Raw genomic sequence first — 143,886 nt, 5'->3', positions numbered from 1 at the left:
GGTTCCGACCGGCCCAGCACAGGAAGACAAGAGGGCAGGTGGCCGCAGCCGCCTGTTAGGGCCAAAAAGCCTCAAAAGCATTTCTTAACAGGGCTGCGCTGTTTGTTTAATTTTTTTTTTTTTTTTTTGCTTAATAACTCTCGGGGTCCTTTGTTTTGCTCAACAACTTTAGTCTCCCCCTTTTTTTCTCAACAGAATTTTTTCACTGCTGTTTTTTTGGGGGGGGGGGGGGTCGGTATTTTTGATTAAACCATCTGGCAACCCTGGCTCCTGTCTCCCATCGCCCTCCCCCGGGTTAGATGAAACTCTCCCCATGCGCCCACGGCCTCACATCCGCTTCCCTTGGGAGCTTGGGATTTGTGCTGTAGCTTACTAGGACCCCTGCCATCAGCTTTGCCTCCCCTAAAGGAGGTGGATGCACAAAGGGCCTGAGCTTCCCCCAGCTTGTTCCGGGCATGGGCTGAGGCCAGGTCTGCGCAGCCTAATGCCAAGAGCAGAGGACACCGGTTCTGAGTTTGCCCCGAGTTGTCTGTGACCTTGGGCTGTCGCTTTCCCTCTGACTCAGTTTCCCTGCCTGGGACCCAGGGCAAATGCCACCGGCTTCAAGGAGGCTCCTGAACCACGTTTGCAACGTGCTCTGAGAGCCCCGATGAAACCAGCAGGATCCGGGCTGGCAAAGCCCCCGGCAAACCTCTTCTCACACAACTTGGAGCCCCGCGGGTCTGGACAAGCAGGCAGCCTTTGGCTACGTGCATTCCAGCCGTGCTCTGAGGAGCAGGTGCCGAAGTAGGTACAGGCCATGGTGCCCGGCTGGGCCCGGCCCTTCCCCATTCGGGCTACCTGCCACTCTTGGACAGTGACAGATGTGTCTGCCTCCAGCCGGGCCGCCCTGCCCTGACACAGCCAAGCGCTCGCACCTCGGTGGGAGAGGTAGCCGCCGAGCTGGGAGGGTGAAGGGTGAAGCTCATTACAGAGCAACCTTCCTGCCTGCAGCATCTGGACTATTTCACCCGCAGGAATGCGGCTCCGGCCTCTTTCTTCCCACCTTCCCCAGCAGTAGTGCTCTGAGCTCTCGGCGCTTGTAAAAAAGCACTTCATCTGTGCCCCTCCGCAGGGCCGGGACCCATGAAATATCACCTGCTACGTTATCGCTTCGGAGCGATTGGCTAAAAGCGTTAAAGGGGGGACACGTCAATTGCTGGCAAAGGCGGGGGTGGGGCGAGATGCTTGGGAGGTTGCTTGCTGGGCCTTCTGTTCTGTGTCCGGGCTCCACGGAGTGCCGGGCTGTGGATTATGCGGGTCCCTTTCCGTAGCAGTGCAACGTTGTGCTGAACGGGCTTGATATTCAAAGGCCTCAGGCCCTGCAGTGCGTCTGCGCTGGCCTCCAGGACGTAGCCACATTTCCCCTGGACAGCAACACGTTAATAGTGTGGCCTGCTCCAGCCACTAACCCAGACACCGGCCTGCCTGCGTCTTCACCCTCCTTGCCGGCAGGTTCCTCTGCTCTGTATCGGCAGCCTGGCTGGAGGCTGGGGGCTCCATCGCTGGCAGTCAGGCCTGTGCAGGAGGGAGCGGAGGAACAGAGGTCCGGCCGTGGGGCTCAGATTTGCCCCCGGTGTGATGCCTTTGATGTCAGTGGGGCTAACTCCGCACGTGCGCCAAAGGCAAGAGGCTGATGGGAACCATTCAGAGCCCAGGCCACCGGCGCAGTGCTCAGCTGTGATGGGCTGCAGCCGACACCGCCCCTGCAGAGCCAGCCCATTTCTGGGGGGTCTGGATTCAAAGCCTAGTGGCCAGGCAACGCTTTGGGTCAGCTGCAGTGGAAGGAGCAACGAGGCAGGTTGCGGTTCAGATGGAGCAGAAATCGCCCACTGCACATCTGGGGAGGTTCTGCAATTTTGAGACAGTCTTGTGATAACAGATCATGAAGGCAAACACGGGGGTGGAGAGTGTTTCCTAGTGGATAGAGCAGCATGTGTGAGTGTGGGGAGGATTGGGGGAGCTAGTCCCATTTCTGCTGGCTGAGCTTGGACAAGTCATGATCCCTCTTTGTGCCTCAGTTTCTCCATCTGTAAAATGGGGATTCTGACACTGCCGTCCTTATCAAAGGGCTTTGGGAGCTCGGTATAGCTATAATTAACCTAATTTCCAAACTTCAGCCCGGAGCTGGCCCCACACCTGGACCCTGAGCCCAGCCTAGATCTGAGCTGGAGGTTGATTTGTTGATTTGTGAATATTCGGGTCCCACTTGATCCCAGCATGGCCAGAGCCATGTCATGGTCCCCTGGACCTACGCTCTCCCCCACCTCCATGGGCAAGGCTCCTATTCAAAGGTTCAGCCCCAGCTTGGCTGTGTAGCCAGGAATCAGCGCGGGAGGGTTGCAAACCTCCCAGCAAACCCACTCGAGTTTGATATGAGCCTGGACCCTGAGCAGCCAGCCCCTGTGTCCACGGGTGAGGGACACCCCCTCGTGAGCCCACATGTCCACGCTCAGCAGGGATGTGAAACTCAACCCTGCCTGGTTCTCTGAACGGAGCAGTGGGGAGGGGGAGGGTAAACCTTCCGCCCCGCATCTTGCTGCCACTTTCTGCGGCATGAGCACAGAGGCCAGGCCGCCCCCAGGACTGGGCGTTGCGCCTTTCACACCTCCGGTGGCACGAGCGCGCTCAGGTGCCCAAGGAGTTCAGGGGCACCCCTGGGAAGGATGCATGGCCTAGTGGAGTGAGGAAGGGATGGGAAACCAGAAAATCCCAAATTCTAACTCCATCTCCTACAATTCCTCATCAGCTCCTGGCCTCACCTGTGCCTCAGTTTCCCCTTCTGTACCGTGGGCATGACAGTCCTGAACCATGCCACAGGTGGGCTGGGAGGGTGGATGAGTTAATGTTCCCACGGCTTTTTTAAAGCTTGAAGCATGGCTGTGGGCTGAGAGCTCCATTCGTCGCCTATCTGTCTGAAAACCCTGCTTGGAAAACAAATACAAATGCCAGGCTGAATTCATCACCAGCCCAGCCAATGGCTTTGCCTCCGGGATGAATTTGGCCCCTGTGTTTTGAAGCCCCAATAAATCTTCTGGCTGGAGTGTGCTGGTGTGGTACGAAACCAGCTGTGTTTTCTTAGGCACCAGTGCGCTGACTGATATGGCTTTTATTGCTACCACAGAAGCGGTTAGCACGTAACTGTTACTTTCGGGTTTTATAGACCTGGCTGTCTTGATATTAACCTCACATGTCTCTGAGGAGGATGGGAAAAAGTGACGCCTCCCGAGAGAACTCCCTCTGCATGGCAAATGCCCGGAGAGGCTGACGGTCATTGCTAGGCACGGCAGCAGCAAAGCGCCCCAATGCGAGGGTCAGCGAGCCAGCGAGAACCGTTCCCTCCAGAGCGTCCTGAGACATGGGCCTGGGATACAGCACGTGATGTGATGCTGGCTGGCCCCAGGAGGAAGGAGCACTTGAAAACGAAGCGGCCTGTTGACAATCCGCTGCAATGATCCCGCTGGCGTTCTTACGACCTGTCTGCGGCCCACAAAGGCACCTTGCCAGGCGGCTCTGCTTGCGTGTGTCTGGGCGCGACGGGCGACCCGCGGCCAGGAGCCGGCCTCGCCGTTCCCATACGCAGGAGAGCGAGACAGGATGATTTGGAGCGCAAGGCGGCTCTATTGTCGCCTTTTCCCCGGCCACCCCATGCTGCTCCGGCTTGGCTATCTGAAACGGATTATTGTGTGTGTGTGTGTGTGTAGAGCCCGCCCCCTCTGCGGGCTAATTAAAAAGTGGCCTTGTGAGGCAGCGTGCTTTTAAATTGCCGAGGATGGCAGGCCGGCCCCTCAACACAAAAATCATTAATTCTGAAGTGACAGTGTTTCTTTAAGAGGCCCCCATCGGACAGGACGGGGGTCGGATCGAGTTGATTACAGACTCCTGTTCTCATCAATCTCGCGCTCCCCAGGAAGGTAGCGGAAACACTGCCAGAAACTCTGGCTGGCTGTTGCCTGGCGGGGCTGTGACCGGCTCTTTTCTCAGACTGCCTGTCTGTCCCAGAGGAGCGGAGGGGGCCTGGCTAGGGACACACACACCCACATGCTGGGCCAGTCGGAGGAGCTATTGGAGAGAGGCCTTCAGGGCCAGCAGACCCAGGCCGGGCTGCGGCCGCTCCAACCAGGCTGGGCCGGTTCCTGGGGATTATCTCCCAGAAGGGTGTGAGATATCAAAGTTGGAGGAGCAGGGCCGTGTCTGCTCAGCTTTGTGGGATTCCCTCCCATGAATGCATGAAAGGCCCCTGTACAAACTGCATTAGCTGCGCTCCAAATGTTCATTCCCGATTGGTCACGCTCTGACCCGCAGCTGCATTCCCTGGCGGGAGGAGGGGAGGATGCACCGCCGCTTTGTACTGCCAAAATCAGGGCCTGGAACCATGACAGGGCGATCGCGTTACGGAGCCAGAGGGTCGTCCGGGGAAAACTGGCCTAGCTGGGCCTGGAGGGGCACGTCGCTCCTCGGCACGACAGCGCGCTGAGCCCAATACCCAGCCCAGGGCCCTGGATCCGGTGCCGGAGGAGCCCTGGCTGGACGAAGACAGATCCTGCATGGGCCCAAGGCTGGGGGAGTCGGTCCAGCCTCGCCTCGGTGCGGGGCAAGGCAGGCCAGAGGTCTGTGTATGGGCTTCACTGGCAGGGACGGGGCAGGTGACAACCAGCGTGGGCCACACTGACGGGTTCGCTCCAGCCCCGCAGTCCCTCTCCAGCGACTCCCACTGCTCCTCCTGGGGCGTATGACTGAGCATGGCCCCTGAACAGCTGGTCCCTCGCTGTGCACCCTCCTTCCTGGGGTGGAGCACCAGGCCTCGGGCCCCCCTCCCTCCCGCCTTCGGCCCTAGTGGAACGCTGCCGTGTCTGGAGAGGGCTCTGCAGCATGGCCAGTGTTTGTGAAGCGCTCGTGGGCATGGCTGGGCTCACAAGCCCTTTTCCCCTGGGCATTCTAGCACACGTAGGGGGCGTGAAAACCGCCTCCGGCAAACGCGGGGCCAGAGTCCGACCCCCTAGGGATCTGTGCTTTGACTCCCCTGCTCCTGTGATCAGTGTTCCCCTGTGCTAGAACCTCTCCGAGCCCTGCCTCTGCTCAAAGCTGCACCCCACTCCCGCTTGGGAGGCGGGGTGCTGCCCCTGGCTGGCTCTGAGCTCCAGTTCAGGTCTGCCGGAGGCATAAAAGCACAAACACCAAGTGTGAGGTCTGTGCTTATCCTGGGGGGACCTGGACACTTTGCAGTGTTATGGCTGGCACTCCAGGCCAGTCTTTGGGGCAAGAGGCCTTGGGCAATTTTATGAACCGGGACTGTGCGAGAACTCTCTGGACCTAGTGGGAACCATCAATGACTTGCTCCTGTCCATAGGCCTGGGAGCTCACCAGACCATTCCCCTGCCAGCTGTTTCTCTCTGTGAACATCAGGAAACCCTCCAGTTCGGATGAATTTGGTTCCCCAGCCTGCGGCTATCCTCAGCCTGCCCTGCTTTGCTGCACACGACCCCACATCCACCGGTGGAAGGAGGCAATCGTCTCTGCTCCCAGCGTTGCCAGCAGACGGCTCTTCCAGACGACAGGAGGACTGGTACTCTCTGCAGCTCGTGCCATAATCCGGGAAAGCCCTACCCTTGGGAATGAACTCACCACAACTGAACCTGCCTGCCACAATCCCTTCTGCCACTAGGAAGACACGGCTCATCTGTCACCACGTGGCAGGGGTAGTCGACCTGCCCACACACCAGAACTAGGACTGTTCTATCCGCCTCCAGCCCAGAGCTACAGGCGCTTCAAATACACCTGCAAAGGGAGAACAAATCATTCCACGAATGACGGGAACCTTTGTGAGCTCTCTGTGGTCGCTGAGCAGTGTGTGGCTGCAGCCCCCTCCCTTGGGACAATGAAGAAGGGACTGGACTTAATCTCAGGGAGTAGGAACAACCCATCTGGCTGGGCTTGGGCTTCCCCATCCGTGATGTCTCAGTGCTGGGCTGCTCTAAGTGCTGGACTTGCACAAGGGGGAAGGAAGGAGAAGTGTATCGTGTCAATGCTTCGCATTTGGGTGCTTTAACGCATTCTTACTGTCTCCTTGTCTGATAAACTGGTTGGAATGACCCACACGTGGACAAGGGGGATCCAGTGGATATAATGCACTTAGATTTCCAGAAAGCCTTTGACGAGTTTCCCCACCAAAGGCCCCTAAGTGAAGTAAGTTGTCATGGGATAAAAGGGAAGGTCCTCTCCTGGACTGATCATTGGCTAAAAGATAGGAAACAAAGGGTAGGAATAAATGGCCAGATTTCAGAATGGAGAGAGGTAACTAGTGGTCCCCCCCCCAGAGATCTGTACTGGTACCAGCCTTATTCAGCATATTCATAAATTATCTAAAGAAAGTGGTGACAAGTGTGGGTATGAAAACACTTGCAGCCTATTTCGGAACAGGGCTGCAAATGTAGGCATTCGGAATTGCAAATCAAGCCTGGGATTTAAATATCCCGCGCTTGATTTGCATCTTCCCAGCCAGGCGCCATTTTTGAAATTTACAAGCCCAGAATAACTGCCCGCGTCTACACACGGCAGTGAAACGGGAATTCGAAAAGCCCTATTTCGAACTACCTGTTATGCCTCCTGCAATGAGGTTTAATAGCTCAGCTCTTTGAACTCTACTGTCCTGCTCTCAGGTGCCCAACCAGGGGACCCAGACCTGCCTTTGCCTTGTTTTGAAATGTTACAGTCCCCTTCCTGCTTGCTCCGCGACGCGTGGTGTGTTCCCAGGCCATCCCCCAGCTGGCCAGGCCTGCGCCACGCACTAGGAGATCCCTGGCTCGGAGCCAGGCCGAGGGGCTGGACCTCACTGGCTCTGGGGGAGAGGAGGCCATTCAGTCCCAGCTGTGCTTCAGCCATAGGAATTACGATGCCTACGGGCACATCCCAAGGTGCATGAGGGACGGGGGCCATGACCGGGCTGCACGGCACTGCCAGGCCACAGTCAGGGAGCTGTGAAACGCCTCCCACAAGGCGTGGGAAGCAAACCGCCGCTCCTGCACTTCGCCCGCACCCACAGGTGCTACAAGGAGCTGGATGAGACACTTGGAGGGGACCCCACCTCCACTCTGAGGGCCCCCGTAGGCCCCTTGGGGCTCAGGGGTGTTTGGCAGTGGACTGAGCCAGGAGGAGGAGGCTGTGGGTAAGGGTACTTGGGGGGGTAGTGCCAGAGAAGGACTCGACATTCACAGGGGCTTGCAGCCAGAGCTGTTCTGTAGCCCCGAAGAGACGAGCCTCGTAGCCCTGGGAGGCAGCGGAGGATGCGACTGGCAAGGGGCTGGGAAAGGAGCCGGGCACCTTCCGGGAGCAGGAAGGTTACAGAAAGGAGGCTGGGCTGGGTGGGATGCTGCTGCCGGCAGAGGGTCGGCCAGCTGGTGAACAGACCCTTGACGCAATCTCTTACATCTCCGTAATCTGCCTCTCAGCTCAGCCCCCGGCCCCCCCTCCTCTCGCCCGCTGGCAGAGCAAAGGGGTTTCCTCCCTCACGGAGCCGTCCCCAGGGCCGGGGCCGTCGCTGCCCAAGACAAGCCGCGTGTGGCCCCAGGCGGAACCTGCAGGTGAGTAGCGACAGCGAGATCTCTCCCAGGGTGAACACGGCCTGTGGCGACGAGCCGCCCCCTCCCGGCTCTCCCGATTCACTCCTGCCCAGAACGCAGGGATAACCCTGCTTCCTGCCCAGCTGCCCCCGGGGCTCTGCAGCCAGGGGTCCCCGGCCCTTCCCCTCCCCAGCTACACAAAGGGAAGCCCCCACCAGCACAGCAAGGGTTTTCCCGCCCTTTCCCCTGCCCCGCTGCTCCTGGGGTTTCCTTGGCGCCCTCAGTGGAGACTCCCCATCGTGGGTTCTGGGTCCTAAGTCCCCTTGCGCCGAGGGGTTCTCAGCAGCTTCTCTCTCTAGATAGTGGTTTCCGGGACTTGTGTCCATTTCTCCTCACCCTGTCCCTTGGCAGAGACCCGTGTGTCATTGTGCAGCACTTCTACTACCGCGTCCACCCTCGTGGTATAGCAGTGAAGAGCCCTGCCTGGGCCATGCGCACCAGCACCGGGCGAGAGCGGCTCAGTCTGACAGGAGCCGGTTGCCCAAAGCTACCAGCGACTTGGTAACACAATGTAGGGTTGTGGGTCAGAGTCTGCCTGTCTCAATGCGGCTGTTTATTAAATCACCACCAAACAAAGCGACCAGTCTTACTCGGGAGTCCAATTTAGCCATTTGCATCTGTGTAAAAGGGATTAGAAGCAGCCCTGTTGTTTGGGTGTCATTTGGTGCCTTTGAACCCTATGACTTCATCCACTTCCATGGTCCTGCGCCCTTCCCGTAATTAGATTTACTTCTGATTTGTTACAACGGCCTCAGCTTGTTGGAGGGGGAGAGACGCATTCCTCGGGGTGAACTTTATTTAAACAAATATCACTTTCTCCCCCCCTCTCCCCGCCCTCCCCAGATGGTTTACAGCATCTTTAATTAACTAGCTCTGCCAGAATTTACACGAGCTTCCATTTTTCACGGCTGACCAAAAATAGCCCCCAGGCTAAAAATAGGCCTCAAAATCAGGTGAACTACAAGCGTGCAATCAAAGACCCTGCTCTTGCTTAAACCGGTGTAAATCAGGAGGCTTTCTCTGCGGGTCCCTACACTCACCCCGGGCACCGTCAGTGTAGGGGCGAGGAGCATTGAGCCTTTGGCACGTCTTGGGGGTTTCTGCAAGGAGCTGGGAGGTATTTGGGGCATGACCTGGCCTCAGCAGAGGAAAGGGCCAGATTCTGCTCTCTGGCCCTGCTATGCAAACTCAGAGTAACCCTTGGAAGTCATGGGACTGACAGCTTCCCATGGGAGTAGCAGAGATGGGTCTGGCACCCCCCGCTCAGCAGCAGGATGGCAACAGATTGTTAGCAGACCCTGGGCAATGTGGAGGCGGGGGCATGATTCTGAGCCCAGCGTAGAAAGGGCAAGGCTAGGAGCAGCCAGACCTGAGGATCTCCTGGACAGCTCTGCACCCACCCCAGCCAGCCCCCAGCATCGCCCGGACAGCCCTGCACCCGCCCCAGCCAGCCCCCAGCATTGCCCGGACAGCCCCCAGCATCGCCCAGACAGCCCCCAGCATCGCCCAGACAGTCCCCAGCATCGCCCGGACAGTCCCCAGCATCGCCCGGACAGCCCCCAGCATCGCCTGGACAGCCCTGCACCCGCCCCAGACAGCCCCCAGCATTGCCCGGACAGCCCCCAGCATCGCCTGGACAGCCCTGCACCCGCCCCAGCCAGCCCCTAGCATCGCCCGGACAGCCCCCAGCATCGCCCAGACAGCCCCCAGCATCGCCCGGACAGTCCCCAGCATCGCCCGGACAGCCCCCAGCATTGCCCGGACAGCCCCCAGCATCGCCTGGAAAGTCCCCAGCATCGCCCGGACAGCCCCCAGCACCGCCCGGACAGCCCCCCATCATCGCCCGGACAGCCCTGCACCCGCCCCAGCGAGCCCCCAGCATTGCCCAGACAGCCCCCAGCATCGCCCGGACAGCCCCCAGCATTGCCCGGACAGCCCCCAGCATTGCCCGGACAGCCCCCAGCATCGCCCGGACAGCCCTGCACCCGCCCCAGCGAGCCCCCAGCATTGCCCAGACAGCCCCCAGCATCGCCCGGACAGCCCCCAGCATTGCCCGGACAGCCCCCAGCATTGCCCAGACAGCCCTGCACCCGCCCCAGCGAGCCCCCAGCATCGCCTGGACAGTCCCCAGCATCGCCCGGACAGCCCCCAGCATCACCCAGACAGCCCCCAGCATCGCCCGGACAGTCCCCAGCATCGCCCGGACAGCCCCCAGCATTGCCCGGACAGCCCCCAGCATCGCCTGGAAAGTCCCCAGCATCGCCCGGACAGCCCCCAGCACCGCCCGGACAGCCCCCAGCATCGCCCGGACAGCCCTGCACCCGCCCCAGCGAGCCCCCAGCATCGCCCAGACAGCCCCCAGCATTGCCCGGACAGCCCCCAGCATCGCCCGGACAGCCCTGCACCCGCCCCAGCGAGCCCCCAGCATTGCCCAGACAGCCCCCAGCATCGCCCGGACAGCCCCCAGCATTGCCCGGACAGCCCCCAGCATCGCCCAGACAGCCCTGCACCCGCCCCAGCGAGCCCCCAGCATCGCCTGGACAGTCCCCAGCATCGCCCGGACAGCCCCCAGCATCACCCAGACAGCCCCCAGCATCGCCCGGACAGTCCCCAGCATCGCCCGGACAGCCCCCAGCATTGCCCGGACAGTCCCCAGCATCGCCCCGACAGCCCCCAGCACTGCCCGGACAGCCCCCAGCATCGCCTGGACAGCCCTGCACCCGCCCCAGCGAGCCCCCAGCACCGCCCGGACAGCCCCCAGCATCGCCCGGACAGCCCTGCACCCGCCCCAGCGAGCCCCCAGCACTGCCCGGACAGCCCCCCATCAAATAGCTCTCTGTGATCTCCTCACCCTTAGCCATGGGCGGCCGGTCAAGCCCAGCCAGGGAAGGGAACCCTCAGCCCTTCTGCCCGAGGCCCCGCCCCTGGAGTCAAGCTCCACCCACTCCAAGCCTGATCCTTCCTGGCCAGGAGTCAGGGAAAAAGGGCTGCCCCCCCACCCCTCAGTGGCCAGAGCGAATAGGCAATTTCAGGAAGGCTGTGCCTCCCCTTGCCTACACTGCCGGCCGCCCATGCCCGTAGCCCTGTGCTGTGCACACCAGCCTGTCCTCCCTCCGGCACTGTCCCTGCGCAGCCGCCAGGACCTTGCTTCCTAAGCCCCCTCGCCGTAGCACTGGGCTTGGCGCTGCCTTTGCGGAGAGCGCAGCTGGCGGGAGAGGAAAGCGGAGACTGGAGGGGTTCAAAGCGCCCCGGTCCTGCCGCCTCACTCCCAGGCCAGTGGAGCCGGCTTTTCCCCCTCCTGCCGGCTACGTGTGACGCTCACCCGCCTTGGCCCTGGTGTCACCTCCCTGACGAAAGGGGATCAAGCACTTTGCCTTCGGGCCGGCAGAGCGAGCGCCAGGCAAAGCCAAGGGGCCTTGAAGGGGCTTGCAAGGGCCTTTCTGAACCTGCTTCATAAGCTGCTCCAGGCTCCGGCCCCAGCATCTGCGAGGCAGGAGCCTTCCTCTGGCTGCTCCCACAGCGCACGCGGGCTCGGGCTTGGCTGGGTGACATGGGCATGGCCAAGGGCCCAGCCCTGTCTGGCCACTGGATGGCTCTCCCCTGTGATGGGAGATGGAGCTTTCGCCTGCACTCCCGCCCAGCTCTGCAGCACAGAAGCTCTGCTTAGACCTTCTGCCCGGAGGCCCCCAGCCAGTCCCAACGCACTCGTGGCTTGTTTTCCTTGGTGGGTGCTTGGATTATGTTGCAGAAGCCTCCGAAAAGCGGCCGGCTTCCCCTGGCCAGCAGGACCCAATGCTCCACATTTCTGGGGCTCTCAAGCACAGCACAGCCCCTGGGAGTGGAGCAGCATGCCACGTGGCCACTGCCCTGGGGCCAGCTGTGCCCCCGGGGATATGAATCCCTTCGGCTAAGCAGAGGAGGGCGGATTAGTAGCTGGCAGAGGGAGCGCCACACAAAAGCCTGGTGCCGCTGTCTGATTGGGATCAGAGCAGCTAGCAGATGCAGTGCTGCTTTGGGATAACAGCAGGCTGAGTTCCTGGCCACTTGCCTAGAACGTTCACAAGCCTCTGGGCTACTTTATACCCTGCCCAGCGACCCCCTCCCCCCCGCTTCCCCATGGAATGGGATATGCTGCTCTCTGCGTCGTACCCCAGCCAGTGCCGTGCGATGCTGCGGCAGGCGTGGTTCCATCTCAGGGGTGGCTGAAGGATTCTGCCTTTGTAAGTAGCATTGAATATTTTATTTTGAAATGTCGCTTCTTGCATTTCACTTCCCGGCTCCAGGGCTCCCTGTAAGCCGAGCAGCTGGCAGCCACCTAGGACAGACTCAGATGCCGCCCAGCTGACTAGCAGAGTGCCTACAGCGGGCAGCGTGTGTACTTACTGGTGGCGCTCATGGATGGAAAGCATTCGCGGGAACGTTGCCTGGCTCCCTTTGCGTTGTTCTCGGTGGGCGTCCAGGCAGGAGTGCGAGGTGGGAACAGTAGGGTAGAGCCCTTGGAAGGGCTCTTGGGGAACAGCCTACTGCAGGCGTAGCCATTCTGCTCTTTTGAAGTGCGGGGAACAACCAGCAGCAGATCTGTGCAAACGGCTGTTGCTGAAATGTTAACAGGTCTCTGTGCACACAGCATGGGGACATGTGCGCTCCTGGCCGCTCCTTGCCTTACCCTAGTGACAGCACTGCTGTGGCCAGCCAGGGCAGATGAGGATGCAGCTTCTCATCCTAATCAGAGCTGCAGCAGGCCCTGCAGGCGTCGCTGGGATGCAAATCTAGCCCGTGGCTGTCCACGTTCAGCCTCAGGACGCCTGCCAGAGGCCCCCGCAGCCCGTGGTGGGGTTTTACCAGCCGCAGGGTCGCGCTGCAGTCGCTAGAGGAGCGGTTGGTGCATGTTCCCAGTTGGCTTCATCTTCCTCTGGGCCCAGGACACCCATCGCGTGCCAGCCCAAATCCAGCTGCTGCGCCCCGGCCTGAGCACACTGCTTCAAAGCCTCCGCTCTCTCCTGTGGAAGCAAGTGCCCCTGGGCCGGGAACCATCTCCCATGGAAACTGCCTTTGCAGTCGCAGGCCGGCTGCCTGTCATTCCCTCCGAGGCACCAAGCAGTTTGTCTTCCTCATGGTAATTGAGTTAGAGCCCAGCTAAAGGGCGTAGCTTGTGTTAATGCCAATGCCTAATGAGCAGCTCATTTGAATCCATGCAAAGTACCAGGGAGCATGGAGACATGCTAATTAAAGCGACTGCTGTTCTTTAATTAAGCAGTAATTCCCCCCAAAGAGGGCATTATCATGCAAATAATGCCCACTTAGGGGAAGTAAGGGCTTTAGGCAACAGCTGAGCCTCCTAATAAGCTTGGGGGGCATTAATCCAGGGGGTATTTCCTGGTGTTATGAGGGGGGTGGATTTTCACTCACTGATTGAAACCTTCGCCTCTTGGAGCCGTGCCTGGGGAATTGGGGGCCCTGCCATGTTCATGCCTTGGAGGCCACGGCCTGGCGTTCAGCGCGATCCAGAGCCACGTACTGGGGGGGGGGAGCGTGTTCTGGGAGCAGAGCGACGGGTGTGTGGGTGTGTTTGGGGAAGCAGTGTGCTCACTGCTGTGTTGCAGGGGGAAGGGTGAGAGCTGGACGCAAGGGTCTTGCGACATTAGGGGTGACTGAAGACACCGCAGGGCGACCTCTCGAGGAGGTGGCCAGCCAGGCAGGCAGCATGAAGACGCCCTTCTCAAAACCCTCCCTGCGCCCTGGCCCAGTGGACATGGGTCAGACAATGGAGCCGTGTCCAGGAACGGGTCTGCCACAGCCCTGCCAATGCCATTCCTTTGCCTGCTGCCGCGGGGGATGGGCGGATGCTTTGTCACCGGATCCCCCCGCTTGTTATTATCACTCACTAAGGACTGCGCAGCCAGCCTCCCCCGTCCGTCTGCCAGCTGGGCCTGTGCTCTTAGCTCTCCGATGCCCAGGCCCGTTCCCCTGCACTTGAACCGTGGCAAGCCCAGACAGCCCCGCTGCGCTGGCACATTTCAGTGCCCCGGGGAGGAGAGGAGCGTGGCACGAGGGGATGGCCGAAGGGAAGCTGGGTCAGAGAAGCCAGCACGCACCCCACTCTGTCTCACTAGGTGCCAACGCGGACGTGGCCTAAGAAACCCGCATCTTGGAGTCCCTCAAAGTCAGCGGCCCCAGTGAGCTCATTGCAAAACTCCGCCTGAATTTCATGGATTTTACACCAGGGTTCAAAACCAATACAGGAGCCGGCAAAGCACCAGGCTCTTCAGAAACAGCCGCATTCAAGCGAATGCTAGAGCTGCCTTGGGCACTGGAGTTCTCTGGCCCCAGAACAGCTCCCTCTCTGCCCTCCCACAATTCCTGCCTCCCTCTGCCCTGCGGGGGCCCCTCTAGCAGTAGATGGGAGTTCAGTTCCTGTGGTTGTTCAGTCCCTGGCATCGCTGCGACCGTCCATGGTGCTCCTGGAGGATTTGCCGCACTCACGGGGTCTGCTGGGAAAGGGATGGAGAGCATCTGCTAGTGGCGAGCTGGCAGGCCGAGCGACAGCCCCGGCTAATCTGCAGACACACAATGCAGGGGAATAGCGGCCTGGCTATGGCCGGGCTGAGTCTCAGCTCCTGGCAGCCCCTTTCTGCCCCGTGCGCAGCCAAGCGGGCGTTTGCACAGGTCCTACCAAGAGCTTTTCCTCCCCAGAGTTGCAAGCCTGGGCCATCGTTAGGCATGTGGCCGATGGAACGGGTGCATGGGCCGAAGTCACCGTTGCCTAGCCCTGACCCTCCCCTCCCTGCTAGCCATGACGAGGACCTGGTCACTCCCGGACCACTCAGGCTGCAGGGCGCTGACGGCGCAGAGCTAAGCCCTGGCCAGGCCCCCACGGGGGGGCCCTGCAGGCAGCTACCCTGGCGTCTGGCTTAGCTGCTTTCACCATCCCACGGGAGCGGTAGTTGGCGATTTGGGGCTGTGTCCTTTTTCCTCTGCGTCCCTGCAGAGCTCAAGCCCAGCAGGGCTTATGGGGCTGTTCTGACAGGTGCTGTCAGCATCACAGAGTAGTGGCCCTTTCGGCAAGACTGATTTAACCCGGATGTCCTGGCCAGATTCTCACTCTGGCACCACACTGTCGGCTCCTAAATCCCCACTGCCTGCTCAGCTGGAAATGGGATTCTTCTTCGCTCTCTCCCAGTCTGTGCGTGGCGGAGCTGTGCTTCCCTGCAGAGGTGGCAGCATTGCAGTGGGGGGCACGGGGTTCCCTGGGTGGTAGGTGATAATTGGCTTCCGAAGGAGAAGCAGGAAGATACATGACAGTGGAAAAAAAGCAGCTTTGGATGGGGACTTGCCCCCATCATCCGACCCCCTGACAGCATCTGTTCCAAGGAATCGTCGTTTGGTAGTTTCCATGGTGATGCAGAATCTTTCCAGGAATTGGAGTGCACCAAGAGGTGGCAAATATTTCCACTTGGGTTCATTTTTCCTTGCCCCCTGCAGAACTCGGCCTCAGACACGCTGTGTCACCTTGTCTGCATTAGAAAGTGTCCGGCATTAGCTCTACCGAGACAGGGAAAGCCTGCCAGCCCCGTGAACGTGGACACAGTTACATCAACAGAAAGGTGCTTTAGGCTGGAATGGTCGTTCCCACGGGGGAAGGGGAATAAGCTATTGTCCTGGAAGGCAGCTTTATACCAGCAAAAGCCTAATGTCAATAGGGCCTGTCCCAGTATAACAGACCACACCCCTAATCAAACCAGCTACTCCAGTACAACCAGGCCTATGGCCCTCTCCACATGACAAAAATTACTGTTGAAAGATGCTGGAGCCAAGTTGTGACCCATTTTTGCCGGTGTGGAAATGAAAGGAGGTTGGGGGCAAGAGAAGGGCCTGCCAAAGTGAAAACATGGCTCACCAACCATGCTGAGAACAAATGTTAATCATAGAATCATAGGACTGGAAGGGACCTCGAGAGGTCATCGAATCCAGCCCCCCGCCCTCAAGGCAGGACCAAGCTCCGTCTACACCATCCCTGACAGATGTCTATCTAACCTGTTCTTAAATATCTCCAGAGAGGGAGATTCCACCACCTCCCTTGGCAATTTATTCCAATATTTGACCACCCTGACAGTTAGGAATTTTTTCCTAATGTCCAATCTAAACCTCCCCTGCTGCACTTTAAGCCCATTACTCCTTGTCCTGTCCTCAGAAACCAAGCGGAACAAATTTTCTCCTTCCTCCTTGTGACACCCTTTTAGATATTTGAAAACCGCTCTCATGTCCCCCCTTAATCTTCTTTTTTCCAAACTAAACAAGCCCAGTTCATGAAGCCTGGCTTCATAGGTCATGTTCTCTAGACCTTTAATCATTCTTGTCGCTCTTCTCTGTACCCTTTCCAATTTCTCCACATCTTTCTTGAAATGTGGCGCCCAGGACTGGACACAGTACTCCAGCTGAGGCCTAACTAGTGCAGAGTAGAGCGGCAGAACGACTTCACAAGTTTTGCTTACAACACACCTGTTGATACAACCTAGAATCATATTTGCTTTTTTTGCAACAACATCACACTGTTGACTCATATTCAACTTGTGGTCCACTATGACCCCTAGATCCTTTTCCACCCACACACGCAAGAAAAAACCATACCAGGGCCCAGAGCCTACATCTGCAACCATGAAATGAGCACCACAGACCCGGAATCCCACTGGCATCTATATAAGCAATGGGCTTAAACTGCAGCAAGGGAGATTTAGTTTGGACATGAGGAAAAACTTCCTGCCTGTCCAGGTAGTCAGACACTGAAATCAATTGCCCTGGGAGATTGTGGAATCCCCATCTCTGGAGATATTTAAGAGCAAGTTAGACAGACACCTGCCAGGGATGATCTAGACCAGTGTTTTTCAACCTTTTTTTGCTCATGGCCCCCTTCTGAGTCTCGTTTACCTCTGTGGCCCCCTCATAGCCGCTGTTAGTTGGAAAAATGGTACATAATTTACCTAATGTTCCGTTTTTTCCATATGGCCCCCTAGAGGTAGGGCGTGGCCCCTGGGGAGCCATATGGCCCACGGACTGGACTAGATGAGCTCTCTTGGTCCCTTCCAGTTCTAGTGTTCTATGGGTCTATGTAAGAGCCACTCACCGTAACGGTTGAAGACTTGGGCCTAAGGTTTGGCCACATCTGAGTTTCACGGCCATAGATTCCAAGGCCAGAAAGAACCAATTCAAACTGCCCTGAAAAAATTCCTGCATCAGATCTGTTTAAACAGGGATTATTTCAGTAGATTAGCCCTCAATTTTGCTGTTATTTTTCCCCCATGGAGAATCGTTATTGCCATTGGGTGGTTAGCATTTATTAGATGGATGTTTTTTAAACCCCTTATGCGAGTCAAGCGTGACAAAACGCATCTGTTTTTTATACCAGTTGAAAATGCTTTCTAATAATCTAAATGCCAAATAGAATAATGGGCAGTAGGAATCTGGAGTAATCCCAGAAGGCAAGAGAACTAAAGCACTATCTAAAGGAGAAAATAAAAATAAAAGGCCCGAAGACATGGCTGTGTTTATTTTATTCTTGGCCCATGCAATCCTTTCACAGGGAAAATTTAAACCAGCAGTAGCTATTTATACAGCCACGCACAGAGTAAACACACATGGATAGGGTTGTCTCCATTCACAACACGGCAGCCATTTTCTTGGGATTCCTGCCACTTCCTGTTTCCATGGAAATGCTGTTTACCCTCTTTTGCTCTTATCGACCCGCAGTGTCTAGACCCAAAAGAATTCTAGTTCCGTGAGCTTTGCTGAATAATAAGAGAACATGAGTGGAGGGTCAGACAAAACTGGCAAAGGCTTCATTCTACGTGCACACACAAAACCCAGCAATCTTATCTGGACTGCAGAGCTGGGTTTGCGCTAGAACTGGAGCCACTAAGGCTGCTGGGAAACGCATGGCACAGGGCACGTGGTAAACATGTGGTTCTGGCATGCAGAACACTGTGCAGAGCTCCGTGGCTGACAAGCGATGACAAAGTGAGAATTTTGTGTCATTTTTTAAAAGAAGCCTATGTGTGCCTCAGTTTCCCCCTGTACTTTGCTTGGCTAGGCAGTGTGGAGGGAAGGGCTGAGTTTGCTCTCAGGACAAGCCAATAGACATAAATGTCACCTTGCTGTCTAAGTGGACTGAATGGATTGTTAAACACGACTGGCCTGGGCTGAGCCATCTCAAAGGAAGAAAAGGAACTGTGCACGCACCAGGACACTGACAGCTAGCAGGCACTGACCCAGAGCGAGAAGTATCTCTGCCTCTCGGCAGGAAACCTGCGCATAGCCCCCAGCCCGAGAACGAAGGTGCGGCGGGAGGGGTGAGGAACAAGGTTTTGGCTTCTGGAAGAGCCTGGGGGGCTGCTGGCTGGGGCACTGACCGAGAAAGGAAGTCCTAGAGCAAGCCAAAGAAAATGGGGCTCCCCACAGCCCCCCAGCTGCCCTGGTTCAATCTTCATTCTGAAAGCTGGGGGCTTCCCAGGCTGGGTTCCAGCTGGCTAAGAAACCCGGCTGCTTGGCTGTCCCTGCAGGTCCCACTGGATGGGCTTTGTTCCCTGGCAAGTGGGCAAGTCCCTGCCAGGAGCCCGTGCCCACGGGGCTTGCTGAGCAGAGTGCAGCAGGGAGCAGGGGTGCAGACGCCCTTGAGGCGAGCGAGCTGGATGGCCCTCCCCAAAGCAGAGTCAGATCCCTGGCCACTCCGGGCGGGCAGGGCCACGCCTGTGAATCCCGACACAAGCACGTGGCTTGGTAGGCTTGAGTGGGCACGCCCTGCTCTGCTGGCTACGTGGTGCTTTAAGCTAATTCATCCATCTCTCTCCTTTCCTTTGAATTCTGCTGACAGCAGCTCCCACCCTGAAGAAACGCCAGGTCTCCAAGTCTCTGGTTGTCGGCTATCATTTTTCAAGCCAGTGTAATCAGCGCCCAGCTGGAGCCAGTAACCTCATTGGCTAGGGTTTTGGAAGGGCCTGGCTGGCCTGGCCGGACAGCACACACCCATGTTGACTTGCTACACAACTTTGTTTTGTTTTTCAATGCAGAAGGCAAATGCAACAGGCCAGCTCTGCTGCTGAGGGCAATTGCTGCACCAGGCTTAGTGATTGTAAGCATGCTTGGAGATTCTAGACGGTTCACGTGAACCTTCGTCCTCACTCTGCAGTTATCCTGGGAATTTGAGCTGCTATAAAAAAGGGCTGAAGCTGTTAAGGATGAGAGCACAGGCTGCTGCAGGCGGAGATCATCTGTCACTGCTCAGAACAGCAGGCCCGTTTCTAAAGCCATAACTCGTTTTCAGGTTGGCTTTGTTTGGAGAGTCCACGGGGAATCCACGAGGTCTTTTTTCATGGAACTGTTGCCAATGAGCCTGAGTCAGGTCCCCAGTGCACTTGCCCCCAAACGGGGGGCCATTTGGTTTTGGTTCGAAATGGTGCAGCCTGGTCCCATCCCTGCTGAAAATGAACACTTGGATTATTCCTGTTAATCCATCTTTGAAAGCAAGAGTGCCCAGACTTTGCCCAACAGAGCGACAGCAGCAGCAGCTTGTGTCTGCCCCAACTGGTACAAAGCAGAGGAGATTTCAGCAGCCAAAGCTTTCCAAGCGGAGATGCTGGCAGAGACTGGAGACTACAGCTCCAACAGGGGTGGCTATGATGGTGCCTTATGTGATATGACGCATAATCTTAAATGCCAATGTTCAGTATTAAAGATGAGGGTGCCATGGGCTGCCGCTGGCTGTGTTTGGACTACCTTTGCCCAAAGGAAAGAATTCTCAGGCTTCCGAGGCACCAATCCATAGGCTAGGCACCTAAATACAAGCAGCCCACATATTTAGGGGCCCAACCTTAAGGCATCCAAGTGTGAGGTTTTCAAAAGCATGTGGTTTAGGAACACCAGAGTCACCGACTGTCCTTAAGGCAGCGAGGCACTTTTCATGTCCCACCCTTTTCATAACGCTTTTGTAATGATGGCAGCTTAGATGAAAGAAACAAAAATGCTCGTTGTGTTACCCCAGGAAACAACCCCTTTCTCAAAACACAGTAAGAGCGAGATGTGGGTGATACTTTCTTACTGGAGGAGTTTTTATAGCCTCAGGAAGGGAAAGTAACATGATTCGGCAATGCCTTGCAATAGGCCCTTTATTTGGCTAGCTGGCAGCTGGAGAGAGACTCTGATTGTTTTATGGATGATGGATAAGCCTCTTCTGCCCTCCAGACATTTCTTCTCACCTTTCCTGCTCCTCTTTATGAAATCTCCCTGCAATGGTAAATTACCAGGTAGGATTTTGAAAGACCCAATGGTAAATTGGAGAAATCAATGGCTTGGATGGTTGAACCTTTTTGTTTAGTTTGGTAATTGATCTTGAAAGATGGAAATAAAACTTTGGTAAGGAAGAGAGGACAGCAGCCATGTAGACTTTATTACTAGAGCCCTACAAATCCATGGGGATCTGCATTCATGGAAGTCATGCAGGTGTCTGTGGCTCTCTTTTGTGGATACAGATGTGCATATGGATACACATGTAATATCCGGGCAGGACCTCATTATTACTTCTCTGGGTTTTCCATCAGCAGCAGAACATCTGGGTCAGAATACACTTGGTCTCTTTATCCCATGCAGCCATATCACCTCAAGCCACGCTCTTGTTAGCTAGGCAGGTTTGGGCTTGACCTATCTAGGTATTTGGTGGGGTATGACCCCCTGGCCTGCGTGGGAGATTCCCTGGAGGAAGGCACAAGGTGGTACAGGAACATACATTGGTATTTCAGTATGTGCTGTTAATCTGCTTTGACCCAAGGCCCCAGCAGGGTGGCAAGGGCTGGCTGAGGGGCTGGAAGTGCTCGGACACATGAAACAGAGGTCCTGAGTTGAAAGCTGATGGCGGAGTTTGCAAGTTAGTCTTGGTCAGATCTGAGCTTGGAAAAATTCACTTCTGCTGACCTGCCCTTCTGGCCCCACCTTCGAGATTCTCCTGCGTCGCTCTCGGTGGGAGTCCAGGAGTCCGAGGGGGCCGGGGATCTCGGGCGTGTTCACTGGGAGTCTCTGCTGTGGTTGCCTTTGTGCTTTAGGCAGCCCTGAGTAAACCCAGAAGCACCTTCCAGTGACTGGAGTCATTTGTGTCAGAATGTGGCAAACGGCTTGAAGCCCTTCTGAAGCACCAGGGCTTGCTCCTCAGGTGGGCTAGGAACTGAGCACGCTGGGGGAACCTCTGCAGGCCTGGTCAATGCCGAGATGCCGGGTACATGTCTGGGAGATGAGGAGAGGGCCCTTTCTCATGTCAGCAGCCTGCAGGGGCTGCAGTCACAGGCCCTTGCAAATGGCTTTTTTACTAGGTAGTTGGGATCCTTTGGCCATGTGATGGGTTCTAAGTTGTCAGCAGCTGGTGGCGACTCATTGCTGAGATCAGGAGAATTGCCTGAACAAGTAGAAGACATCTGATCACTGCAATAATCTGGTTTCATTAGTGGCTCAGAGGACACTTTAAAACATTCCTTGTGAATTGTGGCCCTTGCTAATATTTAGAAATTGTGCCACATCTGCCTAAGTCACGTGGCTCACTGCTGAATGAATAATGGACCTTACAGATGGAAATGCCTAGGCAGCCTGTTCCTGGGGGCCCAATACATGATTAGTCCCTACGGGAGATTCTTCGGTACTTTGCCCAGGCTCGTGGTCATTGGAACCCAAAGCAGGAGCAGCACTGCAGCCCCCCACTCCTGACACCAACATCCTGGTCTTGCCCCAGCATCGCCTTTCTACCAGATGGTAGCAGCTGGCCAGGCTCCGCTTCCCAGGAAAAGAGAATTCAGTGGCAGGGCATCTCAGTGTCGTCTGTGTGTCACTCGTTTTATTGGCATGGCTACACCAGCCCTGGAGCACGGGCGGTCCAGCAGCATGCAGGGCAATCCCTTCTTCCAGGAGTTTCTGCTCAGCACAGTGCCCCGCTCTCAGAGAGCTCCTCTGCCTCGCAAAGTGACTCCAGGCAGTCCAGGGCCGAGAGCGATCTCTGCCGCGACTCACCAAGACCCCCCCCCAAGAACCTCGTGTAATAAAAATTAACGACAGCGCATGTCTTCCCCCAACCCGCCCCGCGAGGGAAAAGCAGTTGGAAAGCTATGGCACCTGCCTATTGCCCTTCCAAAGGCAGCAAGCAGGCCCGGGGAATAAGGCATCTCAGACCCCTGCAACCCGTATGGATTAAAGAACTTCCTTTTCCACTCCATCAGCGGCGTTGATTTCTGCCTCTCTCCCTCAGAGCCGCCCTGTGAGATAGGAATCCCTGTAGAACGCAGCCTAATTGTCACTGCGAAACTCGCCGCTTGAGGGAATTGGCTACGTCACGAGGACTCTGCGCATTGACACTGGAAGCAGCTGGTCTACCACTTGGGAAAATGAAAATCTCCCGGCTGTTGCTAGACCCAGCACTTCTATCCGCCTGCTCGAAGGTGACCCCACCACACAGCCCGCCTCCCTGTCCCTGTTGCCGCTGTTGGGGGTGCCATACAGACCATGGCACATCGCTTACCCCAGGGTCCCCAGCCCCACATTCCACACAGCCAGTGCCTCCCTCAGGTCTCTGAGAAGGCTCAAAAGTCAGCATGGAAATGGCAGCTATTCTCAGGGCACCTTGACCCTAACTAGAACCACCACTCACACGCCATACTCCACTGCTGAGAGTGACAGGGCAGTGGGGCTGGACCCTCACGCAGGTGGAACTCCATTGACTTCGTGCCACCAATTGACGCTGATCAGAGTCAGACCCTTGTGACCGAGTGAGGATTTGGTCCGCTCATGTAGTCCTTTGTTCACTCTGTTGTTACATTCACTATTTGCTTTGTTGTGTGTGTGCGATTCCTACTGTCCTATGCTGCTCTGCTGTGACTCTGTGTGTGTGTGTGTGTATGTGTGTGTGTGTGTGTGTGTGTGTGTGTGCCTCAGTTTCCCTGGGCACTGCAGTACTATCTGCAGGAGGAGGGGGAGGCTGGGCATGTCACTGTGGACAGGGCTGGACTAAGGGGGGGCAAATCGGGCAGCTGCCCAGGGCACCAACCGATGGGGGGCGCCCGATGGCAGATATAATGGGAGCGCGGCATCCCTTATAGCTGCCATCAGGCGCTGCGCACCCGGCTCCCACAGCAACGGCCCCCCCACATCCCCGCGGCGCCGGCCAGCAGCGCCCTCCCCCCATGGCCGTGGGGTTCTCCATGGCCAGGCAGGTCCCGGGCTGCGCACCAGCAGCCGGGCCAGGCAGCGCATGCACTGTGCGCACTGGGGTCGGGCCTGTGCCTGGGGTGACGCCGCGCTCAGGCCCAGGGTGCCAGAATGGCTCAGCACGGCCCTGGCTGTGGCTGTATGTTCAGTCTCTCACGTCCTGAGGACCAGGTGACAGTAAATAACACCTTGGGCCTGGAAGCAGGACGAAGCAGGAGGCGGGGCTGCCTGGGGGGCTGGGAGTGGTTGCTGGGGGCAGAAGTTAGTTTTCAGTTGGCTGGGGAAGAAGGGGGCCTAGCAGGCCTAGGGGGCTGGGACAAGATGGGCTGTACTGACGGCTCCTGGCTCCTGGAACAAGACATCTGAGCTACGCGGTGCCCCTGTGACCCAATAACCTTTCTGTTCTGCTGCTGGCTGAGAGTCACATGTGACGGTGCGTGGGGTGCAGGGCCCGGTGACTCCCCCACACTCCATGACAGCCCCAGGTGACAGAATCCCAGGGCTGGCAGGGACCTCAGGAGTCATCGGCTCCAACCCCCTGCCCAAAGCAGGACCAGCCCAACTCAACAGAGCTGCTTACACAAATCCTCCCTGTTGTCAGTTTCCGGGAAGGCTGCAGCTGTGCCATGTTTGCAGGTATCAGCCTTCTAAGTAACAGCCTGACCTCTGCCCATTCGGTTTGGTTTTCCGCAGCAGACAGCACTCTGTTTTCACTAGCATCCCAGCCCAACTGGTACAGAGGCAATGGGAATATCTTCATTACTGGCACGGACAATGTGCCTAGTACTTAAGGTAACAGGTTCAGGACTACCGCAGTCAACTCTGACTCTGTCACTCCCGTGCCTCAGTTTGCCCTTTCGGAGTGACATGTATGCACTGCACAGGGGTGCTGTGTAGCATAATTAATTATTGATTGTAAAGTGCTTATTAAAATCTTCATCTGAAAGGGCAGAAAAGGATGCATAGGCTGGCAAGAGATTCCCATAGTAAATGTTTCTGAATGCTAACACAAAAGCTGCATTTTAAAAAAACCTCCCCAAATAAAAATCCGTATCCTTCAGTGCTCTGTGAACTGTAGAAAGAGAGAGAACTGGCACGGAAGAGCAGGGAGGAGACAGCCCTTCCTACCACGTTTGTGGAAAGGCTGAGAAAGAATCCACACCCAGTTTGCTAGGCTGCTCCATTGGCAGAGCAAAGTGTTTCACCCTAAATAAAAACAGAGCAAAAAAGAAACAGATCTTTCATGACCTGGATTATGGAGGGAAACTCTATTAATCCTTCTTCCTTTCTCATGACAATAGGATGGGGTTAAGTGATTTAACTTTAGAAGTGAGTTAAAACGGCTTTCGTTTTGTTCTTGTTTTTCTTCTTCTTCTTTTTAGGATTAAAAACAAAAAACAACGTGTTTTTTCTCCCCCTTCTGGCTTAATTCCCCAAGAATGCAGAGGAAGGCATTGAACACAGCTGTCCTCAGGCACCTCACTTTAATCACATTGTAAATCTTTTGTGAAGGTACTGTAGAAAGGACAGGCCGTATAGAGTGCTAATTAGCTCCGACTTAAGCTTCTGAGAAATCCAATTGAAATGAATACCGGGGAGCGAGGGGGACACCTCCAGGAATGCAGGTAGCTGAAAGAGAATGGAGGTGAATGAATAGCCGTTGCTGCTTGTATACCCTAACCACTGTGCTAGTCAGCCAGGTACTGGGATAAGGAAAGTTTAATCTGAGACCATAGAAAATTGTATTGTGGCCTATCTTTAGGGCCCCAGCTTGGGCTTTAGCTGCTGCTGTCAGCAGGCCTGGCTTCCCTTCAGGGCACAGAAGGAAAGCTAGAGAAACACCATGCTGGGGTATAGAGTCCGTCCTAGTAGGGGACTGGATTAGGATCATTCTCCTAGCCTTGCTACTCTCTACAGGCGGGGGAGGGGGAACCAACCAACACCAGGGGTGAAAAAAGCTAAAGCTAGGCAGGAAGAACATGCCAGCCTCGTCTATTTGATTTCTTATGCTTCAGGGGTAGCCGAGTTAGTCTGTTACAGAAAAAACAACCAATGGGCTGGTAGCACTTTAGGGTATGTCTACACTACCCCGCTAGTTCGAACTAGGGTGGTAATGTAGGCATACCGCACTTGCAAATGAAGCCCGGGATTTGAATTTCCCGGGCTTCATTTGCATAAGCCGGCCGGCGCCATTTTTAAATGCCGGCTTGTTCGAACCCCGTGCCGCGCGGCTACACGCGGCACGGGCTAGATAGTTCGAACTAGTTCGAAACACCTCGTTGCTAGTTCGAACTATCTAGCCCATGCCGCGTGTAGCCGCGCAGCATGGGGTTCGAACTAGCCGGCATTTAAAAATGGCGCCGGCCGGCTTATGCAAATGAAGCCCGGGAAATTCAAATCCCGGGCTTCATTTGCAAGTGCGGTATGCCTACATTACCACCCTAGTTCAAACTAGGGTGGTAGTGTAGACATACCCTGATAGACTAATGAAACATGTCGATGGGATGATGAGCTTTCGTGAGCACATCCCACTTCTTGTTTCGTTAGTCTATACAGTGCTACCAGACCATATGTTGATTTCTTATGGTTAATTTTCCAGCTTGCTGTTTCCAGGGCGTACTGTCGTCACGCTTTTTGTTGCAGAGATTCTCAGTACATTCATTTTACACCCAGCCCAGCTCTGTTCTGTACTAGAAACTATGCCAGAGGGTTTTCCCATTCCCAGCATGCACCTACAGAGATTGGTCCTTTAAATTTGGGAGAGTCAAACAGCTGCTTCCCTATGAGTGGCCATTTTGAATCTAATTGGAGGCTTATCCTTTCTTCCTTATTTGTTTGGAAGTGGCATATCTAACAGGGACTTAAGTTAGGAGTGGGACAGGGCTCATTCATGCATCCAGGATGGGCGGGGTTTTACAGTGCTCCCAAAATGTTTCTTTAAAAGGTTTGGGTTTTACAAAGCATCTCCCCCTTTAATATACACCTTTGCTTTTCAGAAGAAATGTGATTTACAAGGCCATGTTGCTACCTGGAAAGAAGTTTCTCTTGTTTAAGCAATTATTGGGAAATGCTTATTTTCCAGCTTCTGAGACTCTCAAGAAATAGCCAAACATGCAGCTGCAACACACTATGGTGTGAGCCAAAAGGAATCTGAACTTCTATAGTTTTAAGTTCTGTTTTTCATCTAGAACCTGTAATATTCAAGTGGATTCTAAATATCACTGAAATATTAAGCCACATTTTGAGCTGCCTGCAGCTCAGTCTGTCCAATAGCTTGGTAGTGTTTTTATTGATACCTTATGTCTTGGCTTTTTCCTTTGTGATGTTTTGAATGAGATTTTCCAAAATAAATTTGACTTTCAACTATGGAAGTTGCTAGTAGTTGACTAAGATAGACATGACCTACCTCCCAAATCTCTGTCGCTAATTATAAATTAGAATAGATTTGCTTGCTTGGAACAGGTCCACCTCATAAAGTATGATAAAGGGGCTGTCTTTTTGTTCTGTGTTTATCCAGCACCTAGCACAGTGGGATCTTGCTTTATGCTCCCAGGAGCTACAATAATACAAATAATAATCAATTGCATGATTCCTGTAGAACCTCTTTCAGTGCATCAGAACACAAAACATTCTGAGCAGCATCTGAAACAAACAGGGTGCAAGTATTTGAATGGAATGTAGACATGTGGTTGGGGGGGGGAAAGGCTGTGAATCTTTGAAACTGACTTAGAGACCAGTGTACTATGAAAAGAAGTTTTCTGGTGACCAGCACTAAAAAGCGCTGCAACCTGACAGATACTACAGTCCTGGTTTGGCATGGTGCTGGCATGCTTTCTCTCCTTTTATTTTGTTCAGAAACATGCTAGGACTTTTTAAAGCCTGCTACTACTTCAGTGGCTGCATATTTATGGAGACTGTTAAACTGGAGAGTTGGCAATCTAAGAATCAGGCACTGGCCCTCAACTTTATGCTTCTGTAAAGAAACGGGTGGAAGACAGTTAACATTTCATAGTGACCCCACACAAGAAACAAGCAGCTTGCCAGGAGAGACTCTTTTGAGTGTTGCCTTTGGGGACTGACATTTGAGTCAGCATCCTATATTCTTTGATCGATTGGTGAGCATGCAACACATTACTGGAGTGATGGAAAATGCAGGAATCTATTTCTCCAAGTCTAGGCATGCACAGGTGGGCAAGAATTGGACCTGCTGTCAGTACAAAGGTTATCTGCCCATTGATCTCAGTGTTTGGCTTGTTTCATTTAACGCTATACTTCAAATGCTACAGTGGCACATCTCTTCCACTGTAGTCCCAGGGCCAATGAAAGCGGGTTCTCCTGTCGGCAAAGAAAACTCCTCCTGGAGAGGCAGTAGCGACGTCAGCAGGAGAAGTCTAGATTGTCTGGTTAGACTGTCAGACCTGATGGGTAGTGATCAACGGCTCGATGTCAGTTTCTAGTGGAGTGCCCCAGGATTGGTTTTAGGGCCAGTTTTGTTCAACATCTTTATTAATGACCTGGACGAGGGGATGGGTTGCATCCTCAGCAAGTTTGCGGATGACACTATGCTGGGGGGACAAGTAGATAGGCTGGAGGGCACGGACAGGGTCCAGAGTGATCTAGACAGATTAGAGAATTGGGCCAATAGAAATCTGATGAGGTTGAACAAGGACAAGTGCAGAGTCCTGTTCTTGGGACGGAAGAATCCCAAGCATTGTTACAGGCTGGGGACCGACTGGCTAAGTAGCAGTTCAGCAGAAAAGGACCTGGGGGTTACAGTGGATGAGAAGCTGGATATGTCAGCAGTGTGCCCTTGTAGCCAAGAAGGCTAATGGCATATTAGGTTGCATTAGGAGGAGCACTACCAGCGGATCTAGAGAAGTGATTATTCCCCTTTATTCGGCTCTGGTGGGGTCACATCTGGAGTATTGTATCCAGTTCTTGGCCACCAACTACTGAAAGGATGTGGAGACATTGGAGAGGGTCCAGCGGAGGGCAACCAAAATGGTTAGGGGGCTGAAGCACTTGACCTACATGGAGGGGTGAGGGATTTGGGCTTGTTTAGTCTGCAGAAGAGAAGCGTGAGGGGGGATTTGGTAGCAGCCTTCAACTTCCTGAAGGGAGGTTCCAAAGAGGATGGAGAGAGGCTGTTCTCAGTGGTGATGGATGGCAGAACAAGGAGCAACGGGCTCAAGTTGCAGTGCGGGAGGTCTAGGTTGGATATTAGGAAAAACTGTTTCCCCAGGAGGGTGGGGAAGCACTGGGATGGGTTCCCTAGGGAGATGGTGGAATCTCCATCCCTAGAGATTTTCAAGTCCTGGCTTGAAAAAGCCCTGGCTGGGATGGCTTAGTTGGGGTTGGTCCTGCTTTGGGCTGGACTCAATGGCCTCCTGAGGTCTCTTCCAGCCCTAGGATTGTAGGAAGTCTGTCATTGACCTTGCACTGTGTAAGCAGGGATCTGGGTTGGCTTACCTATGCCACTTCAGGGTTTTCACACCCCTGAGCACCACACTTAGGTGAACCTAATTTCTGTAGAACAGCATAACTATGTCACTTACAAGTGAGAAAAATCCATCCACCTGAGCATCACAGTTAAACAGCCCCTGGTGCAGACAGTGTTTGGTCAACAGGAGAATTCTCCCCATCACCTCGCTACTGCCTCTCAGCGAGGCGAGGTGCCCATGCCAACAGGAGAATCCCTCCCGTTAGCATCAGTAAGGTCTTTACTGAAGCACCAAAGCAGTGCAGCTGCAGCATTTAAAAACCCATAGACTTTTACTTGTGGGTCTTTGTTAAGTTATGGGATGTGGAGACTCATGTCTTCTGTCTGTCCCTGGGACTAGAGGAAGAATCTCCTGCTATCCTCAGTGGATTTACCCAACCCGGAGGGATCCTTAGCCTCCAGGACCCATTCAGTCTTCGACTCCTCTGCTCCGACTCTAGCAAGGGTGGCAACTGTGGGGATGCAAATATGATCTGGCCATGTGCCACTAGGAGCTGGAGTGAGATTAGCAGCTTGTTTCACATCAGGCACAAACGCCGCTGTTGCCCAGTCCACAGCTTGTGTCTGAGTGACATACCCCAGAAGCACCTGTTGTCACTGGCCGCTGTCAGGTGCTTGGCCCAAGATCAGGCCCAGTTCTGCTAATGTTACTGTTCAGTTGCACCACTGCAGCACTCGTGTCAGGAACCCTTCTGTGTTTGTAAGAGTTTATTGATGAGTTGGCAAAGTCCCAAATGCTCTAATCCAGGGCTACTCAACTTTGGAAGCCCTGAGGGCCACAATGAGACTCACATCGCATGCTGAGGGCCACATCTTAAGTGTGGTTGCATATTCATACAAATGCATATGCAAATAGCTTCTTTCACGCTGACGGGCTCGAATACAAAGATTCAGCCTTAAGCTGCGGAGCCAGACCCAAACGTGGCCAGTGTGAGCCAGTCAGCACCTCTCCGGCTCTGCCCACAAGGCCAAGCAGCCAGCAAGTCCCACAATGCCCCAGCACTCCCGGCATCTCTTTCCTGGGGGCTAGAAACGCCGACACCCTGCACCCATCTGTTCCAGCCAGCCCATCTGCTTGCGTCTTTCAGAGCTCACCCACCGGGGAGACGCCTCGCCATCGTGGAGCATGTTCCCAGTGGAGGCCGTGTTCAAAGGATCCCGGCTGTGTGTTGAGTAGCCCTGCTCTAATCATTCAGGTAGCTCGAGATGCTGCAGAATCTCCGTCTGCTTATCCGTATGTTCCCACCGTCCCCTGCAGAACAGCCTGCAATGTTAGTTCTCTTCCTCAAACCAGCACCTTTGCCTCATTGTCCCCTATGGCCATCGCCCTGCTCCCCAGGGTTGCATCTCTCTCTGCTGCTCCACGCGCAGGGATACAACTTATGGCACTACGCCTCAGCCTAGTCACTCCCCTCACCCCACTAACACTGGGGTGCCCTTCCCCTGTAGCTTAATATAAGGATAATCTAAACGTATACATTCTCTGCCATGGCACTGTCATAGTACACCAGCAGCTCCTGCTATTCATAAAGCTCCAAAGGCCAGGAGGAGCTCACATGCCCATGGTTGGCTGCTATTGTTATGGCCACACTGCCCCCTTCAACAGTCAACTCTTGGGGTGCCAGGCCATAGCTGGCAGGCTGCTAGCCCTACGCTAACTGCTGGAGGCTGTCAGACAGGAGACAGGCCCGTTGGTTCATTGATTACTGTGAAGTAAACTAAATGCTAAAGCCAGTTCTATGGGTTCTGCTGCATTGGAGGCAGTCTGGTGATTTGCAATGAATGGCGCTGTCAATCATTAATGATCCCATGACCCAGGCAGCTCCCCCCTTTTCTTTTAGACCAGGTCTCAGGTCATCTGAGGAACTATGAGAATAACATGAATATAAACTGCTGTTCTGCCAGGGTAGATCTTCAGTGGGGAGGGTTTCCTTTGCACTGGAACCCCCGTGAATGCCTGTGTGATAAAGGAGAGACTTAAAGTAAATCCCAAAGAAATGTGGGTACGGTGTGCTGCCCCCAATGCACTTAGCTTTTGTGGCCAGAGGCAGTAGCATAGGCAATGGAGTAGGATTCACAGTCGTGTTCTACTCCAGCAGTGTCACTAGTCTGCTGTATGCCCTTGGGCAAGTCACTTCAGCTCTCTGTGCCTCTGATTTCATTCCCACTCTTTATCTTGTCGTCTCAGGTTGAAAACTTATCTGGGTAGAGATTGGTTCTTATCCTATGTGTGTAGAGTGTCCTGTTAATACAAATAATAAAGGTAGTCTGTTATGCTACCATTAGATTGCCAATACTGGGGAATCTGTTACTTGAAGGTCTCCTCCAGAGGTTTGGCTACAACAGCCTGAGCTGGGTTGTTATTAGATTATCAAGATTCTACTGTAAATGCTGCTTCATTAAAGTCAAACTTCCTTGTTAAAGCAAAAGAATTCCACAAGCGTGGCCTTGACTTTGATCTCACACAGTGCTATGTAGCTGACATCAGTGGAGTTACTCCTGATTTACACTGGTATGAATCTGAATGAGGCTCCTGGTATTTATTTCAAGGCTTCAGGGCTCCCTGAGGGCAGGAAGTCTAGTTATATAACTCTCCTTCACTTACAAGAGTACAATTTTTATTTCAGAATTTATCACATGCTCCATCACTGTGGCTTCTGAGAACATCACACTTGACAATAAGCTGCAGACCATCTCTACATAGCGCTTGGTACCTATATTAATTACAATTATATTACTAAAGTGTTTCTATTACAGGTTTAGTTCTTCCGGTCAGACTTGATTAACCTGCCTTAATATCCCCTACCCCCACCCCAAAAGAGAGACTTTAGAATCTGCATCTTTAAAGTTGAAAACTTTTATATTTTTGCTTTGTTTTCCCTGAAGTATCTTCCTTTTTCTGTTGCCACTAATTAGTGAAACCGGGGGTTTATATTTATGCTGTTTTGCCAGCATACTAATCATACAAATCATAGAATAGGTCTACTCTTCCCATGACACCACATCACAATTTTCCACCATGTAAATGAAATATGTAAAGCAGTTTCCTTTTAACCTGTTCTGCTGATAAATGAATTCAGTACTACAAACTCAGCAATTGAGTTAGATGATCTGTATACAATAGAATAAACTTAAAAAACAACAAATGGTCTGGTAGCACTTTATAGACTAACAAAACATGTAGATTAGTGATAGAAATGTAGCCATGTTAGTCTGGGGTAGCTGAAACAAATGCAGGACAATGTAGCACTTTAAAGACTAACAAGATGGTTTATTAGATGATGAGCTTTCGTGGGCTAGACCCACTTCCTCAGATCAAAAAAAAATTTTGCTACATTGTCCTGCATTTTGCCAAAACATGTAGATGGTATCATGAGCTTTCGTGGACACAGCCCACTTCTTCAAATGACCGGAGTTTTGAGTTTAGGATGGGCAGACCTAAAATAAATAGGGGAGAAGGAAGAGGGGGGAAGGAAAAAAAGGAAGGGGAAGGGAAACAAGGAGCAGAGGGTATGAAAATATCAAAGGGAAAAACAAGTAGGCAGAACTGGTAACCTATAAGCACCTGAAGATTGGATAGTTAAAAGAAGCAGATAAGGATCATAGGATAGCAATTAGATAGGAAGGGTACTAACCCAAGAATCTACACAGACAAAGAGCTGTAGGCAACTTCTTTGAATGTTAGGTTGATAATGTCCCAGCCATCCATTATCTCAATTGAGGAGATTATCAATGTGAGAACTGAATTTATGGATGAATTGTGATTCCAAAGCAGCTGTGTATTTGGCTTGTAGAATTGGTTTGTGAATAGGTTTAGTCAATAGAGTCAGCAAAGCTAGTCTGCTCATCATAGAAAAGGTTATAAAAATCTATGACATCCACTTGCATAGGGTTCCACAAAGTAGACCATGCTGCAACTTCCTGTTGTTCTTTTCTGAAAACCAAAAAAAATTATGAGGCAAATGACATTTAATTTTTTACTGCATGATTGTCAGGGCTACAAAGACTAATAAAGGTTTGGGGCAAAGCAGGAGATTTAGGAGATGTAATGCAATCGTGTACTTCCAAAGATGGTGTCTAACACTCTGCAACTTAACTAGTCATCAATATTGAATTTCATTGCAAATGAAATTCCCTAGGGTTACCTAGGGAAGTAGTGGAGTCTCCATCCCTAGAGGTGTTTAAGTCTCGGCTTGACAAAGCCCTGGCTGGGTTGATTTAGTTGGAATTGGTCCTGCCTAGAGCAGGAGGCTGGACTTGATGACCTTCTGAGGTCTCTTCCAGTTCTATGATTCTATGATCAGAATGCCACATGTATTTAGTGTAATCTTCTATGGTTGAATCTGGACACCATTCAAGTTCAGCCCAACCCATTTTTATTGTTTAGTATTGTCAGTCCAACTTTTTTTTTAATGCTGTTTGGTACACTTTCATAAAATGGTCAGTGGGCAGGAGGAAGCAGAACCCAGTTTCTCAGCACAGGGGCTGTGAACACCGGAACACCGGTATCTTTGCCACAGTGCTGATGATCACGAAGGGGATGGTGCAAGGTGGGAAGGGAATTTGGGGGGATGGTTAGAGACCCATAGAAGCAAAATGCGAGAAGCAGTAGAAAGAATTGCTGGGCTGTTAGGTTACTGCATTTAGAATGTGCCATTGTCCGCTCAGGAGATGGCAGTGGGTGGGAGTCAGTTCAACTACTCCAGATGCCAAGCCAGAAGCCCTCCCAAACCTGTGAAACACACAAGGAACCATAAAGCCTCCCAGCGTTAGTGCCTTAGCACCACCTTTCTTGGGCCTTAATGCTGCCTCCATCCAGACTCCTCTGTGAGGCTGGGGTATCCGCTGACACCCAGACAGGGGGAGATGGGTCTACAAGATGAGCCCTGGGGACAGGATCTCCACACACCTCTTGGTCACAGGCCCACTCCCCCACGCAGAGGGGTATGCTCTACGCTGTGGAGAGTCATGCAAGATAGGGCCCAAGGTTGTGCCAGGCAATCTCGAGGGCCAGAGGAGCCAGGGGGCGGGGCTGTACCAGGCAGACTGAGGGGAGGGGCAGAGGAGCCGGGGGGCGGGGCAGAGGAGCCAGGGGGCGGGGCTGTGCCAGGCAGACTGGGGGGCGGGGCTGTGCCAGGCAGACGGGGGGGGCGGGGCAGAGGAGCCAGGGGGCGGGGCTGTGCCAGGCAGACTGGGGGGCGGGGCAGTGGAGCCGGGGGGCGGGGCTGTGCCAGGCAGACTGGGGGGCGGGGCAGATGAGCCGGGGGGCGGGGCTGTGCCAGGCAGACTGGGGGCGGGGCAGATGAGCCGGGGGGCGGGGCTGTGCCAGGCAGACTGAGGGGAGGGGGGCAGAGGAGCCGGGGGGCGGGGCAGAGGAGCCAGGGGGCGGGGCTGTGCCAGGCAGACGGGGGGGGCGGGGCAGAGGAGCCAGGGGGCGGGGCTGTGCCAGGCAGACTGGGGGGCGGGGCTTTGCCAGGCAGACTGGGGGGCGGGGCAGTGGAGCCGGGGGGCGGGGCTGTGCCAGGCAGACTGGGGGGCGGGGCAGAGGAGCCGGGGGCGGGGCTGTGCCAGGCAGACTGGGGGGCGGGGCAGAGGAGCCGGGGGCGGGGCTGTGCCAGGCAGACTGGGGGGGCGGGGCAGTGGAGCCGGGGGGCGGGGCTGTGCCAGGCAGACTGGGGGGCGGGGCAGAGGAGCCGGGGGCGGGGCTGTGCCAGGCAGACTGGGGGGGCGGGGCAGTGGAGCCGGGGGGCGGGGCTGTGCCAGGCAGACTGGGGGGCGGGGCAGAGGAGCCGGGGGCGGGGCTGTGCCAGGCAGACGGGGGGGGGGCGGGGCAGAGCCGCTCTCTGTGGCCAAGGCGCTTGATGCGCGCTCGGAGCGGGGGGGGCGCCGCGCGCGTAGGCCCGACGCCGCCGCCGCTCAGTCGCTTCTGCCGTTAAACGGCCAGCAGCGCCGTGTCCCGTCGGGCGGGCTCCGCTCAGCGCGCTCCTTACTGGGCGCCTATGTTTGCCCGATGGTCTCCCCCTCCTCCCCCCGCAGCGTTGGTACGTTCCGGGCGGAGGGGCGGGGCCAGCGGCGATTGGCTGAGAGCGGTCCGGGGCGCGCCCTCGGGCGCTGAGAGGCCGGGGCGGGTCCGGGCGCGCGCGGGGGCGGGGCGGCCCGGGCCCCGCAGCCGAGGGCGGTCAGTGTGCGCGAGGCGGCGGTCGGGGGTGGATGGAGGGGCCGGCCCGCGTCGCCCGCGCCCTCTGGAATGTGCTTGGGGGCGGCTGCCGAGCGGGCGCGGGGCTGTGTGGGCACGAGCAGCCCGCCTGCTGAGAGGTACCGGCGGGGGGGTGCCTGGCCGGGGGGGTGCCAGGTAGGGGGGTGCTAAGTGGGGGGAGTGGCGGGGGGGGTGCTAGGTGGGGGGAGTGGCGGGGGGGTGCCAGGTGGGGGGGGTAGCGGGAGGGGGGAGTGGCAGGCTCTTGCCTTCTACAATCCTTGCAACTGACGACTGTGTCAGTGGCAGCGGGGTCATCTTTGGGGGCTTGCAGGGCCAGGTCCCCCCATGGGGGCTCCAGGCAGTTCCCTTCAGGGACTGTCCACTGCCTTGTGATGCCTTAGAGAGGGCCCGCCAGTGTGGAAAGCCCTCTGTAATTGCCAGTGGCTCATCCCCTGAGAGAGGTGCTAAGCTGTCCCTGGCTGGTGCTAGCCTTGCAGGCTGTTTGCCCTCCTGTGATGCTACAAGGCTTGGGTAGGACTTTCCACCTTGTAGGTTCCGCAGTATTTCTGTGAAAATAGACAGGTGGGGTGTGTGAGGAAGGCTTGCTCCTGGAGACAAAAATCAGCAGATACTAGTTGGTCCTCCCTGAAACTAAGGTTGGCTTGTTTTTAATAGCCACCGTCTCAGATCCTCCTGTTGAAACCTAGGGGAGACAGGAGTGATTGCCTTCCTGACTTGCCTGGATTAGCTGTGAGAGAAGAGGGCTACTCAGGAAGCTACTGTGACTGCCTCTTTAAGCTCTGATGTTGAGATCTTAGTTTGCAGAGCATAACAAGGGCAGCAGAACATAGGCTACCTGGTCTTCAGTCGTTCTGCTGTCAAGTACAATAACAATACACTACCTTGTGGACAGAAACTTCTACTCAGCAGAACTAAATGGTAAAATGTGATTGAGGCCAACAGCTGTCAACTTCATATTGTTAACCTTCAGTAACAGTTCCTTCTAAGCATTACATTGTAAATTGCAATTTTTTTCTAAGATGATCTCTAACAGCAGAGGTTAGGAGGTTCTCTTCATTTGGGGCAGGATAAAATATCAGATTTTGTTTGGAAATTTTAAATTAGCTGTTTAACTGTAACTGCTACTGAACTAGAAAACATTCTAACTAACCAGGAGCAGCATGGACTACCACTATCTGTTAAGCACCACGTGTTGAAATTGTACAGTGCATAAATGAGCATCTTGGAAAAGTAGACAAACACTGTCAAATGGGAAAAACTTTGCACTCCTTGAAGTTGACTTCAGCCAGTGTTTTGACAGTTTTACGGAAGAACTCCAACTCATCTGATGAAGTGGGTTTTACCCACGAAAGCTCGTGCTCTTATATATTTGTTAGTCTCTAAAGTGTCACAATACTGCTCGTTATTTTTAAAGTTACAAACTAATATGACTACTCCTGAGACTTTGTAACATAAGTGTATTTTACTGTTCTTAATATTTAACAGCATTCAGAATATTGATTAATCTAGAGCAGAAGATACACTCTCATGAATAAAAACTTTAAAAACAACAAATAATCTAGTAGCACCTTAAAGACTAACAAAACATGTAGATGGTGGTTGTGGGCGCAACCCACTTCTTCAGATGACTGGAGTATTAGAAGTGAAGCAGAGATTTCCAGGATTTTTATTTATGAGAAGTAATGATGCCTGTGAAACTCATTTTTGTCTAATAAAACCCTTAGGTTGCTCTTGAGTTCTTCAAACCCTTCATCTTTGGTATTAACTGCTTGAGCACATCTTAAGCTTCAGTATCAAAAAGTACAACGGATCGTAGAGTTAGACCTCCTTGATCCAGCCCATACAGGTTTGCATCAGTCCTGGCCTGCTGCTGCAGGTGGCTTGACTTTGAAGTGAGTTAATTAAATTGATGTTTTTTAGACGGACTGCTTTATGCAGGTCAGCAAGGCAGAGTGGAATGAGTGGGGGCTCTTGTCACTAAAAGTGAAAGGTAACACTGTGTAATTGTTCTTGTTCTATTGTCTCATCAGACATGGAAAAACTTAAAAAACAACAAATAGGCTTGCAGCACCTTAGAGACTAACAAAACAGGAGGATGATATCAACATGTTTTGTTAGTCTCTAAGGTGGTGTTTACATTTTTCCCGTTACAGACTAACTCGGCTACCCTTCTGAAGCCTTTAACCATCAGACATGGTTTGTTTGCAGTTTGACACAAACATTTTTCATTACTTTTTTTGCTCTTAGTAAATTAGGTAGTTTGGGCTCTTTGTTTTATCTTAAAATGTAGCTGAGGGAAAAATCTTATTAACTGGAAATGTTTTCCCTTGCAACTGCATATTTGGACTGAAAAATGATATATTTGTGGATTCCAGGTGTTGGTTTTTAAACAGAACTTCAAGGGGAAAACCCTGATATTATGTACTATATTGACTATAATAGGAATAAATTGGGATGTATTTTTTATTTTCTCTGAATTCCCCAGTGCATCCTGTCACCAGTCTCTTTATTGGAACTGCTTTTTTTAGAAGGTTTCTTGTGTCTTGTAATGGACATTGTATTTTGTGATGTAAGCAAAAATGGCAAATTAAAGGAGAAAGTTATTTTGTATTTGTGGTAATGCACAAACCAAGAAAATGTAAAAGCATCGTGCAGTTATAGTATTTAATGGCCTTTTTGTGGCATTAATTCTAAAACAAGGGAATCGGTACCAGTTTCAGTGTTCATGCTAATTTGTATTGAAGTGAAACTGAGTAAAGGAGATACTTTTAGCCAAAAATATAAAGCTAAGGAATCCTGCCATATGGAATAATATGGACTGTCACTTTTAAAAGATGAGCTTACAGGGAAATAAATTCCTTTTCTACAATTCTTTTTCATTTCCTACAGTATCACTGGCGTGATCTGAATAATAGTACTGAGGTGATATTATTAATGTGGCTTTTTAAAATCAAACTAATTATATTTGCCTGAAAGAGCCACATTAGTGTGATTCTAGCTCCCTGGTGCCTTTTTGGAGCCCTGGAGACAGCCTAGTGAATAGGGCTGAAAATTCATTCTGTATTTGATTAAATGGAACAGACTCGTTGCTCCTTACCCCAGCAGGGGCTATGAGATCTCTTGATCCTCGAAGCGGCTCAGAGACCCTGGGAATTCCATTAGCGAGCACCTGAGGAATTTCTGCCCTGCAGTGCCTTTTTTTGGTGGTAGTGGGGGGAGAGAGAGAGTAGTATAGCAGTGTTGATGGTGGGCGGAGGAGGCTGCATTAGAAAAATTTATATGTTGGCAGATCTAAAATCAAGGCATGACTTAACAGCTTATCTTGTTAGAGAAAAGCCCAACCCAAAGGCACACTATTAGCCAAGACAACTTGTATTTAAAGTAGAACTGTGGTGTGCATTGGGCACTGAGATGAACTCATCCACACAATTTATTGAAATCGTCTGACTTGTTAGTTCTCAAACTGTAGATACATTGGTGGAAAACAATAGAAAAACACATACTTACAACGCTGGTGAGTTTCTAAAAACAATTTACAGTATGTCAGCTGTTTTGCCTTAACTCTAATTGTTTAACTATTTGGGATTTTATTGCAGTCTTCCAGAGAAAGCAAATATGTATGATTTGTTTAACTTGTCATCACAGAACTCAATTAAAACAATTATTGATTTTGATATTTTTATCCCAGGCATTGTAGATATGAAGTTGTAATGCTAGAAGGACCTGAATTTACTTTTCATGTCCTCTTTATTGTTTTAAAACTATAAAATTGATACCTCAATATTATTTGTGCATAACATGGTGGTTTCTCTGAAGATAGTATGCTTGCATCCCACTTTAAAGCAAAAAAGTGCAATTCTTAAAGTGCCAAAGGACAGTTCATTAAAAAGTCCTGACATTTCAAATAATTTGTATTTTTTATTTTTAAGATTTTTTTAAAGCAAATATTTGTATTCACATAAACTCTTAGCAACTGGTCCTGAATTTGAAATTAATGCTGGCTAATTAGTTATCTTAGTTTTTTTTTTTCTCTTGAGTGAGATTATATGGCTGGTGACTTAATGGAAGAACTTTCAGCCAATCTTGAGCTAATATAGGAGCCTAAGATTAGCTCCTATATTATAATATAAGATTAGTTCCTATAATATAGGATGCTGGAGTATATTTGAGAATTTAGTTGTCATTTTGATTACAAGTAGAAATGTGAATTTAAGTGCAAATTTAGAGTGCTTTCTGTAATTAAATTTGTAATTAAATTTGTATAGTTACTAAAGACATTTGTAAAGTGATGATTTTTAGCTTAACAAAAACTAACATAAAATGTTTTCCTCATATTCTGTCACATTGGCATAACCTGAAAGGAAGTTAATAAATCTGACCAGGTGTAGGACACTTTGTATTTCAGTTACCTACTTGAATTGTTTATGTACATGTTGCTCTGGGCAAGCAATAATATAGCTACTTTATTACATTTTACATAATTAAGTTGCTAGAAACCAATTGTACAAGTGTAGCATTGAATTCATAGTCACAAGCAAGATGTCTAATTTTGTAAATGCACATATATATATATATATATATATATATAAAAAAAGTTAAAAATTACAAAACTCATTATTAAATGTAAAGGTTTTATTCACTTTATAGCTATCTGTAATTATGGTTACCCGGTTCCTAGATGCACTTTTTCACATTTAGTGAAAGAAGTTTACTGACAGAACTTTATTGACAGAAGTTTTCATTTCATGATCTTGAACAAAATATAGGTCATTCTGTGACATCTATGTCTCTAAAATAAAGTTGCGTTTTGGAGAGCTTAGATGACAATTTGACAAAGTAATTTTGTGTGGAGTAAATTGAGCAACAGAGTCGTGCCATGCTGTCTAATAAAAAAAAAAAGAGAAGTCTTTAGGAAGATGGCATGCTTTAATATTATACATCTTCATTGCTGGTGGTAACAATCCTTTCCTTAACATTGCTGTAGTAGTCTAAATGTGTTCAGATTTTATATATCATCATTCGAATATTTCATGGCATGAATTTGTTACGGGTTGCTAAAATTAATAGTACATACCAACTGTAAAAAACGTAGATATTATGTTGTACAGAGCTAAAATGTGCTATGATTTGATTGCAGATATACTCTTCAGTAATTTAATTACTTAAAATGTAGTTAGTAGGGTTTTAGTTATAAGAATTAGTTGTAGTTACCACCTGAATTTGCCTCACCCACAAACATCACTAAAAGTCTGCTTTTCCACATTAGAGAGCCTGTCACTTGGTTGAGTCACAGCATTTCAGTAGCAGACAGAACAAACAGAAGTTTTTGTCAATGTTAATATTTAAAATTGCTTAATAACTTAAAGCTAGAGTTGGAAGTGGAAATACCAAGACAGACTTGTTAGCTTAAATGGCAGAGGAATAAAAATAAGAAATAAAGTAAAATTAATGGGATTCCAAAAGAAAGTAAGGAACAGTAAATCTTGTGAGGATAAAATGTTGTTTTCAATACATGGATTACCATATGAATTGAGTTTTTATAAGCACATATTTACTCCTTGTTTACAACTAAATGTGCCTTCATTAGAAACAAAATACACATTGTGCATTGTCCCTGAACCTGATACATCATATTGAAATGCTCATGCTGAAGTTTCCCAAGTTAGCGGGTGGGAAGGGAAAACAGCAGACCTTACAGATGCTGAAAAGCAACTGTTAGTTTGCAGTTGTTATATTTGTTTGAAGTTCCCATGAAATGTGGGGGAAGACTTGTTTTTTGTCTTTTTCTTTCTCATTTTGCACATACTGGGGGGTTTGCCTTTTCTCCTTTTGTGTTTCTTGTAGATGCTAAGATGCTTCTATTTTGTTCTCTACTTTGTGTTCCAGCATTAGTGATGCTTATCATGCAGTTCTTGGAACAGTGCTAGTTACTTTGTACTCCCTCTGCTGGCCAGCTGTCAGTCTCCACACAGCACAGAATGAAATCAGACATAGGACACTATAGAAGCAGTTGCTGTTGGTTTATATTTCTTTATACATTTTTCTCTAGGTTTGGATATTTTAAAAAGAAAAACCCTTGATTTTTCTGGAATGAAAATATGATTCTAAAGTCCTCATGCTGGGCCTAAACTGTTTGACATTATCTCAAGGTTTGTCTAAAATCCACAAAATCAGTTTAACACCCCCTACTTCGATTCATCTTGATCCATACATGTGATTCAAGAAGACATACATGTGATACTAGGAATGTAAGCATCTAGTTGACTACCTGATAAGCATAGGCCAGAGGTCAGCAACCTTTCAGAAGTGGCATGCTGAGATTTAATTTATTCACTTCCATTTACATGTCAGTGTGCTGTGCTGGTGATACTTTTTAAAGTCAATAATAGTCCTACATACAGCAGCCTCATTAATAAATAAATAAAGATGAAGCTCTCATCATTTAGTGTGATCCTCGGCTTTGCTATGCCCTTCTAAGTTCTCAGATCTCGGGCTCGTAGTTTGATACTTTAAGCAGCACACAAGCCTCCGAGTCAGAGTTCGGCAACCTACAGTATGCCAGAATGGCCGCCCAAATAGCTACTCCCCAGTGTGGCTGCAGGCCCGTCTCCATCTCTAACCCACCTGCCCACAGCTCCAATCCCCACTGGCAGCAACCCGCTTGCCTGCAGCTTCAATTCCCTGGCAGCAGCCCGCCCGCCCGCAACCTCAACATGCTGTGGCAGCAACCTTCCTGCCAGCCACATGTTCTAGGCCCGAAACACAAGCAGCAGCTACTCCACAGTGTGGCCTCAGCGGCAGCTGGTCCCCAACATGGCTTTGTCCACCCGAGCAGCCATCCCGCAGTTGCTTCATTCCCTGCTTGCACCATTTCCTCGCTGTGCCTATGCCTCCCCCATGGAGACAATGCTGGAGGGAACTGGCTTTTAAGCTGGCTACCCCCAGACCAGGCTCCTGTACTCCTCCCTCGCCCCCCCCCCCCCATCCTTCTTGGTGCCACTTTCTGATAGAGGCAGTGGGAGTGAAGGAAATGACTAGTTGCATCACTACTTGACTACCCGATAAGCATATGCTTATCAGGTAGTTGACTAGTTGCTTACATCCCTATCCCACACTGAATTCCTTGGCCCCAGCCCTGCCACACTAATTTTATGTGCACCAATGTTAAGGTACATCTTGTACATCTTCTCCATATTGGTGCACATAACAAAATTCGTTCTTCTCAGGGTGGGAAAAATCAGAGGGAACACTGGTATTCAATGTTATTTTTATCACAAATATTTGCACTGTTAAAAAGATGAACAAAAGAAATAAAGGTTGAACTTTTCTAGTCCTGCACCCTCAGGGCCTGGCCAGTTCCAAACAAGAGAATTTTCTGAATCATAGAAGGTCAATATTGTCTAGCAGCATTACTAACACTTCCACTCCTCATTGGGCTGTTAGAGGATACTTAGGGGTAAGTTAGAGCTAAATAACAGCCAGAACACTGAACACTACAACTGGTGGCTGTAAACAAACTTTATGGGACCACAGAAAACTTGGCCACACCCATGAAAAATGGGCATTCAACTAACTACAATCAGTCTAGAAGACCAATGTCTCTGGACCAGAGAGTTCAGGACTGGAGAGGTTCAACCTGTAGTATTTTTCAGTTCACCTTCTACAAGTATATGAACATAAAAACAGCCATACTGGGTCAGACCAAAGGTCCATCTAGCCCAGTATCCTGTCTTGTGGCCAATGCCACATGCCCCTAGAAAATGAACAGAACAGCTAATTATCAAGTGACCCTCTCCTCTCCTCCCCTCCCCCCGTTCCTGCCCATTCCCAGCTTCTAACAAATAGAGGCTAGGAACACCATTCCTACCCATTGATGAACCTATCTTCCATGGATTTATCTAGCGCTTTTGTGAATTCTGTTAGTCTTAGACTTCACAATATCGTCTGGCAGTGAGTTTCACAGGTTGACAGTATGTCATGTGACGAAATACTTCCCTTTGTTTTAAACCTGCTACCTATTAATTTCATTTGGTGACCCCCTAATCTTTGTGTATGGGAAGCAGTAAATAACTCTTCTTTCTTCATTTTTTCCACACTAATCATCATTTTATAGACCTCTATCATTTCATCCACTCCTTAGTGGTCACTTTTCCAAGCTGAAAAGTCTGTCTTGTTAATCTCACTTTATATAGCAGCTGTACCATCCCATTTTTATTGCCCTTTTCTGAACCTTGCCCAATACCAAGATATCTTTTTGAGATGAGGTGTCTGCATCTTGAATACTGCATGCAGATATGGGGTGTACCATGGATTTATAGAGGCAATAAAATATTGTCTGTCTTATTCTCTATCCCTTAACGATTCTTAACCTTATGTTTACTTTAACTGCTGCTGCACCTTGGAGAACTATCCACAATTGCACCAAGATCACTCTTGAGCGGTAACAGCTAATTTAGTCCCTCTTGTTTTATACTTATGTTAGGATTATGTTTTCCAATATTCATTACTTTGCATTTATCAGCATTAAAATTCATCTCCCATTTTGCTGCCCAGTCTTACCCCGTTTTCTAAGATCCTTGTCAAGCTCTTCACAGTCTGCTTTAGACTTAACTATATTGAGTTGTTTTGTATCCTCTTCAGATTTTGCCTCCTCACTGACTACAACTTTTTCCAGATCATTTATGAATATGTTGAATAGGATTGGTCCCAGTACAGACCCCTGTGGGAAACCACTAGTTACCTCTTTCCATTCTGAATACTGACCATTTATTCCTATCCTTTGTTTCCTAACTTTTATTCAGATATCAGTCTAAGAGGACCGTCCCTCTTATTCCATTGTAGTACAGCCTCTTTTTTGTGAAAGTGCAGCTCACAAATGGAATTTTTTTGTTGCATAGCCACATTAAAATATAAAATGTTAGAGTCTACAAGTCGATTCAGTCCTCCTTGGGGTCCAGTTAATTGCTAAGAAAAATAAGTTTGCTTACAATTTTGTAATGCTTTGGCCACCATTCCACTGACATGCTTCCATGCTGTGGAAGCTTATTAAAAATATTTATTAAGTTTGTGATTGAACTCCTTGGAGATTGTATATCCCCTGCTCTTTTACCTGCATTCTGCCATATGTCATATTATAGCAGTCTAGGGTGATGACGTAACACATGTTGTTCACTTTAAGAACACTTTCACTGGAAATTTGACAAAATGCAGAGAAGGTACCAATGTGAGACTTTTAAAGAGATTTACAGTACTCAGTCCAAGGCTTAGGAATCTGAAGTGCCTTCCAAAATATGAAAGGACAAACAAGTTGTGAAGCACGCTTCCAGAAGTCTTAATAGCAACACTCCATCGTGGAAACTACGGACCCGAACCACCAAAAAAGAAAATCCGCCTTCTGTTGGTGGCATGTGACCCAGATTATGAAAATGAACATGTATCGTCTGCATTGCACTGGATAGCTGTCGAACAGACCCCATCGTCAGCATGGGTGCACATCCTCTGGAATGGGGGCTGAAGGATGCAGGAATATATGAATCTTTAGCGCATCTGTCATATAAATATCTTGCAGTGCTGTCTATAAGGGTGCCATGAATGCCTGTTTTCATTTTCAGGTGACATTATAAACAAGAAACAGGCAACAATATCTCCTGCAAATGTAAATAGTTTGTCAGAGCAGCTGGCTGAACAAGTGGGACTGAGTTGACTTTGTAGGCTTTAAAGTTTTACGTTTTATTTTTTAATGCAGTTTTTTGTACATAATGTTATATTTGTAAGTTCAATTTCCATGATAGAGATTGTACTACAGACTTGTATTCAATTTCTTTTTTTACAGCACAGACATGTGTAATAAATATAAAGTGAGCATTGTCCACTTTGGATTTTGTGTTGTAATTGAAGTCAATACATTTAAAAGTGAAAACATCAAAAATAGTTAAATATTGATTATTTACAATTATGATTAATTGTGGTTATTTACGATTATGATTAATTGTGGTATTTGATTATTTAACATTATGAATGAGTAGTCCTGTAGCACCGTAGACTAACAAATGGGGGGGGGGGGAGGAGGACAATTAGGAGAGAGAGAAGGGCTCTCAGTTCCCCTCATATGAGGGGTTTTACCCACGAAAGCTCATACTATATATATTTTTTGTTAGTGTCTAAGGTGCTACAGGACCACTCGTTTTTAATATTATGGCTACCCCTCTGAGACTTTTAACATTGTGATTAATCCTTTTAATCTTGGTTTAAATCACTTAACAGCCCTACTAAAAATTAATCCGATGTGATCCGCTTTGGATGTCAGTTCTAGTTTCTTGATTTTGGGCCCCTGAGAATGGTTTGCATGAAAGAAAATGCAGAGAAATGAGGAGAGACCAAGATGGAAGAGGGAGAGAAACAGGGAGACAAGAGTATGAACAAGGAAGAGAAACAAAGGGCAAAAATAGTTGTGGTCCTTAGGATGAGCATCTTTTTCCATTGATCAGTGCTGAATGTGCAACCTGGTGCATAGAAGATAATAAATATTATTTTGTGCTTAATCTTTGTGAAGATTCCTGTTCACTTCAGTAGGGTGTCAGTGTAGATGGAGAGTAATATGAAGCCCTAGATGTTACTCTCACACATTTTAAAATGGAAATAAACTCATTCTCTGAAGAGTCCAATGCCCTTGCCATAGATAAGGCTGAGAGAAGTATCAGAGGGGTAGCCATGTTAGTCTGAATCTGCATAAACAATGAGAAGTCCTGTGGCACCTTAGAGACTAACAGATTTATTGGAGCATGAGCTTTCGTGGGTAAAGACCCACTTCTTTGCCCACAAAAGCTTATGCTTCAATAACTGTTAGTCTGTAAGGTGCCACAGGACTTCTCGTTGTTTAAGGGTGAAAGAGATCAACAACACATTTTTAAACTCAATCTCTTTGACTAGTCTAGACGTGACCATGAACCCTTTTTAAAATTTTTATTTACTTTACTAATAAGGGCAGAACAACAATTTAAATGCAAAACCAATATCTTGGCAGACAGGCTGCCACAGTTTAGAACAGTGAAGTGACATTTACAATTCTTAATTATTTAAGCAATAGAATGATGAGCATAGTTAATGATGAGTACAGCTCATGATAGAACTCCTCCAATTAATATTCTCTCACCCCCCAACACCCTCCAACCTTCTTTAGAAAGGTCACAAAAAATTTGGACAAGTGCGAGAGAAGTACTCTCTCAACAGTGCCCTAAACAGCTGCTACTACACATTTTCTATAATTAACTGTTATGGACCCCATCTGAAAAATAGGAGGAAGTCCCTGTTCTCCTTATGGCTCCCTGATAATCTAGAAACCCAACATTCATCTTTATCGTCTAGCATTAGCAGGAAATATAAATTCAAGTAGTCCAAAATAAGTTTTATAATTGTTTTGTTTATTGAATTAACTTAGTAAAATACGTAGCAGCTAACCTTTTTAGATCTTAATCTATGCCAGGGTTGGCAGTAAAATGGCAGTGGTTTGCCAGAGTTAGTGGTGTCCCAGTCTACGCTATTTCCCGCAGCTCCCATTGTCTTGGAATGGCAATCGGTAGCCAATGGGAGTTGCAATTACCCATATCTGCACAATCTCAGGTAAATATGGTGGGGGCGGCTGTTGGGGCTAACCCTAGCAAACCAGATTTGCCCACCCCAATCTATGCACTTAGAAATATAAAAACTTATCTTTATTAATATTTCTGTCTGTCTCTCAGTATAAGCTGTTTTATAGCTGTACAGTATACTATAGCTAAATAAGTGAATTTTTCTTGTGATTTACAAATACACAGCTTATTGTTTCTGCTGGCTTTCTAATTAACATGCTTATAGGAGCTTAAGGTGCTGTTCTAGATATGGTCCAAGGAGTGTATTTAGAATGGGTATGGATGAGCAGGAAGGGCAAGAGATATATCAATAAGATTCTCAGAGGGGTAGCCATGTTACTCTGTAACTAAAAAAACTTCAACAACAACAATGGTACTGTAATGCTACATGACCATTGTTTGTTAAGCGTTAAGATTGTCACTGTTCATTTATGGCTTATGCACATCTTGATGGTTCAGTTAAAAGTCATTTAGAAATTGAGAGATTGGAATGGACTGGAACTGGAAGAGCATTCCAGATGTAGTGATTTGTGGGAGAAGTGGTATGGTTAGATTTGCAGTAATGTTGAAGTTCAACAATACAAGTTTTCACTTATCATATATCAGATTTTCCAGGAGACACTTCCATAGTTCATTGTTCCTTCAGATTCCTTCTTGAAGTAATCTTTGCCATGACACTTACGCAGATCTTTACAAATGGTTGTGCAGATGGTATGTCCTGTGAGACTGCTGTTTATTACTCCAGTTGTAATCTCACTGTTACTTTGTGCTTCTCCTCCCCAGTTTCTGGCATCCACTTATTTCACATCTTGCATTTAGCTTGTAAGCTCTCTTTGGGGCATAACCATCTTTCAGTTATATTAGTACACTGTTTAGCATAATGGGTCTAAGACCTTTAGGTTTTACTATAATACAATCAGTTGCCTCCAGGCTAATATTGTTGCTGCAGTGGGCATGTTACAGTGGGCATGCAACAAGAGGAAACAGAAAAAGTTTTATGTGGAGCCTTGAAAGTGGGCTGGAAAAATAAACTTTGTATTGAGAAGAAGAGTGGGAAAAGACAGTGGGGTATTTTTAAAGGTGAACTGATCAGTAGGTCAGATTGGATTAGGGAAATGGTTTTTAGTCACTGGGATTGTGAATGAACTATAATAGTGGTTTAGGTGTCAAGTAGGCAAGATTTGTCTATCCAGTCCTCTAATACTTTGATCCCACTCATACAGTGTCTGTCTGCCATCACAGTGTTCTTGGTCAATACGATGCAGAGTAGGGTGCATTCAGTTTGGGAAGTTAGTCACACAGTTCTAACAATGGAATTAATATAGCTAATTTTCTTGTCACATGCTGCAGTCACTGTTTAGGATGCTCTTGTGGATTTTTTGTGATATCCCTCAGTGCAACAAGAGTGGAGACTTGACTCTCCAAACAAGGACTGCAACGTTTTACAATCCTAGGTCCCCAGTTGTGTACCCAGTCTACTCAACACTACTTCAGTGGTTGACGCATGCCAACAAGGCTTGGAGAAAGCAGCTTTTCAGCTGTGGTGTATGTGACAGGGTGTGGTCGCCCCAGGTAAGGCTCAGAGTTGGAGTAACCTGTCCCCTGCAGAGCAGGGCAGACACTGAACACTTCAGCTCTGAAAGGATGCAGTTCTAAGGCACAGCACCCAGGAAACCAACCCACAGAAGGGCTCAAAGCCCCAAATACATTTGTCTTACTCTGTGTAAAAGTTTTATACAGGGAAAGCTCATGAGAATGTTCACCCTCTTTATTAATGAGAGAGGTGCACAAATGGTTGATGCCCCCAGGTAACCATTATTTTCATTGGGCCCGATAGTAAACAAAAGTGTTTGTGTTAAGTACAAACTCTGAGATTTACGCGTTTGCTAGTTAAAGCAGACAGATCAAAGTAAGTTACCTATTTAAAATGGAAAAGTAAATGCATAGCTTGTTCTAATTAACTAAAACTTACTGCATACAGATTCTTACCCTAAAGAGCTGTTCTTATTTCAGGCATATTCTTTTACTCTGACTTGAGTCTCCAGCCCTCTTTGTAGCCCTTGTCTGTGATGTGCCCTGGCTGCTCCAGATGCCCATTAAGGGTGATATATACTGGTTAACCAGTTAACCTTTCACATCCCTAGTTCAGAGGATTAGGGTTGTGACCTGGGACGGGGATACAAGAGGGGGCAAAGAGTTGGGGAGGAAAGGCAGGGGTGCCATGTGCAGGCTGTGACTGGAAGGCACATATCTAGGTAGCTCCCAGTCAGTAGTCCAGCAGGTCCCTCTGACAGGCTCCCTGACTTCCCACTGCTCAGAGTGGCTGGCTGTGGGGGCTCTCTGTGCATCACGTGCTGGGAATGGGGGAACATGGCATGCTGTCTGCACTGAAAACACGGCCCAGGCAGTGGGAGCTGTGAGATTGTGCTGGGGGAGGGGCAGCATTCCCCCCCCCCCCCCAGCTTGAGATGCTCAGAGAAGCACATGGCCCCCACACCGGCTGATTTGAGTGGCACGGAGATTGGAGTAAGGATGCTAAGTATCAAGTAAATCACTAATTGAATAGTAGATAAGGCGGCGCTGCCCCTTTGAAATTCCTAGCATCCCTAGATTGTGTTAGGCAGGGGAACTGGCACTTTACAGCTCTGTTTGGCACAGGTGTATGAAAAAACAGGCTTGCCCCTTTCCCCACTCCAAGTGCAGCAAAGCCAGGTTACACTCGTAGAGATAGTTGACTCAAGATATGCAATTCCAGCTACATTACTTACGTAGTTGGAGTCGACGTGTCTTATTTAGCATTGATCTAGCCTCCCCAAAGTGGGAGGCTGATGGGAGCAAACGCTCCTGTTGGTTTCCCTTACTCCTTACAGAAGCAGGAGTACCAGCAGCCAGCGGGGTCAACCTCTGAGTTAAATTTAGTGAGATTTAAGTAGACTTGCTAAATCAAACTCTGGACGATCAATTGCGGCAGTGTCAATCTTCCATCTAGTGAAGATGCGGCCCAAGTTACAGCGCAGTAAAACACCAGCTCCTAGCACTGTTAGCCACTCCCCTCGCAAAGTGGTTTACATAGAGCGCTGGGAGAGCTGCACTTTACTGTTAAGTGTAGACAAAGCTTAATGTTGTATTTAGGTTGCACTTTCTAATTGCTCTGCATTCAAAATTAACGAGAGAAAATATTTGGACACTATCTGATGATAGCATTTGTTGTTTTTAAAGTTTTTCCTGTCAGGGTATGTCTACACTACAGCACTATTTTGAATTAACTTAATTCAAAATAGTTAATTCGAATTAAGCTAATTCGAAATAACGCATCTATACAAGCAGTCCCTGAGTTACGCGGATCCGACTTATGTCGGATCCGCAGTTACGAACGGGGATTTTCTCGCCCCGAAGGACGGGAGTGGCGGGACGCCCGGTCCCGCTGCCCCCGTCCTCCAGGGCGAGAAAAGCTGCTCTGCGTCTCCCTGGTCTGCTGGGGGGGGGGAGGAGGGAGGAGAGGAGATCAGCGCCGCATCCTGCCCGGTCCTCCTCCACTTTGCTCAGCATCTCCCTGGTCTGCAGACGCTGAGCAAAGCGGAGGAGGACCCGGGCGGGATCGCGGCGCTTCCAGATCAGCACCGCAGTCCCACCCGGGTCCCCCGCGGCTTTGCTCAGCGTCTCCCTGGTCTGCAGACCAAGGAGACTCTGAGCAAAGCGGAGGAGGACCTGGGCGGGATTGTGGCGCTTCCAGATCAGCACCGCAGTCCCACCCGGGTCCCCCGCGGCTTTGCTCCGCGTCTCCCTGGTCTGCTGTGGGGGGATGCAGCTAGTGCGCCTCCCCCCCCCCCCCCCCAGGCGGACCAGGGAGACGTGGAGCAAATCCCCGGGCCTGTGGTAGAGCAGGTGGGGCGCTGCCGGTTGGTCCCGCAGCACCGCTCCTTGGCGCTACTGGACCAACCCAGCACCCCAGCTGCTCTGCCCCAGGAGTCCTGATTCAGCCACTGCTGATCAGTTTCAGCAGTGGCTGAATCAGGACACCTGGGGCAGAGCAGCTGGGGTGCTGCTGGGTTGGTCCAGTAGCACCGAGGAGTGGCGGTGCTACTGGACCAACCCAGCAGCACCCCAGCTGCTCTGCCCCAGGCGTCCCCAAGTCAGCCGCTGCTGAAACTGACCAGGGGCTGACTACAGGAAGCCCCTGCCCCGGGCTTCCTGGAATCAGCTGCTGATCAGTTTCAGCAGCAGCTGACTTGGGGATGCCTGGGGTTCTTAAGTTGAATCTGTATGTAAGTCGGAACTGGTGTCCAGATTCAGCCGCTGTTGAAACTGACCAGTTTCTGCAGCAGCTGAATCTGGATGCCAGTTCCGACTTACATACAGATTCAACTTAAGAACAAACCTACAGTCCCTATCTTGTACGTAACCCGGGGACTGCCTGTACACACAAACTATTTTGAAATAGCGCATCCACACTGAGTGGACCCTGAACCGAAGTTAAGGCTGACCGGAACCAGTGCCGGCAGGGCATCAGGTTAGGACTTAGTGTGTGGGGCTGCTGCCTGAGGCTAACTGAGCTCTGTGCTTAAAGGGACCCTAACCCCACCCTGGACAGACAGTTCTCAGGGTTCCCCGCTTGCTTGTTTATCTCGATGAAGGACAGCAAAGCAGTCCTGTCTTGGAGTGCCTGGAGTGCCTGAACTCAGGACACCGCAGCACTCGGCCACATGGAGCCAGAGCTGCCCCTGGGTATGCTTGTGCGTCTCTTAGGGTCGTTGCCATCAGCCCGGCTACACTTGCTGCAGGCTGCCATCCAGGTGGTCCGTCGGGGGACTGTCAGTATCCAGGAGGCCCTGAGGGAGAGCGTCCACCCCAAAGAGCCCTCAGAGCCTCCCCGGTCCTCCCCTCCGGGGGTTCGTGCCCCATTCCTCCCTCACGTCCTTCCACTTACCCCTCCCTAGCCCCCCTTCCTGATGTCAAATAAAAGACACGTATGTTCAAAAATAGAAACTGGGTTTATTGAGCAAAACTGGAGAGGGGGGAATGAACCTCTGGGGAGACTGGGAAAAGGAGGTGGGAGAGGGGAAGAGAGAGAGTGTGGGAGAGGGGAAGAGAGAGCTGGAAGGGGGAAGCAAGGGGAAGAAGGGGTAGGGGAAGATCAGGGTTAGGGGTCTCGCCGGACCAACTTGACTTTCATGCAAACCTGCTCCTGGGTTTGCATGTGGTCTTTGGTGACCAGGCTGGCAGCTTTCCTGCCATAGATGGCCACGCTTCTCCATCTAGTGCGGAGATCATGGATGTTTGGGGCATCCCCCCCCCAAACCTGAATAAGGTCCATGATCTCTACCCTGGACCAGGAAAGCGCCCGCCTTCTCCAGCCCCTGTCAGGCTCCTGGGAGCTGGCAGACCACTCCTGGGGAGTGGTGGAGGGCTGGCTGTCAGTGAGTTGCTGGCTCATGTTTTGGGGCCACTGGGTCAGGGGCCCCGGTGGCCACTGCTGGCTCTGGGCTGGCAGGCTTGGAGCTGGCACAGGCACTGTGGCCTGGTTCTACCCCTTTAATGGCTCTGGGGCTGGGGGAGAAGAGTAGGTTTTCCTGGTTGTTCCCAGAGTGGCCACAGGGCTCCCTGGGAAGGCCTGGAGGCCCCCTATTTCGAATTAAGTGTCTACACAGCACTTAATTCGAAATAGCTATTTCGAATTTGGCGTTACTCCTTGTAGAATGAGGTTTACCAAATTCGAATTATGCACGCTGCTGTTTTGAATTAAATTCGAAATAGCGGTTTGCATGTATAGACGCTATAAAAGTTAATTAGAAATAATGGCTGTTATTTCGAATTAACTTTGCAGTTTAGACATACCCTAAGGCTGTGTCCAGACTCAGAGTTTTTTTCGAAAAAAGTAGCCTTTTTTCGAAAAAACTTCACCTGCGTCTAGACTGCAGCTGCGTTCTTTCGAAATTAAATCGAAAGAATGCGGCTTTTCTTTCGATGGCGGTAAACCTAATTCCACGAGGAAGAACGCCTTTTTTCGAAAGTGCTCTTTCGAAAAAAGGCGTTCTTGAAAGCAAACAGGGCTTTTTAGAAAGAGAGCATCCAGACTGCCTTTCGGAAAAGCGGCTTGCTTTTTCGAAAGTTCCGTGTGCAGTCTAGATGCTCTTTTTCGAAAGAGGCTTTTTCAAAAGTATCTTTCGAAAAAGCCTCTTTCGAAAGAGGCTTGCAGTCTAGACATAGCCTTACAGACTAACCTCCCCACCCCCAAAGCTTTAAAACTAATTTGTCATTATTTATATTAAAAGCATAAGATACAGTACAAAACCCTAAAATTGCTATAGAAAGACTCTAGTAAGTGAAATAAGGTCAGCTGAAGTTTGAAAGTTTTCAGGTTTATCATCTGTTTGCTTACAGAGTCTGAGATTAGGAGCTAATGTGTAAGGGACACAGTGTAAGGCCCCACCCACTCGACAAGATGAGTTGCAGCAAACTGTAACCGGGCTGAGCTCCCCTCCCAGCCACTAGGGTAAGGTTTCTGTTTACTCTAGAGATGCAATAGTTGCAGAAGGCAAATGTTGTAAGTGTGCTTTACCTGAGTACGTCATAGAGTTCAGCTAGGGTGGAAAACACTAATACCAGGTCAGGCACGGTACTGAGCCTTGTCTTCAAAAGTGAAAATAAATGTTAACAAGTGAACATTCTCTGTCTTTGGCAAGATTAAACACAGACCAAAAGAGTGATGCTACTTAACCTTGTTATTTACAGTAGCTGATTGATATGCATGTCCGATCAATGAAATTCATCCCTGTGTCAAGGGCCTGTGCAAGGCTCTGTGCCGCTTGAGCCCTGTATTAAATGCTTAAATGCTGTGGAGGGTCTTTGGACCCTTTACCCTATTTTGTGATAGTGTTATGACAATATTTAAATAGCTCAGTTGCAACACAGTGTAACATTTAACCAAGGACTCTTCTAACAAATTTCAGTGATTTATGTAAGCATTACTAAAGCACATAGCCTTGTGGGCTAAGACTTGTGCATAAATCGTGGAAACAATGAGAAGTGTGTGTGGGGGGGGGGGGTAGTTAATATAATCTGCTCTTGGTTTCATTCTGCCTTTTAGTATGTTACTCCATTTTCTTCTGCTGTGGTACTTTGGGCAATGCAATTGCAAATACGTGGGTTTATAGTGCCGCCTGAAGATGATGCAAGATGAGATTCATTCCGTTCTGCTTTGGGACAGAGTAATGCAGACCCTTCCTTCAAGTTCTGTACATGGACTCTGTTAAATGCTGTCCATGTCTGTACGGAAAAAAGAGGTGCACTTTTCAGTCATGTAGCTTGGTCATGTTGTAGTTGTTTCAACTTGTGTTGGTCTTCTTGACAAATTTCATGTTTGAGACAGCAGGCCTATCTGTTGAAGGCTTTATGAATCAGTTCTGCAGCCTTAGTTGGGTGGCCTTAATTTCCTTAATCTGATGTAGGCCCTAGTAGATGAGTTTAATATCATGTTTGTCACAGTCAGGGTTGGTGCCTGTTGAATTACGAGTTGTCTAAGGAAATAGTCCCTTCCCCAAAGAGTTTAAAATCTGTTTTTGAAACCAGGCATTTGCACATAGGAAGGAATGGGAAGAATGAGAATAATAACAAAATCACCATTAGCTGTTGTTCAGCTTGAGGATAATCATCAGAGTACCTTAAAATCATTAAATAAAATCTGTTCCCAACTGCCGCCACTCCTTGCCATCACTGCCATAGCTGAATTCTTACAAATATCACAGCAAAAATAGGACTTGATGGATTTGCAGAAGGACAGTATATTGGCCTTCCAGATTACCATGCAGGTTGTACTTTTCTTAACCGGGACTCTCTGGTTCGGCAACATCCGTGATATGGAAGGACCACAGATCTTCCTGGACCACAGAGTCTAGATATAGGGAGGTCTGGCCTTGGGACAGGAGTGCATCAGAGGGGGCTGGTGATTCAGCTGGAGTCCTGTGTCAGGGGGTAGGGGGTATAGCACAGCAGGGAGTTCTGGCCCCAGAAGCCAGGTTATAGTAGGAGGCAGCCCTGGCCATGGGGGGCTGGCCCAGAGACAGCCAGGGAGCTCTGGCCCCAAGAGCCAAGGCTGGCCAAGCAGCAGCAGGGCCGGGCTGGAGCCCTAGCCAGGGAACAGAGATTCAGCAAGGGCTCTGAGGGGAAGGACCTCCTTTGATCTGGCAAATCCCCTCATTTGGGACTGATCAGGTCCTTAGGATACCGGACCAGGAAGGTCAGACCTGTACTTGAGCAACGAGAAGACCAGCATATGTACTGTTGTACAGGAACAGTGAACAGGGAGTTTGGAGAGGGAGTTCTCCAGGTAAAAGAGGAGTAAAAACGGGACTCTTGTGGTAAGTGGCTGTCTGGAGTGTGTGTTTGGGGGGGGGGGCGGGGGAGTTATTTTCTGTGTGCTGAGCTTGTGTTTGTCTGGTTGGTTGGTTTGTTTGAAGGAGCTTCTAAAAGGTTTGAAATCTAGAAGCCTCTGTTAATTGGCTGAGCCTCAGTCAGGGGGCGGGGCTACCAGAGCTATATAAGCCTGTGACTCAGCGGCCAGGGAGCTTGCAAACAGGAACAGCTAACAGTTTGGAGTTTGGAGGGGGAGGTTAGAGGGCACTAGTGCCTTCTGACCTTCTTTAAAACATAACTCTTTAAACCTCTGGAATATAGATTATTATAAAAGAATCCCCATTTATACTTAAACTTATTCATTAGAAAAATGGAGACAGAAGCCCAGTAGCAGAGTGGGGGCTATCCTGTTTATTGCGTCGAGTGTAACATGTATGATTACCTGCCCTGTGGGCGGGTGGCGTATGTGTGCACCCGTTGCAAGGAGCTCCTGACCCTCAGAGACCGAGTTCGGACTTTGGAGGCCAGGGTGGCTGAACTGGAGGAGCTAAGGGAGGTAGAGAGCTATGTTGATGAGACTTTCTGGAACACTGTAGTACTGTCCCACCTCCAGTCTGAGAGCCCCAGTGCTCTTAAGGAGGATGACAGTCTGAAGGGAACAGAGCATTCAATGGGAGCAGAGGGAAACCATCCCGTAGTTGGGACCCTCCTCCCAGAGGATGTTGCGGTATCCTCTCGCACTGAGGATACCTCTGAGGGGGAGGGAATGCCAGTTAGGAAGAGGCAGGTGTTAGTAGTGGGTGATTCGATCGTTAGAAACATAGATAGTTGGGTTTGTGATGACCGGGAGAACCGTATGGTCACTTGCCTGCCTGGTGCGAAGGTTGGGGATCTCTCGAGGCATCTAGATGGACTTATGTGTAGTGCTGGGGAGAAGCCGGTGGTCGTGGTACATGTAGGTACCAATGACATAGGGAAGGGTAGGAGAGATGTCCTGGAGGCCAAATTAAAAAACATAGCAAGAGACCTAAAAAAAGAGTCACTGTGGCTTAACCACCATGTAAAAGAAGCAGTGAGGGACAAAAAGGTATCTTTTAAGAAGTGGAAGTCCAATCCTAGTGAGATAAATAGAAAGGAACATAAACACTGTCATATCAAGTGTAAAAATGTAATAAGAAAAGCTAAAAAAGATTTTGAGGAACAGCTAGCCAAAAACTCAAAAAGAAATAACATGTTTTTTAAGTACTTTAGAAGCAGGAAGCCTGCTAAAAACCTGTGGGTCCCCTAGATGATCCGAGCTATAAAAGGAACAATCAAGGACGATAAAGCCATTGCAGAGAAACTAAATGATTTCTTTGCTTCAGTCTTCATGGCTGAGGATGTTGGGGAGATTCCCAAATCTGCACTGTCCTTTGTGGGTGATGAATCTGAGGAACTGTCCCGGATTGAAGTGTCATTAGAGGAGGTTTTGGAACAAATAGAAAAACTTAATATTAACAAATCTCTGGGACCGGATGGCATTCATCCAAGGGTTCTGAAAGAACTCAAATGGGAAATTGCTGAGCTATTATCTGTGGTTTGTAACCTATCCCTTAAATCGGCGTCCGTACCTAATGACTGGAAGGTAGCCAACATGACACCAATATTTTAAAAGGGCTCTAGAGACAATCCTGGCAATTACAGACCGGTAAGTCTAACTTCAGTACCGGGCAAATTAGTCGAAACAATAGTAAAGAATAAAATTGTGAAGCATGTAGAAGAACATAATTTGTTGGACAAAAGTCAACATGGTTTCTGTAAAGGGAAATCCTGTCTTACTAATCTGTTAGAGTTCTTAGAAGGGGTTAACAAACATGCGGACAAGGGGGATCCAGTAGATATAGTATGCTTAGATTTTCAGAAAGCCTTTGACAAGGTCCCTCACCAAAGGCTCTTGTGTAAATTACATGGCCATGGGATAAGAAGGAAGGTCCTTTCTTGGATTGAGAACTGGTTAAAAGACAGGAAACAAAGGGTAGGAATAAATGGTACATTTTCAGAATGGAGAAGGGTAACTAGTGGTGTCCCCCAAGGGTCAATCCTGGGACCAATCCTTTTCAATTTATTCATAAATGATCTGGAGAAAGGTGTAAGCAGTGAGGTGGTAGAGTTTGCAGATGATACCAAACTGTTTAGGATAGTCAAGACAGAAGCAGACTGTGAGGGACTCCAAGAAGATCTCACCAAACTGAGTGATTGGGCAACAAAATGGCAAATGAAATTTAATGTGGATAAGTGTAAAGTAATGCACATTGGAGAAAAATAACCACAACTATACATACAATATGATGGGGGCTAATTTGGCTACAACAAATCAGGAGTTATCGTGGACAGTTCTCTGAAAACTTCCACACAGTGTGCAGCGGTGGTCAAAAAGGCAAATAGGATGCTAGGAATTTTTAAGAAAGGGATAGAAAATAAGACCCAGAATATCTTACTGCCCCTGTATAAAACTATCGCACGCCCACATCTTGAATACTGTGTACAGATGTGGTCTCCTCACCTCAAAAAAGATATTTTGGCCTTGGAAAGGGTTCAGAAAAGGGCAACTAAAATGATTAGGGGTTTGGAACAGGTCCCATATGAGGAGCGGTTAAAGCGACTGGGACTTTTCAGTTTAGAAAAGAGAAGACTGAGGGGGGATATGATAGAGGTACAGGCAGTCCCCGAGTTATGCGGATCCGACTTATGTCAGATCCACAGTTACAAACGGGGTTTCCTGCCCATCTCCCTGGTCTGCTGGAGACCAGCAGACCAGGGAGACGGGAAGCAAAGCCTCTGAGGACGCTGCCTGCGTGCTCCTCGGCTTTGCTCCACGTCTCCCCAGACCAGGGAGACGGGGAGCAAAGCCGGGGAGCACAGGGGCAGCGGACAGCCCAGACGCGCTGCGGCTGTCCCACTGCCGGCGTGCTTCCGCGGCTTTGCTTCCCATCTCCCTGGTCTGCTGGAGACCAGCAGACCAGGGAGACAGGGAGCAAAGCCGGGGAGCACGCCGGCAGCGGGACAGCCGCGGCGCATCTGGGCTGTCCGCTGCCCCTGTGCTCCCCGGCTTTGCTCCCCGTCCCCCTGGTCTGCTGGTCTCCAGCAGACCAGGGAGACGGGGAGCAAAGCCGCGGAGGACCCGGGCGGCGGGACCGTGGTGCGTCTCGGTCCCCCGCCTGCGTCTCCCTGGTCTTCTGCGGGTGGGGAGGGCGCAGCTAGTACACTCCTCCCCCTCCACCCCAGCAGACAAAACTTTTCTCCAGACGCCTGTGGTAGAGCAGCTGGGGCGCTACTGGACCAACCCGGCAGCACCCCAGCTGCTCTGCCCCAGGCGTCCTGATTCAGCCGCTGCTGATCAGTTTCAGCAGCAGCTGAATCAGGACGCCTGGGGCAGAGCTGCTGGGGTGCTGCTGGGTTGGTCCAGTAGCGCTGAGGAACAGCGCTACTGGAGCAACCCAGCAGCACCCCAGCTGCTCTGCCCCAGGTGTCCCCAAGTCAGCTGCTGCTGAAACTGACCAGCACTGACTACAGGAAGCCAGAGGCAGAGTTGCTCTGCCCCAGGCTTCCTGGAATCAGCCGCTGATCAGTTTCAGCAGCAGCTGACTTGGGGACGCTTGGGGTTCTTAAGTTGAATCTGTATGTAAGTCGGAACTGGTGTCCAGATTCAGCCTGTTGATACTGATCAGAGGCTGATTCCAGGAAGCCTGGGGCAGAGCAACTCTGCCTCTGGCTTCCTGTAGTCAGCCGCTGGTCAGTTTCAGCAGCAGCTGAATCTGGACGCCAGTTCCGACTTACATACAGATTCAACTTAAGAACAAACCTACAGTCCCTATCTTGTACGTAACCCGGGGACTGCCTGTATATAAAATCATGAGTGGTGTGGAGAGGGCCGATAAAGAAAAGTTATTTATTAGTTCCCTAAATAGAAGAACTAGAGGACACCAAATGAAATTAATGGATAGCAGGTTAAAACTAATAAAATACAGTTCTTCTTCACACAGCGTGTAGTCAACGTGTGGAACTCCTTGTCAGAGGAGTCTGTGAAGGCTAGGACTACAATAGAGTTTAAAGAGAAGTTAGATAATTTCATGGAGGTTAGGTCTATAAAAGGCTATTAGCCAGGGGATAAGGTGGTGTTCTTGGCCTCTGTTTGGGTACGTTTAGACTACATGCCTCTGTCGCCAGAGGCATGTAGATTAGGCTACCAGGCATAGAAAAATGAAGCGGCAATTTCAATAATCTCAATAAACTCAATTTCAATAAACCTCATCCCAGGAGGCATACCTGGGTGATCGACAAATGCCTTTGATGTCGACACCCGCGCGTCCAGACTACCGCGCTGAGCCGACAAACAGCTGATCGGCTCAGCGCGGCAGCCAGGTAAATTTAAATGAAGCGGCGATTATTGAAATTGCCGCTTCATTTTTCTATGCCTGGTAGCCTAATCTACGTGCCTCTGGCGACAGAGGCATGTAGTCTAAACGTACCCTTAGTCAGAGGCTGGAGAGGGATGGCAGGAGACAAATCGCTTGATCATTGTCTTCAGTCCACCCTCTCTGGGGCACCTGGTGCTGGCCACTGTCGGCAGACAGGATACTGGGCTAGATGGACCTTTGGTCTGACCCAGTACTGCCATTTTTATGTTGTAAACAGGGGATTGAGTGGACAGATAATGGAAGATAGTGCTTTTGCTATCTTAACTGACTTTGGGATTTGTTCTTAGTTTTCTAAAAGTTCATCTTCAGCAATTTTCTAGTTAGTGCATTACGAAGAGAACATACACTTTTGTACAAAGATTTGGCTTCACCTGGAACATCATGTTCAGTTTTGGTTGCCTCATCTAGAATGAATTTGAAAGTGTCAACGGAAAATAAAGAATGGCTTAAAGGCATATCAAGAATCAGTGTGTGTGCCAAGAAAATGAAAAAGGAAAATTTTTTAGCCGGGTAAGGAGAGTTCATTCAGGTGTTCAGAATTATGGAAAGGAGTAGTCAAAACTGATCAGATGTTCTTTCTGTTCTGACACAGAATTTAATCAACTCATGGAATCCACTACCATTGTATGTAAACTGAAACTTCCTATATAGGCTACAATGCACAAACTTTGCTCTCTGGTTCAAGGGAGCCTCCCGTTCCCTGCAGCCATGGGTTTACATGTTCCTAATTGCCCATGATGTATGACAGCAATAGATTGGATTGCTGTAAATTCTGGCTGCAGATTTAATAGACTAGTTGTACTTCCCTTCAAGGGAAATACAGGTAGAATGGATCACTGTAAGTTGCAACACAATGAATCTAAGGTAATTTAAAAGCACCATTTGCCTACATTGTATACAGAATTACAGGGTTTGTTGAGGGATGTCACTGGAAGTATGGGATTACTTTCTGAAGTTGTTGCAAATAAACTAAGTTTCTTAATAGCTCTTTTGTAGCAGGATTCAGCCACAGAGGGATGCATTAAATTCAGATTTGAGCTAGATCGCTTCCATGTGCAGGAAGTAAAATCGTTGGAGCCAGATTCTCAGCAAGTATAAAGAAACATAGTTCCATTGTATGAGGGTCTATTCTTAATTAGGGATGTGATAGTGTTTAGCCAGGTAAGGAGAGTTCTCCTGCATGTGAACGTGTAACTACTGAAAATTTTAGCAGTTACATTTTACATAAATACACACATTTTAACATCCCTATTCTTAATATTTCTAATATTTTCCTGATGCTTACAGCAAGCTAATCATTCTAGTCTCTCCCCATTTTTTTCTTACCTCATTAGCCCTGCTAAGTGATCTGCTTAGGTATAAACAAGTGTAAACCATTTTGGCGTAATAGATGTGCTTTGCATTGAAAACACTCTACTTATAAGTAGGACTGAAAAGCTTGCCATATGTGAGAATTTAGTTTGAATAGTTAAGTTTGTGCATGTTGGCTATTTTGAAGTATCTGTCTGAGCTGGGAAAGCTAGTATTATTGCTCTTGTCTGAACTTCTCATGTCAAATGAGAGCTTTGCATGTTACCTGCATGAAATTGAAGTCCATCTCGAAATTGCAATGGTTTAGTGGTGCTTGGGAGACTCTGCGTTATTAATACACCCTCACAAATGTACACAATGCTCTAAAGACTAACATATGACCCTTGCCTCAAAGAGTTTACAAAGTCTGGTCAGTAGTTCAAGGCTTTGTCCATACTTATAAGTTGAAAGTGTGCCTGTGGCAGCTAGTACCAGCACTGCAAGAGAGCTCTCTCAGCACTCTAGGTCAGTGGTCCCCAACGTGGTGCCCGTGGGTGCCATGGCGCCCGCCAGGACATTTATGTGCACCCGCTGAAACATCTGGACTGGCCCCACCCCTGGCGCACAGCACATGCGTGGTGCCGGCCCTGGGCGCATGGTGCATGGGCTGCCCCGGGCACGTGGCACATGCGCAGTGCCGGCCCTGGGCTCGGCGCGTGAGCAGCCCCTACCCGCAGCGCACGGCACATGCGCAGTGGCGGTGCAGGGTACATGGACAGCCCCTACCCCCGGCGCGCGGCACATGCGCAGTGCTGGCTCTGGGCTCAGGGCGTGTGGGCAGTCCCCAACCCCTGGAAGTGCGACGCATGCGTGGCCCAACCTCCGGAAGCGCAGCGCGGTGTGTGAGCGGCCCTGCCCCCGGACGCCCGGCACGTGAGCAGCCCCACCCCTGGGCGCCCACCAGCCATGAAAGGTTGGGGACCACTGCTCTAGGTAAACCATCTCCACCAGGGGAGTAGCTAACAGCGCTTGGAGCTTGTTACACTGGTGCTTGACAGCACAGCAACTTTCAGTTCTCAGGAGGAGGGGGGAGTGTTTTTTTCACACCTCCTGAGCGAGGAAGTTCCAGCACAGTAAAGTGACAAGCCCAACCAAGAAACCGGAAGAGAGGAAGTTAGTGATGAGGAATCAGAAGCATACCTAAAAATAATATTTTAAGGAGTGATTGCAAAAAGAGGTGACTGGCAAGAAGTCTACCCCAAGCTTAGGGACAGCGTTGTAGACACACAAAACAAAAGTGAGAAGAGAAACGTTAAGGTTTTATTAACAGACAGGTACATTAGACCCATGTTATGTAAAACTCTGAAGAGGGGAAAACAAAGAGCTACAACTTTGAGTTTACTCACTCTACAGTTATTCTGATGGAGCCATTAGTCTGTAGTCGGCTTAGTTTTAATAGCTTCATCAGAACCGTTGTGGTCTGAATAAGTCTCTCTTTTTTTAAACAAATTTCTATTTTATAAACCGCATTTAAATAAATAGGCTTAGTTTGGGGATTTAAAAAATACTTGCATCCCAGATATACTGTACAGTAAGACTAGTGGTTAATCCCTAACTTTCTCTTGAGGCTGGAAAGTTGGGAAACCCGAGACTTCTTCATGATGCTGTGAACCACATATGCTGCTTTAGCAAGGCACAAGGGGACTTGGTGTCACAGTTGCAAACAAAACTAGCCAAAGTTGTGCATATTGTATGTTACTTAAAAAATCCTGTGGTGGTACTGTAATTTCCTGGATTTTGTACTTTCCATATACAATGCTGATGATCTAGAGTGGCTACTTGAATTCACACTAGAGTTCTACATTCTTCTAGGCAGGAAGGTAAATGCATGGGCCAATAAAGGAATATATTTCAGTTACAGGCCCAGAGATAAATTATGTAATTTTGGATAATATAGAATTCCTCAAAGCGGTAAGATTAATAGGTTAGAAAAAGTCCAGAGGAAATTTTAGAGGTGTGGTTCTCAATTTAATTCTGCTTTGTGATTTATCCAACAGCTATGGAGGTACAGATAATGCTCCACATATGCATCTAAAGTACAAACATTTGTGGTCTCCTTAATGTGGTTTATTCTTCTGTGGTGTTACTGTGTGATTCATAGAAAGGTCTCTCTAAGGATAAAACACAGACCTTGCTCCATTGTAGTGTCATTTAATTTTTTTGAACTATGAGCCCATATTGGTGTGTGTACACATCAGGAAGAAGGAAAGCAATATACTGCACATGCACAGCATGCAAACTGTTAAATGTTCATGACTGTCTCAGAACCAGTTTCTTCAGACAAGGCCAAGCATGCATTTTTCAATCAAGACCATATGTGTGCCAAATTAGAAGTTTTGAAACAAAGATGTTTTTGAGTTATCAGAATGCAAAATAAGCTTCTGAATAAATTTTACAGCTGAAAAAATCCTGCTGCCCACCTACTGTATAACTCAGATGAATGGATTTGATTGAGACTTTACAACAGAACTTACCTATGAGCTTACACTAAGCACAAGAAGCTTCAGGCTTAAATGTAAAATTTAAGATATGTCCGATAAGCAACTAAAAATGAGTATCCTGGGGAATGATATGGTCTCGGGGAACCACACTCCAAAACATTAGTTTCTTCAAATAAAAAAGCACCTTTGCAACTCTGTTTCTCGATATTAATTAAACACTCATACAACATTGTATTAGAAAAGTGCCTGATCAGTTTTAGCCCCATAACAAATTCTTGGCCATGAACATTAACTCAATAAACAGGCTAATGCTCCTCTACCTCCTGCCCTCTTTCATTCTGCCTTTGCTAATAGCTTGCTAATCTTGAAGTGTGCTCTGAAATAGGAATGTTAAAATGCATGTATTCAGGTAAAAAAAAAATTCAGCGGTTACACATTTACACACGGGGAGTGGCTTCCTGGTAGCCAGTGCACATGGGAAGATAGCTTTTAAGCCAGCTCCCCACGCACACAGGCTCCCTTGGAGCCACCTCTCTCCTCCCCCTCTACCCTCCACTCCCGCATGCTGCTGCTTCATAATTGGAGGCAGCAGCGTGGGGAGAGGGGAGGATAGGTTGGACCCAGTGTTTGCAGCAGCTTCCCCTCTACCCCGGCCACATGTTGCTGCCTCTGATGTACCTGTGTGTAACTGTGAAGGTTAACTGTATATGTTTACACAAATCACTTTCCTACTCTGAAGGCCAACAGAGGGAATTTTAAAGTTGAATAGATAGCCCTTTGGAAGCTCCCTATAGTTTAAACCATTTAAGCTCAAACACTGCCACAGTCAAAAACGCTGTTTTAAGGTCTACTCAAACCAGCTGGTAGCCAGTGCTGTCAGTATGCAACTTCAGTGAAAAGTTCACTGCAATATTCTATGCTAACTTCAGTTTCTAGTGATTTTATGTCTAGTCCCATATAGAGTTTAAATAATCTGAGTGTAATATGACAAGCGGTGAGGCAGTGTGCCACAATGTGGATCGGCTAAAAAAGGCTGCACCCTTGTCCTGGGAGATGAAGATAATCCTTGAAGTTTTTTGTAACCTTACAAATAAACTATGCAAAGTGGGAGTTTATCCGCCAGAAAAAGCATAGAAAAGTATGGTGAAGGATTTTTATGTTCTCTTTGCTAATCTCACAGTAGCAAAGAAGCTCATTGTAGGGGGCAGTCAGTCCATGATATTTCAGTTGTGGTGTATTCTAAATGCCAAGTATTGTTTCTGTTTCTATATTGTTGGTGTTTATTCCTTCTCTCCTCCTTCCCCCTCCCCTTAACACCATTGTAAAAGTTATCCTCTCCTTCTAACTGCAGAAATCAAATCCCATATCCTCTTGTCAAATAATGGAAATTGAATGAAGGAGCAACAAAAAGCTGTACTTGCGGCTAGGAATGTAAAATCCCAATTAATCAGTTAAACAGTTAAACGTTAGGTTAACCTAACAACTAAAATGGATTTCACTGCTCCAGCCTGTGGTGCTTCCGCTCTCAGCCCCGTGCTGGGGCAGGGACTGGGACTAGGGGTTTGAAGGACTAGTCAACTATCCGATAAGCAAATTGGATAGTCGACTAGCTGCGCTCTCCCTCTCCCCCCCCCCTCCCCGCTGCCTCTATCAGAAACAGCAAGGGGAAGGGAGAACAGGGGTGTACTTCAAAGCGGCAGCAACTCATGGAGCCCAGGGTCAGCTGCTCTGTGCAGTGCTGATGCTTTGAATGCAGCGGGGAGCCTGGTGTCAGGCTCCTCACCGCACTTCAAAGCAGCAGTGCCACGTGGAGCTTGGGATCATCTGGGGACTCCCCCGCTGACCTCCGGCTCTGTGCAGTGTTGCCACTTTGACACACTGCCATGATGTGTCGCAGCAGCAGTGCTGCACGGAGCCTGAGGTCAGTGGGGGAGGCCCCAGCTGACCCCGGGTTTTGTCACTTTTGCCTTGAAGTGTAGCAACAGTCCTAGGGCTGTTGCTACACTTCAAAGGAAGAGATTCCCTATCAACTAATTGAATAATCGATGCAAAAATTTTATTTGATTTGTCAGTTACCCAATACTTAACATCCTTAACTGGGGCTGACTCTGCCAGCTCCCAGTCCCAAGGGTAACCGGTTAACCATTATCTGGTAAGCATCACCCAGTAAGGTGATCCCTACTCCCTGTCATATGTGGCATTACTAAAACTTGAGCTTAAATCAGGTGTTCTGTGGGCAAGTGCCATTCCCTGCAGAATGAAGCTGAAGTACCGCCCCACTGTGGCGGAAGCCTTTCCCACCTCCTTTTGTTAGAGCAGCTGTATTTGGGTTTGAGGGTTGGGTAGGCAAGCAGAGCCCTCCAGAAGAGGGTTCTGGTTTTAGTCATTCTCCTGCCATCCCAGCAGAGGCCTCCTTGCATAAGTTAGAGTACACTTATTTTGGTCGGGGTTTTGTCCAATATTAACTTATTATGGTGGGGGATTAGCCTGTAATTGGTTTTGATGTGTGTGATGGGAGTAACATTAATTGGTACATTTGGTGTTGGGGCAGCATTGGGGTGGAGTACATAATTCAGACAAAAGTGGACAAGTCTTTACACACAAATACTGGGTCCCAAAGAGCACCACCTGTTAGAAGACAGTATGCCTGGGGATGAGAGAGGATACAGAAATTGCTACCAAACTTAGAACCATCTCTAGCAACATGTTACCCATTCACAAGAAGTTTCCTAAACTTTCCAGAAAAATATATCTGGATGCCACCATTTGCAAATTGATATTTATCTACAGGCAGTTCCCGACTTGCAAATGGGTTACGTTCCAAACACCTGGTCGTAACTTGATGTGGATATAAGTCGGAAATATCCTTATACGCGCTGCCCGTGCTGTTCGAAAAACTTGATGTACATGGTTCTCAACTCAAAAATATTATAATGGGGTTAATGGGAGGTTGGTCGTAAGTACGGATGGTCGTAAGTCGGTGTGTTCATAAGTTGGGGAGTGGCTGTAATTTATACAAAGCAGTACAAAGCCCATGTGCAAAACGAGATACAATGTTTGTGAAAGTCAGATCAGCTCTATATTAATAATTATAACCCAAAACATCATCATAAACCTGGTTTGAGTTATGGCTTAGTATTTTCTTGGATAAGGGAACAATTAGGGGGAAGGGAATTAGTTATGGTCAAGAATTACACTTATGAGTGGGATGCCTTAGGGATTTAATGCCTTAACTGCTTGTTTCATTTATTCCCCCCCTCTTTTTTTGTTGAGAAGTGTTTTTGTTAAGAAGAGATATTAATTTTAAATATGAATACATTCTGAAAACAATTCATGACTTCTAAATTGAAATAATTTTCCACTTGATCTGTTTAATAGCTAGTTTTTCAGCAATCTTGACTCAGACAACCTATTTTCATTTGATTTTCAGGTCTGTTTACTGCTTTCGTTCTTGATTTGGAGGCTTACGTGTGATCTATCATAAAGTCGCTCTTGAAAATCTAACTAGAACCAAGGCTGGATTTGCAAAACAGTTGGGCTGAGTTTGACTTCCCTAACAAACAACCCTCGCCCCCCCCACCACACACACACACTAAAAACAAATTCTTAGTGTGGTTTTATGTACAATCTCAAAACCTATATTTCATAACTGCATAATTCTAATACAAATGTTTAATTATGGTTTTTAAAAACACACACACAAAGCCCTCCATCCTCATTTATGTAGATGCATGATTTTTTTTTACCTATTTTGTTTGGCTTCCTGCAATCTAACAACAAATAGAAATGGTATTTGTTGTGCCTGCTTTGAAGGGAGTGGAACAGGGGTACATTTTTTTTTTTTACACAAGTTGTGACTATAGCAAAACTTTTCCTTTGAGCTCAACCCCTTATTCTGAGTGTAATTAGGAACACATTGACTCTTATTGCAGCTGGCAGCCTCACTATTGCCTTTTTCTGCTTGTGACCCCCATGGTCCTGATGACCTTTCCTGGGGTTAGTTGTGGGCCCTTTTCATTGTGATGGGCTAGAAGTGGCTCATGTGGAGTTGATTATTTCCTTGCTTGTCTGGCCTTTTTGGTGCCATAACTCCAAGTCACTTCCATTTTCTTCCTCAGCTTTTGGCTGACCACAGTGAAAGGAAATGCTTTTGCTGGCGACAGGATCAGTTTGCATGCATGGCTGACTCGATTGATACCCTGAAGAGGGGGAGGGTCATGAATGCTGTAGGTGCTGTATTTTCCTGTTAAAAGTTGGTGTGAATTATTGAGTGATCAAGCTTTTATAAATATGATTAATTAAGATTACATTTCTCTTTGAACAATCTCAGACCTTCCTATCAGCACTAGACCTGTCAACTGTGTTCTTAATGCACAGCAGCTCTGTTTTTACAGATGTGTACTGTATGTTTCTGTAGTGAATGTGTGAGACTGCATCACAGTCAATTGCACATGACTGCTTCAAGAGATTTCATAACTACCAAAAGAACTAAGAATAAACCCCAGGGGTCAGTAGTTAAATCTGATGGGCAGTATGCCAGTTGCTACTGGGCTTTTCACTGCTCCCTCCAAACAAACAAAACCTACCAAAGTATGTATGCCAGCTGCTATGTGCATTTTTGCCAGACCCTGGGAGGACAGCATGAAGACAAGTCAACGACCAAAGGCTTTGGTGATCACTGAGGAGTCAAAAGTTAAAAGAAATGACTGCTTACTTTCTTTTGGAAAACCATAGTCTTCGGTACTCTTTTTTTCGGAAGGTGTTTTGTTATGACCTTTAATGGTCCAACACAGATTATGTACGCTATAGCCACGGTATGCTAATTAATGCTGGAGATTTTATTTTAAGATCTTAAATTTAGTTTCTCTTGGAAATCTTCATTATACTGCATTGCTACAGCAAAGACTTTTTAAAAAACAAATTAAAATTTAACAACTTTTTAAAAAATACTGAAACTTGTGTGGTCTAGGGAAACATAGTACTTGACATGCTTTGGTGTCAGACTATATAAAATGTTTGAGATGATTGGTAATATACTGCACTAAATGTTTTTCAGAATGTGAAATGACTTTGTTGGCAAAGATCTGAAATCCCTGGAATCTCAGTCAATTTATTCACAGAGAAAGTAGTTTCTGATGTAGTTTTTGCTGCCTTTAGCACAGCTGTGTACAGTAATCTCCCAAAAAGGCTTTCTTTTGGACATAGGACAACACAGGTCACCATTGTCTTTACAGAGAACTAGTCAATTTTTAGAGCTCGGGTGGGTAACTAGGAGAGCTTTAACTATGTATCTCTCAGATGGGATGTGAAGCAATTTAACCCTAAACTGTGGGTGCTCCTAAACCTTTGACCATGAGAAGATGGAGCTGGATGACAGGTGACGGATCACTTGATACACTGCCTTAATGTGTTCATTCCTTCAGAAGTATCTGGCACTGGCCAGTCAGAGGAGTGTACTGGCCAAGATGGACCCTTGATAACTTTGGAGAAGAGAATAGGAACATCTTCATAATGCATATACTTTCTTTTTTCCTGCTCTTTCAGCACTGCTGAAAGGGTGGGTACAAAGCAGTACTTAAATGGCGAAGTACTTGTGTATACAGTAACTTATGCAGCGGAAATGGTCTATTAATGTTTATATTCATTTAGAACCTCAGTCTGTTTGGGACCTTGTTACGCTCGTTACACTACAGTCTCTGCCCCAAAGACCTTTACTGTCTGAAAGACAAGATGTAAGAGGTGAGTGAGGCCAAGGAGGGGGGATGTAAAAAATGCTTTAGAATGCTAGGCTGTTACCTTCGGAAACAGTGTTCTGCTGTTTGTATGTTGAATGATGAGGCCTAACTGCATTATGGTGGAAAATCATATCTGAAAGAATGTTTGTTTCCCTTGGAAAGCTTGAAAGGGTCCCAAAGGGCTCCTGAAATACCTCAGAGCCTTTTATGCATGTAAGAGTCTAAATCCTGTCCTGTGAGGCTGCAGTTCAGAGCTGAGAATTCTTTACCATTGGTGGATTAATCTTTGCTCACTGGACAAGACTAGAAAATTCCTGCTGCTTCCATTTCAAAGTGACTTTACAATTTGTAGAGGAGCAAGACAGACAACAGACCAGTCAGCAGTGTTTGCCCACAGTTACTCAGCATGTCCTCTGTGCACCAAAAGACGGTACGTTATTTTGACAGGAAAGATGGTAAAATCTTGAAGAACATCCCTTTCAGATCCTATTGTAAGATACTTCTTTGCAGAGGAATGTTTACTGTCTCTTAATTTGCTTGTTTTTTTCTCTTGGATACTCTTTACATTTAAGTGAAATAGTAAAATACTTGTAAGCTTGATGTTTGACGCAAAATAGGTGGATTAGAGCAGCTTCCAGCACTACCCTGTTTTTATTACGGATGTGAATGGTTAACTGGTAAGCTTTCCAGTTATGGTTAACCAGCAGGGATTGAAGCATCTCTCCACCCAGTACAGACAAAGGGCTGCTACAGCCTGGAGGGCTCCCTGCCTGCTCCTGTTTAAGCAGTTAAGCATAACGTCTAACCAGTTAGCTGATGAAACAGGATTTTAAATCTCCAGTTTTTATGCAGCTAATAAGGATGGGGATGCTTCATTTAGTATATGTTTCTTTGATACCATGAATAGAAGTATTGGACCATGAGAATTAGTACAGCAGCTTTTAGATCAGTCCAAGTAAGCAACACAAGCTTTTCACTCTTGTATTTGGATCTATATTGTTCCTGTTCTAGTCTGTCCCACTTTAGCCTGTGGCAGTCTTTCTGCATTTCGCTATACCAGTGTCAGGAATTCCAGTCCTTTGCCAGAAGATGGTACCACATTGATAATGCTTCCAAAACTTGGATATGATTGGCATGGAGCCTCCTGGAATTCTCCTTGGCATGGGGTCTCTTTGAGCTCGTTTCCTCATCTCATGACAAGTGAGGCTCTGTAGCTGGAATGATCTTTGCTCAATATTGTGAGTTTGATTAAATAAATATCAGAATGCTTTTCATTAGTATAGCTCTAAGCTGTATACTGTATCTTATTCAGCTGCAAAACTTCAAGCGAAGGTCAATAAACTCCTGCTCATTCAGAACCATAGCATTATTTCAACACCAAACAGAATTAACACAGTTCTTTCTGACACTACTCATTACAAATAAATAGTTCATTTTCCTGGTTTTCATAGTGATAGATGTCACAGTAGTACAGCTACTTCAGAGCTGGCAAGGACATGTCCTGGACTAAAAGTACTGGAAAATAAATTCCTTCATCCAGAGAAGAGGTACTTCATTGACAGTAGAAATCTAGGCCCCTCAAATACCACTTCTTTTTTAGTAGATCTCACCCCAGACCTGGAGGAAACACTGTTAAGGATGAAAATGAAGTTCATTCTCTTAGCTCATTAAATCTTTGAGCACCTCTCAGACTCTCGACAAACCTGCCAGTTATAAAGTGGACACCTGTCTGCCAGAAACTTAGTTGATGATCTGTTTGTGCGAGACTGACAATACAGGCAGTCCCTGAGTTACACGGATCTGACTTACGTTGGATCCGCAGTTACGAACGGTGTTTGCTCCACGTCTCCCTGGTCTGCTGGAGTCCAGCAGACCAGGGAAACGGGGAGCAAAGCCTCTGAGGACGCTGGCAGCGGGACAGCCGTGGCGCATCTGGGCTGTCCCGCTGCCCGTGTGCTCCGCGGCTTTGCTCCGGGTCTCCCTGGTCTGCTGGTCTCCAGGGAGATGCGGAGCAAAGCCGCGGAGCATGCGGGCAGCGGGACAGCCCAGACGCACCTCAGAGGCTTTGCTCCCCATCTCTCTGGTCTGCTGGAGAGCAGCAGACCAGGGAGACGCGGAGCAAAGCCGCGGAGGACCTGGGCGGCAGGACCGCGGTGCGTCTCGGTCCGCCGCCCACATCTCCATGGTCTGCTGCGGGGAGGGGGGGGCGCAGCTAGTGCCCCCCGCCCCCCCCCAGCAGACCAGGCTTTTCTCCGGAGCCTGTGGTAGAGCAGCTGGGGCACTGCCGGTTGGTACCGCAGCGCAGCTCTGGGCGCTACTGGAGCAACCCAGCAGCACCCCAGCTGCTCTGCCCCAGGCGTCCCCAAGTCAGCCACTGCTGAAACTGACCAGCGCTGACTACAGGAAGCCAGAGGCAGAGTTGCTCTGCCCCGGGCTTCCTGGAATCAGCCGCTGATCTGTTTCAGCAGCAGCTGACTTGGGGACGCTTGGGGTTCTTAAGTTGAATCTGTATGTAAGTCGGAACTGGCGTCCAGATTCAGCCTGTTGAAACTGATCAGAGGCTGATTCCAGGAAGCCCGGGGCAGAGCAACTCTGCCTCTGGCTTCCTGTAGTCAGCCGCTGGTCAGTTTCAGCAACGGCTGAATCTGGACGCCAGTTCCGACTTACATACAGATTCAACTTAAGAACAAACCTACAGTCCCTATCTTGTACGTAACCCGGGGACTGCCTGTATCCACAAATTAGAGACACAAAGTGGGTGAGGTAATATCTTTTATAAGACCAACTTCTATTGGTAAAAGATAGGCTTTTGATCTACACCGAGATCATCTTCAGGTCTGGGAAATGTACTTGATGTTACAGCTGTATACAGAGTGGAAGAGATTGTTTAGCATAAGTGGCTAACACACATTCTAAGAGACTATTGAAGGCGTAGTGGCCTCTTAACAGCCCACAGTCATCTCTCTTACTGTGTTTATATATGTATACATTTTAGAGATTTGTGCACATGTCTGCAAGTCTGTTTTGTTCAAGAACTCCTCCTAAACAGAAAAGCTAGGCGCATCAAATTTGGTATGCAGCTTCCTCTTAGCTTAGCTTAGCTTAAGGCAAGGTCAGAGTTTGGTTGTGCCAGGAAAACAGGATGTGCCTGGAATTCAATTGTTTTCCATAACATGGAAAGGGAGGTGGCTGCTATACTGCAGAGTGACCAGCGGGGGGCGGGGGGGGGCTGGGTATTGCTATCTTGCCAACCACCAAACCAGGTAAGTGGCACCCTCTTCTGCAAGCACCTCCTCTTCGGCCTTTAGCTAGATGGGGGAGTGGAAGCTCTGTCAGGACCCTGTCTGAGAGCACTGCTGAGTTGGGCAGTGCAGCCCTGGCCCCACTCCCCCTAGCACTGCCGAGCCACCCAGTGCACCCGGCTGGCTTGTCTGGCTCCCCTGTGCCAGGCCTGCGGGTGCCACCAGAGCCAGCCTGCCTGGCCCCCTTTTGCCCTTCACTCCAAGCCCAGCTTGTGTGCCCCCCCCCCCCCCAACTCCTTGGACCAGACCTAGCGTGCATGGCTCTTCCTCTCTCCCCCTGGACCAGGCCCGGGGAACCCAATGGAGCCAGCCTGCATGGCTCCCTTTACCCCAACCCAGACCCGGGGAGGAGACGGTGACCCACCCTTACCCCCTTCCCTGAGCCCCTATTTAACCCCTACTCTGACTCCTCTACTCCCAGCCTCCTGCCGTGAGCCCCCCATGACCCTGCCCTGATTCCTGCACACACACACCCCCACACACACTGCCAGTCCCCTTCCTTGAAGGACCTGAGCAACATTGGGTAAGTCTTCTAGTAGAACATAAAAGGGGGGTGAGTGGATTACAGATTGTTGTAGTAAACCATAAATCCAGTGTCTATTGAGACCACGTTTTTTAGGGTCGAGCAAAGTTACGAATTTAAGCTTCCAGACTCACCTTTGGAAGGTGTTGTGCAGGTGTCCTTGGAGGATGAGGACTGAGGACAGATGTGGCACGATTGTTTTGTGGAACATGTTTGCTCATGGGTGATAGTATTTCTGTCTTATCATTTTTCTGCGGGGGTTCATTTGTGACCCTTTGGAACCAATATGGGATACAACTACGACAATGCTGCGGTTATCTTGAGCAGACTTATGGAATTAAGAGAAACTTCACTGAGTTCACTGTAATTACAAGGTATAACTTAAGACCTTTGGGGAACAAATGCTGCATTAAAAATGCAGTTGTACACATGTTGTGTTGGCATCTTATGTATTTTCTGAAGTAGTACTTCCTCCATTATCAGCCCTTTGAAGCCACCTCCCAGAGTGGTCCACAGACAGGATTCCCCAGCAGCCCACATGTAAAGAAAGGATTTTTGAGCAAATAGCTTGGTTTTAAATTGGTTCAGGGCCTTCCTCCTGATCCAACAGGTGGGCAGGACCCTGGGTCCACAGAGACCCAGTCTGTAGAGCAGGGCTGGAAGGACGAGGCTTTTTCTGAGGCCCAATCTGGGTGCTTATTCAGGGCTGAAGCTAGGAGAGCTTGTAACCACAAGCAGTCCCCTTGGGTGGGGATTTAAAGGACTGTTTCTGGCACAGCCCATGTTAGGGTGGGGTGAACCTGTTAAACTTGTTAGCATGTGTGTAGGTTCTTGTTTTTAATGTTTTCTATAGTGCCGTTCCTTAAGAAGAACATAGAAAAAGCTGTGTGGTGCCTGTACCTAGGAGCAGTCACACTAACCATCTCTGAAGAGAAAGCAACAGGTGTGCTTGGGCCCTCTGTCTCTGCTGGGTGTAACAGAGAAGGCAGGGGACTGTGCAGCCTGAGAGTAGCCTGCTCAGAAGAGAGCGAGGTGTGGGTCTCTCCACTCGAGAGGTGACAGTGGGGGAAGTAGGAAGCCTGAAGTGGATGTCCTTGCAGTGCCACTGAGGGCAAATAAAAGGGCTGTTACCCTGAATTGTGACTGACCATTTCATATGACCAGTCATCAGCTGGAAAGTGGTTAAACTAAATCTCGCTCTATTTTAGTGTGTGTATGTGTCTGTCTGAGTGAGTCTGTGCATTTGAGAGTCCATTTGTTCAAGAACTCCTCCTAAACGATAAGAGCTAGCACCACTGTATTTGGTATGCAGCTTCCTCTTACCCTAACTTCCCAGAAGGTGGGAAGTGCCAGGAATGGGACTGTTTTCCATAACATGGAAAGGGAGGGGCACAGAGAGGAGGGATGTGATACTGAGAGTGGCCATTGAGGGCAGCTGCAGCATCAAGAGAGTGGGCTGCAGGGCTGGGGCTCTGCCATCTTGCCTGCCTGCCTGCCTGCCTAGCCCCCTACCCCAAACCTGGAAGCTGCCTCCACCCATGGAGAGCCTGCAGGCTGGGGTGGGGGGGGGGGGCACTGGAAGGGGCAGCAGACTCCAGAGCCTGGTCGCCCCTCCGCCTCCGACAGCCTGCAGGCTGGCAACTGTGGGGGAACCTGCTGGCAGGGGAGTGCTGTCCCAACCTCCTGGGAGGAGTCGCCACTGGAACAGCACCACCCTCACTACCACGTGTGTCCCTAGTAAGCCAACCCCACCTCCCAGCCCTCTGTCCTGAGTCTTGCACCGCCTGCCTACCTTGACTTCTGCACCCCCCGTCTGCTCTGAGCCCCCCAAACCTCCCAGCCCTCTTCCCTAAGCCACCCACTCCCTGCCCTTCCTCACTTCCGAGCTCACGCCAGTCTTCATTTTCCTTCTTCTTTGAAAAATAGTCATTGGAAATACGCATGTCTATCTTTCATTATTTTTTCAAAAATAAAAATTACTTGAGTTAAAGACCTGAGCAACGCTGGATACGTCTCCTAGAACATTATACATTGTTTTCTTATTAATACTTGAGAAATAAGTACAGTAAAAAAAGCTGTAATACGTGAACTGCCGCCTTTATTCTGTAGACCAGGGCTACTCAACTTTGGAAGCCCCGGGGGGACCACAATGATACTCACATCGCATGCTGAGGGCCGCAACTTAACTGTGGTTGCATATACATGCAAATAGCTTCTTTCACACTGACCAGCATGAATATGATTAAGGCAAGACTACACAACATGCAGGCCCCATTTAAGTCAGTTCTGCTGATGATAATACAATGCAATATTTACCTGAGTTCCACCCATATGACTGCACTTTTAATAAGCAATGTACAAAATAAAATATATTAAAGACACCTGTGACTAGTTGCTGTGAGGTACCCTTACAGACTACAAAGGTGCCGTACAAAGGTAGGGAATTAGCCTTCTTCCACTGGAGGAAAGTAGAAGCCCCAAAACAAATTAACACATGGCTTCAAGGTTTGTAGACATTTGCATGTTTCTGAGAGCTTGCAAATAAGTCCTGCAGCACCTTAGTACTATTCACTGTTCTTTTTAGCTACAGACTCTCACAGCTACTCCTCTGAAACTGTTAATTGCTTAAGAAAGAAAAGATTCTTTTAACACCTATATGCAGACTTTGTTTGTAATGCATCGGAGGGGTAGCCATGTTAGGCTGACTCTGCATAAACAATGAGAAGTAAGCTTATGCTCCAACAAATCTGTTAGCCTATAAGGTGCCACAGGACTTCTGGTTGTTTTTGTTTGAAATGTAATCATGCAGATGTCCTCCCAGCACAACCCCCACCCCCCCCAGCTTCCCCCGCTCCTCCAAACCAGCCTAACCGAGTCAGTGAGTCAGATGCCCCAACCTGCCCTCTGACTCCCACCTCACTGCACAGATGCCAGCACTCCCTCTTTCCTCCACCTACCCCATGCAGTCAGCCACTTTACCTCACCCCTGCTGGGTCTCTGCCTCTCTCTCCTCCGCAGATGGGATTTTCCCCCAAGCCAATTAATCATAGAATCATAGGACTGGAAGGGACCTCGAGAGATCATTGAGTCCAGCCCCCTGCCCTCAAGGCAGGACCAAGCTCCGTCTGCACCATCCCTGACAGATGTCTATCTAACCTGTTCTTAAATATCTCCAGAGAGGGAGATTCCACCACCTCCCTTGGCAATTTATTCCAATATTTGACCACCCTGACAGGAATTTTTTCCTAATGTCCAATCTAAACCTCCCTTGCTGCACTTTAAGCCCATTACTCCTTGTCCTGTCCTCAAAAACCAAGAGGAACAAATTTTCTCCTTCCTCCTTGTGACACCCTTTTAGATATTTGAAAACCGCTATCATGTCCCCCCTTAATCTTCTTTTTTCCAAACTAAACAAGCCCAGTTCATGAAGCCTGGCTTCATAGGTCATGTTCTCTAGACCTTTAATCGTTCTTGACTTCCTCCTCCCAGCCACTCATTCCCTGCTTATCTGCTGATTGTGCAGGCAGCATTTAGCTGCTGATTACAAAGGCCTGTCCCCCCGGGATCAGCTGATCCCGCTGCCTGCTGGGGGAGACCAAGCAGTTTAAAGGGAACTTTAGTGCAAAGGCCCAAGGGCCCCCTCCTGCGTGTGCAGGGTCCTCAGTCCCAGTGCTATCTCCTGTCACCTGCTGCTGGCCTGCCCATCCAGCTAAGCCCAACCTGCTGCCTGCCCGGGGGACCAACCTAGGGAGCGTGGCTCTTACCCTGGTGGCGGTGCTCCTCCATGTGTAGCTGGGGGCGGAAGAGGAGTTTGCTTCACCTCCCTTTGCAGCCTCACGGCTGCGGCCAACCACCAGGCTGCAGCGGCAGCGGGTTCCTCTCTGCATGGAGGAGGATGGGTGAGCGCCTGCTGCAGACCCACTTTGAGACCCACTGCTCACAAACGGGCTGCATGTTGAGTAGCCCTGCTGTAGACATTGTTCAACTTAAATGTTCCACTTAGATGCTCTTGCGTAGCACAGAATAGAAATGACAGAAGAGCTGAATACATGCCAATTTTTAGATACCAATTTCTACAACAAAAATGTTTCTTAACATTGAATTTGAAACAAGTGCTTACACACCACCACTGTTGCTTTTGCAACTCATTACATTAGAATCATTTAGATTACATGCCGTGTTCCTCCAGTTGGAGGATACCTAGGCACATGCGTCAATCCTTGTACAGTTTTTTTCTGTATACATAATACACTGTAATGGGTTGCACTGTCATTCAAGACTACTAAAAGAGCAAAAGAGCAGAAAAGCTGTTGACACTGGCAATAAGGAACATGTAAAAGAGAAACAGAAGGAAATCGGAGCATGGATAAAGGAAAGATTTCATAAGATAAGGTTTAGTTGAAAATAATGAGCTTTGCCTTGGTTAAAAAGACAGCTGCAACGTAATTCAGTAGCCTCGTGCACTGAGGTTAAAGTTGACCTAGAATTTACGTTTCATTGCTTTTTATAAATAAATAGTGGAGGAAAGATTTGGCAAAAAGAAACACACACATAGCCCCGTCCTTTTTCGGAAAAGTGGTTCATGTTAACAAGTTCCCTGACTGTTTACTTTGTCCTGCGTGCTCACTAGTGGGGTAGCTCTCCTGCCCTTCAACTGAGTGAATATTCAAATAAACCAAGCACTTTCTACACAGCTAGTTTTTTTCCCCTGCCATCTGCGTGTTACCAAAATATCCCCGAAGAATTAGCAAAGGCTTGGACTCTAGAGTGAGCTATGTAAAACTATTGAATGGTCTTGCAAGCCTGTCAAACCTTCATTTGGTGCATTTTCCAACATAATTCAGAAGACTCCCCTTAAACAATTTTTAAAAATGTAATACCCATGGAAACATCAATAAATAAGTAGGGATGTTAAATATCGGTTAATTGAATAGTTGATTAACCTCATGAATTCTTAATGGTCATTCGACTATTCTGTAGTCCCCAGGGGTAGCCATTGTGCTCTAGCCCCACTCCTGAGGAGACCCCTGCCACTCTGCGCGGCTGCCTCTATAGTGGAGGCAGCAGCGTGGGGTGAGAGGTGGGAGCTGGTCCGCGAGGGGAGCCAGTTTAAAAACCAGTTTCCCTGGCAGACTGGCTGCCTGGCACCCTGAGCTGTTGCCTCTGATACAGCCTGTCCGGGCGGGGGAGGGAATTTGAACTCCCGGACCCAGCATGAGCTGGAACTGAGCCAGGCTGCCTGCCCACCTGCTAAAAATTTATTGGAGCAGGGAGAGGGAAAATGCATGTAGTCTATAGCATTAACCAATAAGCTTTTGCTTATTGGTTAATCGACTATACCAGTGTTTCCCCAGTGGTGTTCTGCAGAACCTCGGGGTTCCACGAAGTGAAAATAAGGGTTCCCGAGAAAATTCCATTACAATAACATTTTATGATTTAAAAAAAATTAATATGTGATTTTTGTTATTAAATATGTGCAGTTTAGCTAAATGTTGATCTCATGACTTTGTTTAGCATTTGTTTATTATTATCCTTACTTATTTGTGGTCTACTTTTTCAGCTCCATATATTAGACTGTTGTAAGGGGTACCACAAAATTCTTTTGAGTTTAAAAGGCTTCCATAGCCAAATAAAATTGGGAAACACTGGACTATATTATTACACCCCTATAACTAAGTTGCTTCTAGGAAACATGAAGTGTTTTTACTTTAAAGGTCTCTAATTTTGTCCTGTTCATCTTTAAGCTTTAAAAAAGTGAAAATAACAGTACTGCTTTCCATTTTTTAAATTGAAATAATTGTGTCTCGTATCACATGTTGGAGCTCATAATTTTCTGAGCAGTTTACTATAGATCAGCAGAGCCCATGATCCAACCTATACATCAGACATACATTTCTTAAAGAATCTGTTGCATGTTTTCAAGACCTGTTTTCTTACATACATGAGGTAACTTGTAAAGTATGTATTTAAATATCAAGGGAGGCATTAAGATGAAAAAGTCTACAAGAGGAATGACAATGTGTAGTCAATGATACAATTAATCGATAAGCCTTGGTTTATTGGTTAATCTTGTTGACTACACGCATTTCCACTCCCCTTGCTGCCTCTGTATTAGAGGCAGCACAGGGGGCAGGAGAGGCTGCCATAAAGCAGCCTCTGTCCATGGTGAGGAGCAGGCAGCCAGTCTGCATGGGGAGCTAGTTTTTAAACTGGCTCTCCTCACAGACTGGCTCACGCCTAGAACCCCGTGCTGCTGCCTCTGATACAGAGGCAGCAGCATAGGATAGCGGGGGGCTCCCCAGGAGAGGGACTGGTATGTATTGCTGCTGGCCCCGCCCCCGGGGACTACAGAGTAGTATAGTAACCAATAAGAATTCATGTGGTTACTCAACTATTCAGTTACCCAATAGCTAACATCCCTAGTCTACACATTTGTTTTCTACTTTTTTTTAATTTGTGTGGATACCATGTAAAGATATTAAGGACTTTGGAGGGGAACATGATCTTGTCTATACTAATTTTTTTGGATACAAATGTCAGAAATTTATAATCTGACATTTCAGTTTATGTACCATCTGACAGCAGAATATTGATTGTTTCATGGTGTGGTTGATACTATGAAATGCAGAATTGAAGTCTGGGGTGGACTATTTTCATTTGAGTTTCTGTACAACTTTTCTGGTTATGGTTCCATTCCGGTTTTCGATATTACTGACAGTATTTAAAGTCATTCTGTGGAATTAAGTTGCATTCCCAGAGACCCTGCATTCCCTTTCACACCCTGCCCCAGGCCAGAATCCTTGCATGCATCCCAATTCCCTGCTCCATACACAATCCCCTTCTTTACCCAAACTTCTCTCAGATCCCACAGCCTCTCCTGCACCCCAGTCCCCTACCCTGATCTCTCTTCTGCACCCAAACTCTGTCCCAGACCCTACACTCCCTCCATAGAAAAGTGCAGTCCTGCACCACTTAACAAAATATTGGCGCTGCACCTCAGCAAAAATTATTGCCAATCCTGACCTATGGTTCTGTCTCTGGTGTGTTGGATAAGAGGTCAGTGTCACCTTTTTAGATATGGTAAGTCTCCAATTTTTAAAGCTTTAGTTACCCTTGAATCAAGTGTCAGATTGCATTTCTGTCAGTACTATGCAAAGAAGGAATGAGCATCTAAAATTTACTGTAGACTTTTTTTTCCTGTTTATAGTTTTTTCAGAGACTTGTCTTGGTCTGGAACTCTGCTTTCACCTTCTGGAATCTGGCACTATGCATCCAAATCCTGGACCATTACAGGCACTGCTCTTTGTCACTGCTACAGTTCTTTTCTCCACTACAAGTTCAGGTAAGACCCCATCTTGACCTATGTAACTTGCATGTATATTAAAAGCCTGTTTTTCCAAATTGACTGAGGATTACAGGTGCTTCAGTTTTGGGGCACCCAATTTGGCATACCTTAAGGATGCCTATGTTTCAGAAAATACTGAGTGCTCGTTGAAAATCAAGTGTTTGTAGAATTTAGGTTGAGCACCCAAATGACTAGTTATAAAAATGTAGGACTGCGTATTTCACATTAATAAGTATCATGTTTACCGATTTTCTTTGGAAGTGTAAAGAATTCTAACTAAACTGTCATGGCACTGTATGTACAGTTCAGGTCTTACCTCCTGTTCCTGGAAAGTACTGTTTTAGGGATGTTTTAAAGTAGGCAAGAAGACATAGATAGAAGTTGAATCTCTAACAAATTAAAGCCTGACTCTAGTCTGAAAAAGCTCTTATGTAAACATTTCATGGTTTTAGTAACAGATGCTGTCAGCTTATCTTACTTAATGTAGCTAAAAATTATTGCTAGTGTTAGTTCTCCACAGCCAGCTCAAGAGAGAGATGAATCTTGTTTTTCAGTCATCTTAAAACTCGCTAGGTAAATTCCAAATGCACGGTCACTTTCTGCTCCTGGTCTATTCTGTGCATCCAAACTGGAAACTGTGTGGTTTCACAGTTACAGTGGAGGGAAAAATTGGAAGATAGAGGAGTGACAAAGATGTAACTAGCGGTACTAGTAATGCTGATGCTGATCAACAAACTGGAAATATCACTGCATTTCTCTGAGATTCCAGCAGCTAGAAAACATTTCTAAATCAAAGCTGAAAAAAATAGATCTGGCACCCTTGTGAATCCCAGGGTTCTATTTTTATGGAACTGATTTTTCTTAGTAGAGCCACACTTTCATTTCCAGGGTTTTTTTCTGTTTGTGCATGTTTTTCATGGCTCAGTTAAAAATCATTAAACAATCTCTCATCTGAAATCGATCTGTGTAAGTGGTGGAAGAGTGAACTGATTTTAGAAGAAAATACGATTTGAGCAGAACCATTCATAGGGAAATTTATATGTACTGTGAAATGCGCACTTATCTAGTCTTTTATATATATTTCAGTGTTGACTGCATTCACAAACTAGAAACTTCTTTTTCGGAGGAAAGGGGGGGGGGTTGACAAACACTGATTTCCCCCTCCCCCCCCCTTTTCCCCTGTTCTGTTTCTAGTGTTACAGAAGTCTCCAGGTTGTGTTTTGTTTGTTGCCTCTATTCATCAGTTTCTGTTAGGAGGATTGTGCACAACTTTGGAAATCGTTTCCAAATGCTGCCTTCCTGTTTCAATGGATAGGGCTAGAAAATTGGCCCTGGTGAAGGACTTGCATAACCAAATGGTGCAGAGCTCAAGTTTTCATTTACCAAATTAAGTTTTTAGCTCCTACAGTTGTGAAGTTGATATTTTAGATATGAATGGTGAACTGATACAGACAGCGTCACAATGCTGTTTTGGCTCCTCACAGCCTTACAAATGTGGAGAGTCAGTTGTAAATATGTCAGGCTCTACCTGGTGAAGTCTAATTATTTGGAGAATATGAAAAACATCAGTAAACTTTAAACAGTGGTCTCACACTCAATTTACCTTTGTACCAGAGCCAGTCATCAAATCCTCCTAGTGGGTCTGTGGCCAACCCCTCTGGCAGGGGATTTGAGTGGGGACAGGGGTTTCTGCATCCCCCCCACCAAGCATCCCAGCCCTGCTTGCCCCATCTGGGTCATTTAAAATCCGTTGGGGCCGCCCACCATTACTACCAGCAGCACAGCAGGGCTAGAATGGAAAACATAATCCCGACTATATGTACAAAATGATGGGGACTAATTCAGCTATTACAACCCAAGAGATCTTGGAGTCATTGTGGATCGTTCTCTGAAAACATCCACTCAATGTGCAACAGCAGTCAAAAAAGCAAACAATGTTAGGAAAAAATAAAGGAGGCCAGAGAATATTTTATTGCCGCTCTATAAATCCATAGTATGCCCACATCTTGAATACTGCATGCAGGTGTGGTCTTGTCATACTGAAAATGTATCTTGGCATTGAGAAAAGTTCAGAAAAGGACAGCAAAAATAATTAGGTATTTGGAATGGCTGCTACATGAGGAAAGATTAAAAAGACTGGGACTTCGCAGCTTAGAAAAGGAGACTAAAGGGGGGGATAGGATACAGGTCTATAAAATCATGACTGGGATGGAGAAAGTGAATAAGGACAAGTTGTTTACTTGTTCCAATAACATAAGAATTAGGGGTCATCAAATGACATTAATAGGTAGCAGGTTTAAAACAAACAACAGGAAGTGTTTCTTCAGGCAACGCACAGTCAACCTGTGGAACTCCTTGCCAGAGGACATTGTGAAGACCAGGACTTTAACAAGGTTCAAAAAAGAACTAGATAAGTTCATGGAGGATAGGTCCCATCACTGGCTATCTATTAGCCAGGATGGGCAGGGATGGTGGCCCTAGCCTCAGTTTGACAGAAGCTGGGTGTGGATAACAGGGGAGGAATCACCTGAGGATTACCTGTTATGTTCATTCCATTTGGGGCACCTGGCATTGGCTACTGTGGGAGGACAGGGTACTGGGCTAGATGGACCTTTGTTTTGATCCAGTATTGCTGTTCTTATGTTCTTAATCTTCCAGCTGCCTGTGGCCTGGGGGAGGTGGCTGTAGAATCATCCCATCGGTAGATGTAAGCTATGAAACTAACAACTCATTTTGTGACACTGACTAGATATCAGTGTTGCCAGTTCTCCTGATTTCATCACAAGCCTCCTAATTTTGTGTTGTTTTTTTTTCTTCCTGGAAATCTCCAGCCACATTAGAATTAAGCCAGATCTAGGAACTTCACTGCCAGAGGCCTCATGCACCACTATCAACTGTGATTGCTCCGACTTAGTAAATTATGCTTGCTTGTTAGTGCCTGGTGTTAGAAGAGAATTCAGCCTTCTTTCCCCCCCCCCCTTTTTTTTCTTAAAGGAAGACTTTAGGTCTTATGGTTTGTACAGACAAGTTAGAAAACAAGTCTCGAGTTCAGCCAAAGACTTCAAACACCAGGTGCCAAATAAAAAGATCCCCAAGTATATTTTTCTCTGTGATTTCAAGAAGCCATTTCTCTTTGTGCATGCGGGGGCTGATTCATGAGTTTTGAACTCTTGGGTTGTCAATACAGTATATGCAAGTTGATAGTGTTTCCCCCTGTGCTCAGGAGCCCAGAGACAAGGATCCTACAAAAGACATGAAACTGAGTCCTTGTCCTGACACCCCCCTGGCCTCCTCCCGAGCTGCCCTCCCACTAGCTAACATCCACACCCTCACACTGGGATCCTCTGCCCCTGCCCAGAGTAACCGAAAACAAAACACTTCGGTTCTGGTGGCTTCCTGGTCAGCGCGGTTCATGTTGCAGCAGAAGCAGCCAGCGTGGCTTCCTGGTCTGAGCGGTGTCCGCTGCGACCAGGACTGTGTGGGTGCTGGAGACCTGGGTGTGCTGGGTGAGTCTCTGTATGCCGCCTGCCCCCTCTCTCCCCGGGCCAGATGGGGAACATGCTCAGGCAGTAATGGCCCCTAGGCTGGGAATTTGAGACTCCTGCTTTAGGAAGACCAAGTGACCTGAAGAAGAACAGTGTATGGCTCAAAAGCTTGTCTCTTTCACCAGCGGAAGCGGGTCCAATGAAAAAAAGTTTCCTCACCCACCTTGGCTCTTTAATATCCTGGGGCTAACACAGCTACACTGTATGTAACCTAGGTAGACATTAACATTTAATTTCATCCTAATTTAGTAAGTTCTGCTATCCTGTAGATGAACATGCTTAAATAACAGGGTGCTTGAAGCTAGTTTGACAGCAATAGTAGGCTTAGAGCTTTGAGAGTCATGTTAAAATCCATTTTATACAGGCCTAATTAGCGATGTCTTCAAGTTACTGTTCTGTGTCTGGTTAGGAGATTTATGGAGCTTTCATGTTGTCTTCTGTGCATGTGCTTGTCAGGTCGCAACTGTCTTATCAGGAGGCCAAGTCTAAATGTAGTTTGGGTGCCCAACCAGGAAGATTTTGTTACAATGGCAAATTCCTTTGTTCCTTTTAATCTTATTTTGGGGACCACTCTTGTCCCATTTGTATAATTCTGGATATATCCTATCCCTTCCTGTATATTAAGGTGGGTTCAGTTAGTGTGTTTCTTGTTGCAGGCAGGCTGCTTTTGTCATTCTCTCCCAGTGCCATGTTAGTGTCCAGTAGTGGGAATTTGTCTCTTTTTGGAAAAGAAAGAATTCCCTGTTCTCCAAAGAGTTCCATTGTGACAGATTCACTGGCATACCAACTCCTCAATGAGTTTGGAGTCTTGGAGCTAAATAGCCACCTTGTTCAAGCCAATTAGCCACACTCAACTGGCCACATGTAGCTAGTGTGTTGAACACCACGGATTTGGAGTTTCTGTAAATGGTTTAGTGTTGCATTGTCCTGCTTTTTATTATTTTGACAGTCCTTGACACACACAGCCCAGCTGTTAAAGAAACTATCCACCTTCTGCCATATGTACGTACAGTGGCCTGAGATTCTACGGGTGGCCATTTATTTTTGAACAATTTTTTATATTTTCACAGTAACCTATAAATCTAATCCATTCTTTCATAGAAGTCAAAGCATAACTGATCTGTGCAGAATGATTTCAGCGAGTATTTAAATGTCTTATTGCTAAGTATTCAGCCATTTAATATCTTTTTTTCCCCTTTCCTTTTAGATTTGATTCCTCATTTCATTTCTGAGCCCCTCTCTACTATACAAAAGGCTGGTGGGCCTGTAAAGCTTCATTGCTCTGCTGATCCCTCCCCAGCTTTCATTTCATGGTTGTTTAACGGAGAGAGGTTGAACAGCAGGGTGGAGCAAGTGGAGGTGCAGCCAGGATCTTTGACAATCTTCTCTCTCAGCTCCTCAAATTCTGGTCACTATCAGTGCATCGCCAATTACAGTGCTGGTGCCATTGTGAGCAGGCCGGCCACAATATCCATAGGCTGTAAGTTATTTTCTACTTTTGTTCCTAACTCCATGACAAAAATTAGTTGCCATCAGTTAGTTGTATGAAATTGTTGTTTCTTCCATCTTCGAAGTGAAAGACACTTGACATATTTTGATCTTCAGAAAATTTATAGTGCAGCTTTTTGGGAAATATTTTGAGTTTTCAAAGAAAAACACTCGAACTTTCTTGGGAAAGCAGTGTTTTTAAAAATCACTGAGTATATATTTAATAGGGAACCCATTAACACTTCAAAGATGATATAGAAAGAGAAGCTCTGCCCCAAAGATTTGTGTATAATTTAAAATTGATGTAATAAGACTAAAGGCATGTCACTCTGTGTCACTGTAAATCCTAACTTGTCGGAGTCCGTATGAAGCAATGAATGCAGCTACAAGCACGACCAAGAGTTCTTTGTGATCAGAATAGCACCATGTTGAATTAGTGGGTTTTTGTCATCCAATTTACGTTCTTAGTCACTTTGACTTTACAGATTACATCTGTGCAGTGTCCTTTTACAGTAAGGCATAGATCTATGCCGGGGTGGGCAGTAAGTTTTGATGGGGGGCCACTCCGAGATTTTGTAAGTGATCAAGGGCCCCACTTTGCTATGGAGAGGGTGTGGGGTCTGGGATGGAGGCTGGGTGCAGAAGGGAGCTCTGAGGCTCAAGAGAGGGTGTGGGGTTTGAGTGAAGAAGCGATTGTGATCTGAGGCAGGGGTGAGGGGGGTATGGGTGCAGGTGTGGATTTTGCCCTGGGGGAGGAGTGTAAGAGGGGGTGCAGGGTCTGGGAGGGAGTTGTGACCTGGGGAGAGAAGGTGCAGAAGGTTTGGATGATGATCTGGGGCAGGGAGGTGGGGGCCAGAGGCAGGCTCTGGCTGAGAGGTGCTTACCTAGATGGCTCCCACTAAGCAGCCCTGCAGTCCCAGGCTGCTCCCTGTGGCTCTCTGCTCTGAGCGCTGGGAGAGGCTTCGTGAGCTGCCCGAGTCCTCAGCACAATTTCTTAGCTCTTGGCTGGTTTCCAGACAGTGGAGAAATTGTGCTGAGGGCAGGGGCAATGCATGAAGCCTCCTCCCCTCTCCCTGTGCCTAAAGCAGAGTGCCACAGGGAACAGCCAGCTGCTTAAAGTGGTGTGGGGCGGCTTCTATGCCAGAGGGTCCTGGCGGAGCAGCCCGCAGACTGGATATGACGGCGTGTTGGGCTGGCTTGCCCAACCCTGATCTATGCCATGCAAAGAGTCCTAGACCATTGTGATATTTGGAGCAACTCAGTTCATTACTGCTCTTATTCTACAGCTAATGTGCATGCAGCAGTTTCAGTGATTGTATGTGGAAGGCTGCATAGATGGGGGATAAATTGATCCAACTGTCATCCACTCAGATCCACACAACCACCCACACAGCCTCACAACTGGCATACACAATAACCCCAAACACACAGAGCCTCTCATGGGAGGGCCCAGTCTTCAATGTTGCTACCTGCAGCAATTGCCTGGACCACCCAGACACACGTGAAAACTATGACCTACACAACATCGCATTCAGTAGAGACAATAATTTGAACTGTCACTCTGAAGCCTTGAATTTTGGGTTAGGGTTAGGGTTAGCTTTTATTGGGAGGGGATGAGGCAAGAAGGGGAGAGTTGCAAGTAACCATGATCAAAAGGCTGGGTTCTATAGACATGGCGGAGGTGAATCTTAAGAGAAGGCAGGTAAGGTTAGTGGCTGTTCAGATTACATCCAAGAGGTTTTCCCACGTTTGAGGAACATTGTTGAAGGAAGCATGTAAAAGAGAAACTACTGGCATGGCTGGTAAAGGTTGGGGATGGTAGGGGTCAGCATGGTGTTACTAGTCACCGCCAAGTGTGAATCTGTGGATGGCTTTCTAAGCAAAGACACAATGTGGAATTAGCTGAGGGATTCTAAGGTGGGACTGATGGTTAGAGCCATGAGCCAAGAAGCTCACTTTAGTGGCAGTATTCTGAAGAGGTTGAAATGTAAAGCTGGCATCATTGGGAGAGCACTGAGGGTGTTGGGGATAATGCAATGGGTAGGTCAGATAGAGAGGGATAGAATTATATAAGGCCTTATGTTATGGACAAGAGCTTACACCTTACTTTGCAGGCTTTTCTCATGGGAAGCAGCAAAGGTTACCATCTTTCCAGGAAGAGCATGCTCTCCCTGTCTCCCCTTTCCCAGCAAAGCTTCCAGGTAGGAAACACCACACAAAAGAGGGAACCCTACCAAACTCCCTCTACCCCAAGTTAGTGCCCACAGACAACGTATTATTGAACAGAGAAGAGGAAAAGGACAGAGATGCCAAAAGGATCAGTTAGGAGGTGGGAGTCAGTGCTCACGGGGAGTCAGCTTAAAAACCGACTTCCCACAAGCACCGGCTCCTGCCTGGCCCCCCTGCATGTAAATGCATAACCTCTGTACATTTCAGCAGTTACATGGTTACAAAAATAAACACATTTTAACATCCCTAATTGATAGCCAGAATGTTTTAAATGCCTTTCTTCTTGGTTGTCTTTCTATCTTTTCTTGTATATTCTCTCATCTCAATAATCTTTGCCTTGGTTGTTGATTTGTAAATTGCTTGATAATTAAAAGAAATGTGAAGTAGAGAGGTCATGGGCCGAACTCATAAGAAAAAGATTATGTACCATTGAAAACAGTTTCCTTGGAGTACAATTTGGCTGTTCTAAGAACTGTCTGAATTGGGCCTTTGTCTGCCAGGATTTGAGTAACCTCGTCTTAAGGATGCCCCGTCCATGGAGCATGTCCAGAATCCCTGTGAGAGGAGCATTTCTCACAGTTGAGAAGACTAAGTGTTTTGGCAAAGTGCTGACCCATAGCAACACCCCCTCCAGAGACCTGCAAGGGCAATCAGCATAGACAAACTTTACACGCTGTAAGCTTTGAACGTGGAAGCTAGCAGGAAAAGAGCAGCTTGTATACTTTACTGCACTACACGAGGGTCTTAGGGTATGGCTCTAGTACAAGCTCCACAGCTGGAACTGTGGTGTAGATACTTGCTACAGCAGTGGCAGGGATTTTCCCATTGCTGTAGTAAATCCACACTCTTGAGAGGTGCTGGCCAGGACAATAGAAGAATTCTTCTGTTGACCTAGCATTGTCTACACAAGGACTTAAATAGTCTGAATGATATCCTTTAGGGGGGTGAATTTTTCACACCCCCTGAGCAATAGCTAGTTTGAACTACCTTTTTAGGTGTAGAGTAGGTCTAACACAAACTGTTTATGGGGTTTTTAGCAACAATGTTGTTTAAAAACAATGTTGGGAGGTGCTATAACTTGTAGGTTGAGGTTTTATATTTAATTCCTATGGTACAGGCAGTGAATAGCCGATGTCTCATTCCACACTGATGTATTCATTGTCAAGTTATATTTCTCCATTATAATTAACTACTTTGTGTGTGAATAGAATTAACAAGTTTCCTGTTATCAGTGTACTATAAATTGCCTCCTGCATTAATTACTGGTAATTGACAGAAGTTGAGAGCCTCTCTGTTTCCTTATTTTTCATGAAATAGTTCTGTGAAACTTACAGGAAAGTTACATTTTCAGTTTTTTCATACTTCACGTGAAAACTTTGCTCTTCCTATAGCACACATTCCTCTATCTTAGCTCTGGTATTGAGAACTACATGAAATGTCACACTTATTTACAGAGGAGTTCAGAGAGGCTGTCAAAACATCATTCCGTTGGATCAAAATCTGCCATATTTGCAATTAATGAATACTGTTTAGCCCTATGTCCTTCAAAATCTGCAGTCCCACTTACCTTTTGTAACCTGTCTTTCAGATCTTGATGATTTTGATACTTCAGTGAAACACATAGTTACAGCAGAAGAGGGAAGTGCTGTTTTCATTGGCTGTAAGGTGCCAAAAAGTAACCCTAAAGCACAAGTTCGATTTCGAGTACGGGGAAAATGGCTAGAACAATCAACAGGTGAGAGATTTTATTAAGCTAGTAACTAGTATAAATGACCTACCCCAAAAATACTGGCTGATATATATGAGTGATGTCCTAAAAGTTGAAAACCTCATGAAATTCACATTAGATACATCTGTCTTAGTAAAGATATACACGGTAAGAATGAATTTCTTTGTTGGCAAAGTTATTAGTTCTCAGTAGTGCACTTAATAGAATAGGGTGCTATATGAATTTACTAAAGAAATTTTAAAAACTGTTTCTTTGAAACTAATTTAAACATTAGCCTCTTTTTCCCTTTCTCAGATAACTACCTAATTCTTCCATCTGGAAATCTGCAGATTTTGAATGTCTCTTTAGAGGATAAAGGCTCCTATAAATGTGCAGCATACAACCCAGTCACTCGTGATCTCAAATTAGAACCCACTGGACATAAGCTCATAGTCAGCCGTGAGTATTTAAGCTCATAGTCAGCCGTGAGTATTTAACATACCTACCAGGGTGGCTTTAAAGGATAAAAGCTTTGAACTAAATTGATCAACCTTAAATTAGTATTTTAATATACTCTGCTAGATCGTAATGTCTCGCTATTCTGATGGTCAAGAGCTGGTCCTCTACTATATATAGAATATAGCTAGCAAATGTCTGCAGAATACTTTTCATCTTCAGTAACTGCCTTTGATTTTGTGGCTTTATGAAAAAAATCAACCTAAAAAGATTACTTCCATGAATATCTAGTAATATAAAAATGTCTGTGTCTATAAAGGTTTTTTTCCTGTTTGCATACATTTTTCATCAGTATGGTATATTGAAAGAAATAATCATCTACACATTATCAATGTCATGCCCTCTTCTAATAGTGAGTATTTCCTTGAAAACTTATCTAGTCTAATTGCAAAAGGAATAATTTGTTGTTGCTTCTGGTTTGTTCTCATAACATACATGGCAGAGATGAGAGCAGTGATGGAGAGCAGGAGCAGAGCAGAGTTTAGAGTAGAGGCATGGTGGCTGTGTACTGCTTTCTGAGAAATGTAGGCTCGGATGCCAAAAGACTTCTGCTCTTCGCTCCTGGAAGGGGGGTGTCCAATGTCCAATAAGCGCCACTTCCAACTGATTTGAGGGGAGGGGGGAAGGAGGTTGGGTTAATGTAAGTGAGCCTCATCATGCTGTACTCAGATGTAAGGAAAATTGGCCGCAAAGTGAGTGAGTACATTTGGTAACACAACGGACATCAGCGCTTTGAAAAAACGGTGAAGGAGCCACCAGAGCAGGCATGACAAACTCAAAGCCTACTGAGGACCGCACAGATAAAAACTGATAGCTTTCAGGGCCACAAGGCCACCTAGAGTTCCCAGATGGTTTGTTGAGAAGAAAAAAGAAAAAGCATGTTAAGTGCCAGGCAGAAGGCACTAATACCGGACACCTGGCAACCCTAGGGCCACCAAAGAAAATGTACTTTGTCGGAAAGTTGTAGTCATTTATTATTATAGATTGGTTTAGGGGTATTTTATAATATTACAATAATTTGATGTGTAAAATTATTTGCTCATATTAATTTTAAAATTAATTTTACATAATTTTTAATTTAAATATAAATGTACGGTGCTTAAATTTTGTATATGATACCTAGCTTGTTTTGTTGAAATAAAAACAAGTATAGACCATGGTTAATCAAATAAAACAGGCTTCTGTGAAAATTTCAGATACTTTGTAAGTTTGAGATTTTGCATAAAGATATAATTATTCATGCAATTGCAAAAAAAAAAGCCCACATTTTATTGATACAAAATTAATATACATTTTGTGATTTTTTACTTGGGAATCAATAAATAAACAAAATATTAACAAAATATCCTCTTCCTCTCCCCCAGAGCCAGGCACTCCCATACGCCCGTTCTAACCCAATCCCCCTCTGCTCCCCCAGAGCCAGGCCCCCGCAACCTAATACCTCCTCCCTTCACCAGAGCCAGGCACTCCCAGCCTCCCCCCTCCTGCAGAGCCATGCACACTCAGCCCCGTCCCTTCCCCCCAACCTAATACCTGGGTCCTGGAGTTGATGTTGCCGCCTGAGGCACTGGGGTGGCGTGAGCACAGCGGCCAGCTGCGAGTACCTGCTGGAGAGCCCAGCGCAGAGTGCCCAGCCGGCCATGAGCGCGTGCACAGAGCGGCCCGGCCTGCCGTGAGCAGATGCTGTTGCGCAGAGCAGCCCAGCCGGCTGTAAGCAGGCACTCGGTTATGAGTTCTGAGCAGCCGCACCAGCGGACCGCACTTCATTCTTTTATAAAAATGTTCTGGCGGGACACACTAAATTTCGATCAGGCCGCATGCAGCCTGCCAAACGCCAGTTTGACATGCCTGCACTAGCGGGAAAAGTATTTAATTATTCAATTTTAAAATTGAATCACCAAAGAGTTTTATCTTTTGTGTGTCTCTTTACTCTACTTCCAGGCACTTCTGTAGAAAGCTTCCACGTTCTTCATCCCACCATGTCTCTGGCTTTAGCAGTGCCTAAGCACAGCCCCCTCATTCTAGAATGTGTTGTTAGTGGAATGCCTGCATCTCATGTCCACTGGTTTAAGGATGGCCAGGATGCACTGACTGGAAGCAAGTGGAGGCTGCTGCACTCCCATCTTGTGACAGATAGACTTGATGCATTGGATGCTGGAAACTATTCCTGTGTGGTGGCAAATGAGTCTGAGGTAGTGAGATACCTAAATTACACAGTAACTGTACTCGGTAAGGAACTGATTTGTTTTTTATTTGCACATTTTATGTGAAAGACTCTTTCTGTTTTTGTTGTCTTAGCTGAAAAAGCTACTACATAAGGGCTGATGCATTTTAAAATGTTTCATTAAATAATTAAGATACATACTTCATAAGCATATCTTATGATCTCTTCCTTTTTGTCTTCCTCTTCCCAAATCTTTTGTCCTCATTATCGTTTAATCTGTTTTGAATTGTAAACTCCTCTGGAGAAAACCAGTAATCTGTTTGTCTGCAAACATGCTGTGCACACCTTTAGTACCTGATGAATCCTGTACCAAAGTAGGATGCTTGTCCTTTCCCCATTCATGGTAATTAAACAAAAATTATCTGTGAGGAGTGAGCATTCTAAAACCCATCCCTACCACTGGCCATCAGGCTGCTGCTGTGCTTCTGTAATTCACTGCTTTTCCATTTTTATTTTATAGCAATTCTTTCTGGGCACTGCCTAGCTTAAGATAGAATCAGTCTTGCCGCATCCTTAAATCATATTGGAACATTCTTACTATTGCCGAAAACAGAAAGTAGCTAAGGATTATCCTAATTCTCATCTCCTCAGGAATAACACACTAGTCTATACTTTCTGAGAGTGAAATAGAATTCTAACAGGGCTACAGTCTGGACTTGCTTGTTAATGAACAATGTACATCTTGTTGCAAGTTTTCTGTTTTTCATAGACATTAATTTGTAAATAAAAAATCAGTGTTTGCTTCTTCAAGCTACCTGGAATTCTGTATGGGATTTTCAAAACTGTCCAGTGATTGCTTGTCTGCTTCCCTTGATGTCAATGGGAGCCTTATTGCTGTTCGTGGTGAATATGGTGGGGCTTAGATGTGTGTGTATTCTGACCAAACAATCTGAAAGGTTTGAAAAAGTTTGTTTCATGAAGTAGAGATGCTGAAACAGTAAGTAGTTTTGTCAAAGACTGTTAACTTTTATAGTGTAAGCATGACTTATCTGAAAATGACTTAGAACCAAGTGTTCATCTTTCACTGAGCTTGAGGTGTCTAAGCTTGGCTTCCGTATTTGTGATAAGTTTGTAAAATTTTCTGTTGTAAAATGTGGTCTAGTAACTCATTTCTGCATGATTCCTGAAAGTTTCACATTGCATTTGTTTTGTAGAATCTGCCTCAATTTCTAAAGGACTGCAGAGTCAAACGGTGGCTGTGGGTGCAACTATACATTTCTCATGTGACATACATGGAAACCCAGCTCCTAATCTTACCTGGTTCCATAATGCAACTCCTGTCCACCTTTCTGCACGACATCTGGTGACAGGAAACAGGCTGAGAATCAGTGGCATTACTAAGGAGGATTCTGGGTTGTACCAGTGTGTAGCGAACAATGGAATTGGTTTCACACAGTCCATTGGGAGACTTCGAGTCCAGACAGGTATAGAACACTTAACTGTCCAAAAATTTAAACTAAAACCTTTGTTTTTCTAACACGTTTTAGTTTTCTTGCCAAAAGGTTTGGTTTATGTATAGACTAAGTCCATTTCTGACCACAGTCAGCAGCAACTTGCACAATTTATTGACCACTTGTTAAAGTATTTCATGGTGGAATGGGAGATGTAAACCAAGATCCTTAGTTCAAGGTTCCAGAATTTAAAAGAAGGCAAATAAAATCTTGCTTCAAATATACTTATTCCTGTTCGTCTCCTAGGCTGTGTTTGCCTTTATAAAATTTTAGCTATGTTTGATAGAAGGATTATTTGGAGAGCTGGAGGTATTTGGTGAATCAGTTTATATTGATTGTTGAATTTTTAAACCTAAATCTAAAGGTTAAATCCAACAGTAACTAAACATATTGAGTCTCTTATAATTAACTCCATTGTCTTAAATTATCTGAGTTCTATTGGAATTTCTTTCTAACTGGGGAATTCCAGACTCAAGGCTTGATATCTTTGTTCTTGCACACTCCACATGCAGATTGAAGGTTAATAGTGCATCTGCCTTCTCTGAACAAAAGTGTCAATAATAGCAATGACTTTCAGCCCCTTGTTCCCTTAGAGCAATGGATTGGAGAATTATTTCCAACCAGAAAACTAAAGAACTCTATAATGGCAAATATTTGAATGTGTTCATTTTTATAATCATATTAACAGCTCATCTGTGCATTAGACAACAGATTCCACAGCACAGTGAATTAATTTTGTATATTAATTTGTTTTTAACAGGCAAAGGCTCTAAGCCAGTTATAGTTTCTTCACCAGCCAGTGCCAATGTGGTCGATGGTGGTGATGTTACATTGTCATGCAATGCCACTGGATTACCTGTTCCTGTCATCCGTTGGTACAACAGCCGGGGACTTATTACCAGCCACCTTTCTCAGGTCCTTCATTCAAAACCGCGAAAATCTCCAGAAACAAGAAGAGGCAGCACCATTTTAGAACCCATCTACTTCACCATGTCTCGAGCTGGATCAAGCTCCCTGTACATTCAGGCAATTACTCCAGAGTATGCTGGGAAATACTCTTGTGAAGCAATAAACGAACACGGCTCAGCACTGTCAGAAGCATTTCTTACCGTTGGTAAGCTAGCGCCAGCATTTCCATGAGCCTTTTTATGTTGAGCGCTACCAGTAATCTGGCATGTTCCTTATGTGGTGAAATAGCTCTTTAGTATCAAGAGGGGCAGTTTATCAACATCTGAATTAGACATGGTCTGTTTCATTGCTTATTGAAATGAGTTGGCCAAGTTTCTAGTGAGCAGATACCTTGTTTTTGGCCATCTCACCTGAGACTAAAGTGTATACTAGCATCTCAACGCCTCTGTGTGTTTCTCAGTATCGTGGCACATCAGTGTGTGGGGAAACCCCATTCTGGAGTCGGAGGATTTATTTCTCCAATCTGACCCAATAAGGGACTTTTCACAAATACTAAAGTCACTTTAAAATCTCTCCCTCTACAAGCTTTAAAAAAGTATGTTTGCAATGCCCTGCTAAGGTGATATGTAGTTGCTCCAGATTTCGGCTATAAATGCAGTTTGAACCTCTAGTCCAGCAACATCCATGGTCCAGCATGATGTTTGTTATACAGATGTCCACTTGTCATAGGTGTGGCCAAGTTTTCTGCAGTCCCATAGTTTGTTTGCTGCCACCAGTCCTGGCTCTTGGTGTTCTCTGCTGTTGTTTAGCTCTAATTTTGCCTTAAATGTCCTCTAACAGCCCAGTAAGCAGTGGAAGTGTTGTTAATGCTGCTAGACAATATTAACCTCTCGTGGTTCCACAAATACTTTGGTTTGGCACTGGTCAGGTCCTGAGGCTACAGACTAGAGAGATTCGACCTGTGCTATGGTTCAGGAGTGCTTCCCAAGTCACTATGGAATTGATACCCAGCAAAGTCAATGTGTGAGGTCAAGTAGGGGAATCCCCAGCAGTTCTCGGTAGTGTGAGTGCATGCACCACACCGCCATGACGTTGGGAGAGGAGAGATGTAGAAATAGACAATATAAAAGGCTCCATCTCTCAAAGAAAATACTCAATGTTCTCTCTTCCAGAAGTTGCTGCTAGAGGGAGATTGTTCTTAAACTGAAAGCACAAATTGTTCTTAAACTGAAGGCACAATATAAACAAATTTATTTGTATTATTTCATGGTGTATTCAAGATCACATACATCAAAATGTGGTTTTTTTAATTACTCTATCAAGAACAAGGTCAAAATTTTAAAAAGCACCCACATGATTTGGGCTTTTGTTCATTTTCAAAAGAGACTTGCACTTAGAAGCCTAAGTTTTACTGAAAATCAGTGGGATTTAGGCTTCTAATTGCTTTTTAAAATGGGACTTAAGAGCCTAAGTCCTGTAGGTAGTTTTGAAATATTTACCCTTGGTCTTGGTGTTCAATCATCAAAACACAGCCTAGAGAAAATAGAAAACCTAATTAAAATTTGCTGAGCCAGAAAGCAAGTTAAACTCTATACCTATTTTTTCAAAAATAAAGCTAGAGAAGATCTTGAAAGCATAAAACAACATTAACTTATTTTAATTGCCTAATTTTTAAATAGTGAAACCTTTATCTGGCACTGTTAACCAGAAAACTTTGTTAACCAGCATTGCCCCCAGCCACAATACTGTCACATCTTCAGGTGCACAGGCCTGGCTTGGTTTACCATGATTGGCTTAACAATTTTTTATTTAAGTAGTACTAATCATCTTTAACTCAAAATAGAAATGTGAGACCACCTGCCTCACACTACAAAACTACCAGTATTGAAAACTTGAGTTTTACTATTATTGTCCATTGGTTTTTCCTAGATTGATGGGACCCTCAGATAACCAGAATTTCTTCTTTGAGTGGTTGCTCATGTGCATTCGAATTAGGTGTGCGTGCGCCGTGTGCACGGTTCCCAGAGTGTTTTTCCCCAGCAGTACCCGTCAGGCCAGCAGGTCACCCCCTGGAGTGGCGCCACATTAATATCGCATAAGTTTCCCCTTCCGGCCCTCCCCCTCCTCAGTTCCTTCTTACCGGCCATGAGGGTTGTTGGAGCTTCTCTTGTTGACTTGTTAATCCAGCGATCAGAGTTCTTTGAAGTGTGAATAGTTCTTTAGTCTTAGTTTGCATTTAGTAGTATAGTTAGCACTTAGGTAGTTTGAGTGTTCTCTCCCCTTCGTGGGTGGGCATGCCAGGCCTGCACGGTTTCAAACCCTGTGCGTCCTGTGCTAAACCGATGCCATGTGGAGACCCCCATGACTCTTGCTTAAAGTGCTAGGGGGGACACCCACTTGACAGACTCCTGTAAAATCTGCAGAAGCTTTAAGCCAAGAACCAAAAGGGAGAGAGATTCCCGCTTAAAACTCATTTGAATGGAGTCGGTGCTTCAGCCGGCACCAGAGAAGGAAGGTGCGGTCCACACTGCACTGGCATCAGTGCAGGAAACCCAACCGGGACCTTTCCGACCAAGGCACTGATCCCAGTCTCTGGTGCCGAAGAAGAGGGACAATCGAGGGAGGTCTCCAGCCAAGAGACTGCATGAGAGCTGGCACCAGTTACACTCACCCTCCTGGTCCCTTCGGCGCCAACGGGAAGACGGGACCCAGAGGCGTCACGATGACGCGGTGTGGGAACATAGTCTGGAGCAGATACAGCTGCAAAGGCCATCCACGCCAGAGACCTTTGAAGCAGCGCAAGAGCTGATAGAGCTCACGGCATCTCCTCCACAGCCCGCGATCCCTCTGTACCGGGAGTGTTCGCCTGCAGCACCAGGGGCCTCAGCGGCACTGGTAACAGCGGCAGGGCACGGATCCTGGTCGGCACCACCAACGGTGGTCCCACCCGCTACGATGCTATGTCTTATGGCACCGCAGATGGGATTGGTGCCGCCAGCTACGTTGGTACCACCTTCGGTACCGGAGGAGGCTCCACCTGCTGTGCTACAAAGGGCGCCAGGCACCGATCCTCTGGCACCAGCCACTATGCCCCCACCTAGACAAATGCATACGGGGACTCGACAGCCCGAACCATGGCATCGGGGTGGGAAGGGTAGTCATGCACAGAAGTGTGTCGCTACAGGTGTCAGGCAAACGCCAGGATGTCCAAAACACCATTGAAGACCTACCCTTCGAGGGCAAGGATCTCTTCTCTCAAAGCACGGACTCAAGACACCACACCCTTAAGGACACGAGGGCCACCCTTAGGACTCTAGGCATACATACACCAGCCCCGCAGAGACGGTCACTTAATTCCAGGGCACCCGCTAGATCACAGTACCCTCCCTATAGCAAGACCCATGGAGGCTCAGGTATCGTAATGCGGGCACGGGTAATAGCAACTCCTCTGGACCGAATAACATTCGTAATAGGGGAAGGTGTCCCCACCCAGCCTTCCTACCAAAGGTACTGTCTGTCTTCCATATGTCCCAAGACACATACCTGCCTGCGTTTTACCAAAAGCCCCATAAGTCCTCTAGGGAACAAGCCCTCCACTCTCTTGATGCCAAGAAAGCGTTAGCCTTCTGTATAGACAGAACCAGACACTTCCGCAAGTCGTCCCAACTTCTTATTTCATTTGTGGAAAGGATGAGAGGGTTGCCAGTGTCAGCCCAGAGGCGCTCTTCCTGGGTCTTGTCCTGTATTAAGGAATGTTACGTGTAAGCTGGCAAAGACACGCCTCACATGATGGCCCATTCCATGGGAGCGCATGCATTCTCTACAGCGTTCGTGGCTCGGGTCCTGATTGTAGATATCTGTAGGGCAGCCACGTGATCCTCGGTCCATATGTTCACTGCGCATTATGCCATTATGCAGCAGACAAGGAGTGATGCAGCCCTGGGTTCTGCAGTTTTAAGTTCAGTTCTGTAACATCATCTAATAAAAGCATATTAGAAAGAAGTTGAATTGATTTCTAGGTCATGCCTCTGACCCCACCTCCACAAGTTTCGGCTAGGGGTTCACCTAATTCAAATGCACACGAGCAACCACTCGGAGAAGAAAAGAGGGTTACTTGCTTCTAACTGTTGTTCTTCAAGATGTGTTGCTCATGTCCATTTGATTCCCCGCTTCTCCCCCCCCCAACCTCTTCTTCGTCGGTGTCTCCAGCAAGAAGGAACTAAGGTGGGGGAGGGCCGGCAGGGGTACTTATGCAATGTTATCGTGGTGCCACTCCAGCAGGCGACCTGCCAGCCCGACGGGTACTGCTGGGGAAAAACCACTTGGGGAACTGTGCACGCGGCATGAGCAACATATCTCGAAGTAACCCTCCTTTTTAGATAACCGGAACACCCTAATCCCCGAGCGTGCCAGATAACACAGGTTTACTGTATTCTGGCTTTTGATACAATACTGGTAAATATGTCCTGAAATATATTGAAATCCTGTTTTAAAAGAGATTTTTCTACTTCCATCTTGATGTTTAGAAGGTTCTTTTTTAGCAAAAGATAAACTTACTATATAGGGGACTATGTAAAAATTGACTACACTCAAGATGCTATCAAATATATAACAGACTTTTTCTAAATTTTTACACTTAGACTTTAGTAGATTTTTTTTCTTTAATTGAAATGTACATATTTGACATTAGGCACAAATGTTTTCTTTTAAAAAAAAATTGTAGAGAAAAATCTGTCATTTTAATATAAAAAACCCTCACATTAAGTTCAGTAATGGACTTTGTAAAACCCAAATAAAATGGAATTCCCGGAACTCATCCTGAACTGCAATACACATTCTGGTGCCTTGTCTCAACCGTCTGTCAGTGAGTTCTACAAGTTAAATGTTATATTTGCTTTTATCAATTTCAGATTTGTTATTTTGGCATTCAGGTGGTAGTGAAGGCACTGGTTTTGATCTGTGGGTTTGAACCCTTAAAATGAGTTTGGAAGCTGGCTAGCTGAGAGCCACCAGGAGTCAAAGGGCTGGTAACTTAAATGCCAATAGAAATGTCTAATAAAGCATTTCTAATAAGTTTCAAATAGATGTAGTTCTTTAGTCAATTGAGTCTACAACAGGTTCAAATGAACATATCAGGTAAAGTTTTCAGAAGCACCTGAGTGACTTAGAAACCTAACTCCTTTGCACTTAGTGTCGTAAGTCTTTTAGATGCTTTGGAAAATGTCACCCATCTTGACTAGTAGTAGCTCCTATCTTGTAGGGTTGATTGTAATAGGCTGTCATGAGGTATGTTATAGAACTCCGATTACAAATCCCCGGTTAATTTCCATTAAACACTAACTTATTTTGTGAAATTGCTACTGTATTTTTTTCAAAGAATTCCATGACTATGAAGCTGAGGGGGAATAGTGAATCTGACCAGGAGGGAGTAAACGCTAGTGGAAGTACCCCCATTACCAGGGCTCGCCGAACTGCAGCGAGCCTCGCTCGCCAGCCGTGCTGTCCAGCGATCTGCGCATGCGCAGATCACCCGAACCCGGCTCTTCCAGGTTGCAATCTACTCACCCTGGGCGAGTAGATTGCATTATTTGTCGAGCCCTGCCCATTACATACTGAAATAGACGATACCAAAACCTTGACATCCTGTGGTGAAGGCACATAAATCTGAATGGTTTTAATACAAATTACTGTTCTGTAGTGTTTGTCCATAAGTTAAATTGACATTTGTTCGCCAGTAGTTAAGTGCTAGCCTTCAGGACTAGTGAAAGCAATAATGTCAGGAGGTCGATCCTCATCAGCCTAAACCACAGTGAATTCTCCACACATTGCAATCCAAGTCCCTGCCCAAGCAGTTACCAAGTCGCATTGTGTACATCCAGAAATCCTTGCTTGCCTATCACAGTAAAGTACGCTTTCCAACTTGTCAGATGAACAGAACGTTGGCTTTTGATACTAATATGCAGCATGCATCACTTTCTCACTGGTTGATTTAATGTATAGCATTTCCTCTCTTGTCTTGAATAAGCGGATGTTTGACCTTGGAGATTTGCTCTTTGTGTTGCTTACGACTCCCATACCAAAACTCTGCAGAATTCCTAAATAAACCAATGCTTACTAAAAACATGGGCTTTGGATTTTAAAAAGAACTCTTTCCTTTCTCCAGCTTCCTTGAAGTGTTGTTGGTATTTTAATGGAGGTTGAAAGAATCTGAGGTGGCCAAGGCAACACAACCTATGCTTTATGTAACCATGGCATTTCTGTTTGTTTTGTAAACTAAGTTTCCCTTATTCTACTTTCTGGACCCCCAACACATAACCAAAGCATACACAGTTCTATGAAAGAAAGGGCAGGACTAAGAACATCTGGCAGTCTTAACATTTCAGTGTACAACTTCAGGAGCCACGTCATTTCCCTGTCTTCTCACTTCAAATATTGAAGTTTGATGCTTGTCTTGATGCTAACCTCAGTGGTCCAAGTTGCCAGACGGTTGCTGCCTGGAATGTTGACAAGCTGTTCCAGGATTCCCTGAGAGTATTTGTCAGTTATGCTATCCAGTACTACTGACCTCATTGCAGTTAAAGCTACAGGATGGCCGCAGAAAGCACATAGAGGGCTTTCAAAACTATATGTTAATATCACTAGTAGCACTGAGTCTTGCTTACCTCATTCTTAGCAGTATGTTTTCAAATGAGTTGGCTGGATTTCAGCTATGTAACGTTCAGTGTTAGTGGAAATTACTCAAAACTATAACTTCACAAAGTGAGCTAAGAAAATGCCCTTAATATAAACTTGTACATACAGCAGATTGTGACTGTACAGATATAATTTAATGACTGAGTCACTTCAGATTTCTCTGTCTGTAGAAAGAGAGTTACTTACTTTTTCCACATAAGTACATTACTGCTACCTAATGTACCTGGTGTAGCAATTATAACACATCCACTGCTGCTGGTCTGCCTGGTCCTACACCTTTAGAATGCTTATGTTCCCAGTGAAGTGTTTCCTCTTCTATGCAGTAGAAGAATGTAGGTGTGAAGGACAAGAGTTCATTTCCAGCACATGAAACCAAATAGTTTGTCTTGTAGATGTAACCAGAGTTTTTCTTTTGCAGTTCCTTTTGAATCTAGTACAAAAGCTGAAGAAGTCACTCCCATAGAGGTTGCCCAAAGTGATGGAGATTATGATACAGAAGAAGGATTCTCCAATTTGTCTCCGACAAAGTTGCATCTTGATGCAGTTGCTACCGAAAAGACACCCAATGGGGCTTTGCCTCCTGAAGCCCCAATCATCCTCAGCCCTCCACAAACACTCAAGCCAGACATGTACAACCTGGTGTGGCGCTCTGGAAAGGATGGCGGCTTGCCCATCAATGCTTACTTCGTGAAATATCGCAAGGTACTGCTGCTTTTTGGAAGAGAGGGATAACTCCTTAGTAGATGTGGCTTCTCAGGGAGCCTATCGTTGTTATGGCAGCGTGGGATTTAACATGAGCTCTGGGATCAGCCCAGAGAGAAAACAAAAGCGGCGAGGAGTCCTGTGGCACATTATAGACTGACTGAAGTGTTGGAGTATAAGCTTTCGTGGATAAACACCCACTTTGTCAGACGCATCTGACGAAGTGGGTCTTTGCCCATGAAAGCTTATGCTCCAACACTTCAGTTACTCTGTAAGGTGCCACAGGACTCCTCGCCGCTTTTGCAGATTCAGACTAACACTGCTACCCCTCTGATGCTTGAGAGAAAACAAGATACACTTGAACCACAATGTTGCTGTAGACACAGGCAGCCTGCTTAGGGATGATAGAAATTAGTTGCTGCTTTTTCTGTGTTTAACCAGGCTCAATAGAGCTCAAGTTATTTTCATTATAGTACCCTTAGTGTAGATGTGCAATGAAACTCTGGTGAGCATTATTCATACAAGATCAGTAATGGAAAAAATGTATTAAAGGCAGTAGGTTTGGCTCTCAACTTACTAACACTGGTGTAAGTCAGATGCAAGTTTTGCCTCTGACCTAGTATGTTGAAGGGTATGTCCACACTACCAAGTTTTGTCAAAAAAAGTATGTCGACACCCAAAAGTCGACAAAACAAAGATCGCCAGAGGGTGTTCGCAGTTGCTTCTTGGTCTACAGATCATGTTGTACCCAGTGAGGGCACCATCATCAACCATGTGAGCAACGCACTGTGGGTATGTATCCCGCATTGCCATCTTATGGGAAGGCAGAGCTGATCCCTGCACATCTTAGGATTCCCCCTCAGTCCCCCACAGCCTCTTGAGTTACCGGGAGCAGCATCGTGGGTAGCTCTGTGCCGAGGAATGTCAGAACAGCGCAGCAGCCTCTCTCTCTGCTGTAGGCAGGAGCACGTCAGCCCGATCAGAGCAGCCCCTGCCTGCAGCGGCGAGGGGGGAGCACTCCAGCCTGGCTGTGGAAGGTGGGAGAGCGCCCTACCCACCCCCATTTAATCAGTTAAGCGGTTAAACGTAACATTTAACTGGTCGACTAATTCAATGGGATTTTATAGCCTAGTGGTTACACTGACTCTTGGTCGACAATAAAGGGAGGGGAAAAGAAAAAAGTATTTTGTAGGGGTGGAAGCTTTTTGTCACTGAAACTAAGAATGTAAGCAAGTAGGCTTATCGGTTAGTCGAGTCAGCTACTTATATCCCTCCCCCCACTCTGTATCAGAGGCAGGGTAGGGGAACAGGAGCCAGTGCTAGAGGGAGCTGACTTAAAAGCCGGTTCCCTCCAGCACCGCCTTGGCGGTGCCACCCCCACCGCTGCTACCTCTATTTGAGGCAGCACCGTGAGAGGGAGGCGGGGGCAGCATGGAGAGGCTGCTCCAGGCAGGAAACCCAGCTCTGTCCTGGCTCGCGCCAGATCCAGTACCTACCCCCGCTTCGACTCTGCAGTTTAAATGTACTAAGAGCTGGGCGGGCAGGTAGCCTGGCTCTTAGTACATTTAAACAGCAAAGCCACAGTGAGGGTAGGTCCTGGACCCACCATGAGCCGGCACTGAGTGCTTCCTTCCTTATCGACTACACGATTAGTTGATAAAAATTAGCGAGTTGCCCACCTCTTAACATCCTTAGCTGAAACTCTTTTCCTGACAGAAGACCCATTTCAGTGTGTGTGCTCTCATTGTTTTGTCACCAAAAGTCAAGTTTTGACAGCAAAACTTTGTAATGTAGACAAAGCCTAAGAATTCACTATATCACAAATGAAGCTCAAATGCTCAGATAGCAGGGAGAGATAAAACTCCTTTAATTAGAATTGGAGCCAAGCAATGCAGGCCTAGATCTCTAAGTTAACGAGTTCGTTATAAGTTTAAATCCTTGTACATCCTGGTTGTGTCCCAACCTGAAGTGGAAATATCACAAAGTATTTTTGGCCAGCCACATCCTAGAAATCTCATGACCGAGTCCATTAGCATAATATCTGAACCAAAGATAGTGCGTTCCGATAAGCATCAAAAGTTTTGAACACTTATCTGACTGTTTCAAATTTGCCCATCACTAGCAATTATCTATTTTCTATTAAATGCCTATTTATTTACATATTTTAGTAGACAATTTTTTGTCATTTTAAATGCATCTATCTCTTGTATTATAAACATTATTTAATTGATTTCCTCTTCTTCCAGGATTTTTTAATAAAACATTAGAAAGAAATGTCTCTTGAAGAAAGAATTTGAATCAAGGCCATCAGTATAAACTTCAGTAATGCATAGTATTTAGAACTGCCTTCCGTGTTTTTATTACAGTCTTACAGTGTTTAATAGTTTATTTTTGGTAGAATCATGCCTTTCCCTTTGGGATTTGGGGTGATACTTTTCTCAGACGGTCAAGTATTAAGAGAAATCTCTTTCCTTTGCCTAATGGAACAGATAAATTCACTGTAAAACAGGAAAAAAAAACACAAAGGAAAAAATTGTAAAAAGAGAAGTATGTAAACTAATAAAAACAAATCTCCACTCTTCCTGCTGACGTTTTCCAGCCTCTGGAAATAACTAAGCAGCTAATATAGTTCTCTCTGTTACTCATTATAACCTATAAACATTTTAAAGATGCTTACATCATGGAAGGCTGGGATAGGTTAGAGAAACTCTATCACTTTCTCATCTTGGATCCTGTTTTAATCCAATGCTACCATCTAATGCAGGGGTAGGCAATAAAACTGGTAGTTCACCAGGATTAGCCCCTGGTGGGCCACTGCCACTATATTTATCTGCCCGTCCTCAGGTACATGTAAACACAGCTCCCATTGGCCGAGAATGACAGTCTGTGGCCATTGGGTGCTGTGATCCCCTATACCTGTGGAGGTGCAGGTAAATACTTGCAGACCAGATCTGGCCCATGGGCCGGTATTTGTCCACCCCTGATCGAATGGCTACATTTGGTATTCTGCTTAAAATAATTTGTCCTCACTCTAGTTCCCTCAAGCACAAGCGCTCAGAGTAAATACCCACTGTCATATGCACTAATTAGCAGGGCTCGACAAACCGCTGTTTCTGCTCGCCCGTGGTGAGTAGATTTCAGCCAGTCGCTCCGTGCGCCCCATTCACCGGCGCTATGCGCAGTGCGGTGCTGGCGAGTAGCTCTCGCTGCAGATTGTCGAGCCCTGCTAATTAGCATTGTTCTTAGCTGGCACAGCTAAGTGATCAGGGGCCAAATAAAAATTTGGAGACTGAATTTTCTCAAACCCTAATATGTCGGATCCTGTAGGCCAGGCTTCAGGTCTCTTGCAGGACATTGTATAGAAGTTCAGAGCCGCTGCTTGTGCTTTACCTGCTGTACAGATAAAAGCCCTGGCAATCCACATCTTTTAACATTTTTGTACAATAAAATGTCCAGAAGACAAGCTCAGCTGGAGAAGTATTGATTTTTCCCTATCTAAAGTTGAAGTCTTGTTCTTAGTATCTTGTGATTGCCTCTTGTGCAGCTGGATGATGGCATCAATGTCATGGGTAGCTGGCATACAGTCCGTGTCCCTGGAAGTGAAAATGAGCTTCATCTCACAGAACTGGAACCCTCCAGCCTGTATGAAGTTCTGATGGTAGCAAGGAGTGCTGCTGGGGAAGGCCAGCCTGCCATGCTTACATTTCGCACCAGCAAAGGTAGGCGCAGTGTTTCCTACATGCAGAGTTATCACTTGTACGTTCCTGTGGTTTGTTGGCTGTTGCTTGTCTCTGTGGAAACAGTTGTTTAACCTAGTATCTAAGGAAGGCTGTTGGTAAATGGGATCCAACATAGCTGAGGTCAAATTCTGATGGTGCATTCCCATATAGTTGTATGCTGATAGGATTCTTGTTGGTAAATGCCAGCAGACTCCATTATCATGCTGTTTGTGGTGATTTTTTGCATATGAATGAAGGAAACAAACTACAAAGACAACTGCGTTCTATATGGATTTTAAGGCTAGTCTCCACTAGATGCATTACAGCAGTGCAGCTGTGCCAGTGCATTTGCACTGCTGTAGTGTAGCTGGTGAAGACACGCTGTACTGATGGAAGAGCACTATCCTGTTAGCAAAATAAAACCACCTCTGAATAATTATATATTCTCCACACTGCTTAAAATATTACTAATGCAAAGAATTAAACAATTAGACATACAGTTCAGGTGGAGTTAGCCTTATGCTATGGACACTGGTATCAGTTTTTAATTGTCCACTTTGATTAGGGGAGTTAGCTATTGGGTAACTGAATAGTCGAGTTACCACATGAACTCTTATCAGTTATTTGACTATTTTATAGTCCCCACTGGCAGGGCCAGCAGCCAACGCACACTCACCCCACTCCCAGGGAGCCTCGTTCCACCCCAAGCTGCTGCCCAAGCTGCTGCCTCGCTATCAGAGGCAGCAGCGTGGGGTGCCAGGCAGGAGCTGGTCTGCGAGGGGAGCCAGTTTAAAAAATAGTTCCCTGTGCAGACCAGCTGCCTGCTGCTCGTGCTGCTGCCTCTAATACAGAGGCAGCAGCGCAGGGTGGCAGCAGCCCCTGTCTGCAGGAGGTCCAAGCTCCTCACAGACAGAAGCTGCTCCACCTCCCCTGTCCACAGGGAACTTGGACCCCCTACAGACAGGGGCTGCTGCTGTGGTGAGCCTGGACCTGCGAACAGGGGCTGCCACCACTTTGATACAGAGGCAGCAAGGGGAGGGAATGTATGTAACCCAGGCTTATCGGTTAATCGTATAGTTGACTCATGTTGACATCCCTAGCTTTGGGGCTCCATTAGATCTATTACCATGCTGTTGATAGAGTGCTTTCATTCTGGCTCCTTTAGCAACCATGGAGGTTCCAATGCAGCAAGGGGCATGAATTGGGGGAAGCTAGTGTAAGACATGATGAGCCTTCTTGTATCACCTGACAGCAGAAATCTAGGGTGGGGTTGTAGCATGTTATGCTATATAGATGTGGAGTTACTCCAGCCTGAGACTTGCAGAGCGGTTCTGGGGATTTACATGGAGAATTCTTTTTTCTCTCAGCCCCCAAGGAACCTCCCTAGTGCACAACTAGCCTGGCTGGGAATTGGAGCCAACTTTAGCACCAATTGCAACATAGTTAAAGTTACTATCTTGTATAAAAGCAGTGGGAAGAGAGCATAGTGTAAGAATCAGGTGAACAAGTTTTTTCGGCAGGGTCTCTTCTGGTCACTGAGCTGTTTATCGTATATCAAACACACTTTTTTTTAGAAAGAGCATCATCCTCAAAAAACACTCAGGCGCCATCTCCCCCGCTTGGCATTCCTAAACACCCTGTCATTCAGGAAGGGACAAATAACTTTGGGGTGATCCTTCCAGACCCATCTCGACACAGCGGAGGTAGGTGCATGGGTTGTCTCCAATTCTCATGTTAAATGTAAAATAAGATGCATTTAAGCTAATTTTTAAGCCCTGATAACTGATACATCTGTGTTGTATGCCCATTTTTATTCTCTTTATTCTTTAGGTCTGTCTTTCTGCTGCAGGTCTGTTTCTCTTGTGAACGATTTGTTAGCAAGGCTCAGTTATAAGTGACTTCAGACTTTCTATGATGGCAGCATTTTTAGAGAAAAGGATCAGATTGTGCATGCTTTTAAGAGTGTTAACTAAAAGGTTATTTCACTCCAGTCAATGAGGCGGAGTATTAACTAAGACATCTAGATTTATCCAGTCATTTTTTGTGACTTGCATATCTTACAGAAAAGTGTAGTTTATAAACTGAGATATCAACTTAATTTCTCCAGTCAGTGAATTTATAATATTTAAATAATATTTAAATGAAATGCATTCAGTTTCCAAAAATGAGTTAAGTAGCTTGGTGCCACACTTGACCCCTAATTTCACTGCCAATTTTGATAATTGATTAAGACTTTTTCCTGTGCTTGTGGTCTTCTTTCCAATCTGACTTTCTGAAGACCCAAGAACAAGAGAAACTGATTATACAGGAGAAACAGTGAGGGTGACAACAAAGTGTTATCATGTGCATAAAGTCAATGTCTTTTCTATAGTTTTTCACTGATAATCAAATTGGATATTGTAACAAGTCATTTTCAAACAGGTGTGATTTTTAAAATGAAAATGTCCCTCTATATCTTACTGCTAACTATGTGTCTGGTCTTCTTTTGGTAACTAGAACTTGTTTGCAAATAATGTTGTCAAAGTGAGGGTACATAACATGACCACAAAGGTAAAATTTTCGAAAGCATCCACATCCAATTTTCAAAAGTGGTTATGGTTCGTAAGTGCATATGTCAGTTTTGTAAATGGGATTTAGCCTCCTAACTCCCTTCAGCACTTTTGAAAATGTTAACCAAACAGACTGAAAATGAGTTTAAGAATTTAAAATCCAGTTAGTGCCAGAAAACGTATTTCCTTTCTGTTCCTTATTTCTTCCCCCTGTGGCACTCTGGTTTAACAATGTGTATAAGCCAGTGCAGTGAAGACTCGAGATGTCTCATTGTTTAAAATGGTTATAACCAGATTGCTAACACCATCTCTTTCCATTTTCTCTGTTTCCACTGCTGTCTGTAACTTCAAGTGAGTTCAGTAAGTACTGATGCCATTTGTTATGTGCTTGGTTTGCTCTTGTTTCTTCTAAATAATGTTTAAGCAATTTAGTGCTTAGTAATATTTATGAACCACTTTTTTCATGATTCTGGGTATTTCAGGTCAATTTTTTTTATTTGCACCAGCCTGTTGTATGTGCTCCCTTTGTAGTACTAAGGAAGAAGTAGGGTTTAGTGTCTTAGCATGTCTCTTTCAATTCCATTCCCTATTTTTCTGGTGGTGTTGATTATTTAAGAACAGTTTTGTGCTCCCATAATTTGCATTGCGCTGCATCAGACCAATCACTGATGTTAGACGTGGCTGCGTTCACCTCCACAGCTAAGTTTTCGTACACAATTTAAGACTTTAGTACTATGGCTTCCAATTCTGAAGAATAAAAGAAAAGCTTATGAAAGTACCTTTCATTTTATATGTTGGAGAGTTTGTGAGAGGAAGATTTAAGAATTCTTCATGTTTGAAACATTTGGTCTAATTTGATTGAGTAATCATAGGGGTGGCTCTGTAAAGACTGGAGTTCCATGTTTCTCTTCTAACTTCTATCTTCGTCAATTTCTCATTTCAGTTCCTGAGGCTCCAGATCGCCCTGCTATCTCAACGGCTTCAGAGACCTCTGTCTATGTCACCTGGATCCCACGTGCAAATGGTGGCTCCCCCATCACTGCCTTTAAAGTAGAGTACAAGCGTATGAGTCGAAACAGTGATTGGCTAATTGCAGCTGAAAATATCTCTCCTTCTAAACTGTCAGTGGAAGTTCGCAACTTAGAGCCAGGTAGTAAGACTCTTTCACTGCCTTTTTTTAGATGACCACTTTCTATGAGAAATACTCCTGATTTCTGGTCATCCACTTAAAATGATAAAATAATTACAGATTCATTACAGAATGCTAAACATGATTGAGAAGGCCTATTTTATTTGTAGTTAGTTTCCCTCTGGTTAGGAATTTTTCTCTAATTGAAGTTGGCTTCCTCTCTAAAAAGGAAATAATTGGTACCCAGTGTTTGATTTTTATTGGTATCTGTTAATTGTTTGTGTAACTCTGATTGCTATGGGCTTTTGTTCAGCCATTCAGTTTTTCAATGAGTAGTAAGTAGTATTAGACTGGGAAACAAGAGTACAAATATGCTAAAATCAGCTAGTCATTTTGACGAGAGAGAAGTTCAGGGGAACTTCAGAAATAGGTGCCATTTTCCATGATCTCTAGAAATGCACACCTCATGTCTTGTGAAATACTCTTCCCTAATCTTAATTGGACAATCCCTACTTTTTAGGGGATGGCAGTGGGGGAAAAGCATTTCCTTGCCATTTTCGTAGGTTAAAAATTTATTTCCAACCCTTTTATTTTACTAGTTTTCCAACATTGCATGAGGGCATTTTCTGTCAGTTAACTAAAAAACCATTAGAGACATATCACTGGTAGCAAGTTATTTTCTTTCTGAATCTCAAGAAATCAATTTAGAACTAATTCCATTGTGACAGTGCCTTATCTCTGCAGGCTTTTTTTAAAAATCAATTGAGCATTTTTTCTAGTACTTGGGTATTTTTATCTTTTCTCCCTAACTTTATCTTTTGTCTTTGAAAGGAGCAACATACAAATTCCGTGTGATTGCTGTTAACAATTATGGGGATAGTCCACGAAGCTCACCGTCTCGACCTTATCAGGTCGCTGGCTTTACCAACCGTTTTTCCAACCGCCCGATTGCAGGACCTCACATTGCCTACACTGAGGCAGTCAGCGACACTCAGATCATGTTAAAATGGACTGTGAGTACATGGTTTTTGTCGTTCCCTCCCCCTCTCACTCTCCCCCGTAAACTAATTCTTACTGATTTGTCAGTTAGATATCTTTTTAAAGAGAAGGGTCAAGAACAACATAATCAAGCTAGCAATATAGTTAGGGTTGCCAGATGGTTTAACCAAAAATACTGAACACCCCTCCCCCCCCAAAAAAACACACCAGGGAAAAAATTCTGTGAGGGGGGGAAAAAAGAGGGGGAGACCGAAGTTGGGGGGGGGGGGGGCGGAAGAAGGTGGAGGACCCTCAGAGTTAAGCAAAAACATTTTTTAAAAAAACTGCATGGCCCCTTTAAGAAAGGCCTTTCAGTCGTTTTGCTGGCGGACATCTTGTTTTCCTACTCCGAGCCAGAAGACCAACCCCACAGTGGAGCCAGGTGAGCGGGGGGGCGGGACCCAGTTGCTGAGTTTGTGTAGGGTTGCCAAGTGTCTGGTATTTTCGCCTCCTGTCAGGGGAAACAAAAATCAGAAAATACCAGACATTTTAGGTGTCCGGTATTTTCTGAATTTTTTTTTACCGTACAGGAGGCGAAAATACTGGACTGTCTGGGTCAATATTGGATACCTGGCAACCCTAAATGTAGTTGTTTTCCTTTGTGCAGTTGAGTGGTATTCTTAACAGACTCATGTGTATCCCCATCCCATGAACCATATCAGTTACTCGTTCTTTCCTATGTTGTAAAATTTAAACTCTAGAAATCTGAGTTGTTGCTGTACATCTGATACTGCCTTGCTGTTAATCAATATTCACTTTAACTCCTCCAAACAGCTCAGAAGCGTTATTGAATCATAGAATCATAGAATAATAGGACTGGAAGGGACCTCGAGAGGTCATCGAGTCCAGCCCCCCGCCCTCAAGGCAGGATCAAGCTCTGTCTACACCATCCCTGACAGATGTCTATCTAACCTGTTCTTAAATATCTCCAGAGAGGGAGATTCCACCACCTCCCTTGGCAATTTATTCCAATATTTGACCACCCTGACAGTTAGGAATTTTTTCCTAAACAGGAATAATCCTGTTTTAGTCCGAGTCCTTGAAAAGAACCCACCATTATGCACATACTAAAAAGAATTAACTAAGCCTCAAAATCATATCCTCAGCAACCACTGTTCTCCTCCTCCAGTGCCTCCCCTATCAGCAGGCCCTGCCAATCAGCCCCTCCCACCTTCTGAAGCTCTACTGTTCAGCAGCTGGCAGAAATGGAAGAGCAGGGGGTAGGAAGAGCCAAAGCAAGGGCATGGCATGCCCAGGGCAAAGTGTGGAATGGGGTGGAAAGAAGTGGAGTGGGAAGAGGGAGGGTAGGGGGGCCAAGCACCTTCTAGGAAACCAGAAATCAAAGTCAGCACCTCTATTCTTAAGCACTGAAAGACACTGACTTAACTGAGGCCTGTTTTCAACTTTCAAACCACAGTTGTTTCAGCAGTATGGCTGTTCAGAAAAAGATCCCAAGATACTTTTTTCTCCTCTGTGGAAAGAGTATGTATTTTTTATTTTGTGACCAAAAAGCAGCAGAACTATTAGGTCAAAGACTTTAAGAAATTAACCTTTGTGCAGAGACCAACGTGCAGAATTTCTCAGCCAAAATGGAAGCTTCCAATAGCAATTGGTGACTGACAGTAGAGGATTAGAATGGAAACTTATATCATCTGAACTATAGTGGCTTTTTCTACTTTTTCTAGATCTTTTTCTGCAAATATTTCTGTTCGCTTCCTGAATTAAGTAAATTTGTCATGACATTGTAAAAAAATTAATATTTTATTCTTAAATAATTTGTCTAATGACTTACTATTTTTATTCTCTTTTACAGTATATTACATCAAGCAACAATAATACTCCCATCCAAGGATTTTATATCTATTACCGGCCAACTGACAGTGATAATGATAGTGATTACAAGAGGGATATTGTGGAAGGTATGATGTGATATATGCATTATCAGAAGCAGTATGCCAGAGTTGTGTTGGATAAAACCATTGGGTTGCTATAATGGCTGTGTTTTACATAAAATCTGAACTACTTTATCCAGACTCATTCAGCCTAAATAATATATTCACCAGCAGTAGAGATCTTAACTTTTATTACCAAATCCTGCCACCGCATGAACTTGTTTCTTCCATCGGTCAGACTTAGTTGATTTAAGTCGCTCTGGTTGCGCCATTGCAAGACCTAAACTGCTTTAAGTGCATCTGTATTTATCTTAATCCACTAATATGCTAAAATAAAATAAGATTTAAATCTGTTTACATGCATCTAGCAATTAGGGATTTTTACTGGTGCAATTCAATGGATTTTAGATTTAGTGTTTCTGGTGCAAGTCTTCTAAGATAAATAAACCCTTAGTTCTGCCAAAACAAAAGAGAGGACTATGCAGCGCTTTAAAGACTAACAAGATGGTTTATTAGGTGATGAGCTTTTGTGGGCCAGACCCACTTCCTCAGATCAAATTGTGGAAGAAAATTGGCATGACCGTATATACCAAAGGGATACAATCAAAAAAAGTGCACGCACATAAAATAGGCAAATCAGATTTTAGAACAGAGAGGGCATGAGGGGGGGAGGTTAATGTTTATGAGATAATGATATTAGAGGTGATAATTGGGGAAGCTATCTTTGTAATGGACACGAACGTTATCTTTGTAATGGAAATGAACATTATCGAAAATTTATTCCAGCAGATAAAGGCAAACAAGTTCGTAAGCTCTCTAAAGGACTTGACCTCCTCCCTGCAGTCACTGGGGATTTACACTCCAGCCCACCGAAGGAAACACCAGAAAGAGCCTCTTGAACCCCCAGCTACTTCCTTTGCACATTCCGTTACCTGCATCCACCAGATCCCTTTGTCCCTGAACCCCAGAGGTCTCATTTCTCAGCTCCTCCTCCTCCCACCACCATGTACTCCTAACGGAGGCCATAGGCCATTTTTCACATGCACCTTAAGGTCCTGTGCATATCCATTGATGCCACCTACTTACTTCTCCCACCATCTTTGAAGACTATCTTACATTCTTCACCCCCAGTTGGGATCAAGATCCCCGTCATGACAGGATGGGGACTAACTTGTACTGCCACACTGCTCGGGTACCTGTATCCAGTCAGTAACCAGCCTACATGTAAATGTACTGGGGCTGAAAATGATCTGTTTCAGTGCAAGGCTTTCCTTCTCATATGCTCAGACTGAGTGCAAATACAGGAAGCCCCTAACTTACAAATGGGTTGTGTTCCAGAAGCTTGTTTGTAAGTCAGTTGTTTAGAACTTGGAATGTACTTTCCCATAGAAATGCTATCCTAGATAGGCTTTTTGTGGGCTAGCCTGACTATTTACCCCATAGCATATCTGAAATACTGTATATTTGCAATGAAAAAGAGTAGACATGGTTTTTCATTTAACCTTGATTGTTGGGGCTTGAGGAAAGACAAGTTTGATTATAGGAGGAGGTGACAGTAGATTGAGATTCTGAAGGGGACATCTCTGCTCTGACTTCTGCCACCAGCCCAATGCCCTGGCCACACTCCACCACGTGGACTGAACCAGTAGAAGGAGGCGAGCAGCACAATTTGAAACATTATAGGGTTTTTTTACCATATTTCTGTAAAATAGTGAAAGCTATTTTCAGTTTACATGAGACTTAGTGTCTGATTTTCACGGATTTTATCTTGTGAAGACTCTTACCAGTGGAAAAGCTGTTGGCAGTTGTGTTAACGCGTTGCCTTAAGCTTTCATTAACATTTCCTGCTAAGTCTTGTCTTCTGAGACAGTCAAAAGCTTATAGAAGATTTTTCTTCTGTAAAAGTTGCCACAAGCAGTTTTATAAACATGTTTGTGTGTTTGCATCATATGGCTTTCCAGTGTCTGTATCTTTCAGCAAAAGCAAAATTAAACCTTCCCCTTCCTGCTTATAGGTACTGAATTTTCCCTGTTGCTTCTGTCTTGGAGATTGAATTTTACACCTACATATAGTCTGACGTCAGTTGTTTAAATGTTTTCCCTTCCTAATGGTGCACAGAGAGCACAGTTAAAGTGCTTGTACTGATGCCAGTTCCACTAATGGTTTGAAGCAGAAACCTAAAACCTGGGATAGTAATTACTGAAAGGAATGTTTGGGGGTGGAGAGAGAAAGAGGAGACAGAAGTGAAAAAATGTGCTTGAGGAATAGGCCAATTCCAGACCTAACCAATATTTAAATAAAAGCTGTTGTTTGTAGTGTGTGTGAACTGAGTGGTTAGCTACTCTGAAAGCCAACAGTTGAAAAGAGCCTGCCTCATGTGGTAGAGTGAAAACCCAGCGTCCCTTGGAGGCTATTTGCAGTGACACTGCAGTGGGAATTGCAGGCAGCTTTAATTCTGGAGTTTGAGTGGAATCTTGACGGAGCGGCCCTTCCAGCCAAGTGGGTTTTATTTTTCTAATTAATACTTAAGTCAGTAGGTGGTAGACAGAAGCAGTGGAAACCGTTCAAGGTGGCATTTTCCAAGAGGGATTAGAAGTGCTCAAACAGTTAATTCAACTCTCAGAAAAGGGTCCCTGTTTATTAAAATTTGTCACAAGTCTGTGAAAATAAAACCTGAGTGATTTATACTGAAGTGCTCTGTATTTCAGGAGGGTATCTAAATGAAAGGCTGGCTAGCAGCCAGTGGTAACAAAATCATTCTGTTAGAAAAGCTTGCTGGGATTGGCGTCCATGCCCCCAAGAGACTGGGAGAGTGAGACAGGCCTGTTATCAGTGTACCCAGCACATTTCACAAAGTATAAGTTGAATTATTTGTAGCTTCTGCTAACTGAGATGATAGAGATCATAATATTGACTTTAAGACTGAGTGACTAGGATTGTAATTGGAACCTCACATTGGTAGTCACTGAGGATCCCATGGTACTCTTGAAGGGGTCAGGGTAATATCTCAGCACTCTCGCCAACGTCTAACAAGAGAGTCATTACATTCTGCCTACCTAAGCTTCTCCTGTTTGTCTGCCTCCCCTGATGAACACTGTACAGGAGGCCCCCAACTTGCGACTGCCCGAGTTCCAACTCCCCCGCACTTACAACCATTTTTATAAGAGCGGAAGGGGCCGAAACCCCCCGACTTATGTCCTCCGCCTGCATTTACGACAGCACACAGAGCCTGTCGTAAATGAGGGTTTGAGTTAGGATGCCCCCGACTTGTAATACTTCCCCAGGAACCAATCACGTTGCAAGTCGGGGGCCTCCTGTATGTTAAACAGCTGGCACATTCCACCCTGGGCAATGGAGGATGAAGCGATTACAAGCTTGCCATCGTATACCCAGGAATGTGCTTAGGAATCTTCCAGGATGGAAAGAATAATTCCAAGTGTAAAAAATAAAGATTAGTTTGTCTTTCAAATGAGAGTTGTGTCTCAACCAGAATTTCCGCTTCATAGGCAATTCCAGGGTTTTTAAATGTTTCATTCAGAGCAGAACTGAAGAATTCTCAATTTCCCATGAAACAAAAATGCCAAAAAGTCAAAATCAAAACATTTTGTTTCAATGTTGACTTTTAAAAAATAAGTTTGAAACCAATAAAAATGTCAAAACAGAGCACTTATACTTTAAAATTGTTTTTCCTTTTTGCCAAAACCAAAATTTTGCTGAAATTGACATTCCTGCAAAAAGCTTTGAATTTGACAAAATAGTATTTTCCACCAGAAAATCATTCTGTGTCCAGCTCTGTTTAAAAGTACAAAGTATAATATTTTAAAGATAGTGTTTTCTGTGCTTGCCGAGCAAAGCTATGACAACCCAGCATTATACTTTTGCCCAGTAATAGAAAAGAATCTATATTTTCTTTTGACTCAAAGATTTTCTCTCCCCCTCCCCACACACACTCACCTATCTCCTATCAAACAAGAAAACAAATGTAGTTCCATTTTTCTTCATAGGTACAAAGCAATGGCATTTGATAAGCCACCTGCAGCCGGAAACATCTTATGATATTAAAATGCAGTGCTATAATGAGGGAGGTGAAAGTGAATACAGCAACGTGATGATTTGTGAGACAAAAGGTGAGTGGGAGCACTTTTGCTCATTTGAGAGGTAATATTAAATGTAAAGCATGATAAGTAAATTACATTTTGACCTTCATTTCTTTTAAAAAGTTGGTTCCATCACCTATAATTATGTTTGGATGATTCAGGGGTGACTACCGGCCAGAGTCTGCCTCTGGCATCCTCCTCCCCCCCCCAAAACCCTGCCCCAGGCCACCACCCAAACTCTCTGCCCCCCCCCTTTCCTCCCTCCTGCAAGTCATGACTCTCTCTCCCAAACCCTGCACCCCTTCCTACATACTCCCCTAAGCCAGATCCAGCACCCTCTCCATGAAAAAGTGTGGCACTTACCCTCCAAGATTTTGGTAAATGGTCAAGTCCCCACTATAACAAATTATTGCCCACCCCTGCTCTAGATAATGAGTGGTTTCTGTTAGATTACAGGTCTTGATTAGATTCCCTAGGCATGAACTAACCTTTTGCAAAACACATTCTAATGCTATGAATACAGTGTTTAAAAATGTTCTGAACAAACCCTCATTTAAAATCTTGGTTGTAACACTCAGTGTTGGGAAAAAATTAGTCCTGCAAAATCAGTTATCAGTAACTAATTCTTTACATTGTTTTTGGGAAACACAGAATGGTTACAATTTAGTATATATTTACTTAGTAGCCTGCAAATATATAGTTGCTGAAATGGTGCAGGTGTCATATTGACTCCTGGAATTTTGTAAGATTTCATCCTTGTTAATTTCCTGAAGAATGCAGTTTTGAAAACACGAAGTTAGCAGGGTTCACGTCAGATAGAAGTAGGGCATCTGGCAATGGTTTGATACAGAAATGCACAGTGTGGTTTTTCCTGACCTCAGAAGTGGAAAGAGTTCTTTCAGGTCTCCAGCAGAGCTTATGTTCAATTGCTTATTGAAGTATAACATAGCTTAGGTGCATGGGATTATAGCTAGGTGGATGATAAAAACATGTTCTAAGGCACATGGCTACTGTCCAGTCATAGTTGACCTCATCAGCTAATGTAAAAATCTTGAGCTGAATATGTTTTGTCTACAAATCAGTGCTAGATAATTCAGTGCTAGATATGTCAACTTCATAACTGTATAGTTAGAATAATGTTTCTGCAGGTTCCTTATTCCACGCTGGGTTCTCAAGACCATGTCTCCTCTATTTCAACCAGTGAAACGCATACCTGGAGCTTCAGAATATCCAATGAAGGACCTGAGTACACCACCTTATTCCCCTGACCGTGGGCTTGGAGGCAACACTGGCCCATCCAACGGCCCTGTTCGGAGCAGTGATATGCTATATCTGATTGTGGGCTGTGTCCTTGGAGTGATGGTCCTCATTCTGATCGTTTTCATTGCCATGTGTCTGTGGAAGAATCGCCAGCAAAACACCATGCAGAGTGAGTTACTCTTGGTTTTTGTCTTGCTAAGCCAAGTTTAATATGAAAATGTATCAACTGAATGAAAAGTAGACAATAAATATAGCGCACGTTCAATACTGCAAATGAGAACCCTGCATCTGCTGTTAGGAGCAACCTGGTACTTGGTTAGTGATAGAAACTCTCCACTTGTGTGGTGTTCCTGAGACACATGGCATGACAGCAGAACTGGGGAAAGTAATGAGGTCTCTGCTTCAGTGCACTGATTCCCATTCGAGGATTGGGACACATGCAGATTGCAGCAGTGTGCTGCTGCACTGTTAAAAGTGCCATTCTTTGGATAAGTTATGAAGGCTCTGATCCAGCAACACGTTTAGACACGTTTACCTGTAAGCCTATTAAGTGTTCTCTTGACTTCGATGGCAGTACTCCCATGCTTAGACTTAAGCATGTCCGTAAGTGTTTTCCTAGATAGCAGTATAAATCCAGCGTTCCTTTTGCCTGTCTCTAACTTTTTACAGATTGGGTTATCTTATGGCACATTTTTGAGGCTCATTGTAGTGCTGGTTAAAGGCTGTGGAGCAGCTGTTAATAAGCAGAAACTCTCTGAAATACTATGGAATACTTAAGCTTTTGAAAGGTGCTGTATACTACAGTTGAACCTCTCTGCTGGATTGTGGATGTTGCTGGAGCAGAGAGCCCTGGCAGCTAGGAGCTAGAGGGGCAGCCGGGGAGCTGCTGGCTTGGAGCCTGGCTGGGGCCAGGAGTGGGGTCAGCGGTGAGGAGGGGAGTCCAGCTAGGATATTTGTGGCCCCCTGGCAGAGCCCAGAGGCTGACATTCATCAACCTTGGGCCGGCAAACTCCCTCATTCGGGATGGTCGTGTCCCAAGAGTGCTGGACCAGAGAGGTCGAACAGCATCAACTTCTAGTCCCAGCAAATAGTCAGAGCAATTGGAGTCTTACATGATATTTTAAATAGTTCCTTCCATTTCTTGCTTTAATTAGCTTTATTTGCATAGTCTGTGGTTTGTTTAAATATGATCCATACTCCAAACCCAAATTATGCAAACTTCCTTTGAAACTGAGCAGAACCAGAATAAGTTTCAAGCCTGTTGATCATGCAAATGATCCTGTTTTAAAATCCTATTTTTACTGAGCAACATCTTCTGTTAAATTCTTTCCAGGCCAACAGGATTAGTATGTGGGCATAGTTATTGTAGAGCTGGAAAACATTTGCATATTAAGCACTTGGATCTTACAATTTATGGGTAAGACCCTACCAAATTCACAGCCAGGAACAATGCATCACAGGCTGTGAAGTCTGGTCTTCTGCCATGAAATCTGTGTGTTTGTGGGGTTTTTTATACTATACAGATTCCATGGGGAGGGGGGGAACCAGCATTTCTCATGCTGGGGGTCCTGCTCAAAAGGGAATCATAGGAGGATCGCAAGGTTATTTTAGAGGGGGTTGCAATATTGCCACCCTTACTTCTGCATTGCTTTCAGAGCTGGATGGCCAGAAAGTGGTGACTGCTGGCCAGATACCCAGCTCTGAAGGCAGCTCCCCACCAGCAGCAGCACAGAAGCAAGGGTGGCAGTCCTGCACATGCCATCCTTATTTCTGTGCTGCTGCTAGCAGAGGCTCTGCCTTCAGAGCTGGGCTCCTGGCCAATAGCAGCACAGAACTAAGGATGGCTGTACTGCAATATCCCTACAGTAACCTTGTAAACGCCGCCTCCCCCGCCCCCACCCCCGCTTGTGAGGTCAGGACAGTTACAATTACAACACTCTGAAATTCCAGATGTAAAGGTCTAAAATAATGAAATCTACATATTTTAACATTCTTGTGACTCTGAACTTGACCAGAATGGATTGTGAATTCAGTAGAGCCCCATTTATGGGTACTATAAAAATCCTAGGAGTAGATGAGTCACTTCTTTATCTCTGAAAGACTCTTCCGACTTGGGTTTTAATAGCATCATGGAAATAAAATAGTCTTTAATCATACACTGAATGTTAGAAAAATCATGGTAACAAGGTGTTCTAATTTTTTCCTCATGGGTCTCCCTTTGCAGAGTATGACCCTCCTGGTTACCTCTACCAAGGTGCAGATATCACTGGGCAAATGGTCGAATATGCTACTTTACCAGGCACAAGCCGCATCAATGGCAGCATCCATGGAAATTTCATCAGCAATGGTAGTCTCAGTAACGGCTGTGCACACCTTCATCACAAGGTTCCGAGTGGAGTTAATGGGATTGTGAATGGAGGCTTGACTGGAGGGGCAGGACTTTACCCAGGGCACACCAACTCTCTCTCCAGGACACACATGGACTATGATCATTCCCACCATTTAGTGAACGTAAGAGTGTTTCACCTACTTCTGATCTGCATGCTGGAATTTATTCAAGGTTTAAAAGTAAGCTCTGGCGAGGCCAGTCAGAGTTGTGGAAATACTCAAGTCCTCGTGCTAGAGCTAATAACCACTTGCTCGCTCTTTGTGTCTGTGCAAGTAGCTGGTGCTTGATGTTCTTCACATTGCCATCCTTGGGGCTTTCCTGTGCAGATTAGAGGGACCAATAACTGGATGTTACCCGTTTCTAGTCTACAAGAGTTTTGAGACTCCTGCAAGGCTGGATTGGGATACTGTAGTGTATGTACACAGGGTATTTCTCAGGCTTCCTGTCAGATGTAGTAGTGATGGTTGCTGATTTTGCAGCTTCATGAATCAGCTGTTCCCCACATATATACACATGCACACACCCATTTCAGATCTGTGATTTGTAAGCAGCACTGTTAATTTTACCACTGTGCACATAACTGGAGTCTCATCAAAAATCTCCCTTTGCTCTTGAAGTACAACAACATAAATATATCTGCCTTTGAGTCCCTTGTTTGCAACTTTTGAGACTAATTTCTTGAACTAACTAAAACTGGTCTTAGTTTGTGATCCAGCCGTGTGATTGTGTACAGTGGAAAACTATTTAAATTTGCTGAAACTTGTCCCATTTCCAAGAAAGAATCATGATTTCATTATTGTGGAAACAGATGGGTTGCATTCAAACTTACTAAACTTTTATCACTGCTCCTACTCAAAATTGTGAACCTTGCCCAGAAAAACTGAAGGAAAAGTTCAGTCTATGTAACAACTGCTGGTTCCAAAGGGGGAAATGGGACTGTTTGCTTTAGTAATTGAACACAAATACTTTGTTCTGTTAAACAGCAAATTGCCACTTACACGGTAGTTGCCACTTCAGAGAACTCTAGATTGGAGTATAGACAATTCATCTCCTCACATGGTTTCCTTTTTGCGCCACTCTGAGGTACCAAAGGTGCAGTTATCCCTTTGCCTAAAAGAATAAACAAGGCCTAAAGATTTCTTACATTTTAAAGCTATCGAACCAAAATTAGCAATGGGAATCCTCCAAAGGTTTGGTATTTTGGTTTAAATAAGCAGAGATTTTCTCCAGACCTCTGGCATTGATTGTGTGATCGATAGTTACTGTACAGACAAGCTTCCTTACAAATGCTGGTTGATATTTTGGAGTGCCTTCTTCCAGAACAAGAAGTGGAAATAACAGAGGAAAGCTTACCCTAAGTTTATATACATGGTGTAATACCACCTAGGGTCCAGCACACATTTGTGGGGCTGATCTTCAGCTTCCTGCACTATTCTGTGTGGAGCAGGCCCATGAGATCTTCACCATTTTGCTAATAGTGCTTTTCCTTTTTCTCTGCCCACTTGGAATACTGTGGAACGTTGTTGAGCAAGGGTGTCGTCAGCTGACTCCACTCCTAGACAGAACATCTGACACTTGCACAATCACAGAACAGAGCAAAGGGACTTTGTCCCCACTCTTGCTGCCATTCCTCTTAATGCACCACTGATTGGGAGATGAAGAAGCCTGGGCGAGAGGCATGATGTGAGTGGCCCCACTGGTCCCGCGCCCATGAGTGCGCAGGCCTGCCAAGTGTAGGAACAGACCGGTGCAAAGGCATATGAAATAAGAAATAGTAGAGAAGCCGTTATCCAATCGAACTCCAACTCAGAGGTTGAATTGGTTCTTCTAAACTTGCTTCCCTGAAGAAAATGCAGAATTGTAACCATTCAGTACCCTTTTCAAATGACTCACATCAGTGTCCACCTAGTATTTAACAATGAGGTATGTGTTAATCTGGGCATTTTCCTTACTTGCAAAAGGCCCCTTCAGCCAAAACCAACACCACCAAATCCCTCGCACCCTAGAGTCATTTCTGGCAAAGGAACTACCCCATCTGTAAAAATATAAAATGTTTCAAAAATCTGTTTAGTGAAGTAAACTGATCTAATCGGAGTAATTACAGGAAAGTGGGATGGGTGTATGTTGTGACATCAGCCCTGACTATTTAACACCCCATCTTGCCAAACGGGGCACCATTCTCTAATGAATATGAATTTTGCTTTCATGTCTGTCAACAGCATTAAAAATAAACATATTTACAGTGTGTGTATTAAACTAAACCTGGACATATTAGACTGAAAACAAGCCAGGGAAATTACTACATACTTGTCTAAGCTACAGTTATTTACTTTTCTCTCACACAAATGCTGGCAGAAAACTTTCTAGACTTTGTATAATAGAAGCTCAGTATTCCCATGCCACATTGCAAAACACAGAGCTGAAGATTGATAAGGTGATTAAGATTCAAAATTAAATGAGAGTTCCTGGGGGATAACGTATATTGCGTCCATTTATCATAGACTCCATCTTGCGTGCTTGTATTGCAACTGATTGGGGGTTATTTCTTTCCCCTTTCTTCCAGGGTGGTGGAATGTATACAGCAGTGCCTCAGACCGACCCCTCAGAATGCATCAATTGCCGGAATTGTCGGAACAATAACAGGTAAGTTGGTTACAGATCTCTTTCTTGGCAGCATTGTCAGTGAGCTTTAGCTATCTCTTCCCAAGTTACAGTGCAAAAATAACAAGTGTGGCTATGGTGGCACAAGCTAGTCACCTGAATACAGCCCCATTCAAGATCCTAGGTACGTAAGTAGCTAGCCCATGCTTTGCCACACAACTGCTATTAGCAGGCTGGCTCAAGAGATCTAGTATGGGTTCATCCACCCGAGCTGAGAATTGTACCTCCCACTGCAGTGCAGACATGCCTGAAAGCTACCAAACTTCTTAACTGTCAAGCCTGTCTATTTGTGACACAAGCTATTGACGTGTGACAGATGGCCATAGTGTGAAACATATTTTTGTTCATTGCACTTTAACGGACAGATTTTTTTCTTGGTTTTGAGCATATTGGCTAACTGGAAATTCTTGTCGCATTTTTTGAAAAGGAAATTGGCAAATTAGGAATTCTGTGATATGAGGCAATCCTATGGTTACACAAGCTTCAGGAGGTAGCCGAGTTAGTCTGTTACAGAAAGAAACAACCAATGGTCTGATAGCACTTTATAGACTATCGAAACATGTAGATGGGATCATGAGCTTTCGTGGGCACAGCCCACTTCTTCAGATGACGAGAGTTATGAATTGGGGATATAAAAACTGGAAATAGGAGAGAGGAAGGGGGGAGGGGAGAGAAATAAAAAGGGAGGGGAGCGGGAGACAGAGCATCATTAAGTATCCGGAGAATGGGTACTTAAACCTAAGCAGATAAAACTCAAAGTCAATAGATAGACAGATTCATAAGACAGGAAGAATACCACTCGGAGCTGTTAGCACCTTCACTGGTTATTACGTAGGTAGAGTCCCCACATTTCATCAGCAACATTTGAACCCTGGGCTGTCAAATCCCCAGTCCATACACGACTGTGTGAAACGTGACCTGAATTGTCCTCTGTGTGGACCTTCGGTTTGAGAGGAGCGTGACCTACATTTGGCCAACAGGTTACACAACTATTTGCTAGACAGTAGTAAAATGGTTGGAATTTGGATTGCCTCATTTCTAGCGATTAGAAGTTAGGAATTGTATTCTGGGCTCTGGGATGGAAGAATGGTCTAGTAGACAGACAGCATTGTCACGTACATCAGATTGTGCAGATGGATTCTAAAGTGACAGGGTAGCTCTGCTACAAGTGATTTTGTGCAACTTCTGTTACTTTATTTGTAAAATGGGGGGAAGAGGGGTGGGGTCAGTCTAGCCTCCTTAGACATAAGGGTTGTGAAGTACAGAGCTATATAAACACGGCGTGGAAGAGATGAGCAGTACGCACGTTTTCTTGATTCCTAGCTAGTATGCTTACTACAAAGCCACAGATAAGTTCATTGATAACTGGAACCAATAAGCATCAGCTTAACAGTTAAACTCCTGCTAGCCTGGCAGCCCATTTAACTGTGTAGCTGCTGGAACTGTAATCGGCTACACAATTAGTATTTTTAATTGTTTTTACATCCCTAATCAGAATGACCTGATGGAAATAGTTTGGGGGAATCTAAATAGGACTTGGCAGTTGCCTTGCATAGAAATTATGAATTTGAATATATTAACTTCCCATTAATTAGAGTGAATTCTGTTAAAGGGTCAGTTACCAGTACGGAGGTGAGGGAGGGGAGTTCGGCGGCGCTTCTGAATTGTGTGTCATTGTTCAGGTCTCCCAAAATAGCTCATATAATAGTCTTCCATCTTTCCTTGCAGTCTAATGATCACATGCCAGAGTGACTGACCCATTTAACTTTTCTGAATTGCATGCTCTGCAAAACTAGAATAGCATGGGTTCAGTTAACTAGATGCAGATGTCTCAAAATAGTCACTGGTCTTCCTAATGCACAGAATCAGCTCTGAATACTGAAAGTTCAGCAATCCATGGAATGCCAAATAACACACAAACCTGTAGCCAGTTCTCACATGCAAGCTGTCCAGGCTGACATGAGCATTGAAGAAAACACAGCGAGAACATCTTGCAATTCCCACTGCCAAATGAGACTTGGTAATAGGACAGTTCTGACTTCAAGTAACATACTGGTTTCTTCCAATGTCACTGTCCTATGCAGTGCAATACAAGACCGTGACTGCATAGGCAGAAATGTTCATCCTTCTAAAGGGGTATGAAGAATGTTTCACTAGTTGGACTAGTGGCCTGAATAAACCTTAAGGCATTTTCCTACTTTACCGGTGGTTAAAATGGGTCTCTTCTGTTTACTGCCTATTTTGTACACAACAACCTATGCAACAAGTTCTCTCACCAGGAGCTCAGATTTGTGTGTGGCAGAATACACTAAGTCCTTTGTTTATATTGTTTGTTTAAAATGAGTGAGAATAAATGGTTTGGGCCTGAACTACTCCAGCTGAGCTTTTTTCCCCTCCATCAAACAAGTAACACAGCAGCTGAAGGAGCCCTGTTTCATAGGGCACAGCCTAGCAGTTCTCCAAGTTGTGGGCATGTTTGTGCCATGTTGCCCCCCCAGCAATTCCTTCTTGCACTCAGATGTGATGTGGTAGGCCAGCATTGTGAAACTCATGCTTCCAATTGCATATGGGCTAGGTCTGTCCAGTATGTAGGACACGGTTATTTTGGTCACCTGTGCTCTTGGCTCGAAGTAGCCACTTGTTTAACCATTTTTCTTTCCATCAGTGAAAGGATATTTTACTATGTTAAATACATCGTGCTACAAATCGGCTTCCCATGGAATTGTGTGTGGCGACTGGGTCTAGCGCAGCATGGCAGTGTGTAGGCTGCGTAATGACAGTGCTATACAAATATCTGACATGAGAGAGGCTGGCCCGGTGCATGGGGCGCATAGCAGGAAGGGTGGAACTTCTAAGGTGGGCGGTAGAAATTGTTGTGAGCTGTATCCATTTGGCATTTCACTGGATAATCTGTGTGACTCTCGTGCACACTTCCAAACACAGGCTGGACCTCTGTGGTCTGGTACCCATGGGACCTGATCAGTCCTGGATGAGGAATTTTGCTGGACCAGCCCCTTTCGCAGCAGACAGCCCTGCTGACCTGCCAGCCCTGCCAGGCAGCCCCACTGTGGTGCATCTGGCTCCCAGCCCTCCCCTGGAACCCTCTGGTCCAGCAACATTTATGCTCCTGCCAGACCAGCGAGTCCCAGATTAGAGAGGTTCCACCTGTAATGCTATGGCCAAGGAAATGGTGCATAAACATATACACTCTTTGTAATCGGCCTGCCGCTCTCTTGTTTTCATGTGGCTGTTGTGATGTCACAATCCCTGTTTTGTCGCCTTAGTAACTGAATTCTACAGAGTAAGTTCCTGTTGACTGCCGGGGTGTGTGGAAAGTGAATGACTGGTAGTGAGGTTTTGGGGTTTTCAGAACAAAGGATGCCCTCCTCCTACAGCTTCTGCAGCTTATTTCAGAGAATTCCAAGTCACGTGCCTGTTTTAAAGATGGACGTTTGAGCTGCCTAACTCGTCCTTGTGCATCTGCAATCTCAGTGGAGGGGCGTCTTCTGGCCTTGCACATTTATTGTGGCTGCTGCAGATGAAGCTGCTAGCCCTGCTGTGCCCAGCACTTGAGGAGCACAGCATTCTTGGCATTTTCACTGCATAGGATGAGGTCATGCTGGGAATCGCTCTAAAGGGTGTCTGCTGTAGACTCTTTCTGAGTAAGGGCTAAGTAGCTCAGCTATAGAGATGGGCTGCCCAGCTTGCCCTCAGTTGCATAGCCCAGAAGGAGGGTCATTGATACTATTTTTTGCAGAAATTGAAAAAATAAATTTTACCTTTAAAATGCCTCCTTCAATTGTCTAGTTCCTCTGTTTACATTCTCTAGCTCAGCAGTGTCTATTTTTAACATGAGCTGCTCTCTTTGCTTGTTGGGTTTGTAACTTAAGCCCTGTGTCATGGCATTTAGAATCTGTAGTACAGAGCTGGCCGAATGAAGGAATGTGTTTGCTAGTCACTTAATTGACAATAGATGGAAAAATGCTAAATAAATGATTCGCTGTTCTTCAGCCATCTGGTGAGCTGGGCAAACAAGTATTTAATTGTGAATATATTTTTTCCAAAAGGTTTGAATTTATCTGATAGAATAATTGTAATTTATTCTACCAGCTCTCCTGTATTTACTGTATTAAATAACTGAGATTCACTAGAAGCAGGGGTTCTCAAACTTTGTGATACCGCGACCCCCCCCCTAAGTTGCTCGTGACCCCCCCCCGGAGCGTCGGGACCCACAGTTTGAGAAACATGGACTTGAAGTATTTAAAAACTTCTAGCAATTTAGAGTAATTTAAGAACACAAATTTTTGAAGGCTCAAGACTATGTGAGTGATTCTCTGTTTTGGTTTAAATTCACAGGTGTTTCACCAAAACCAATGGCACTTTTAGCAGCAGCAACACACTACCTGTGATGCCCATAGTAGCACCTTATCAGCAAGACAATTTAGAGATGAAACCATTGAATCATGTGATGGTAGCCATGTGTTTAGCCTCCGCAGTCCCAGAATGCAGCGTCAAGATGGAGAAGGAGCACAAGGAGAAAGTGGAGCAGCCATCTGCTCAGCATTCTTGCTGTCAGGAAAATATGAATCGGATTAACACAGATTACCCAGAAGGTATGCCAAAATTGGGGGAGAATAAATCTTGACTTCTAAGCTCTGTGTGTGTTATACAACAGCTGTACACTTAGCTGTAAGGTGTTTAATCTGACTCCACAGAAACTAGTAATTAGTCTCAGAAAAGGATGGCCAGAGTCTGCAAGGTGTTCAGGTGGAGACTATGGAGGTCAAGATGGAGGTGGAGACTATGGAAGTCAAGATAATAAAATGCCTTGCAAGGAGCATGCCCTAATTGCTGAGTGTTTCTAAACAGAACCCCTCCATATACTTATTCCAGATGATGTGGTGACTATTTAAAATGAAGTGGTCAAAATAAATCCGTATTTGGCAGTACCAACTTGAACTTTGATCTTATCACATCTCTTGTTCTAAGAATCATAGAACCATAGAGCTGGAAGAGACCTCAGGAGTCATTCAAGTCCAGTCCCCTGCCCAAAGCAGGACCAACCCAACTCAATCAACCCAGCCAGAGTTTCGTTAAGCCGAGATGTAAAACCCTCTAGGGATGAAGATTCCACCACATCCCTAGGGAACCCATCCCAGTGCTTCACCACTCTCCTAGTGAAATAATTTTTCCTAATATCCAACCTAGACCTCCCCCACTGCAGCTTGAGCCCATTGCTCCTTGTTCTGCCATCTGCCCCCACTGAGAACAGCCTCTCTCCAGCCTCTTTGGAACCTCCCTTCAGGAAGTTGAAGGCTGCTCTCAAATCCCCCCTCACTCTTCTCTTCTGCAGACTAAACAAACCCAAATCCCTCAGCCTCTCCTCATAAGTCATGCACTCCAGCCCCCTAATCATTTTGGTCGCCCTCCACTGAACCCTCTCCAATGCGTCCACATCCTTTCTATAGTGGGAGGCCCAGAACTGGACACAATACTCCAGATGTGGCCTCCTAGTGCCGAATAAAGGGGAAATAATCACTTCTCTAGATCTGCTGGCAATGCTCCTCCTAATGCAACCTAATATGCCATTCACCTTCTTGGCTACAAGAGCACACGGTTGACCTATATTTAGCTTCTCCTCTAACTGTCCATCCCCAGGTCCTTTTCTGCAGAACTGCTGCTTAGCCAGTTGGTCCCCAGCCTGTAACAATGCTTTGGCCTTGTTGAACCTCATCAGATTTCTTTTGGCCCAATCCTCTAATCTGTCCAGGTCACTCTGGACCCCATCCCGGCCCTCCAGCATATCTACCTCTCCCCCTAGCTTAGTGTCATCTGCAAACTTGCTGAGGGTGCAATCCATCCCCTCATCCAGGACATTAATAAAAGTGTTGAACAAAACTGGCCCTATAACCAGTCCTTGGGGCACTCCACTAGAAACAGACTGCCAACCTGACATCGAGCCGTTAATCACTACCCATTGGGCTCGACAGTCTAGGCAGCTTTCTATCCACCTTACAGTCCATTTCTCCCACCCATATTTCCTTAACTTGCTGGCAAGAATATTGTGGGAGACCGTATCAAAAGCTTTGCTAAAGTCAAAGTATCTCACATCCACTGACTTTCCCATGTCCACAGAGCCAGTTACCTCATCATAGAAGCTAATCAGATTGGTCACGCACGACTTGCCCTTGGTGAATCCCTGTTGACTATTCCTGATCACTTCTCCTCTTCCAAGTGCTTCAAAATTGATTCCTTGAGGATCCTCTTCATGATTTTTCCGGGGAGTGAAGTAAGGCTGACTGGTCTGTAGTTCCCTGGATTGTCCTCCTTCCCTTTTTTAAAGCAGGCCACTACATTCGCCTTTTTCCAGTCACCCAGGATCTCTCCCGATCTCCACGAGTTTTCAAAGATAATGGCCAAAGGCTCTGCAATGACATTTGCCCTCAGTGCCGTCGGCTGCATTAAATCCTGGTCCATGGATTTGTGTATGTTTAGCTTTTCTAAATAGTTCCTAACCTGTTCTTTCTCCACCGAGGGCTGCCCACCTCCTTCCCATACTGCGTTGCCCAGTGCAGTAGTCTGGGAGCTGACCTTGTCCGTGAAGACAGAGACAAAGAAAACTTTGAGTACTTCAGCTTTTCCCACATCTTCTGTCACAAGGTTACCTTCAACACCCTCTCTGATCACCCTCATATTGCTAACATGCCTGTAGAAACCTTTCTTGTTACCTTTCACATCCCTTGCTAGCTGCAATTCCAATTGCACTTTTGCCTTCCTGATAACTCCCCTGCATTCTCGAGCAATATATTTATACTCCTCCCTGGTCATCTGTCCAAGTCTCCTCTTCTTGTAAGCTTTTTGTGTTTAAGCTCACCAAGGATGTCCCCGGTAAGCCAATCTGGTCGCCTACCATATTTGCTTTTCTTACTGCGCATCGGGATGGTTTCTTCCTGTGCCTTTAATAAGGCTTCTTTAAAATACTGCCAGTTCTCCTGGACTCCTTTCCCCTTCATGTTAGCATCCCAGGGGATCCTGCCCATCAGTTCTCTGAGGGAGTCAAAGTCTGCTCTTCTGAAGTCCAAGATGTGTATTTTACTACTCTCCTTTCTTCCTTTGGTCAGGATCCTGAAATTGACCATCTCATGATTCCTGCTTCCCAGGTTGTCACCCACCTCTACTTCCCCTACTAGTTCCTCCCTGTTTGTGAGCAGCAGGTCAAGTTCCTTCAGCACATGTACCAAGAAGTTATCCCCAGCATTCTCCAAAAACTTCCTGGATTGTCTGTGTGCTGCTGTATTGGTCTCCCAGCAGATGTCAGGGTGATTAAAGTCGCCCATAAGAACCAGGGCCTATGATCTGGAAGCTTCTCCTAGTTGTTTGAAGAAAGCCTCATCCACCTGATCCGGCAGTCTATAGCACACACCAACCACAACATCACCCCTGTTGCTTCCACCTCTAAACTTAACCCATAGACTCTCAACAGGCTTTTCTCCCTCTATATACTGGAGTTCTGAGCAATCCTACTGCTCTCTTACATACAGTGCAACTCCTCCTCCTTTTCTCCCCCGCCTGTTCTTCCTGAACAGTTTATATGCCTCCAGTCATGCGCGTCATCCCACCAAGTCTCCGTTATTCCAATCAAATCACAGTTCTTTGACTGGGCCAGGGCTTCTAATTCTGGCTGAGCAATTACATAGTAGACCTAGGGAAAGTCCAGGTAGTGGTGTTAATTCAGAGTTAGCCAGGGATGCACCAAGTGGGGACATTGGAATTCAGAAATAAATGTTCTTGCTGTTGGGGGCAGCAAGAGCTGAGCCATCACGCATGCCTTTAGAGCTCCTGGCTGGCCAGATAAGATAGCCTTTGAGTTCTCCATCTGAAAAGACACAGTTGTACCAACATGGTCTTTAGAGAGGGGCTAAAGAGAAGGGATGATGGAAGGTCCAGGCAGTTCCTTCCCGTATCATCATTTTGCCTTTTCTTCTGTGAAACAGTCTCCTCTGAGCTATAGTGACCTTTTGTTTGTTGTGCAGGTTAACAGTCAGTGTACCCAAGCCCTTTGAAGTGTTCTCCTGTAGTGTTCAGTCACAGCATTCCTAGGCTAGCTATCCCTATGGAAACAGTGTATGCACCAGCTTACATGATTCCGGTCAGGGTTAGCGCCTATGTAACATCACAGCACTGAGATGTATTTATAATGAAAACAATCCTAAGTTTATTAGCAAAGATTTCGATGTCAAGGCAGTGGGTAAGGATAACGGCAAGAGAAGGGTTATATATAAAACAAAATCATAGCATGCTTTCTAGAAACTAACAGTCAGACCTTCTCTCCAAGGGTCTTTGTCTCACCCCAGATGTCTTTGGCAGTGTTTCAGCCCAGGCTGATTTGAGATTGTTTCATGTCAGTTTACTTCCTCAGATGCAGGAGAAAAGCGCGTCTCCTTGCCACTGTACATCCCTCGTTGTCTCCTCCTCTCTTATTGCTCTTTTTCTTTTCATGTTGATCGTGTGTGTGTGTGTGTGTGTGTGTGTGTGTGTGTGTGTGTGTGTGTGTGTGTGTAAGTAAAAGGGAAGGGTCTTCCATTGGGTTGGCTTACAGTTACACATCTTACTTCTGTCTGAAAGAAACTTTTTTCTCTTTGGTTGGTGGCAGACTTTAAAATATCTATATATTTGGTCCCTATACATGCATACACCAGGCAATAATTATTAGGTCAGTATGACATATCTTTTTCTTATGACCTCATTTATGGTCAATGCCATACAAATGATGTGCCAGCAGTGAAAAGTTTGTCAGGCCTGTTCCAAGTCCCTGATGCACAGCAGTGAAACCTTTGGCTTTGGGAGGCTCAGTGTATCTGGGTGGTGGTTAGCTCAGAAGTAGTTTTCCATTTTCCCTTAATGTGTCTAGGTAGCAAAGAATGTGATCACTAATGGTGGTGCTAATGAAGTACATTACTAAAAGGCCTAGAGAACTGCGACATTTATCATGAGAAATGTTGCCCTATGAAATTGGTAGTTGTGGGCAGAGTTTAACACCGTACAGAATCCAAACTGATTATCACTTGTAGGTTTTATCCAGTTTGCTAATCTGATTGGAGACTGGTGGGACAAGTGGACTGAAATAGTGAAGCAGCAAGCAGAGGTTTCATGCTAATGAAATCTGCCCTTGGTTTGCAGGTGACATCTGTGCACATTCAGAAACATCAAATCCTATTTTGAGCTGGAGTCCTCTCATTCTGCAGTCTGTTTCAAAGGACTGTACTGAAAAATCAGGATGGAATTCACCTGGGGTCACTTTAAGCAGCTCCGGGGACCTTCGACAGCTTCAGATACAGGAAACCTGAAGAAAGTGACCATTTTCCCACTGAAAGCCAGTAACTGCACAGCAGAGCCCCTGACAAGGACTGCTGGAGGGGGGTTAATTATAAGAGAGAGAGTTGTTATTTATTTTTTGTAGTAGTGTCATGAATGTATCTGATGTAAAATGTTTGCTTTTTCTATTATTTATGCCTTGAGAAATTCCTTTGTATTTTCCACACACTGTGGGACTAGCCTGGTTACCTGTAAAGTTTTGTAATATTATAAAGAGCAAGGATGGGAAATATGTTGTATGTTTTCCATTGCCGTTACCATTATGAGAAGTACGTCTGCAGAGCAGCATGCATGTTGAGCAGGCAGACTTATTAGCATGGCTCCAATGTGAGCAATTCTGAAGTCCACAGCAGATTGCAGCCACCCTAGAGAGCGGCTCTGTCAGTGTTTGTTGCAATATCTTTACAGCTAATTTCCCTGACTACATTCAGATAATGTTGTTTTCAGATTTCTTTATGGGAAGAGATTTGATAAGGGAACCCCAACATAAGGAACTCCAGCTGCTCTTTTTATACAAATCGTACAGCTAGTCGAATAGTAGTACCTATGGTTGGGGAGCGGGTGCCTAGCCTTCAGTTGGATATTTGTTGTTGTATTTTAAGTTATCTGCAAGTATTGGACAGCCCCTCCTGTTCAGAGAAATGTCGCAACTCCAAAACTTTCATAGCCTCCAGCCGGATTTGTCTGAACATTCTTTCCACAAGGTTAGTCATCTAATCAGGGAATTGACAGTATTCCTGTGACCTGTGGGCCAGCCATGTAAAACATAAGCTACATGAGAAATCTGAGAACAGCCGCTCTAAGCATTGTTTATCCAACCTCGCCAGCAAATGGCAATGTCTGTGCATGTACAGCCGCTCCCCGAGTTGCGAACGGTCGAGTTACGACCATTCGCACTTACGACCAAAGCTCCCATGGAGCGGTCGTAAAGATGATCCCCAAGTTACGAACGTGACCCGCACTTACGAACAGTGCGGTCACGTGTAACTCAGTGGGGTCCGAGTTACGAACGGATCGAGTTACGGCCAAGTGTTTGGTCCGTAACTCATTCGTAACTCAGAGAGGCCATATCAGTTATTCGTGGTGAAGACACTCAAACCAAAGGCTGCTGAATTGGTGACAGTGGTACTGAGTCTCATAGTAGCAAGTGGTTTTGCATTCTTGTGCATATTTTAAGTGGCATGAAAGATGGGCTGAGTTTTCGTCTTACACCTGCTCGTGCATGCAGCCTTTTCCATGGGAGCAGATGGGGCTGAGGCAGGCAGGGGGAAGTGAACTTTCACTCTGAAATGCCCAATTGCTTCAGTCTCAACAGCATTAGTGCACAGCTGCCACTAAACCCACTTGCTTAATTTCCAGTTGCTTCAGCATAGATCTGTTCCAATAGGATGGCCAGTGGCTTGTCCTTTCCTAAAATACTCAGTAGCACAGGCAGCTCCCCACTGGAGACCCTAGCCCTGCTTAGCACAGGCAGACCTGTGGGGAGGCTCACATCCCTAGAAGAGGATAGTCCAAGATGCACAGAAGGTTAAAACAAACATGTAATGATATCTTTGACCTGCTTGTTTGCTCAATGATGGTAAAATTCAGTCCTTTGCGATGGATCTGCCAGGGACTGGCGAGGTTGAATGAGATTTTTACTCCATGGTTTGAGAAAAAGGGAAAGCGCTCTCTTCTGTAGCATTGCTCTTTGCCTGTTAAATGAGACCACCGTGTCCAACAAACCGCAGCTCACACAATGGCTGTGCATGAAGAAATCTGCCCGTATCTTAGAAATAGCAGCTGGAGCCTGATGTGGGTGTTGCAATGTTAACTGCACGATTTTTCCAATTTAATCATAGTAAATAAAACACTTGCACTTATAAAACACTCTATTCAAAAATCAGAGCCTGTAACACAAGGAGGGAGGCACATAAATCACAATTACAGCTGCCCTGAGGCGAACCATGTGCAGCCTCCTTTGAATGGAATTTTTCCTAGCTAGAGCAAGAAACACCCCGGGGGTGTGTGTGTGAAGCAAATTGGCCCTATTTTAATCGCAAACCCCTTACGGAAGAAACCAGGTGGTGGCTACAGGTGCAATGTTCAGTGGAACCTCAGAGTTGCAAACACCAGAGTGAAACTGATCAGCCAGCCCCTTACTTCATTTGGAACCGGAAGTACACAGGCAGCAGCAGATGCAAATACAGTAGAGTACTGTGTTAGACATACACTGCTAAAAAGCATTTTCTTCTGCATAGTAACGCTTTGAAGCTTTATTAAGTCAGTATTCAGTTGTGAACTTTTGAAAGAACAACCCTAATGTTATGTTCACAGTTACAAACACCCTCCATTCCCCAGGTTGTAACTCTGAGGTCCTACTGTACAACACTGAGTAAGAGATGTGCATCACAAAGACTAGCTCTGTGCTTTTCTAACTATTGCAACAAATGTCAAATGTGGCACGTGTATATACAGTGTGAAAATATGATGTATAATATAGGATATATATTTTATAAATACAACCCTTCCATAAGAACTTACAGGGTTTGATCTGGGTCACTATGCAAGAGTTTATTGCAGTAGGGAACTAGTTAGTACTAGTTGCTTTTGTGTGGTGGATGGGGAAGGAGGCTGCACCAGAGGTGCACATGAGTTCTCTGTGCCTGTTGATGTGCAGGTATATGTGATGGATTTAATCTGCATGTTGTGAGACCTAATTAGCCTCTAAGGAAGGCAGGTTCCTGCCATTGAGTGTGATCTGCTGAGGCAAGGGCCAGTCTTGTTTCGTTATGAAAGTTGCCCGGTTGGAGATCTAGCGTATTACATGCTTTGATGTAGAGATTCAGGGAACTCTGCAGTCAAGTTTGGTAGTTCGGAGCAGGAAATCAAGGCAGGTTCCTATGAAACCTTGGGTCATAACCTGCTTTGATAATCAGATTTTGGGGGTGGGTTTTCTCAAGGAAGAGATTGTTGTAATCTGCCAGGTTAGCAGACTCATCATGGACTGTTTTATTTATATTGAATAACACTGTTTTAAGTGTTCCTCTTATTGTATTTTATTTATAAAAATATATATGTTTGCCTTACTTTTTAGGGGTCCTGTGTTCTCCTGACTATAGGTGCATAATTACAGAACTCCACACCAGCCCTGCATAGGTGTTATGATTCCCAGATCATGCAAACCAGTCCAGTCTCATCCTTAGACTTCCACTAGTACCAGTTACCCAGGAACAGCTGAAAGACCTTGCCTCTCTAAACACTGTGTTGTCCCGCCCTGTTCTTTAAAGCTGGCTTGGTTGTGTGTTTAATGCATTGTTTTCTCTGGAACTCTAGAGGGTACCAGGACTAAGTGGGACCTAGAAAGTAGGTGCACAAACTCTAGAATTCTGGGTTCATTGACAAGAGTTTTGGCACCATGGGGATGAGGTGCAGTGGCAGAGCTGTGACAAGGAAACTTACATTTACAGTCTAAGTTCAGTTCTTTGCTTCTAGGGGCACTACATTAAAAAACATTGGGTAAAGATTCACTGACATAAGACCTTTGTGTTTCCCTTTTGTATCCTGTTTTTAAACATTGAGTCCCTCTGAAGCTAACTGGCTGTTACTAGCCAAATCTGGATCTCAGAAACAAAGACATTTAAAAATCACGTTTCAAACCTTTCCTCCTGGGATGTGCTCGAGTTCTGTAACCGTCTCAAGACGGGTCTGGGTCTAAAACAATCAAACCAACCCTGTGTGATCCTCCCAGGATCTGAGCGCATCACCCAGCTCTCATACTGCCAAGGAACATGTTTCCTTTTCTGTTTCACCTGTGTGATCCTCAAAAGCAATGACTTTGTAAAGATGCATGTTTTTTGTATCATAGAAAAATATGCTATATTTTCCTAAAAAAGTTGTAATATTCTTTTGAAATTGTACATATTTTAAATGATGTAGTTGGGCAGAATTTGTTGGTGGTTTGATTAATATTAAAGAGAAGGCTGCTGCTTTGAGTGATGCTTGTTACATTGTCTCCGCTCTGTAAGTGGTGTGAATTCTCATTAGCCCAAATCTACTGATACTAGAGAAATTCGACTACCTGGATCTGTATTAACACCGGCCAAATTAGGTAACTAGCTTCATCTTGAATTACTTTTCATCAGATTTACCCAGCCTGAACGGCAGTGAATTGCCAACACTTCTAGTCCTAGGCAAGGGTTAGAACAGGTGGGCAAAAGGGCCTCCACAGGCCGGATCCAGCCTCCGCAGGCCCCGGGCCAATCAGGGTTTGGGGGCAGGGGAGCACGGGAAGCCCCATTCTGCCCTATCAGGAGCACATGGCGCTTTGAAGTGGCAGGGTGGGTGGGAGAGCGGAGGAGGCTTCGCGTACTCGCCCACCCCCAGGCCAATCGGGCAGGGGAGCTGTGTGAAGCTTCCTTTTCCCTGCCCCAGCTCTGCAAAGAGACTTCCTGTGCTCCCCCGCCCCTAGGCCCTGATTGGCCTGGGGCTGGGGGAGCGTGCCAAGTCTCTTTCAGGGCATGGATGCCTAGTGGGAAGGGGAGGCAAAGGGGCTCCCCCACCCCCAGACCAATCATGGTGGCCCAGGGTTTCTTCAAAAAATTCTGGAGTGGCCCCCGGGCAAAAACTATTGCCTGCCCCTGGTTAGAAGAAGCCAATGGCTATCAAAGTGGATAGATACAGCTTAGACATAAGTGATCTGGGAAAAGAAGTAAACAGGTGGAAAACTTTGCAGATACAGAACTGCTCAAGATATTAATCCCAAAAAGATAGCGAAGAGGCCACAAAATGGCTGATGAAATGTAATGTTGCTAAATGCAAAGTAATGTGTTTTGGAAAACCTAATGCCATCTACTCGTATAGGGAGAGATGGGCCTAAATTAGCTATCGGCACTCAAGAAAGAGACCTTAGGGTCATTGTGGATAGTTCTTTGGAAACATCCACTCAATTGGCAGCGGCCTGCAAAAAAAGCAAACAATGTTGAGAATCATTAGAAAAGAGATAAGTAAAAAAAAAAATGACAATCTAGTGCCTTGTATCTTAATCCATGGTACGTCCACATCTTGAACACTGTGTGCAGCTGTGGTCGCCCTATCTCAGCAAAGATAGATTGGAATCAGAAAAGGCTTCGTCTACACTGGCATGAATTTCCGAAAATGCTTTTAACTGAAAAGTTTTCCGTTAAAAGCATTTTTGGAAAAGCACGTCTAGATTGGCAGGATGCTTTTCCGCAAAAGCACTTTTTACAGAAAAGCATCCGTGGCCAATCTAGACACGGTTTTCTGCAAAAAAGCCCCGATCGCCTTTTTCACGATTGGGGCTTTTTTGCGGAAAACAGTACTGTGCTGTCTACACTGGCCCTTTTGCGCAAAAGTCTTTCGGAAAAAGACTTTTGCCCGAACGGGAGCAGCATAGTTTTTCCGGAAAAGCACTGATGATTTTACATGAGATCGTCAGTGCTTTTCCAGAAATTCAAGCGGCCAGTGTAGACAGCTGGCAAGTTTTTCCAGAAAAGCAGATGATTTTCTGGAAAAACTTGCCAGTCTAGACACAGCCAAAAGGTACAGGGAAGGATAACAAAATGATTAGGGGTATGGAACAGCTTCCGTAGGAGGAAAGATTATTAAGGCTAGCACGTTAAATCTTGGAGAAGACATGACTGGGGGGGGGGGGGAATATGATTGAGGTCTATAAAATCATGACTGGTGTGAAGAAAATAAATAAGGAAGTGTTGTTTACTTCTCATAACAAGAACTAGGAATCACCGAATGAAATTAATAGGTAGCAGGTTTAAAACAAAAGGAAGTATTTATTCACACACTCTACAGTCAAGAAGCTGGAAATGAGCGACAGGAAATGGATCGTTTGATTCCCTGTTCTGTTCATTTCCTGGCATTGGCCACTGTTGGAAGACAGGCTACTGAGCTAGATGGACCTTTGTTCTGACCCAGTATGGTCATTCTACGTGGCATAACGAAGCTGCAGAGCTTTGAATACAGATGTTCGTGGTGTTCCACAGCAGGGAAGATTTCAGCCCCTTGTAAGTAATCTGGGATGTGAGTCTGATCTTCATTTAATTCCTGGGCAGAGTTCTTTAAACTGAAGTTGATTTACTAATGTCTGTCTGAAGGGTCAGAAAACGGAGCGAACATGCACAATTTTAAGATGCAGACTCTGAAATGTTAGGCATTGCTTTTGTTATTCCCCAGAGGTGACCCCCAAAGTGCCTCTCCCACCAGGTTTCAATGGGATTCCCAGTCTGTCTTTGAAGTGCTGCTGCTGGCCTGCCCAGATGCAGTTTTGGGGACGTTTGCATACAAGTTGAGGGTTGCTCCCCTGCACTCAAGATCTGCTGGTGCTTTATGAACATCAGTTTGGTCTCACTCAAGAATGTTCAGCTTAGTTGTGCCATATCTACATCTTAATATGGTGATTAAGCAAAGGGGGCTCAGAAGATGCATTTCTGGCCATTGTTTCTCTCTTAGGGTTAGAGGGGGCCTAAAAGGAGGCTTAATCTGCTTGGGTTGAGTTTTTAACTTTGGAAATAAAAAGGCTTCATTTCTAGACATCTCTGGGTTTGCTTGGAGGAGACTTGTGCTGCGAATAGCATGTCTGGCCTTCATTGAAGGGGTGGAAGTGCAGATGTTTGAGGTGCTGTCTCCCAGGTGTTCCCTGGGTGTTGATGTTGGATAGACTTCAACAAAAACAGCGTTGTAACGTGTTTGACTTCATGTCCCTTCCCTCCCAGTTGCTCAAAATTCACTCTTGTACCTTCACAGCATCATTTCCCTGGTCCAGCAGCCACCCGAGTCTTCCCGTGCGGCTTGGACCTGACTCTGAAGAAAGCCCCTGTCACATTACCGAATTGGAGGGAAGCAGCCAGATCGCTGCTGCACCCCTAGGTGGGGGTGTTGGCCCCAGAAATTGGTATAAAAGGGAGCCATGTGGGGTATTGAATGGGAGCTTATTGTTTGTTGATCTTATGTACGCTATTTATGTGAGTGTATAATGTCTATGTGTGTAGGTAGGAATCTGTAATCTGTGTGGAAGCTGAATATTTCTCTGAATGTGGTTAAGCATGGCTATGGACAGGCTGAGTAGCGAAGCCCTGTAGGACAATGGCACTTGATGGGCCAAAGACACACCCAAAGAATGGGGGCTGTCAGCTGAGAGCAGCCAGCAGGGAACATAGAGATTGGCCTCTGACCAGGTGACTTGCTGCATACAAGAAGAGGCCAGGAAGGAGGTATAAAGAGGCCATGTGGTCGATGCCATTTAGTTCTCAGCTCAGCACTTCATCCCAGAGGCAGCACTGCAGGGATCGAAGAGCCCGGAAGACCTGTGAACCCATCCTGATGATAGGATGTGCAATAAGAACTCTTAAACCAGCAGCTGTAACATCTCTGCTAGAGCCTGCATCGAGGACTGGGAGATTCGGTGCATGTAACGTACTGTACTTTAATAACCTTACTCTCATGCTTTTCTTTATTGTAATAATAAACCTCTAGATATAGATTCTAAAGGATTGGCCCAGCGTGATTTGTGGGTAAGATCCAGAGGGTAAATTGACCAGGGATCTGTGGCTGGTTTCTTGAAACCGGACAGGACTTGTTCGGGGTAGGTGGGATTGGGTGCTAGGACCCCCCACCTGTGTATGAGGCCCGGGGCCATCTGGGGCACGGATATTGCTGGGGTGTCGGAGGGGTTTTGCTCGTGAGGCTTCAGGCAGGTTGCTGAAGCGCTCTGTGGGACTGGTTTGTGGCCTGTTTGGAGAGGTCACCAGTCTGGGGGCTGTAAGGAGTCCCGGATTTGAGCAATTCGCCCTGAGCGGACGCCCTCAGCTGTGCCCAGACACAGCCCGGTCCGTCACAGTGGCGTAGTCGGCAGGATCCACAGATCTTGGTCAATTGAGCTTTGGGATCAGGACCCCACGCTGTCTAAATTTGCATTTTAATACTGAGAGTTTGGTTGGGTAAAGGGCAGCCGAAATGAGTCAGTGCCAGTATGAGAGCCTAAATAGAGAGGCTCTGAAGGATTTGTGCTTGGGGAGAGGCATTGCCTTTAGGAAAAGGGCCTCTAAACTAGATCTGGTAGTGTTTTTACTAACCAGAGATGTGGATGAAAAGGAGCAGAAGCGAGCCAAGGAAGCTGCTGAAAGAAGGCGGAAGGCAGATGAAGAAATTGCTAGGAGAAAGCAGGAGATGGATCAGGAACTTGAGATGAGAAAAGCAGAACATGCAGAGAGAATGGCAGAGCATGCAAAGAAGATGGCCCTAGCCAAGGAGGAACATGCTAGACTTGACCTCCAGCTTAAGAGACTAAAAGAACAAGAGAGACTGTATCCTCCTGAAGGTTCAATGTATAACTCTGTGGGTATGCGCTGTGCTTATGATATGGCAGACGTATTTTGCCCAGCTGATGTGATGACCCAACCCCAAAGCATGTGTGAATGCAAACCTTTTGTGTTACGTGTAGCTAACAGGGAGGTTTGGGAAGGGGGTGCATGTGGGTATGGAAAGTTTCCTGGAGCTGGTCAGTCTCCCTGTAACCAAGGGGAAAGTGTCTCTACATGTGTGCCTGTGGCAGAAGGCTGTGTGTCTGTGCAGGGGGAAAGTGAGCCTGTGGGTGAGGCCCCGTCTGATGCCTCTGAGGTGAGGCTGGAATCAGAACCAGGGCAGGAAGAGCCCAGAAGTCAGGGAAATGTTTCTCTGGGGCAGTCTGGAGTGGCTGGCCAGAGTGAAGTTTTAGTTGAGGAGTTGGTGGCTGGTGAGGTTTGTGGAATTGAACCTGCACAAGCTGAAATTGAGTTGTGTGAAGCACAGTGTGTGCAAGCTGGCAATTTGGCTGGTGGAAGTAGCAGTGGGGCAGTAAAGGAAGCTGTCCCAGTGGCTAGCTGTATGCCTAAGATTAGCCAGGGGTGTTGGGACAAGGGAGAAGCTGTCTCTGGTTGTCTGTCCGTGTGTGGGGAAGAGTTTCTTCCTTTGTCTGAGGAAGATGCCCCACAGCCTGTGAAGGCTGAGAGCAGGGCTGTTGTCCCAGAGTTGGGTCTGGATATGGCTAAGGCCCAGGAAGGGGGTGGCCCAAGGTTTGTGTCTGCTGGGGAGAGGGATGAGGTGACTCAGGTAGAGTCAGTCAGTGTTTTACCAGAACCCCAGAGACCAGACAGTGGTGACCCTGATATTGTGCCTGATGCTGCTGTGTTGCTGGCAGAGGGGGGAGCAGCGACTCTGTGGGAGCAGAGAGACCCCTTAGCCCGGGCACAAGGAGAGGATGAGGGTGTGTTAACTCTGGTGCCTAATGAGGGTGTGTTAACTCTGGTGCCCAATGATGGCGTGGACATTTACAGCCATCTAGAGAGCTGCACAGGGAGTGAAGATGCCTCTGACCCTGTCTCTTGTGAGTCTGTCTATGTGCCTGAGAGGGGATTATCTGTGAATCCACCTGAGGGGCCAGAGATAACTCAGGGAGTAAGGGAATTGCGGGAGGAGTTGGGTGTGGCTCAGCAAGGTAATGCTGCTGTGGAGCCAGAGAAAGGTGAACTGTTTCCTAAGGAAGCTCATAGGGAAGAGAATCCTGGCAGTGCTTGTAGCAAGCAGTTTGCAGTTGTAAGCAGGGGCTGAACTGCTGCTTGCTGTCAGCCAGCTGAAAGGAGGGGTGGGTGTGCCCACTACAGTTGTTTAGCTCTGCAAGGTAATTAACTGTTAACTGTTGACATGTAAATACAGCTCAGGAGAGAATCCGAGGTGTGGCTATGGAAATCCCATTCAGCCAGGGCTGATGGAGGGTCAGTGTTGGAATGGAATGTGGAGAATTGTAAAATAATTTGGGACTGTTATGGGGGTAACTAATCATGCTACCCCTAAATGTGGGAACTGTAAAACATGCCACCAGTGCTTGCAGGAGAGACACCACCATCCTGGTAAGAGGTCTCGGAAGAACAAGCCTCCCCCCTTCCAGAGTTGAGTGAACGGAGCTGGGGGAAAGGGTTAAAGGACTTGAGTCAGCCTGTTTCACACCTACCAGGTGTGAGCTATAAGACTGGCCCAGCCTGCACCTTTCCCCCTTTGCTTTAAGGACAGACCTAAAGCAGACTCCCTGAGGAGTCTTTTTGTTTGCTAGTCCAGTGAAAGCTGGATTCATTTGAGAGCTGAAATCACTGGTTTGGCTGAGAGTTGAAATCACTGAGCTGAAATCACTGGTTTGGCTGAGGGTTGAAATCACTGAGCTGAAATCACTGGTTTGGCTGAGAGCCAGACCTACTGCAGCCAGTAGAGTGGCAGCAGGCGAGGAGCGGCGACTAGTGGCATGGCGCGGCAGCAGGCGAAGAGCAGCCATCAGCGGTGTGGCGTGGAGTGGCGGCAGGCGAGGAGCGGCCATTAGCAGCGTGGCGTGGAGCGGCGGCAGGCGAGGAGCGGCCATTAGCGGCGTGGCGTGGAGTGGTGGCAGGCGAGGAGCGGCCATTAGCGGCATGGCGTGGAGCGGCGGCGGACGAGGAGCGGCCATTAGCGGTGTGGCGTGGAGTGGCGGCAGGCGAGGAGCGGCCATTAGCGGCGTGGCGTGGAGCGGCGGCAGGCGAGGAGCGGCCATTAGCGGCATGGCGTGGAGCGGCGGCAGGCGAGGAGCGGCCATTAGCGGCGTGGCGTGGAGTGGTGGCAGGCGAGGAGCGGCCATTAGCGGCATGGCGTGGAGCGGCGGCAGGCGAGGAGCGGCCATTAGCGGTGTGGCGTGGAGTGGCGGCAGGCGAGGAGCGGCCATTAGCGGTGTGGCGTGGAGTGGCGGCAGGCGAGGAGCGGCCATTAGCGGCGTGGCGTGGAGCGGCGGCAGGCGAGGAGCGGCCATTAGCAGCGTGGCGTGGAGCGGCGGCAGGCGAGGAGCGGCCATTAGCGGCGTGGCGTGGAGCGGCGACCAGCAGCGTGGCGTGGTGCGACGGCGGACGAGGAGCGGCCATTAGCAGCGTGGCGTGGTGCGATGGCGGACGAGGAGCGGCCATTAGCAGCGTGGCGTGGTGCGACGGCGGACGAGGAGCGGCCATTAGCGGCGTGGCGTGGAGCGGCGGCAGGCGAGGAGCGGCCACCAGTGGCGTAGCGTGGAGCGGCAGCAGGCGAGAAGCGGCGACAGGTGCCCAGCGGAGCGTCCAGAGGTGTGGGACGAGACAGCTGGTGAAGCGTAGCGGAGTTTCGTATAAGGTGCCCCCTATCTATCTCCCCACCCCCATTTCTACCCAGGTTGGGAGGTGAAACCCTGCAGGTGAACTTTGGGACTCTGGGTGGCACAGAGACTTGTGGGGACAGAGACTTTTGGGGAGTCGGTGGACTTCGGGCAAATCTTGGCCGGGGTGGGGGCTCATGTTTGGGTTACGAACTCTGTTTGTGGTGTTTTCCCCAAGCTAATGCCGTATGAATTCTTCCTCTGTTTCATTAAATGTTCTTTTCCTACACTCAGACTCGGTGCTTGCGAGTGGGGAAGCATTGCCTCTCAGAGGCGCCCAGGGGTGCGTGAATTTCCCAGATCACTGGGTGGGGGCTCGAGCCGGTTCTTTGTGAGATTGACCCCAAGATATTGAACCCAGCCCTGGTTCCTGCCAGGCCTACCCGGCAGAAGGGCTACACAGTAACTGAGAGAGGTGACGATGCCTGGCTTGGAAAAGGCATCCAGGAGAAAGCTCTGCCTGTAAAAGGCAGCAGCTTGTTGTGTGAGGCACTTGTTGCAGTTCCTGAGGGACAGAATTTGTCCATTAGCAGTGACTCCACTGACTTGGATATAGCCAAATCCAGTGTGGATGGTTGTGAAGTCTCCAAGGGACTGAGGGTTAGAATCATAGAATCATAGAATAATAGGACTGGAAGGGACCTCGAGAGGTCATCGAGTCCAGCCCCCTGCCCTCAAGGCAGGACCAAGCTCCGTCTACACCATCCCTGACATATGAGGCAGGAACAGCCAGAGAACTGGAGCAGGCTGATAACCCAGTGACTGTGTGTGACCAGCTTGCTAGGAAGTCAGTGTGTGTGGAACAGGATTATTCCCAGGTGAATGAGGAGAGTGGGAATTTAGTGTCTCAGATTCAGGGGAAGGACTGGGTAGCTAAGTATGCAGAGCAGAACAGCTGTGTGGTCACTCTCCCTAGGATGCAGGAGATGGCGATTAAGCTCCCATCTCTGGACACGGTGGACACTCATAATCAGGGAAGTGGATAGCTGGTTCCATGTGGAAACAGAGGTTGGAGGTGGACAGAGGAGAGACTTGGGAGTCTACAGCTTACTGCTGTTACCCCACTGAATGGGGGAAGGGGGAGAATTCCAGGGCCATTGTGAGCCAGGGAGTCACGCCCAGCCAGCCCTTTGTCTTGGTCAGGCCAGAGGTTTCAGGCCTGGAGCCCACAGGACAGGGAGGAGGGGAAGGACTTGTTTTGACAAAGAAGATTTGCAGGTTGAACCTGAAGGGCCAAAACTGCAATGGTGTGGAGCCAAAGAAGGGGCATGATGGGGAATGTCAATATACACCTGAGATAGGATTGTTCTTGTTACTGATGTTAATTCTTGTAACCAATGTATTATTGTGGCAGAGAATTGTCAAGGTATACAATGGGCATGATCTTAT

General features: G+C 46.7%; 1 protein-coding gene across 3 annotated transcripts; it reads left to right on the top strand.

Moving 5' to 3' along the window:
* The first annotated feature begins 34,542 nt into the window (after nt 1–34,542).
* On the top strand, nt 34,543–135,283 carry CDON (cell adhesion associated, oncogene regulated). Of its 3 annotated transcripts, none has more exons than XM_075909599.1 (20): nt 34,543–34,701; nt 79,598–79,732; nt 84,488–84,760; nt 88,586–88,732; nt 89,021–89,164; nt 91,163–91,450; nt 92,600–92,869; nt 93,657–94,010; nt 100,917–101,200; nt 104,745–104,919; nt 106,494–106,622; nt 108,412–108,618; nt 109,429–109,610; nt 111,449–111,554; nt 115,532–115,654; nt 116,826–117,053; nt 119,109–119,395; nt 121,837–121,916; nt 126,291–126,547; nt 131,115–135,283. In XM_075909599.1, exons 2-20 carry the CDS (start codon nt 79,657–79,659, stop codon nt 131,279–131,281), a joined length of 3,777 nt encoding a protein of 1,258 aa, XP_075765714.1. In that variant the 5' UTR covers nt 34,543–34,701; nt 79,598–79,656; the 3' UTR covers nt 131,282–135,283. The 3 variants fall into 3 exon arrangements, with proteins under 3 accessions (XP_075765714.1, XP_075765715.1, XP_006122373.2); XM_006122311.4 differs by lacking the exon at nt 34,543–34,701 and adding an exon at nt 36,088–38,117; XM_075909600.1 differs by lacking the exon at nt 84,488–84,760.
* The last annotated feature ends 8,603 nt before the right edge of the window (nt 135,284–143,886 follow it).

Source organism: Pelodiscus sinensis, chromosome 26 (assembly GCF_049634645.1).
Source record: "Pelodiscus sinensis isolate JC-2024 chromosome 26, ASM4963464v1, whole genome shotgun sequence".
Lineage (NCBI taxonomy): Eukaryota > Metazoa > Chordata > Testudines > Trionychidae > Pelodiscus > Pelodiscus sinensis.
This window is presented reverse-complemented; position numbering and strand designations above follow the sequence as displayed.

What these genes read in the sequence shown, in the direction of transcription:
- CDON (XM_075909599.1), top strand. Translation starts at nt 79,657, where the DNA reads ATGCATCCAAATCCTGGACCATTACAGGCACTGCTCTTTGTCACTGCT. An exon ending in TTTCTCCACTACAAGTTCAG is followed by an intron (nt 79,733 to 84,487) that starts GTAAGACCCCAT and finishes CTTTCCTTTTAG; the next exon opens with ATTTGATTCCTCATTTCATT. An exon ending in AGAAGCATTTCTTACCGTTG is followed by an intron (nt 94,011 to 100,916) that starts GTAAGCTAGCGC and finishes TTTCTTTTGCAG; the next exon opens with TTCCTTTTGAATCTAGTACA.